At 42.0% G+C, this 144,179-nt stretch overlaps 1 protein-coding gene across 1 annotated transcript; it reads left to right on the top strand.

Annotated features, from left to right (window-relative positions):
• Positions 1-52,984: 52,984 nt before the first annotated feature.
• On the top strand, positions 52,985-128,230 carry LOC142214521 (scavenger receptor cysteine-rich type 1 protein M130-like). The gene is made up of 24 exons (XM_075283470.1): positions 52,985-53,066; positions 58,348-58,416; positions 61,695-61,901; positions 70,233-70,358; positions 73,325-73,513; positions 74,092-74,178; positions 74,241-74,366; positions 80,282-80,602; positions 85,732-85,968; positions 92,293-92,316; positions 92,891-92,915; positions 99,189-99,217; positions 100,317-100,625; positions 102,447-102,761; positions 103,313-103,636; positions 105,821-106,135; positions 107,638-107,946; positions 111,193-111,510; positions 120,832-120,972; positions 123,451-123,546; positions 124,328-124,390; positions 125,603-125,674; positions 127,593-127,676; positions 128,154-128,230. The coding sequence occupies exons 1-24, from the start codon at positions 52,985-52,987 to the stop codon at positions 128,228-128,230; spliced, it is 3,945 nt and encodes a 1,314-aa protein (XP_075139571.1).
• The last annotated feature ends 15,949 nt before the right edge of the window (positions 128,231-144,179 follow it).

Raw genomic sequence — 144,179 nt, 5'->3', positions numbered from 1 at the left:
GTAGTTGGCTTTCCCTTCTCTGATCAGTTGTCTTAGCTGTTTCTGCACTGCCCCCAGGCTATTTTTGTCCCCAGACCTAAAGATTCTCTTTTTTTCCTTGAGAAGAGTTTTAATTTCAGAGTTGATCCATGGTTTGTTATTGGAGAAACACCTCACCTTTCTAGTTGGTACCGTGCTGTCCACACAGAAATTAATGTAGTCTGTTATGCAGTGTGTGAGTCCCTTAATGTCCTCTGGAAATGAGTCTTGAAACACTTCCCATAATGTTATATTAAAACAGTCCCTTAGAGACTCGACACTTCCCTCTGACCAAATTTTCACTGTACGGGTAACCGCCGGTTCTCTGCACACCAGTGGAGTGTATGTGGGTCGCAGATGTACCAGGTTGTTATCTGATCTGCCTAGGGGCGGTAGGGCAGATGAGTTATATGCATCCATTACATTGGCAAAGAGCAAATCCAGTGTTTTGTTGTCTCTTGTGTGGCAGGTTACATACTGTGTGAAGCCTGGTAGAGTGGATGCTGGAGAGACATGGTTGAAATCTCCTGACACTAGGAGCAGGGCATGGGGGTGAGATGATTGCAGCTCGCTCACAGCAGCATGGAGGACTTCACAGGCAGCATCGGTTTTTGCAGAGGGGGGGGGACATAGGCAGCTAGTACGATAACATGTGATAGTTTCCTTGGCAGGTAATAAGGTCTCATGCTCACGGCTAGTAGTTCAATATCCTTTCCACACAATTGTTTCTTAACTACAATATGTCCTGAATTACACCATCTCTCATTCACAAATATTGCAAGCCCTCCTCCTTTGCGCTTACCGCTCTCCAGCGTCCTGTCCGCACAAAGAAGTTTGAAGCCCTCCACGGAGGCAAATATGTCCGGAGTGATTACAGTAAGCCAAGTCTCTGTAAACAGCATCATACTGCACTCACGAAACTCCTGTTGATGTCTGGTCAGTGCTGTCATAACACTATCATAACCCATAGTGGACCCTGCACACAGTATTATGCCCCATAGTGGCCCCTGCATATACACTATCATACCCCATAGTGTCCCCTGCACACGCTGGTACTGCCTGAGGAGGCGGAGTCTAAAATCGGACCAGAATGGAAACTGCTGTGGACCGATTTTAGACTCCGCCTCCTCAGGCAGAACCAGCGTTGATTGGCCGAATCCCATAGACTGGCCAATTAACACTGGTCAATGCATTCCTATGCGAAAAAGTCAGCTCCGGCATATCGCAAGCTGACAGGGATCCCGACATAATAATTGCTTTCCAGGGTGTTGGCATCATTTCCTGGGGTGTGATAGTGGACTAGGTGACCCTCCTGAGTCGATTGGTAGGATCCCTTGTAGCGAAGGATTTTCTCCCATAGACTATAATGGGGTCCGATATTCAATCGAATAGTCGAATATTGAGCGGCTATTCGAAACGAATATTGAATATCGAACATTTTACTGTTCGCTCATCTCTATTACCTGTCTTTGTACCCATATTGAAAAGATCTGAAAGCAGCGGGGAATGCACTGGAGTCAGACATCACATGAGCCAGACCAGCCTGGCTCACATGACGTCTGGGACGTCATCAAATAGGCCCGGAGACTACTGGAGCACAGGAGAGGTAAGTAACAAAGTTTTTTATGTTCCCTCACCTCTTCTGGCCCTGAAAAGACCCTGGAATATATTGATAGAAGTATTTCCTGGTGTTTGTGGACCCGCAGCCTCACTTACTGATCCCCGATCTGGCTCAGAGCCTTCTCCGCTTCCTGTGAGCAGAAGCGAGGATCAGTAAGTAAATAGGGCCTGTTACCTGCTGGGATTACTCCAGCAGGTAACGGCCTATAAAAGAAAAAAAAAAAGATCCCAGGCCCTATGGCATCCACTACCGCTGCTACCCCGGTATTTACACCACTGGTTATAGCTCTTCAGACCCTGGAGTATAATAAATGGAGGCCCAGAGGGGGGCAAGAAAATATAAAAAACAGTTACTCACCTCTCCTCTACTAGTGGCCGTGCTTGGTACTACAGCTTATCCATACTCGTGGCCGTGCTTGGTACTGCAGCTTATCCATACTCGTGGCCGTGCTTGGTACTGCAGCTTATCCATACTCGTGGCCGTGCTTGGTACTGCAGCTTATCCATACTAGTGGCCGTGCTTGGTACTGCAGCTTATCCATACTAGTGGCCGTGCTTGGTACTGCAACTTATCCATACTAGTGGCCGTGCTTGGTACTGCAACTTATCCATACTAGTGGCCGTGCTTGGTACTGCAACTTATCCATACTAGTGGCCGTGCTTGGTACTGCAGCTTATCCATACTAGTGGCCGTGCTTGGTACTGCAGCTTATCCATACTAGAGGCCATGCTTGATACTGCAGCTTGTCCATACTTGTGACCGTGCTTGGTACTGCAGCTTATCCATACTAGTGGCCGTGCTTGGTACTGCAGCTTATCCATACTAGTGGCCGTGCTTGATACTGCAGCTTGTCCATACTAGTGGCCGTGCTTGGTACTGCAGCTTATCCATACTAGTGGCCGTGCTTGATACTGCAGCTTATCCATACTAGTGGCCGTGCTTGGTACTGCAGCTTATCCATACTAGTGGCCGTGCTTGATACTGCAGCTTGTCCATACTAGTGGACGTGCTTGGTACTGCAGCTTATCCATACTAGTGGCCGTGCTTGGTACTGCAGCTTATCCATATTAGTGGCCGTGCTTGGTACTGCAGCTTATCCATATTAGTGGCCGTGCTTGGTACTGCAGCTTGTCCATACTTGTGACCGTGCTTGATACTGCAGCTTGTCCATACTATCTATAAGGGAATGATTTATTCTCTTTCTGTCAGGCTGAAATATAAACCCCTGAGCTCAATCTAAATATAGACTAGAGATGAGCAAATCCTTTAATTCTGAATTTATTTCAGCACGTTCTGACCAAAACTTCAATTCAGTCCAAACTCATTAAACATAGTTACATGATGAGGTTGGATAAAGACATCAGTCCATCAAGTCCAACCTATAACCCTACAATCCCTACAGTGTTGATCCAGGGGAAGGCAAAAAAATCCCATGAGGCTCCTGCCAATTGCCCCATTTCAGGGGGAAAAAAATCCTTTCCGACTCCAATCTGGCAGTCAGTATAAAAATCCTGGATCAACGTGTCCTTAAAATCTAGAGTCCATAACCTGTTATATTTTTCTCTTCGAGAAAGGCATCCAGGCCCAACTTTGGACTTGTTTAATGAATCCACCATCACCACTTCCTGGGGCAGAGAGTTCCATAGTCTTAAAGGGTCTGGTTTGGTCCCACCACTTCTGTTAGGGCTAGTTCACACGTGAACTGCCCGCGCAGGTTTTGACACAGAGAGAGACGCGGCGAGCCGCGTCTCTCTCTTGTCAAAACCCGCCCGCCGCGACCATCGCTGTCGCGGCTTAACCCTCTGCTGTCGGCTCAAATGAATGAGCCGACATAGGAGGGAGCTGCGGGGGGCGGAAGCCGCGCGACTGAGACAGCGCGGCTTCCGCCTGAAGAAAGGACATGTCCTTTCTTTTCTCCGCTAGCAGCAGCTCGCCGCTAGCGGAGAACAGAAGCCCGGCGGTCTCCATAGACCACCATTATAAGGGGAGGTTTTGGACGCGAAATCCGCTGTCAAAAACCTCCCCTTATACTCACGTGTGAACTAGCCCTTAATATTCCTGCTCCTCCTCTGCCTCTAATATAACCCACCCTTGTAGCCCCTCATTAATAAGAAACTGATAGAAGCCTCGGACACAGTGTTGTTAACATATTAAGTGTCAAGTTAAACTTTGCTACGTCACTGGCAGTCTATGTACAGAATGACTGATGGTGCATGTCGTATACTGACACTGGGTTACAGGAAGGGACAAGTCTTTATAAAACTGCTATTCTTACGGATTTATATCCATCATGTGTACTATATAAAGATTCCAGTACAGTAATGTGAATTGTAATTTATCCTCAGGTCACAGACAATACAGACTAGCCGATGGTCCAACTACTTGCTCAGGACATTTAGAAGTTTTTTATGGTAAGACCTGGGGATCTGTTTGTGAGATTGACTCAGATCTTAGGGCAGCCAATGTACTATGTAAAGAACTTCAATGTGGAGAAGCAGTGCCATCATTACTGACCTATACAAGAAGACCAGGACCAATATGGACAGAGAAGATCCAGTGTGTTGGTGATGAGTCCAGGCTATATGACTGTATAAGAACACCTGGGGGAGAAGGAAACTGCACCAAACTACGTCCTCCATCTATCCAGTGCAAAGGTGTGTAATATATTTCAAGTTATGATGTCATTGTGAATAATGTTGTAAAATATTATATGGACCCAAAAACGGAGAAGTGCGAATTGTCCCTCCACAGAACGTGTCCTCTGTCCATGTAACTTTATGTGGTTTGTCACTTCATGACTGTGACTCCTAAATGTCACCATTAGAGATGAGCGAACACCCAAATGTTTGAAGTTCGAAATCCGATTCGAACAGTCGCTCACTGTTCGACTGTTCGAACGGGTTTCGAACCCCATTATAGTCTATGGGGAACATATACTCGTTAAAGGGGAAACCGAAATCCATCTCAGGAGGGTCACCAAGTCCACTATGACACCCCAGGAAATGATGCCAACACCCTGGAATGACACTGGGGCAGCAGGGGAAGCATGTCTGGGAGCATAAAAGTCACTTTATTACATGGAAATCCCTGTCAGCTTGCGATTTTCATAAGCTAACTTTTTCCTATAGGAATGCATTGGCCAGCGTTGATTGGCCAGTCTCCAGAATTTGGCCAATCAGTGCTGGCTCTGCCGGAGGAGGTGGAGTCTAAGATCGCTGTACACTAGTCTCCATTCAGGTCTGACCTTAGACTTGCTCAGCTCGACTGCATCACCGCATACCCATAGGAATGCATTGGCCAGTCTCCAGCCAATCAGTGCTGGCTCTGCCGGAGGTGGCGGAGGCTAAGGTCGGACCTGAATGGAGACTGGTGTGGAGCGATCTTAGACTCCGCCTCCTCCGGCAGAGCCAGCGCTGATTGGCCGAATTCTGAAGACTGGCCAATCAACGCTGGCCAATGCATTCCTATGGGAAAAAGGTTAGCTTGCGAAAATCGCAAGCTGACAGGGATTTCCATGTAATAAAGTGACTTTTATGCCCCCAGACATGCTTCCCCCTACACGTAGTTGAGAGTTCATTGCATTGCCAAGTCTGCTGAGTCTCTGCACAGCACAGGTGAGTGTGTGCCGAGCTCAGCTCTGCTTCATCACCGCATACCCATAGGAATGCATTGGCCAGCGCTGATTGGCCTATGGGTATGCGGTGATGCAGCGGAGCTGAGCTCGGCACACACTCACCTCTTCTGTGCAGAGACTCAGCAGTGTTGAGCCAGTTCTGCTCAACACACCATGTGCCAGTCAGCTCTGCTGTGCAAGCTCGGCACACACTCAGCTCTGCATCACCGCTGGCATTGGCCAGCGTTGATTGGCCAGTATACAGAATCAGCAGAGCTGAGTGTGTGCCGAGCTCGCACAGCAGAGCTGACCGACACACGGTGTAGTTGAGCAGAACTGGCTGAACACTGCTGAGTCTCTGCACAGCACAGGTGAGTGTGTGCCAAGCTCAGCTCTGCTTCATCACCGCATACCCATAGGAATGCATTGGCCAGCGCTGATTGGCCTATGGGTATGCGGTGATGCAGCGGAGCTGAGCTCGGCACACACTCACCTCTTCTGTGCAGAGACTCAGCAGTGTTGAGCCAGTTCTGCTCAACACACCATGTGCCAGTCAGCTCTGCTGTGCGAGCTCGGCACACACTCAGCTCTGCATCACCGCTGACATTGGCCAGCGTTGATTGGCCAGTATACAGAATCAGCAGAGCTGAGTGTGTGCCGAGCTCGCACAGCAGAGCTGACTGACACACGGTGTAGTTGAGCAGAACTGGCTCAACACTGCTGAGTCTCTGCACAGCAGAGGTGAGTGTGTGCCGAGCTCAGCACTGCTGCATCACCGCATACCCATAGGAATGCATTGGCTAGTCTACAGAATTCAGCCAATCAGCGCTGGACAATGCATTCCTATGGGTATGCGGTGATGAAGCAGAGCTGAGCTCGGCACACACTCACCTCTGCTGTGCAGAGACTCAGCAGACTTGGCAATGCAATGAACTCGGCACACACTCACCTCTGCTGCATCACCGCATAGGAATGCATTGGCCAGCGTTGATTGGCCAGTCTCCAGAATTCGGCCAATCAACGCTGGCTCTGCCGGAGGAGGCGGAGTCTAAGGTCGGACCTGAATGGAGACTGGTGTACAGCGATCTTAGACTCCGCCTCCTCCAGCAGAGCCAGCGCTGATTGGCCAAATTCTGGAGACTGGCCAATCAACGCTGGCCAATGCATTCCTATGGGAAAAAGTTTATCTCACAAAAATCACAATTACACACCCGATAGAGCCCCAAAAAGTTATTTTTAATAACATTCCCACATAAATAAAGGTTATCCCTAGCTATCCCTGCCTGTACAGCTATCCCTGTCTCATAGTCACAAAGTTCACATTCTCATATGACCCAGATTTGAAATCCACTATTCATCTAAAATGGAGGTCACCTGATTTCAGTAGCCAATGACTTTTTCCGATTTTTTTCAATTCCCCCGTTGTCGTAGTTCCTGTCCCACCTCCCCAGCGCTGTTATTGGTGCAAAAAAAGTGCCGGGGAAGGTGGGAGGGGAATCACATTTTTTTTAGAGTTTTCCACGTGATGTTTGATTCTAATCGAACAGAGTGAACAGCGTGATGTCCGATCGAACATGTGTTCGATAGAATGCTGTTCGCTCATCTCTAGTCACCATGTTCAGTAATTCCTTTCACAGCTGATCTTGGAATATATAAAGAGGATCTTTCATGTTATCAGAGATGTACAGTATTTTATATTGTATATGGGAAGAATATGCAAATCTGACTTCCATGATGTATTTACGAAGCGAGTGCCTCAAGAATGCACACCAATAGAGGGCGCTCACTGAGAATGTGCAATTCTATCTTCCATGATGTAATTAGGAAGACAGAGTCTCAGTCAAGCAAACCAATGGAGGGCGCTCCCTTTAACATCATGCCGACCTTCTCAGAGGCCTTTGTTTGCAATGATGTTGGGATTTTACCATGTACAGTCTCTCAGCCAAGGACAGATGTTTCAATGTTCTTGCAGCTCATCAGCTTGGCGCAGAGAGGATTGACCTGGCAGAGGTGAGAGGCTTAGACAGGGTTGAGGGGATATCGTTACTCCATAGGGAGAGAACCACCATTTAAAGGGAGCGCTCTCTATTGGTTTGCTTGACTGAGACTCTGTCTTCCTAATTATATCATGGAAGATAGACTTGCACATTCTCAGTGAGCGCCCTCTATTGGTGTGCATTCTTGAGGCACTGGCTTCCTAATTACATCATGGAAGTCAGATTTGCATATTCTTCCCATGTTCCTTTGCACAGTGGAGCGCTCATGGCTTAATAAGACTCCATACACCTAAATGGTGGTTCTCTCCTTATGGAGTGATGATATCCCCTCAACCTTATATATTGTAAGCATCAGCAGACACTGGGAGGATCAGCTCTCACTGTGCAGGGGGATGAGCTTAATCCAGGATGGGTTTAGTGATAATACAGTAGTGCTCAGTAATAGAAGAAAACTCCCCGGGGCTCCCAAGATCCTCATTTGAGTAAAGAATAAAAGTGTGTTTTCTCCACATCCCTGGGGCTTTGAAACTTAAGGGTAAGTTCACACAGGGTTTTTTGGATTGGAACCTGAGGCAAATACGGCCGCAATATCCTGACCAAAAAACTCGGTGTGAACTTACCCTAAGAAAGGTTTGGATTTTATTCTGCTACCAACAACTACACCACTATTGGAGAGGTTTAACCCCTTAACGACCAGCTGATAGTAAAATTACTTTGGTAATGACAGGTCCTTCCTGACTGCCCTATAGTAAAATTCTGTCAGACAGTCAGGAAAGTGCTGTCGTAATTGGAGCAGATGTTAGTTGTATCTGACAGCCAACACCCGCTCCTTAACCCCCCATCGGAGCTGAGCTCCAATGGGGTTTTCTTAACCTCTTGGGTTCCACAATCAAACATGACTGAAGCCTTTGCTGCATGATGCGAGGTTATAAAGAGGTCCAAAGAGACAGAAACGGTGCCGTCCGTAGCTGAGAAACTGATTTGGTTATAACCTCACATCATGCAGCAAAGGCTTCTGGGAAGTCGGGCATGTTGTTCAGGGTTGCTTGCTATAGAGGACAGCATAACAGAGGCACTGTCTTCCTGTTTACATCTTGGGAGACAGATTTGCATATTCTTCCCATGTTCCTTTGCAGTGGAGAAACTATGGCTATAAGTCTCCACACACCTGAGAAGGTGGTCTCTCCCTAACATCTAACGTCTCTCCCTAACATCAGAGTCTCTCCCTAATGTTATCCCCACAATCTGGTCTTTCAGCCTCTCACTTAAACCAAATCAGTTCTCTCTAGGCTGCGCTGATGAGGTCCAAAGAGACAGAAATGGTGCCGTCCGTAGCTGAGAAACTGATTTGGTTATAATCTCGCATCATGCAGCAAAGGCTTCTGGGAAGTCGGGCATGTTGTTCAGGGTTGCTTGCTATAGAGGGCGGCATAACAGAGGCACTGTCTCCCTGTTTACATCTTGGGAGACAGATTTGCATATTCTTCCCATATTATACCTTAGTGATATGGACAGTTTGCTGGATGTTCTGGTTTTCTTTGCTTACTTGATTATGTGTTTTTTATGTTTTATTCTTTTAATTTTTTCATTTTTATTTTTTTTAAGGTTTATTTAATAGCTACAGACTTGTGGATGGTAGTCACAATTGTTCTGGGAGAGTGGAGGTCTTATATGAAGGACAATGGATGGCCGTGTGCAGCTCTCATTGGACTCTACAAGAGGCTAATGTACTCTGCAGGCAAATGAAATGTGGAGTTGCTGTCTCTGTACCAGGTGGAGGACATTTTGGAAAATATAATGTCATCACCACATATAGATTCCATTGTACAGGTACAGAAGACCACCTGGGAGACTGTAATATAACTGCACTTGGAAATAGAAAATGTCCATCCTCGGATACTGCTGGTGTTATATGTACAGGTAAGAGGCATTGGATATTGGTCTTCACTATACATGTACAATTATGTCCTCCCTTATACATATACAGATGTGTCCTCCATTACCTTTCCATTTGGCTGGACATGTCCAGATATGACACAAGATAGATTATCAGGATAATACAGTATTGTGATATCACAGAGCTGTGAAACATGTCATCATAAAGGGTAAAGGCTCCTAGAAGTAAATATCTCAAGTTTCTGAATACAGATGAGAGAATCCATTTTGAAATAACCAGATTTATTTACAAATTCAATTCATAAAAATCACACAAAAATGACAGTCAGATATCCCCCATTTTGTGGTTGGGTTTTCAATCCAAAGAGCACAGGGAAGGGGATAAAATTATAAAAGTAATATACACCTGTCCTAGGCCTTGCCACCACAACCGCAGCATCCTGGTCTTCTGTTTCGGTCTTTGCTACTTCCAGCACACAAGTGATGATGTTCACCACTCACCATATGACTCCTAAAGACTGGTCTCACTGGTCACATCAGGGTGATGCACTTTGTCATTTGAGGAACAGACGTTCCAAAAACCATCACAGAGTCGGGGATCTAGTATAACAGTGGGGCTTAAGTCAGGTGAATATGCTTTATTTTGTTATTATTCAGCCCTGTTTATTATGCTTCAGGGCCTGGAGAGACCTAAGAATGTAATAATTTACTTTTCGTGGCAATTTGGCCCCATTTAAATTTTGTCTAAAGAGAATTTGACACCCAATTTGGGCAAATCTAACCCAAACAGAATTTCAGAGTCACTTTCCTCACAGAGATTTTCCCAACGCTTGACTTTATGTAACTGCTTCTGTACCGGGTTATTTACTGGGGGAGGGGGAAGGGAAGGTATGGAGGGATGATGGAGGAGTGTCCTAATACAGTGGGACTTGTCGGACTTATCGGTTTTGCGATAGAATCGAAGGAATACCTGGAGAGGAGTCAGAAGAAATAGTCCTCTAGAGGTTTAGATCTTTCTAAGGAGTCCAGAGATTTCGAGGAACCTATCATGCCATCTATTACACCAGCTCAGGATCTCCTCAAAACGTGAGATCTGGTTCACTTTTTCAATCCGCTCTGATCTAGTGGGAGGATCAGGGCACAACCATTTGCGTGGCATTAGCGCGTTGGTTGCAGAGAGGAGATAAGAAATTAAATTCGATTTTTATGGTTTGTAAGTTTTTGACAGGAGTGACACGAGGACCATGTTCGATGAGCGTGTGAAGGTTTGAGATGTGAGATGCCTGATGATGGCTTATATGTCTGTCCATAATTGGCTGATGCCAGAGTATTACCACCAGATGTGTGACAGAGATCCAGAGTGGGATTTGCATCTCCAACACTGATCTGTGTCTATGAGGTTCATCCTGTGCAAACATTGGGGTGTATGATACCACTGTATAAGGAGTTTATAATGGTATTCTTGAAGGTGTACACAGGGAGAAAATACATGCGAGTGTAGTAGAACTTGTTTAGTTTGTTCCTCTGAAAGGGGGAGTTGTAGCTCGTTTTCCCAGGATGGCAGGCTTGGAGATCTAGGGGGGTTCACACAAGTGGAGAGTACGAAGGAGGTTACAGAGGAGTTTGTTTTGGGCAAGTGCAGCTCGTTCAAATGGCGTAAGCTTCGTGCGGAGTTTGTGTGTTTTGGTCCAATTTTGGACACATCAAAGGAGGTGTTGTCTATGGAGAATAGAGAGAGAGGTACTCTATGCTAGCTGCTCTAGTTTAGTTAAGTCTATAGTCTCTGAGTTGTCTACTATTTCAATGAAGCTGTGGTAGCATAGGCTGTTCCATAGGGTATCACAACCCTAAGTTTGCTTTCCCAGAACAGTATGAAGTGATGCCTAATGGTATAAGGAGAGAGTGAAGCTGGGCAAGAGTGTCTTTCAGGCCACTCCAAACTTCACAAGCGCCTAGTATCAATTGGTCTAGAGATTTGGAGCGGTGATTGAGCGAGCTGTATAGCCAAAGATCCGATAGCGAGTCAGGTCCTAAAGTGGACAATCAGAGGGAGATAATTATTGATGCAGGATTAGGAATTGATAGTTCTATCCACCTCTTAAGTTGGATGGCTTTGTAGTATTCTGCCACATCCGGAAGACCAATACCACCTACAAGTTTCTTCTTCATTAAACATTTGATAGGGAGGCGCGGGAATTGGCATTTCTAAAGGAAGCTCGCCAAGATACTTCTCATTGATTTGAAGAAGGTTGGTGGGAGGCGTATGGGGAGCATATAGATATAGAATAGTAGGTAGGGCATAGGTCTGGAGTAAGTTCCATCAGCCATACCATGAAAAGGGTAAAGAGTTTTTTGACGTCAGGGTAGATTTAATTTCAAATAGGAGCGGTAGAAAGTTTTCTGCATATAAACATGTAGGCAGGGGTGAACCTTCCTTTTTCGCCGCCCGAGGCAGACGACAGAAAGCCGCCCCCCCGGGAGGCGGAGCGAAGGGGGCATGGCTGAGCAGCGTTCGCAGGCAGAGAGCAGGCAGGGAGAGGACCTGCTCTCTGCCTGAGCGTGAGGGGAGGCCGCTGGAGCTGCGCTGGCCTCCCCAATCCACTGCTCGGTGCTAAGCCAGTCCATGACAGCTTGTCCTGGACTGGCTTAGGTAAGCAAAAATGCCGCCCTCCCTGGGGCCCTGGCATAGCGCCGCCTGAAGCGGTCGCTTCAGGTTGCCTCATGGGAGGTGCAGCGCTGCATGTAGGATAAGCAGTTAGACGAACACCTAAGTATTTGATAGACCTAGTTGTCCATTTGAAGGGGGATTTGGATTCTAAACGTTCCATTGTTTTTTGGGGGAATATTGACGTTTAGTAATTCAGATTTTTCTAAATTGGTCTTTTAACCTGAGACAAATCCATAACTGGAAAGAAAGTCCAGAATTGCAGGGAGTCCCTTGATGGGGTTAGACACCAGAAATAGAATGTCATCCGCAAAAGCTGCGGAGTTGAAAGTACATGAGCCTAGCTTCATACCGAGGATGTCGGGGTGTGAGCGAACTGCTTGTAGAAGTGGTTCTAAAGTTAAAATAAAAAGGTAGGGAGATAGGGGGCAACTAGGAGGTGATTGTGTCATTGATTTTGAAGCGGGCGTGGGGTTGGCCATATAAGGTGAAGATGGCGGATATGAATTGGGGGGAAAGTTGACTTTATGTAGGAGAGCTTTCATGAAGGACCAGTTCATGCGATCAAATGCTTTTTCTGCATCTAGGCCTTGTAGTACAAGTTTCAAATCAACTTTTCTAGCGTAGGAGATGGCATGTAACAAACAGTGGGAATTGTCTTTACCCTTCCTTCCCAGGACGAAACAGGATTGATCCAGATTCAGGAGTGCAGGTAAAAGGTGCGTTATTCTTGTGGCTAGAATTTTTGCCCAAATTTTGAGGTTGATAACGACTGCATAAGCAGGCATCTTTCCCTTCTTTAGGTAATAAGGTAATGTGGGCCTCTTGTGCGTTTCTGCGGAGGGGGATACCTGTCAGGAGGGCATTACAGGACAGGGAAAGATGTGGTAGTAGTTCAAAATGGAAAGTTTTATAATATTGAAAGGGAAACCCATCTGGGCCTGAACTTTTTCCTATTGGGAAACTGAGGAGTACGGTTTTAAGTTTGTCAATGGAGATAGGGTCAGTGAGCGTATCTTCCTCTGAAATTGTAGGAATTGAGAGGTATGTGAGAAACTCATCTGTTCTTTCAGATTTTAGGGTCTGGTCTGTGATTGTGTCTGATTTGTTGAGATTATAAAGTTCTGAGTAGAACGAGAGGAAAGCAGATGAGATGTCCAAAGTGGACGTGTGGGAACATCCGTGCCTGTCCTTGATCTGATTAATAAAGCATTAACTCTTTCTTTTGCGGAGCATTGAGGTAATCAGTCTGCCTCCTTTATCCCCATTTGCATATATTTTATGTTGGTAATGTAAATATTGTTTGACTGTACGGGCATTGATTGGATCCTACTGTTTCTCCATTAGTTTCTGAAGCTATTCCCCTAGGGGAATCTGTTTACTCACTTTCCTAATGCATTTATTGCTGCAATGTCTGTAAGTAGTTTGTCTAATGTAGCTTGTGAGTCTTTTTTGAGCCTGGAGGCCAGAGAGATAAAGACTCCTCTAATGACCGTTTTGTGAGCCTCCCAGGTGACTGTGGGGCAAGTCTCACTACTGGCATTAATTAAGTACGTGTTGAGGTGATCATTAATTGCTGACTAAGAGCGCTTCATTTAGCCTCCAGCACCAGTCTCTGTGGTGTAGTTGACAGAGAGTTATAGATGACCAAACTGGGGCATGGTCGGACAATGTTATGCTCTCAAGGAGGACTGGGGCAGGTATTCAGAAATAGATTTAGTCTAGTCTCTGATAATATTGTCTTGGATTAGAGAAGAATGTTTCTTTCATGATCTCCAAAGGTCTACAAGCCTGAGGTCGTGGAAGGATTGGAATTCGGTTTGCTCATAAAGGAGTGGCCGTTTGTTTCTGGTGGCATTTAAAATGGCTGAGGTGTCTATAGTGGTCAGCAGGCCACAAATTATGTCTTCGGCGGTTCGTCTGTTTTAGGTTTAGGGTGTACGGCTCTATGGATCCTTTTAATTTGTATGTTTGAGGCTCTATCTTGGCCCAGGAGAGAGGTAAAGATTGACATTGCTATATTCCTCTGGAGTATAAGACTCAGGTAAGCCTTTAATGCAGACATTGCGCCTTCTGTTCCGGTTCTCCAAATCTTCTATGAGGTTGTATGCTCTATTCAGGTGGTTGTGGTGTAGCGTAAGATGTTGAGTAGAGGAATTAGCATATTTGGTGATGGTGAAGTAAGTGGTTTCTAGGGCCTCCACTTTTTTTCCCATGCTGTGGATGTCAGAGTGAAGGTCACTGAGCTCCGGGAGGACTGGTGCAATGGCCTGAGTTAACGCCTTCCTGAGGAATGATTTAGTGATCGTGCTGGATATGGCGTCTGCTCTGTCAGTGCTAGTCGCACTGTCTGCATCTGAGTCCTCCACGGTTTCACTCAGCCCTGTATCTCCAGGCACAATCTTGTGTGCCGCTGTCGGAGACTGTAGTGTTTTTTTCCTAAAGAATTTGTGTACTTCCATGGAAGCACTTTTTCTGATAGGGATAGGCTCCAGGCTAAGGACTCCATCAGCGATGACGGTTAGGCTCCGCCCCTGGGTCTTTTTATTCGGAACTGAGCTCTCTGGAACTGATTCTACCAGACACCTATGTTGGGGACATCAAATGGTCCTCATAAGAGTATGTTGCAGGGTTCCAAATTAAATAATTAATTAACAGGCCTAGATGGACTGCAGCCATCTTCTTTAAGCCTGGAGAACTGATTAAGACACAAGATGGTGGTGTATCAAAAGAGTTCTGATTTATTGTTATAGAGAGTCAATATTTATACAGACAAAAGCAGGTTGGACTTATGACATAACATAACATACCAGGATTGGATGTGGAATGGTAGCCTCTATCCATTGGCTAAAGCATTACATTCCACCAGGAAGCTAACCCCCACCCCAGTCATTGTATATGTGTATCTCAAGGCTCCGGAGATAATTAGAGATCAAAGGCCTGGTGTCACTTCTTGGATCTAACTTTCAGGGTTCTATAGACATCCTGTGTTACACACTCTTGACACAAAGGTGCAACTCTGAAGTCAATCAGCTAGATAAGGATTCATTAGCATTCCATTTCCTGGTAGCCCATAGCATCTCCATGTTAATTAGTCTAACCAATTCCTTTTTGAGACAACCCACTTATCTTTGCTAGAGAAAGAGTTATGACAAAATACAAGATAGAAGATATGATTCTAACACCTATAATGACATATGTTATATCTACAGGAATAGAGGAGAAAATGAGGCTGATGGGTGGAGAGGATCACTGTGCAGGAAGACTGGAGATTCTCACACATAATAATACATGGAGCAGAGCTGTCACTGACCAATGGAGCAGGAATGGGGCTCAGGTTGTGTGCAGAGAATTACATTGTGGTCATGTAGTTGATACATTTAATACCACAGCCCTGACAACAAGCAATGGCCATGTGTATGTCAGAGGGAATTGTCAGGGGAATGAGACCCGACTGACAGATTGTTCTGTTACTGAATCACCTGATATAAAGACCTGGAGCGGCCAGGAGAAGGATATAGAAGTCATCTGCTCAGGTATTGTAGCTCCAATGTAATAGTGAAGCGAGATATTTTGATATACATATTTATACAGAGATGCGTATTTACCACTTTCTCATTTTCTTTTATTTTTTTATATATTTGTCACACTTTAATGTTTCAAATCTTCAAACTACAGAACCGAGGCAGGACAAGGCCAGAGATACCGGCCTAGCCATCCCCACAACAGATAGAAACACGTCCAATATGGACGGAAAAATTGAAAAACAGGACATATACAATCAAAAAGATCAAAACAATACAATCACATTATGGACCGGTGAGGGAAGGGAGAAAGAAAAAGGAAGGGGAAAAAGACACAGGAAAAAAAAAAAAGGGGGGGGCCAGACCTCCGGATCTGGTGCCAACCAACGAGGTCTCTGTATGACTGAGTACCCTGGAAAAGGAGCCAGGGCATCCAGGCATCCATATAGACCTTGAAGGGAGGCAGTGAGGTCCTACATAGTCCTGATGTCCTCCACTTTATGGACCCATTAGTGATGGGGTTAGTAGATTTCCATAGGGCCGGGATACAGGCCCTGGCCGCGTTGAGCATATGACACAGGGGGATTTGCGGTAGGAGCGAAGAGGAAGATCCGGCAATTGAAGCAGAAAGAAGGCCGGGGTGAAGGGTAGAGGGAAGTGGAAAACCTGACATAAGACCCTGTGGACTCCAGTCCAGAAGTCTCTTAGATCGGCACAGTCCCAAAACACATGAGGGTCCCCTCCCCTGAACCACAGCGCCAGCAAGCAGGAGAGGAGGAAGGGAAAAATTTGTGCAACTTAGATGGAACAAGATCTTCTAACTACTTTTAATATTAGGCAGGAAAAACCCAAGTTATGAAAATTGTTGTTGATAAATGATGATATTGAAGTCCCCCCTGGCTCTGTATGGAAAAGTATTTGGCCCCTCGGTTACTAAAGCCAGGCAGTAAACCAAATTCAAATGACAACTGAGATCAAGTTCTACATACTAGTGCATCTCAATATATTATAATATCATCAAAAAGATATTTTTTTTTTAGTAATTCAATTGCCCCCCCCCCCCCCCCCCCGTCCCCCATACATTATACTAAGTTATTACAAACAGAGTGAATTTTTTCCAAGTGTCTTTCTGTTAATGTTGATGATTATGGCTTATAGCCAAGGAAAACCCAAAAGTCATTATCTCAGAAAGTTAGAATATTATATAAGACCAACTGTAAATATATATATATATATATATATATATATATATATATATATATATATATATTTTAATACAGACATGTTGGCCAAATGAAAAGTCTGTCCACTAAATGCCCTGAAAACTTGGTGGGGGCTCCTTTTACATGAATGACGGCATCAATGCGGCAATGTGGCATGGGGGGGGGGGGAATCAGCCTGAGGCACTGCAGAGGTGTTATGGAAACCCAGGTTGTATGATAGCAGCCTTCATCCGATCTGCATTGTTGGGCCTGGTGTCTCTCATCTTCCTCTTGACAATACTCCATAGATTCTCTATGGGGTTAAGGTCAAGTGAGTTTGCTGGTCAATCAAGCTCAGTGATACTGTGGTTATTACACCAGGTCTTGGTGCAGAGGAAAGCATAAATTGCTCTAGAATTACCTGATAGATGGCTGCGCTGACTTTGGTCTTGGTAAAACACAATGGACCTACACCAGCAGATGACATGGCTCCCCAAACCATCACTGATTGTGGAAACTTCACACTAGGCCTCAAGCAGCTTGGATTGTGTACAGCGGTCTCTCTACTCTTCCTACAGACTCTGGGACCTTCCAAATGAAGTGCAAAACTTTTTTTTTTTTTTTTTTTTTTCTTTTAAATGCAGATTGTGAGCCCCACATAGAGCTCACAATGTACATTTTTTTTCCCCTATCAGTATGTCTTTTTGGAATATGGGATGGAAATCCATGCAAACACGGGGAGAACATACAAACTCCTTGTAGATGGTTTTTTGCCCTTGGCGGGATTTGAACACCAGGACTCCAGCGCTGCAAGGCTGCAGTGCTAACCACTGAGCCACCGTGTGGCCCAAAAACTTATTTTCATCTGAAAACACCTTTGACCGCTAAGCAACAGTCCAGAACTTTTTGATGATATTTAAATTTTTTGAATATCATCCTTTCAACAAAGGAATTGACAATGTTCACTAGCAGATGAACAACGGCCATTCCTTGATTGGAAAGCCCAAAATTGGCCATCTTGGCTTGCAAAAATCTAAAGTGTATAGTTTTCTGTAAAATGCACTTCTAGGCTAATCAGACAAGCAGTGCAATAGGGTGACACCAGAAACCAGCAAGAGTCTGTTGAGTAAGATGGAAACAAATATATTTAATACAAACAACTAGATTACAAAAGATTATAATGTATTACAGCCCTTACCCTGACTATTGCTGCAAGGCGCAGCACAGCCGCCCCTACTCTATACCTACAGAGCGGAGGCTGCCAGGCGTCATTGAGACTATGAGTTGGACGAATCTCACGAGATAAATCACGCAAAGTTTGCCCAATAGTTTTGTACGGAATGGACAGATCCTAACCGAAACTGCCATTAATTATTGCCATTTTGGGTCTCTTTAGATCCCAAATTATAATATGCTGAGGCCCCAGGGGAGGTGACAAACATAATAAAAAGTGTTACTCACTTTTTCTCGGCTCTGGTGCAGGTCTTCTGGCATTGTCTCGTTTTAGAGAAGTCACGAATGTCATCAGAGACCGCTGAGGTCTGTGATTGGACCTCAGAGGTCACATAAGTGCCATGACACAAAATTAGATCGGCGTGACCCACGTGATATTACGTCAGCGTCATTCATGACATCTCAAAGACATGAACATGTAGGAAGGCGGATATCAGAGCCAGGAATAATAATAATTAGAGATGAGCGAGTAGTGTTCGGTCGAGTAGATGTTCGATCGAATACTACGGTACTCGAAATACTCGTACTCGATCGAACACTACTAGCTGTTCGAAGTTTAATGTTTGATGCAGAACCAGTGTTGATTGGCAGAATGCTATACATTGCCAATCAACGCTGGTTCTTCTCTTACCTTTAGAAGTCTTCTCCGTGCAGCGTCCCCGCAGCGTCTTCTGGCTGGATTTCACTCTGCCTAGGCATCCGGCCTAGGCAGAGCCGACTGCGCATGCGCGGGCATGCCCTTGCATGCGCAGTTGGCTCTGCTCAGGCATCGGGCCGGGCAGAGCCGACCGCACATGCGCAGTCGGCTGTGCCTAGGCCCCGATGCCTAGGCAGAGTGAATTCCAGCCGGGAGAAGACTTCAAGGAGAATGCAGCCCAACCGTCACTCGTGGACTTGGTAAGTATAATTGTATCGAATTTTGCGTACCCCTGAAACAAGCATTTCCCCACATAGACTATAACAGGGTTCGAAATCCGTTCGAACAGTGTGCGGCTGTTCGAATCAGATTTCGAACCTCGGACATTTTAGTGTTCGCTCATCTCTAATAATAATAAATGGTAAGTAACATTGTTTATTATGTTTAATTACCTCCCCATGGCCTCTGATCACTAATAATAATAATTGATAGGTGGTGACCCCCCCCCCCCCCCAACATTTTTGTTGAAAACCTGAAATTTTTGGAACATTCAAGTGTGTGAAGGGGCCACTATAGGCCATTATAGTGTGTGGAGGGGCCTCTATAGAGCATTATATTGTGTGGAGTAGCCACTATGAGACATTGTACTGTGTGGAAGGGCCATTATGGGGTATTATATTTTGTGGAGGGGCCACTATAGTGCACTACAGTGTATGGAGTGGCCACTATGAGACATTGGATTGCGTGGAGGGACCACTATAGGGTATTATATTGTGTGAGGGCCAATGTGGGGCCACCTATGGTTAAAAGCATCCCTGTCTCCCATCATGTAAAGCCTAAGCAAAATAATGTTACATAGGACAGCTTTACATGGAGGAGATACTTGTGCTGGCCCCACCTATTTGCAGTGACTCCACCTATAAAATGGGGCCACTTTTAAAAAAATTTCCAGGACTATTTTCAGGTCCTAATCTGCTCTGGTCTATAAACTATTTGAGTAAGAAAGACACTGAACAGAAATAACATCCATGGAAGAGGTGAAAGGTGCAAAAACAAATGACCAAAAAGAACTCAAAGACTTGTCTCACATTTTCCTAGAAAAAGACTTTTGAGATAATATTTTCTAGACAGATTATAATAGCAACCAATAATCAATGGCAGTATACAGTGGGGCAAAAAAGTATTTAGTCAGTCACCAATAGTGCAAGTTCCACCACTTAAAAAGATGAGAGGCGTCTGTAATTTACATCATAGGTAGACCTCAACTATGAGAGACAAAATGAGAAAACAAATCCAGAAAATCACATTGTCTGATTTTGTAAGAATTTATTTGCAAATTATGGTGGAAAATAAGTATTTGGTCACCTACAAACAATCAAGATTTCTGGCTCTCACAGACCTGTAACTTCTTCTTTAAGAGTCTCCTCTTTCCTCCACTCATTACCTGTAGTAATGGCACCTGTTTAAACTTGTTATCAGTATAAAAAGACACCTGTGCACACCCTCAAACAATCAGACTCCAAACTCCACTATGGTGAAGACCAAAGAGCTGTCAAAGGACACCAGAAACAAAATTGTAGCCCTGCACCAGGCTGGGAAGATTGAATCTGCAATAGGCAACCAGCTTGGATTGAAGAAATCAACTGTGGGAGCAATAATTAGAAAATGGAAGACATACAAGACCACTGATAATCTCCCTCGATCTGGGGCTCCACGCAAAATCTTAGCCCGTGGGGTCAAAATGATCACAAGAACGGTGAGCAAAAATCCCAGAACCACGCGAGGGGACCTAGTGAATGAACTGCAGAGAGCTGGGACCAATGTAACAAAGCCTACCATCAGTAACACACTACGCCGCCAGGGACTCAGATCCTGCAGTGCCAGACGTGTCCCACTGCTTAAGCCAGTACATGTCCGGGCCCGTCTGAAGTTTGCTAGAGAGCATTTGGATGATCCAGAAGAGTATTGGGAGAATGTCCTATGGTCTGATGAAACCAAACTGGAACTGTTTGGTAGAAACACCACTTTACGTGTTTGGAGGAAAAAGAATACTGAGTTGCATCCATCACACACCATACCTACTGTAAAGCATGGGGGTGGAAACATCATGCTTTGGGGCTGTTTCTCTGCAAAGAGGCCAGGATGACTGATCCAGGTACATGAAAGAATGAATGGGGCCATGTATCGTGAGATTTTGAGTGCAAACCTCCTTCCATCAGCAAGGGCATTGAAGATGAAACATGGCTGGGTCTTTCAACATGACAATGATCCAAAGCACACCGCCAGGGCAACGAAGGAGTGGCTTTGTAAGAAGCATTTCAAGGTCCTGGAGTGGCCTAGCCAGTCTCCAGATCTCAACCCTATAGAAAACCTTTGGAGGGAGTTGAAAGTCCGTGTTGCCAAGCGACAGCCCCAAAACATCACTGCTCTAGAGGAGATCTGCATGGAGGAATGGGCCAACATACCAACAACAGTATGTGCCAACCTTGTGAAGACTTACAGAAAACGTTTGACCTCTGTCATTGCCAACAAAGGATATATAACAAAGTATTGAGATGAAATTTTGTTACTGACCAAATACTTATTTTCCACCATAATTTGCAAATAAATTCTTACAAAATCAGACAATGTGATTTTCCAGATTTGTTTTCTCATTTTGTCTCTCATAGTTGAGGTCTACCTATGATGTAAATTACAGACGCCTCTCATCTTTTTAAGTGGTGGAACTTGCACTATTGGTGACTGACTAAATACTTTTTTGCCCCACTGTAATAGTTCGGGGAGATTTTGCTTCACCAGGACCCACCTGGATGACTTGTTATAACTGATGGAACCATAAATTATATTCACTATTTACAGTAAATGTGATAAAATAGCAACAATAGAAGATATTGGATGAGGGGGTAAATACTTTTTGCATAATTTTATACCTATTATGATATGTGTTTCTTCTAATACAGAAAGTAAACAGCTGAGACTGGTAAATGGCCGCGGCCGATGTGCCGGCAGAGTGGAGATTTATCATGAAGGAAGATGGGGGACCATCTGTGATGACTCCTGGGATAAAGCAGATGCAGATGTGGTGTGTAAGCAGCTGGGTTGTGGTTATGCTGTCAATGCTACAACTGAAGCCTATTATGGGAGAGGAACTGGAGACATCTGGCTGGATGATGTACAATGTGTAGGGAATGAGACGCACATCTGGGACTGTCCTACTAAGCAGTATGGTGACCATAACTGTGCTCATAAAGAAGACGCCGGCGTGATATGCTCAGGTGAGAGTCCTCTCTGCTCTTTATATGACTGATCTTACAATGTGAAGCCCTATATGTCCTATTAGACCAGATGGACTTCCAGATGGGGCTCCATCCACTTGATGTCTATACTTCCTGTATCAATTCTTCAGTTTTCTAGATCTCTGCTTGCTGTCATTCATTCTGATTACATCTAGTGCATGAAATTCTGACCATGGTCATGTGATATACGGTCCATGGTCATGTGATATACAGTCCATGGTCATGTGATGAGTACACAGGTGCACGGCTCGTTATAGTCACAGCACAGTAATCAGACATCTGCCTGGTAATGAGCCGTGCACCTGTGTGCTCATCACATGACCATGGACTGTATATCACATGACCATGGACTGTATATCACATGACCATGGACTGTATATCACATGAACATGGTCAGAATTTCAAGCACTAGATGTAATATGTAATAAGATGAGTGACAGCAAGCAGAGACCTAGAAAACTGAAGAATTGATACAGAAAGTATATTGGAAAATGTTATTTCTTTTTATTCTGCAAACAATAACATTTGCTTTTCACATTGGTCAGAAATTGACCAACCCTTTTAACCACTTCAGTACCGGGCCAATTTGTGCTCCAGGACCAGACACATTTTAGGTTTATTTTGTATGTGCGGTTTTGAGGGCTGTAAAATTTTTCTCGTATGTCTCAGTCAACTAATTTTTGTGTCTTTTTTCGGGGACACATAGGGCTTTATTTTTATGTTATTTTTATTTTCAAATGTGTTTTAATTTTTTTTATATCCAGGAAAATATAAACATAATAGGAGGGAAATTGTGTCTGGTTTTCAATTTATTATTATTTTTTTTATTTAATAACACAAAGTACAACTGAAAAACTTTATAAAATAGTTTTTCCTCTTCGTTACGGTAATTTTTATTTTGTATGGTGTCGTCGGGGGTGGGGCTATAACCTTTAATAATGGCGTTTTATTAGCGTATTATTTATTTATTTTTTATTATTTTATTTACATTTTTTAAAAAACTTTTTTTTATTATATTTTTATTTTATTTTTTTTTCCAGATTTTGTCCCCATAAGGTGATAAGAGACCTTTGGGGACATCTGATCACTTATTTTTTTGTACTTGAGGCAGATTTCTCCTATAACTGGGGCTGCTACTTTTAACCCCAGTTGCAGGAGAAATCCAGCCTCCTGCATGCTGTATATACAGTATACAAAGCTGATCTAGGTCCTGTAGGACCCAGCAGCTTTTGCAAGACTCTGCTCCCAGCGGATCACGTGTCCGCCGGGTCAGAGGGCAGCTGAATTATGGCAGCGTCCATAGCCGTGTATACAGCGCTCATTGAGCGCTGTATACACAGCGATCTAGGTGGCAGGGAAGGGAATAAATCTTCCCTGTCTTCTCTCTGGGAGCTCCGGCTGAAGTTACAGCCGGCTCCTAGTGAAAGCAGCTGCACGATCTCTGTGCAGCTACTGTGTTCTGACTGGACATACAAGTACGTCCTGTCAGAACAAGGCAACCACTTCCCGGACGTATATAGTCTGTGGGCGGTCCGGAAGTGGTTGGGTCTGTCAGGTCTATAGTCTAACACAGCAATTACAATGCTATGCAGGAGCCTTTAACCCCTTCCCGACATGCGCCGTAATAGTACAGCGCATGTCGGGTCTGTAACTATGGGAGCCGGGCGGCCGCCATAGCCACTGGGTGTCTACTGCTTTAAGCAGTAGACAACCGGCTCTAATGCCTCCGATCGGTCCCCGGACCGATCGGAGGCATTAACCCCTCCGGCGCCGCGGTCAAAGGCGCCAGAGGCGCCATTTTCCCGGCGGCGCATGGGCGCCGCCATTTTGCCCGGGATCGCCAGCTCCTGGAGCATGCTCCTGGGCCGACGTCCCGTTGCCATGACAGCCGGGAGCCTGTACAAGGCTCTCAGGCTTGTCTGCAAATCCTCTCTTTTGCAGGCTGGTCTATGCAGCCTGCAAAAGAAAGGATGATTTTTTGCAATGCATTAGCATTGTAATGCATTGCATTAGTGATCAGACCCCCTGGGGTTCAATACCCCTAGGGGGTCTAATAAATGCAAAAAAATAAATAAAAAAAATAAAAAAAATATAAAAAGTATTAAAAGTTCAAATCACCCCCCTTTCCCTAGAACACATATAAAAGTAGTTAAAAACTGTGAAACATATACATGTTAGGTATCCCCGCGTTCGAAATTGCCCGCTCTACAAATCTATAAAAATATTTTTCCTGTTTGGTAAACGCCGTAGCGGGAAAAATAGTCGAAAGTGCCAAACCGCCGTTTTTTCACTGTTTTGATTCCGATAAAAATTTGAATAAAAAGTGATCAAAGCAATAACATTTCCCGAAAATGGTAGAAATAAAAAGTACTACCAGCCCCGCAAAAAAAGACGCCCTATGCATCCCCGTACACTCACGTGTAAAAAAGTTACGACCGTCGGAATATGGCGACTTTTAGAAAAAAAAAATTTTAACACAATTTTGGAATTTTTTTTAGGGGTCAAAATGTAAATAAAACCATATAAATTTGGTATCCCTGGAACCGTACCGAAACACAGAATACAGGGGACATGTCATTTTGGCTGCACAGTGAACGCCGTAAAACCAAAGCCCGTAAGAAATTCGCAGAAATGCATTTTTTCTTCAAATCCACCCCATTCTGAATTTTTTTCCTGCTTTCCAGTACATTATATAGAATAATTAATGGTAGCATCATGAAGAAAAATTTGTCCCGCAAAAATTAAGACCTCATATGGCTCTGGGAGCGGAGAAATAAAAAAGTTATGGGGTTTAGACTGAGGGGAGTCAAAAACGAAAAACGAAAATCAAAAAGCCATCGGCGGGAAAGGGTTAAAGGGATTATCTCATTGAAACTGCATTTATTCTTGCTAACACATAGGAATAGAATTAATGGCCGAGCTGACTGCGCATGCGTCCCATTTAAAGCCAGAAGAAGCCATCCGAAGAACTCGTCGCAGAGAGGGCGTTCCAGAGGAAAAAGAGGTTGTCGCTGGAGAGTTCTCTCGCAGCATTGGGGATGCCACCAGTGCTGTTTGAGTGGTGAGGACCGCCCCCAAAGCTGCAAGATAACTCATTTGCATTCTGATGAAAACCGGGATATCTAGAGAACGGCTGTGCGGAGAAAACATCTAAAGGTAGGAGAAGAATAGTCTTTCTTAAGGCTATTCCTATGTGTTAGTGAGAAAAAATGCAGTTTTAATGATAGAATCCCTTTAATATGAGTAGAAATAAGAATAGCCACAAGTGCTAGAAACTTTCTCTAAAATGTCTCCCCAGCATCAGCCCTTTATTAGTGAATGACAATTTCAGCCTCTGGTTACATCACAGCCACTTCAAGACAAATCTGGTCAATCAGGCCCGCCCCCATTGCACTTACAAGGTGATTTACATATTTATATGAAGATGATTTCTGTATTTCTTTATTGGTTTGAGGCCACAGAGGTATTTTCTGTTCCTATGAAAGGCTCCTACACAGCACTACTGTTGGTTTAGGGCTTCTTCACACGGCATAAGCACTCGGCTCATTCCGAGCCGTACACGCGAGCGCTTCTAAACACTTCCCATTCACTTCAATGGGAGCGCTCGTAAAGCCAGCTTTACGAGCGCTCCCATTGAAGTGAATGGGAAGTGTTTAGAAGCGCTCGCGTGTATGGCTCGGAATGAGCCGAGTGCTTATGCCGTGTGAAGGGGCCCTTAGGAGGAATTTTTGACCTGAAAAACTCCCTTTACATTTGACAATTATCATAGAAAATAAATGACATAATGGGACACATTTATGAAGATTGTGGGGCCAATGGACACCTCACAATTGCTGAATTGCACAAAAAATGTCACTGTTATGCCTTGTAAGCCACAAAAAGTCTGCATTACAGCCCCATGTATCTCCATGTGTATGATATTAATATGTCACAGTCAGATAAATAAGTTATTATATCCTCACATATTCAAATATATATTTTCCTCCAGAATTTTTGGATCTCCGCTTGGCTGGTGGATCAAATGAATGTGAAGGATGGCTAGAAGTTTATTATAATGGCGGCTGGGGATCAGTGTGTTACAATGGTATGTCAGAGCTATCTCTCTCTGTTATCTGCAATCATCTGAACTGTGGATCAGAAGGACGAGTGAATTCAACAAAATCTGGTACTAGAAGACCCTTCTGGGTGGATAATATTAGCTGCACCAAACATCGTAAACTATTATGGGAATGTCCATCAGCTCCGTGGAATACAAACTGCGATTATGGAGAACTTGCTTATGTAGAATGTAAGTATCTATATAATTCTATCTGTATATAATGTATTATATATATCATTTCTGCTTTTTATGTATGTATCTAAGCGGTCTAAAAGCTAGAGAGTGCAAACCCAAACTAGACAATGCAAACTACAGAATATTAATTGGCAGCTTTATGAAGTACAATTTTTTTTTCCCACAAACATTAAGCCCTGATATGGCTCTGTGAATGGAAAATAAAAATGTTATGGGGGTTTGGAAAAAAAAAAAAAAAATAGATCGAAAAATCCCTATGGCGGGAAAGGGTTAATTTGGCATTCATTTATTTAATTTTTTATTACATCAGGATATTTCCTGGCCCTTATATACTGTAAAACCTACTTTTTCTCTTCTGTATATGATATTTAGGCACGAATAAAGGGAAACCAGTTGGGACCTGCTCCGAGTCCCGGCCTTGTTCAGGTTAGTGCCGAGATTTTACTGACTGATCATTGACATCTGACAAGTGATGAATAATATCTCACTGCAGAGAATATTCACTTCTATCATAATAAATTATATTTATATTTATATTATATTTATATTATATTTATTATATTATATATTTATATATTATATTTATTATATTATATTTATTATTTAATAATAAACCCAATGAATTCAATGGTGAGCTGACTCCTTATATAAAAAGCAGGGTCACCTCTATAACATCTCTATTATTTTCTCTCCCCCTCTATAATACTAGATAAGGACAGGATTCGTCTCATCGGAGGAGAAAATATCTGCTCAGGCCGAGTGGAAGTGTTTTACCAGGGACAGTGGGGAACAGTGTGTGATGATGCTTGGGATATCAAGGATGCAGAAGTCGTCTGTAGACAGATAGGATGTGGCTCAGCTATGAATGCTACTACAGAGGCCGCCATGTTTGGAGATGGATCTGGTCCTATATGGCTGAGTGAGGTGCAATGTAAAGGATATGAGCGAGCTCTGCAGGATTGTTGGTCTCAACGCTGGAATCAAAGTTACTGTCTCCATAAGGAAGATGCCGGAGTTATATGTCATGGTATTGACTCCTTATAATGTGTCTTATTATGTATGTGTAATGTAATATATCCTCTATGGTTTCATCTTCATAGTCTGGTATAAGCAGGTTAAATATCATAAAGTATAAGAAGTTGTGTAATAATGTTATATAACTCCTGAATACATTATGATAGATCTGATTATATATTATACATATAGTACAGAGAGAAATAGTCACTTTCTCACCCATATAAATTACTAAAGTTGAGCTAATCTCCCAAAATTGGTTCTGGTCACATTCCCTAAAATTGGAAATCAGATTTCATTCCGGTAAAATAGAATGTGCCCAGATTGCTCTGAAGAGGTGTGTCAGGATTTGAACCTAGGGACTTCAGAGTCCCAGGCGGCAGCTCTGCAAACTGAGTTATTCAGCCTCTTGGACAGCTCCAGTGCTGATCCGAGCCTAGTTCCCGCTGGCTCTAATTCTAGTTCCTGCCTCTCTGGGTTGCTCCACCCTGTTCTCTGATTGTGCATCCTATTTAAGCCCAGCCTTGGACTTCCTGCTTTGCGAGATTATTGTGCTCTGCATGTGATCAAGCTTCCTTACTGCCCTGCTGCTGACTCAGACGCTCATCTCATCTCATCTCATCTCATCTCATCTCATCTCATCTCATCTCATCTCATGTACTGACTACTGGCCTGTTCCTGACCACGGTATTTGCTCTCTCCTCCAACTCTGACGCTCACCTCGTGTACCGACCTCTGGCTTTCCCTTCTGACGATTCCTTGGACTTTGATTCGGCACCTCACCGCTCGACTGTTACCGAACCCTTGGCTAGCTCCCGACCACGTTTCCAGCCTTACAAGTAAGTCTCCATCCAGGTGGTAGCAACCTTAGACTCCAAACCAGACCCAAAACCGTTACAGAATAATCTCGCCCAAAAATGGAGTCTGTTGTGACTACCTTGAGGCAGCAAGTGGCTGAGCTTCAAGAATTTGGTTCTACTTACCAAGAAAAATTTTGTAAGTTACAAACCCTTGTGCTGGATCAACAACAAGATATCATGGAACTGCAAAAACAACTCCTGGAAATGCGCAATTCAGGTTCAGATTTAAATACTCGTATGCCTCTGCCATCAAAGTTCAGTGGGGACGTCACCATTACCGAGGATTTCTTAATCAATGCCGTATCTACTTCCAAATGCAACCTGCTCCTTTTACTAGTGACAGGAAAAAAGTGCTATTTATCATTAACCTGCTGTCAGATGAAGCTCTAGCATGGGCATCCCCTTATGTGGAAAAGAACTCTGAGCTCCTCAATGATTTTGAAAACTTTATCACTGCTATGGATCAAGTCTTTGATGACCCAAATCGTTGTGCCACAGCTGAGACCAAATTACATAACCTGCGTCAAGGACGTCGCTCAGTTGCTGAATACACAGCGGAATTTCGACGTTGGGTAGCTGACACCACATGGAATCTAGCAGCCCAAAAGAGTCAATATCGACGAGGTTTATCAGAGCTTGTAAAGGATGAGCTTGCCAGAGTTGAGGCTCCTGATGGTCTGGAGGATTTTATACAATTGAGTATCCGTATTGATCAGAGACTTACTGAACGTAGAAAAGAAAGACAGCGTATATTTGGAAACCAACCCACCTATTCTTTCAGTCACTCAGAATTGAACACTCAGCAAAAGACTGAACCCTTATCAGAACCTATGCAGATTGATGTAATCCGAAAACCTCTTAGTGCCGTTGAGAAAGAGAGGTGCCGTACAGCAAATCTGTGCCTCTATTGTGGGGGATCAGGACATTACGCCATTAATTGTCCCAACAAGTTACAAAGGTCTATAGCCTGCACCAGTGCTAAGACAGACATCAATCCTGAACTCTCTGAACTGCCGGATTCAGTTATGCAGACCATCTCATCTGTGACCCAAAATGAAAACAAAATGTATTCAGCATCCTCTCATTTTGTCATTCCAATTCAGGTCATGGTTGGGAGCCATAAAATACAGTGTTCTGCCATGTTAGATTCTGGCGCAGGTGGAAATTTTATGGACTTACAATTTGCGCTTGACAATAACATTGCACGTAGAATAAAATCCGTGCCAATTGATATGGAAACTGTTGACGGTTCACCTTTGTCATCTGGACCTGTAACTCATGAAACAATGGAACTTGGAATCTGTATAGAACCTGCTCATCATGAAACTATTAGTTTTCATTTGATTTCTTCTCCCAAGTTTCCCGTGATTTTAGGAATTCCATGGTTTGCTGTCCATAATCCTTCTATCAACTGGGAATCACGGACTGTTACTTTCCTTCTGAATACTGTAAGGACAATTGTTATATGTGTTTAGCCATCCAAGAGCAAACAAAATTTTCCAAGATTCCTCACCAGAATTATGAGTTACCACCACAGTACCAACAGTTCAGTGATGTCTGCAGCAAGAAAAAAGCTGATCAACTACCTCCTCATCGTCCTTATGATTGTCCCATTGAGTTGCTGCCTGGAGCTACTATTCCTTTTGGCAGAATTTACAATCTCTCTGAACCAGAATTAAAAGTGCTCAGAGAATACTTGGATGAGAATTTAAAGAAAGGCTTCATTCGACCCTCCTCATCCCCAGCTGGGGCACCTTTGTTCTTTGTGGAGAAGAAAGACTCAACTTTAAGACCATGTATTGACTACAGAGAACTGAATAAGATGACTATTAAAACCGTTACCCTCTTCCTCTAATTCCGGAGTTGCTAGAAAGACTCCGTTCTGCTAACATTTTTACCAAACTAGATTTAAGAGGCGCCTACAATCTTGTACGCATTCGTCCAGGGGATGAGTGGAAGACTGCTTTCAGAACTAGATATGGACATTTTGAATACCTGGTTATGCCTTTCGGTCTCTGTAACGCCCCTGCAACCTTTCAACATTTTGTGAACGATGTGTTTCGGGATTGCTTGGACCAATTTGTTGTTGTGTACCTTGATGACATCCTTATATTTTCAGACACCTTGGAGGAACATCGCAGACATGTTCAATTAGTCTTCGAACGTCTATTGGAGAATAATCTTTATATCAAACTGGAAAAATGTGAATTCGAACAAACAAAGATCCAATTTCTTGGATATATCATCTCTCCAGAAGGTTTGAGTATGGATCCTAGTAAAATCAAAGCTGTAATGGATTGGCCCACTCCAAGAAATCTTAAAGATATCCAGCGATTTATAGGGTTTGCGAATTTCTACAGGAGATTCATAAAAGACTTTTCAAAAATCATCTTACCAATCACTTTACTCACAAAGAAAAGACAAGTATTTTTATGGTCCCCAGAGGCACAAGTTGCTTTTGACAAACTAAAAACTCTCTTCACTTCGGCGCCCATACTGGTCCATCCAAACCCTGAATTACCTTTTGTGGTTGAAGTGGACGCCTCAGATTATGCTGTGGGAGCTGTCCTGTCTCAACGAGTTGGAGACAAGATGCAACTCCATCCATGTGCTTTTCTTTCTCATACCATGTCATCGGCAGAAAGAAATTATGACATAGGAAACAAAGAACTGTTGGCTATTAAAGTTGCGTTCTCTGAATGGAGACATCTTTTGGAAGGAGCTAATCATCCAGTAACTGTGCTTACTGACCACAAAAATTTAGAGTTCATCCGTACAGCTAAAAGATTGTCGGCAAGACAAGCAAGATGGGCCTTGTTTTTCTCTAGATTTAAATTCATCATTTCTTATCGTCCAGGTTCAAGAAATGGCAAGGCTGATGCTTTGTCCAGGAATCTTGCCGAACCAGAGGAGGGGTCTAAAACAGAGTCTACTATTTTATCTTCCAAAAATTTTGTAGGAATACTGGACTCCAAAGATCTTTTAACCATGCTCAGAGAAGGATATCAGAATGACTCCTTCCTCAACCATCCTTCTAAAGATGTGAACCTTTGTTTTAAAGAGGGGTTTTGGAAGCAGGAACACAGAATATATGTTCCTGAAACTGCTTGACTTGAAGTCCTCAAATTGGTCCATGATTCTAAGCTTGCAGGGCATCTTGGAGTGATGAAAACTTACGACTTATTGCTTCGTTCATTTTGGTGGCCTAACTGTAAGAACGATGTTAAAAAATATGTCTCCTCCTGTTTAACATGTGCACGAAATAAGACACCGCGATCTTCTCCTCTAGGTCTTCTTCAACCACTTCCAGTTCCATCTAGGCCTTGGGGATCAATTTCCATGGATTTTATTGTAGACCTTCCCCCATCTAAGGAAATGACTACCATTCTTGTTGTGGTGGACCGACTCACAAAGATGGCCCACTTCATTCCAGTCAGAGGAATTCCTACTGCAAAACAAACTGCAGAATTAATGATTAAGGAGATATTCAGGTTGCATGGAATTCCTGACAACGTTATTTCAGATAGAGGTGTTCAATTCACATCAAGGTTTTGGAAGAACTTCTGTACAGCCTTAGGAGTAACAATAAATTTGTCTTCTGCTTTTCACCCTCAGTCTAATGGCCAGACGGAAAGGACAAACCAAACTCTTGAACAATACCTCCGCTGTTTTGTTTCTTACCTTCAAGATGACTGGGTGGACTATTTACCAACAGCAGAATTTGCCTACAACAACTCCAAACACAGTGCTACATCTCAAAGTCCATTTTTTGCTAATGTTGGCCTACATCCAGTATTTATTCCTAACCTCCCTCTTAGTATTCCTATTCCTGCTGTTACTGACAGATTAACAAAATTGCAAGAAACCCAGAGGAAACTAAGAGAGATGCTACAAGAAGCCCAAGAAGTCTATAAAAAAGCAGCGGATAAACGTCGTAAAGTATCTCCTACCTATAAAATTGGTGATAAGGTTTGGCTATCTACTAGAAATCTGAAAACACATGTTCCATCTCCAAAATTGGGCCAAAAATTCATAGGACCATTCCAGATTTCTGCACAAGTCAACCAAGTTGCTTTCCGGCTCGAACTCCCTAATTGATTGAAAATACACCCTGTATTCCACGTATCATTGCTCAAGCCATTCAATGAAAACCCGTTTCCAGGGAGAAATCAGCCACCTCCTGCCCCAGTAAAAGTTCAAGGGGAGGAAGAATATGTTGTTGAAAAAATCTTGGACTCCAGACTTTTCAGAGGTAAACTACAATATCTGGGGCAATGGAAAGGTTATGGACCAGAAGAGAACTCATGGGAACCAGAAAGCAATGTTCACGCCCCTAGGTTTACAAGGGAATTTCATCTGAGGTATCCTGAGAAACCAGCTCCTAAGATGTCCAGAGGCCATCCTGAAAGGAGGGGACTACTGTCAGGATTTGAACCTAGGGACTGCAGTGTCCCAGGTGGTAGCTCTGCAAACTGAGCTATTCAGCCTCTTGGACAGCTCCAGTGCTGATCTGAGCCTAGTTCCCGCTGGCTCTAATTCCAGTTCCTGCCTCTCTGGGTTGCTCCACCCTGTTCTCTGATTGTGCTTCCTATTTAAGCCCAGCCTTGGACTTCCTGCTTTGCGAGATTATTGTGCTCTGCATGTGATCAAGCTTCCTTACTGCCCTGCTGCTGACTCAGACGCTCATCTCATCTCATCTCGTGTACTGACTACTGGCCTGTTCCTGACCACGGTATTTGCTCTCTCCTCCAACTCTGACGCTCACCTCGTGTACCGACCTCTGGCTTTCCCTTCTGACGATTCCTTGGACTTTGATTCGGCACCTCACCGCTCGACTGTTACCGAACCCTTGGCTAGCTCCCGACCACGTTTCCAGCCTTACAAGTAAGTCTCCATTCAGGTGGTAGCAACCTTAGACTCCAAACCAGACCCAAAACCGTTACAAGGTGTTTAATATACTTTTTGGACATTTTACTACACTTCCAAACAAGTCCAACTAGAAACTCTCGGCCATTGTCTTAGTTTCAGTGTCTGAGAGTAACCGATCTGAAGCAGCCAATGACAACTTTAGTCACCTTATATCTGTCTGGGAGGAGGTTACTCTGGGTCATTAGAAAGTAGGTCAATGGCCTAGTGTCAGTAACTGAGGGTAACCTCCTTTACTATGTGATGAAACCAGTCAGCGGATAATAGCTGATTCAGATTGGTTATTCTAGGCCATTACAACTAGGACAAGGATCTATTGTCAATAAGAGAGAGTAACACTGCCATTCTGAGGGATATGTCTGAAATGGATCCCAAAAGGCTTTAAGTTAGCTTGATTCTCAAATTTTTTTGGAAACCAATTTCAATTAGTGCTTCATCAATTTGTTCGTCTCCATAACTGACCCATTGTGATTGATCATATATATACTCGAGTATAAGCCGAATTTTTCAGCACAGTTTTTGTGCTGGAAAAGCCCCCCTTGGCTAATACTCGAGTCAGCAAAAAATAAGAGTTTTTTTTTTTTTTTTTTTTTTTTTTTTTATATCAATGTATAGAATCTCCCATAAAATAGTGGGGGGAAAAAGAAGCTTAAAAAAAAAAAAAAAAAAAAAAAAGTTGTAAATCGCTCCTTTCCCTAGAATACACACAAAAGTAGAAAATGACTGTGAAACACATACACATTATGTCTCCCTGTGTCTGACAGTGCCCGGTCTACTGAATATAGGGGATCTGCAGTGCTCCTGTTCCATCGGGAAGGGGTAAATAGGAACACTGCAGATCCCCTATATTCAGCCAGACTGAATTCCAAGTGAGGGGAAAAAACAGTCCTCAAGCTCAGGGAAGGGGCAGACAGACAACCCAAACACCCCCTCCCCTTCAGCAGCATCTACTGCACCCAAAAACTCCGACCATTTTAATTTTTGAAATTTTCCAGTAGCTGCTGCATTTCCCCCCCCTCGGCTTATACTCGAGTCAATAAGTTTTCCCAGTTTTTTTTTTTTTTTGTGGTAAAATTAGGGGCCTTGGCTTATATTCGGGTCGGCTTATACTCGAGTATATACGGTAAGTGAATTGGTACATTCTAATGTTACATAGAGAATGGTTACTATCCAAAGATATTATCTGACATATTTCTATACACATCTGCTGGATAGGAAATGTAATGGATTTGGTTTTATTCTTATATCGGCTTCTGATTTGTCATTTATAGATCCTAAGGAAAATTTTACACCGACTGTGTTGTCCACAACACCAGGTAAAATATTAGGAAAATAAATTGACTAAGTTATTATATAACACACGTTATACACATCTGTATGATCATAAAATACAGGAAAGTTTCCATTAGAGTGAAGGATTTGTCTCATAATGAACTATTTTTATTATAAGTTTTCCCAAAACTTTGCTCAGCTGAACTCCACTTTTGTGGTTCACCACCCATGAATCATTGTTATACCCCTGGTTCTCCTTAGACCCCAGTGTATAATGATCAGAGGACCTTTCCTCAGCTCTCTGGTACTCTGCGGCAGTGCACAGTCTTCTCTCCCAGTCTCTTCCTGCTTCTTCTGGCCTTCTGGGTGATGTCAGCAGCTTTAGGGAACCTCTGAGGCCTGTGTTTTGGCCTAGAGAGACCCCAGAATATAATAATATCACTTCTGATTCCTGAATTCACAATCACTGGGGATACTCGCAAAGATCTGCAGGATGAATCTCACAAGATTCACCTATAATTAGATAACACATCGCTATGTGGTAACTGGCCAGGAAACCATGTTGTGTTTAGAAAAGCTGCTTAACTTGTGAGACACCTCCAGTATCTGAGCATGTTCAGTGACACGGACAGGAGAGGACATATCAGTAACCTCAGGTATCTGCTATAGATATGATTAAAACACAATTTTTTGTGACTAAAATGTAGGAATAGCCTTAAGAAAGGCTATTCTTCTCCTACCTTTAGATGTCTTCTCCATGCCGCCGTTCGGCAGAAATTACATTTTTTCTCGATATGCAAATGAGTTCTCTCACAGCACTGAGGGTGGACCCCAGCACTCAAATAGCACTAGAGGCGTCCCCAATGTTGCGAGAGAATTCTCAAGCGCCGCCTCCATCTTCTTCAGGAATGGCCTCTTCACACGTCTTCTTCCGACATTGGCGGTCAAACTTCTAGGCCTCAGGCAGAGCTGACTGCGCATGCCCACAGCCACAAGAAAAATGGCCACTTACACAGTAAATAAGTGGCCATTTTCTTGTAGCCTGTGGGCATGCACAGTCAGCTCTGCCCGAGGCCTAGAAGTTTGACCGCCAGCGCCGGAAGAAGTGATGCGTGAAGAGGCCGTTCCTGAAGAAGATAGAGGCGGCGTTGGATAGTTTTCTCGCAGCATTGGGGATACCCCCAGTGCTGCAAGAGAACTCATTTGCATACCGCCGAAAACCAGGATTTCTACCAAACGGCAGTGCGGAGAAAACATCTAAAGGTAGGAGAAGAATAGCCCACGTGTTAGTCACAAAACATTGTGTTTTAACGATCCCTTTAATCTGATCTAGAATAATACACATAATATATTGATATGTTGTTTCCCATCAATTCTATTGTATGTTCTGCTATACATAAAGGATAGATGTCAGTATTTTACTCCTGATTTTATTGCTATTTTCTTATAGCCAGACGTATAACGCCAAGACCAACTTCTCCTATCTCAAATGTGTTTCTTACCGTCTCCATTATCTCCTTCCTCCTTCTTGGTATTGCAGTCATTATAATAATATACTTGATAAGACAATCTAAGAGGTATAAAAAAGGTGAGAATAATAATAATAATAATAATAATAATAACAATCATATAAAATACAATAGATGATGTCACATCTTATCTCGTCTCCCTCCCTGCACAGATCATGTCTAGAAATCCCCCCCATTGACCTCAATGAGTTGTCTCTAGGTTACTGCCTATGGCCATGAGACTGCTGTAAAGCAGATCACTAGATGCTGTTAACAGAGCAGAGGAAAAGCTCAGGCAAGATGGCAGCTCCAATGGGAATGTATAGAGAATAACACACAAATATCTATATTCAGAAAATAGAAAAAGGCTTTAAAAAATTATATATTTCAGTTTCTGGTTTTAATTAATACATTAAAAAAATGGTGATACATCCCGAATAATATGTTAAAAGTTCTAATACTTATTGTTTTGTAAATATATTATTCATGTACTGCATACAGATGAATGGGAAATGCTGGAGGACATTGTGTCTGATTAGAGATGAGCGAACACTAAATTGTCCGAGGTTCGAAATCCGATTCAAACAGCTGCACACTGTTCGACTGTTCACTAAATGCAGAGGAGACGCTCAAGCAAGATGCCTGCTCCAATGATAATGTACAGAAAATAGAAACAGATTATACAAATTGATATATTTCAATATCTGGTTTTAATAAATAAACTTTAAAAAATTGTGACATATTCCTGCTATTATGTTAAAAGTTAATAAGTAGAGATGAGCGAACACTAAAATGTCCGAGGTTTGAAATCCGATTCTAATAGCTGCACACTGTACGACTGTTCGAACGGATTTCGAACCCCATTATAGTCTATGGGGGGAAATGCTCGTTTCAGGGGTACGCAAAATTCAATAACATTATACTTACCAAGTCCACGAGTGATGGTTGGGCTGGATTCTCCTTGAAGTCTTCTCCCAGCGCAATGTCCCCGCGTCTTCTTCCGGCTGGAATTCACTGTGCCTAGGCATCGGGGCCTAAGCAGAGCCGACTGCGCATGCGAGGGCATGCCCGCGCATGCGCAGTCAGCTCTGCCTAGGCCGGATGCCTAGGCAGAGTGAATTCCAGCCGGAGGACGCCGCGGTGACGCTGCACGGAGAAGACTTTTAAAGGTAAGAGAAGAACCAGCATTGATTGGCAGAATGTATAGCATTCTGCCAATCAACGCTGGTTCTGCATCGAACCTTAAACTTCGAACAGCTAGTAGTGTTCGATCGAGTACGAGTATTTCGAATACCATAGTATTTGATCGAACACCTACTCGATCGTACACTACTCGCTCATCTCTATGTCTGATGTGAGATGTTTCATTATTTATGGAGATCTCCAAATTTCTTCATATATATTCTTTGCTCAGTCCTCAGAAACGTCACTTCAGCTTCTTTCCGTGACCCGATCTATGAAGATGTGGATTTCAGGTTTATGGAGAAAAAGCAGAGCTTGTCCCAGAGATCTGGTAAGTAAATTGTAATTATTCTATGTAGTAATATCTATAAGATAATATCCAGGCTCCTACTGTATGTTACTGAGTAAATGTAACACTGGATGTTTATCTAAAATTATTATTACTTGTCGGGGTGATATAAAGTGAGGCTTCTAATGGTCCCAAATATGGCAAGTCTCCAACATCACTGACTAACTTATTACAGTATTCAGTATCTGAAGAGCTTGTGCATTGTTTCCTGCAGTTGACCATGAAGAAAAATTGGAATATTATACATCTGAGGACAGAAGTGATGAGATACGTGAGGAAGGTAATATATACTGGAGATGAAGTTGTGTTTTATATGGAAAAGCTCTTAGCAGAGAGCTGTTTAGTTGGTAACACTCCATCCTATAAGATTTTCAGTACTGACTTATATCCACCTCACACAGGGAACTCTATGAAAGGTGGAGGAGGGAGTAGGAGGCTGCTGATGGGCGGTTAATAGATGTATTACCTTATTCTGTGGAGTTATATAATCTTATCTGGAAGACATAGGGCTATCAAGAGCTTTTCTTCACTCATAGAGTAGCAGAGTGAAGCAGCAGCAATTATTTGTCTGTCTTTTCCAGCAGCCTCCTCCTCCCCTCTCTTTATAGACCAATATGTAGAAAGTAATTTGGCCTGAAGAGTGGAGAAGGAAACTTATTTCTTTAATAAGACATATTACAAAATTTCTTATATTCATCTGGTTTATTCATCTATGCATTTACTTTTTTTTTTGGTTTTTTTTTTTTTTTTTCTAAACAGCTGAAGACATGCTTTAAATCTTCTACTAAGAGCTTGAACCTTGATTCCCAGAAAAGGAAGAATCTTTCCTCCTCACCCCTTTACCAAATCTGTGCAACATCCTATATCTGTAGGCTGCTGTTAGTAGTATTAGTACATTAGTAGGTGTAGTAATATTCTGTTCTGGACTAAAGACTGACCTAGAAGTTAGATCTAGAGCTCTGAAGCCAAAGTCTTATCAATCAGCGGATTGTGAGGGCAAAATAATTTCTTGTGACAATCCCTGCAAGTCTCAAGAAATTTAGTTTTTCCAGGCACAGAAATACAGAAGGTGGTTCATCAAATCCCTATATGATATATATATATATATATATATATATATATATATATATACACTCACCGGCCACTTTATTAGGTACACCATGCTAGTAACGGGTTGGACCCCCTTTTGCCTTCAGAACTGCCTCAATTCTTCGTGGCATAGATACAACAAGGTGCTGGAAGCATTCCTCAGAGATTTTGGTCCATATTGACATGATGGCATTACACAGTTGCCGCAGATTTGTCGGCTGCACATCCATGATGCGAATCTCCCGTTCCACCACATCCCAAAGATGCTCTATTGGATTGAGATCTGGTGACTGTGGAGGCCATTGGAGTACAGTGAACTCATTGTCATGTTCAAGAAACCAGTCTGAGATGATTCCAGCTTTATGACATGGCATTGCATTATACTGCTGAAAGTAGCCATCAGATGTTGGGTACATTGTGGTCATAAAGGGATGGACATGGTCAGCAACAATACTCAGGTAGGCTTTGGCGTTGCAACGATGCTCAATTGGTACCAAGGGGCCCAAAGAGTGCCAAGAAAATATTCCCCACACCATGACACCACCACCACCAGCCTGAACCGTTACCGATACAAGGCAGGATGGATCCATGCTTTCATGTTGTTGACGCCAAATTCTGACCCTACCATCCGAATGTCGCAGCAGAAATCGAGACTCATCAGACCAGGCAACGTTTTTCCAATCTTCAATTGTCCAATTTCGATGAGCTTGTGCAAATTGTAGCCTCAGTTTCCTGTTCTTAGCTGAAAGGAGTGGCACCCGGTGTGGTCTTCTGCTGCTGTAGCCCATCTGCCACAAAGTTCGACGTACTGTGCATTCAGAGATGCTCTTCTGGCTACCTTGGTTGTAACGGGTGGCTATTTGAGTCACTGTTGCCTTTCTATCAGCTCGAACCAGTCTGGCCATTCTTCTCTGACCTCTGGCATCAACAACGCATTTCCACCCACAGAACTGCCGCTCACTGGATGTTTTTTCTTTTTCGGACCATTCTCTGTAAACCCTAGAGATGGTTGTGCGTGAAAATCCCAGTAGATCAGCAGTTTCTGAAATACTCAGACCAGCCCTTCTGGCACCAACAACCATGCCACGTTCAAAAGCTCTCAAATCACCTTTCTTCCCCATACTGATGCTCGGTTTGAACTGCAGGAGATTGTCTTGACCATGTCTACATGCCTAAATGCACTGAGTTGCCGCCATGTGATTGGCTGATTAGAAATTAAGTGTTAACGAGCAGTTGGACAGGTGTACCTAATAAAGTGGCCGGAGAGTGTGTATGTGTATGTGTATGTGTATGTGTATATATATATATATATATATATATATATATATATATATATATATATATAATGATTCTAAACTGACAGTGTCCATAGCAGGGTCAGGGGACAATCGTACACATCAGGGAGAGTGTGAGCCTACATAGGCAGTACGGAGACTTACAAGTCATTCCTACTCCGCTAGGGATTCTGGGTAAAAAGTATGCAAATCTATTCTCCAGGATGTAATTAGGAGAACAGTGCATCATGATAGTAGACTTTTTAACTGAGTCATGCATGATGTAAAGGATGCTGCCCTCTAGAGGGCGGTGTACAGAGTGCACTGTTCTCCTAATTACATCCTGGAGAATAGATTTGCATATTTTTTACCCAGTCTCCATAGCAGATATATTACTTTAGACGTTCTTTATAGTCTTGTATTGTATACAATAAAACACTTTGTAATATTGGAATTCTATGTAGTAATCCTACTGTAGGATATTAGTTGTCTATTCTACTTATACGTCTATTTTCCGGGACTGAACCTTTCATTCCTAGGAGCTGAGAGTGACCGGATTCCTTCATATGATGATATAGACCTCACAAATGATGGAGAGAATTCACCAAGTGAGTCTGCTTATCATTAAAGGGATTAACTTGTCTTTAGTATCTTGGTACTTAACCCTTTAATGGGCAGCCTGTTTTAGGCATTAGTGATCAAACCTGATTTTGGAAATCTGACATGTGTAAACTTATCAGAGAAGTAATTCTGACATAATTCTGAGGGTGAAGTGCTTGGCTAGGGAATCTACAGCAGAGACAGAGACCCAGGTAAGCTAAGGCACACCCTTATAGAACTTTCCCTTTCATTTACATTTGAATACAATCGTGTTCGAAAACATCGGATTCCGATCGGCGATCGAGAAAATTTCACAATCGCGATCGGAATTACGAACACAATCTTTTTAGGTAGGATCGAGATCAGTGATTATTTCCCACAATGCTTTGCTACTGGCCAAGCATTGTGGGAACAGCTAACAATGTTAGCCTTCACACTGAGCATACACTCCACTCATTCTGAGCGGAGTGTATAATCGGTGTGAAGGCTCCGCTGCGGTTCCATAGGAATGAATGGAAGCAGCCAGCACACAGCCTTAACCCCCTGCGCGCCTGCTGCGTCCATTCATTCTAATGGGAGACTAGCTAACATCTCTAGTAGCTACTTACCTGCAGAGATGGCTGGTCCGGTGCCCAGTGTTCTCGTTCTTCTTTGCCTCGCTGCCCCCACTTCCCAGGCTAGTGTTAAAGAGCTAGGATGAAGGCGGGGCTTGTGGCTTAGGAGAGTGTGGGCGGGTACAGGGTGGGGAGACGTGACGTCTCACACTCTCCTAACCAACCCACAATCCTAACCTGGGAGGCAGGGGGCAGCGAGGCGAAGAAGAACGAGAACACCGGGCACCGGACCAGCCATCTCTGCAGGTAAGTGGACACCAGGGGGGAACTAAGTAGCCAGAGGATTTAAAAAAAAATCACTACACAGCGTGGATTCTAACAATTAAAGCGTTCAATTGTTAGATTCCATGCTGTATAGTGAATAGGATTGTTTTTAGAATCTGATCTCTGATAAAAAAATACCATTGACTTGCATTGGGATCGGAATTGGGATCGAGATCGGGTTCGAATGAAAAATGATTGGAAATCGGATTTCAAAATCGATCCTGAAAAGACAAGATCGACTCAACCTTAACAGTAACCTGTGACACATAGAAGGCTCTTGTGTATTTGTATAGGATATGGTTTCCATTAGTTTCTCTAATCTTATATTATGTAATCCCTCATTGTGTGACATGTATTATAGCTATCTGTTACTGCTATCACTGTATAAATACTTATACAATTATGTAAAAAGAGTTTAAACCTTTATTTCTGCATTTATACATGAAGTTCTTATATTATAACTGTAATGTGAATATACATATATAATTTATTAAATTTTTTAAGATCTAGTACAATATTATAACCCAACAATCATATGTAGTAATATACAATTATTGTGATATTTTAGGTTTGCCTTTGGAGAAGATTCCAGAATATGACTATGATGACGCGGGATTATATTATGAGAACAATGATAGATCAATCGCTATAGATGAGAGAAATGGTAAAGATTCATGGGGCAGAATATCAATAAAACTTCTAGTCTCTTATACTATTTGTTTCTTTTGGTCTTCAACTGTAGTAACTGTAACACAAGTGTCTGGATGATCAGCTGCTCCCTGAAGACCTGGATTCTTTATGTCTCCTGTGATCAGTCAGGGTCGCTCATAGGGTGCAGGTTTATATTTCTTCTACTCCATATGTGAATACTATGTTAAAGGGACATTTCTATAAACAATTCTCAGAGGCTCCATATGCATTAACCTTTTCACTGCCAAGGGTCTCTGGAAATTTTGCACCTCCAGTAGCCAGAGCAATTTTCACAGTTTTGAGATGGATAAATCAAAGCTAAATTTAAACATAACAAAATCATCCAACCCCCCCCCCCCATACCTATATATTTTCTTAAAGTAGACACCTGCAGCATTGTCAGAATGCCACTTGGTACTTTATACGAACAGGCACCTTCATGCAATTTTGATTTAAAGTGAATGTTTTATGAAAAAATGCAAATAAATGTATATTAGTTGTTAAAAGCGGAAATCAAACAATAAATTATATGCACAAAACCTCCTAAAAATAAGAGTTCAACATGTGCAGAGTTCATACATATCACTATGGCCTGAACCCGCATGCATGTGTCTTCAGAAAATCACTAGAACTGGAAGGAACAAAAATCTATTTTGAAGCTGGAAATGTTAAAAAAATATAATATAAAATGTAGGGATTACACACCATGAAAAGTAAGTGAACCCCTAAACCCTATATATTTTTTTGAAAGTAGACAACCTGAAGATTACATATGTCTCAATGGGTCATCAAAAGCCACATCCAGCTTCATGCAACTTTGTGACAAACACAAAACATTTTTGAAAAAATGCACTAAAACACATATTTGCACCTAAAACTCATGTTCAATCTCATTCATATACAAAATACATTTAAAATAATAGCTTATGGTGTAGACTATATATATATATATATATATATATATATATATATATATATATATATACAGTATATTCAACTACAACAAGAGCCAGCTCTGCTACATCTCTGGTGTAGCAGAGCTGTGCGCTCAACACTGCTACATCTGAGATCGGACCACAATGGAGACTGCTGTGGACCGATCTTAGACTCTGCCTCCTCACGGATGAGCCTCCGGCAAAACCAGCGTTGATTGGCCGAATGCTGTACTCTGTATGGCATTCGGCCAATCAGCGCTGGTCAATGTATTCCTATGGGAAAAAGTCAGCTCCCGCATATCGCAAGCTGACAGGGATCCCGACGTAATACAGGTACTTGGGCATGTTAGATGCCCCCAGACATGCTTTTCCTGCTGTCCCAGTTGCATTCCAGGGTGTTGCCATCATCTCCTGAGGTGTCAGTGGACTTGGTGACTCTCCTGAGTCGAAGAGTGGGATCCCCTGAAACGAAGCATTTTTCCCCATAGACTATAATGGGGTTCAATATTCATTCGAATAGTCGAATATTGAGGAGCTATTCGAAACGAATATTGAATCTCCAATATTTCACTGTTCACTCATCTCTACATACCACACATGTATATATTTACAGTGTAAAAGAAATGACAAAATCACAGAAATGCACCAACCCTTTTTGTGCATGCAAATTAAATAGGACCTTTACATAAAAATATTATTTTCCATCCCCCTATAAAAATGTTAGCAAACTATACATTCATCTCTAGTGATAATCGTTATTACTATAATTTTAGCATTTTTTGGCGCTGTTTTTAGGCACTGCGACCTGGACAATGGTCTGGGTCACATCGCCCATAAACCTCCTGGTTATGTTCAGGGGGTATAACATAAAAATACCCATCTAGTAATGCTCAGGGGGGACTTATATTATACCTGTATGTGACAATCGGAGCGCAAAAGTACAGTTTGATCTCTGATTGACATGAGGGAGGAAATAGGGACTGAATCCCTTCTCCCCCCCTTCCTGGGGTCACATACAAATTGTGCACAGGGACATAGAAAATACTTCTGTGTCTCTGTGCACTGTGTAGACTGCTCCTCCTCTCTGTTTCACTAATGCTTCCCGAGACAGGAGGGGGGGGAATTTAAAGTCCTGTATCTTAGGACTAGTTTGGGCTATGAAGATAATTTTAAATTAATTTTAAAGATGAGAATCTCATATTTAAAATGATATCAAGATTTTCATAATATCCCTTACAGATTTTTAGTGAATTGCTGTTAAAAATCTTCAATGAGAACTCAATCCCCAACAGTGAATCGCTTTGGCACAGTAAGGTTTATGTTTTATTGGTTAGTGAGATCATCTCTGTATAGAATACAGGATGTCATCCTATATATAATGACATTGGTCAGTAGTAAGACAGTACAGTAGTGATATATAGTATCAGTCTATAGGGTTGTACTGTATGTAAATGTCATGACTGATTAATGAAAAGCCTAAGGGCTAGTTCACACGGGGACATGGACGCTGATTTTGACAGCTGATTTCGCGGCCAAATCAGCCTCCATAAAATGGAGCCCTATGTGAATTGCTAGCTTTTTTTTTTCTGCTAGCTTTTTTTATTGCTAGCTTTTTTTGCTAGCAGAAAAAGAAGCGACATGACCTTTCTTCAGGCGTTTTCCGCCTGAAAAAATGAATTGGAGTCTATTGGGCGCTGAAAAAACAGCTAGAGGTTTTTGGTCGCTTTTTTTTGCAGCTGTTTTGGCAAAAACAGCGACTGAAACAGCTAGCTGTTTTTTATCACACTTTTGGAAGTGACATCCCAGAGGAGTGGCCATGGGTGTTGGCTGCTTCCTGCAGCCATTTTGTGACAGTACTCACATCTGGATACAGCAGCATTTTTGATATCAAAGATAGCAGCTTGCTATGAAGTAGCAGTGAGCTCTGCTCAGTTGGAGATGTGTGCTAAAATGGCGCCTACAAACAAAAAGGGGTTGGTTTTGGCCATGCCCAGTGGGCTGGCTAGTTAAAAAATGGGCTGGGGAAAAAAAAAGCTTCAAAAAAACAGCGACCGAAAAAGCGTCAAAAACAGCGTCAAAAACAGCGTCCAATGCAAAAAACAGCGTCCAAAAAAAGCGAGGCTTAAAAATCAGTGACAAAATCAGCTAGCTTTTTTCACATGTGAACTTAGCCTAAAACATAATGACTAAATAACATGTTCTTGTATTATCACCAGAAGACCCTGGATATGATGATGTGGACACTGATGACTTGTCTCAGCCTTCATACAATGATGGAGAAGCCGATATACATGACCATAAAGAGCTGGGACCATCTGGGGAAGGTTTGTACATATACTATATAAGATAAAGCTTACACGTGAGCTGTCCATGTCATGTGTAAAGATTTCTATCTCTTGTGTCTTTCCTGTTCTTAGACTCCATTCCCCTGAGTGATGAGCAGAAGGTTTCCATAGACAACAACCAGGACAAGGTTCTTCTCTCTGTGGACCAGGATTATGATGATTCCATGTCTGCATGACCAATACCAGATACTGGTGGATTACATTGTATATAAATGTATCACAAGAGGAAGAATAAAGTGTCACTTATATCTTAGTACTTTATAGTGTTTAACCGCTACAAAATGGTACATGCCATACATTATATGACTGCTGTAATCCAATGATTTAATATATATGGTCCCTGCGTGCGTAGCTAATCCTCTGACGTGTTGTACTGTGTGCAGATGCGCATATCTAATCCTCCCCCGTGTGGTACTGTGCGCTGAGACGCGTATCTAATTCTCTGGCTTGTGGTACTGTGTGCAGAGGCATGTATCTAATCCTCCCCTGTGTGAAATTTTGTGAAGAAGCGCATATCTAATAGTATGGCGTGTGGAACTGTGTGTAGATGCGCGTATCTAAATCCTACGACATGTGGAACTGTGTGCAGATGCATGTATCTAATCCTACATTATGTGGTACTGTGTGCAGAGGTGCTTACTTATGCTCTGGTGTGTGGAACTATGTGCAGATGCGTGTATCCAATCCTTTGGCATGTGGTACTGTGTTCAGACGCATGTATGCAATCCCCCGGAGTGTGGTACTGTGTGCAGACGCGTGTATCTAATCCTTCGGCAGGTGGAACCATGTGCAGACGCACGTATCTAATCCTTCAGTGTGTGGAACTGTGTGCAGAAGCGCGCATTTAATCCTCTGATGTGTGGGACTGTGTGCAGATGCGCATATCTAATCCTCTGGTGTGTGATACTGTGTGCTGATCTGTGTATCTAATCCTCTGATGCATGTATCTCAGTTTGGATATCAGTGTTGGGTTGTGTATGTGGAGTGACCGTGTGTATTGTAGTTGGAATATGAGGAAAGACTTGCAGGTTTGTATTGACTAAGGGGGGAGGGGGCATTGTGTTTGGAATGCTGTATCTCAGCAACGGTACCTCCAAGCAAGTTAGAGTCTCATCTTAAACCTTCCCGGATACCTGAAGTAACTCTGTACCAAATTTGGTGAAGATCGGTCCAGTCGTTTGCATTAGAGAACAGACGGACAGACGGACAAGAATTCATTTTTAATATATATATATATATATATATATATATATATATATATATATACATTTAAGGGCACCAAGTTAAAACTACAGTATACAGTATATCACCACCATCTAGTGCCCTGTCTGTGATATTGCACTGAAATAGTGAAAAATAACATAAATTTTCTACCTACACTAACAGAATGTTACAACATGCGCTATTTTATTCCTGCTCCAATAGTTCAGTTATATGAAAACGTATCTTATTACAAGATCTTGGTACAGAGAGGACTTTACCTGCACAATAACTTGGTCCCCATGTAAAGGTTCCACCTATGGGATAACAGCTGCTTAAAATGCATTATGGTCATGACTAGTAAGTTATATTTGGCTACGGGACGTGGGCTAGGGCTAGTTTTATTGTTATATATTCTTCTAATTCCACATTTGCCTTATTTGCATTGTACCTTATTATGCTATTTGTCTGTTTGGTTGTGTTTTTTTGTGTGTAAAGAGAAACCGTGTTTGGTTAATGGTCTCAATAAACATTTCTATGGCCCCATACACACATCAGTGGTTTTTACAAATGGGTGTCTATAAAAAGAGGCAGCAAATGAGGAGCAGGTCCTTCATCTGTCCATAATTCATTTCAGTTTATGGGTTGGTGAAAATCACGTGTCAGCCGTGTCGTATTACTGACCCGTACACTGCACATGGTTCTGTGGAGCATTAGAAACAGTCAAAAAGGATCTATGAGATGAAGGAATATACTGATATATTGCATCGTGTTTTAAGTCTAAAGCTTTTTAATGGGGCACCACATTTTGAAGGAAACAAAGTAAATATGTTCAAAATTACAAACTAAAAAAAACCTAAAAAAAAACTTAACCACTTCAGTACCGGGCCAATTTGTGGTCCAGGACCAGCCACATTTTAGGTTTATTTTGTATGTGAGGTTTTGAGGTCTGTAACATTTTTCTCGTATGTCTCAGTCAACTAATTTTTGCGTCTTTTTTCGGGGACACATAGGGCTTTATTTTTATGTTATCTTTATTTTCGAATGTGTTTTAATTTTTTTTATATCCAGGAAAATATAAACAAAATAGGAAGGAAATTGTGTCTGGTTTTCAATTTATTTATTTTTTTAATTTAATAACACAAAGTGTCACTGAAAAACTTTATAATATAGTTTTTCCTCTCAGTTACGGTAATTTTTATTTTGTATGGTATCGTTGGGGGTGGGGCTATAACCTTTAATAACAGCGTTTTATTAGTGTATTATTTATTTATTTTTTATTATTTTATTTACATTTTTTAAAAACTTTTTATTATATTTTTATTTTTATTTTTTTTACAGATTGTGTCCCCATATGGTGATAAGAGACCTTTGGGGACATCTGATCACCTATTTTTTTGTACTTGAGGCTGATTTCTCCTATAACTGAGGCTGGTACATTTAACCTCAGTTGCAGGAGAAATCCAGCCTCCTGCATGCTGTATATACAGCTTACTGAGCTGATCTGGGGTCCTGTAGGACCCAGCAGCTCTTGTAAGACTCTGCTCCCAGCGGATCACGTGTCCGCCGGGTCACAGGGCAGCTGATTTATGGCAGCGTTCATAGCTGTGTATACAGCGCTCATTGAGCGCTGTATACACAGTCATCAAGAAGGCAGGGGAGGTAATGAATCTGCCCTGTCTTCTCTCTGGGAGCTCCAGCTGAAGTTACAGCCGGCTCCTATTGAAAGCAGCTGCACGATCTCCGTGCAGCTGCTGTGTTCTGACTGGACGTACAGGTACGTCCTGTCAGAACTAGACAACCACTTCCCAGATGTATATAGTCTATGGGCGGTCCGGAAGTGGTTAATAAAAATACCAATGTCAGAAAAAATTTCATGACTAGAGATGAGAATAGTATTTGATTGAGTAGGTATTCAAAATACTCTCTACACTCGTTTTTCGAATGGAAAAATTTGATGCAGAACCAGCATTGATTGGCTGAATGCTATACAGTCGGCCAATCAACACTGGTTCTTCTCCTACCTTTAGAAGTCTTCTCCGCGCAGTGTCCCCGTGGCGTCTTCAGGCTCTGAATTCACTCTGCCAGGCATCGGGCCTGGGCAGAGCTGACTCTGCATGCCACGGCCATTTTCTTGTAGTGCGGACATGCGCAGTCAGCTCTGCCCAGGCCCGGTGCCTGGCAGAATGAATTCAGAGCCGGAAGATGCCGCGGGGACGCTGCATGGAGAAGACTTCTCGGAGAATCCAGCCCGACCCTTACTCGTGGACTTGGTAAGTTCTATTTGATCGAATGTTGCCTACCCCTGAAACGAGCATTTTTCCCCCATAGAGTATAATAGGATTCAATATTCGATTTGAGTAGTCGAATATTGTGGGACTACTCGAAACGAATATCGAACATTTTACTGTTCGCTCATCTCTAGTCATGACATGTAGATCACATAAAAATGTGAAAGATAATTGTTTTAACATGTTCTTAGACAAGTGACTGTGGCCCTGCAGAGCACGTGTTATGGAAGCCCAGGTTGTATGATAGCAGCCTTCATCTCGTCTCATTGTTGGGTCTGGGGTCTCATCTTCCTCTTGACAATACCCCATAGATTTTCTATGGCTTTAAGGTCAGACGAGTTTGCTGGCCAATCAAGCACAGTGATACTGTGGTCATTACACCAGGTCTTGGTACTTTTGGCAGTGTGGACAGGGGCCAAGTCCTGTTGGAAAATGAGAATTTAATCTCCAAAAAGCTTGTGGGCAGAGGGAAGCCTGAAGTGCTATAGGATTACCTGGTAGATGGCTGCACTGACTTTGGTCTTGATAAAACACAGTGGACCTACACCAGCAGATGACATGGCTCCCCAAACCATCACTGATGGTGGAAACTTCACACTAGACCTCAAGCTGCTTGGATTGTGTACAGCCGCCTCTCCGCTCTTCCTCCAGACTCTGGGACCTTCCAAATAAAATGCAAAATTTACTTTCATCTGGAAACACCTTTGACCACTGAGCAACAGTCCAGAACTTTTTGATGATATTCCAATTCATTGAGATACACTAGTATATGTAAAAATATTTTTAAAAATTCTAAAGGGATCCCAACTTCATATTAGGTCCGTGAAGGCATATGTTACCCTATTACTAAACCTCTCAAAAGATTAAATTTAGGCATACTTGTAAGTTCGGCAGATCTTGAAGATTTCCTCTCTACGACTTCTATGATAAACCACAAACAGCTTTTTTACGTTGCTTTTACAGGATTGTGGTTTCACTCATTACAGTCAATAGGAAACAGTTACTATAAAGTACTTTGGCTGCAGATTTCGCACCTGCATATATGAGCTTGTACATAATCGCTGATATTCACCAACATCCTGTGGTTTTTCTCATATGAAGACTATTTTCTTTCCCATGAGTATTTTTATTCTTTTATCTCCAGTGCAATCTTTACATCCACTTCATGTTATAAGCTCAGGTGGTTTGTGGCTTTTGACTTGGCATATCTAGTAGCGTATTAACCAAAGGCAAGTCACATGGAAGTGTGAAAGTGAAATTAAGAGCGGACATCCCTGTCTGTGGACTACAGTGCAGGGAATCCCCTGCCAACAACAGCCACGTACATGTATTACAGTAGGTGAAACTGGATAGCAACAATGACATGTAATAAGAACACTGTATATCATATTAGCTTATACTTTGGGATTCTGTAAAGTGCTCAATTTGACAAAATTTTTACTAAAGAGATTCTATCATTAGAATCCGGTTTTTAGCTAAACCCACGTCGGAATAGCCTTAAGAAAGGCTATCCTTCCCCAGCCTTTAGATGTGTTCTCCGCACCACTGTTCCTTAGATATTCCGGTTTTTGTCCATATGCTAATTCGTTTTCTCGCAGCACTGGGGGTGTCCAGGTGATTCTTCTTAAAAGATCTAATGTTGGCCTTACACAGGGCTATACACAAAGATATTACAAAGGCTATCACTAATGTATCCACCACTATTGATTCGCTTGGTGATAGGATTAACCATGTTGAACAAAAAATGGGGGACTTTGCCTTGGTGCATAATTCCATTGTGGACGCACATAATGATCTTGAGGAGGACCTGGTGGATGTCAAGCTTAAGTTAGCAGACATGGAAGACAGAAATAGACATAATAACATCAAGTTTCATGGGATACCAGAATAAGTCATTGCCAAAGACCTGCTTCCTTACCTACAACAATTGATTAAAGCTACTTTGTCTCACTGCTCAGACGCGGCCTTGATTATAGATAGAGCTCCATGCCTTCCAAAGTTGAAGGGCCTACCCGACCATCTTCCCAGAGACACTATAGCTCACCTACAATTTTTCCACATAAAAGAGTGCCTGATGTAGATTTCCCACAAAGGACCCTCTCTACCTGAGCCATTTGCAAAAATTCCGCTCTTTACAGATCTCTCTTAGGCTGCTATAACGGCTAGGAAAAAACTTGCTCTGATCATTGTAGTTCTACATCAACATAACTAAGATTACTGTTACCAAAAATTGTGTCACCCTCGTATTCAGATATTGGAAAGGCTCTTCTCCTGTAATGGAATCTCTTGCCTCCTGATCCTGATGGAAAGATGAAGACTACATCAGCGTCCTCCAGAACTGCATCTCCATTGGAGGTGCACCTCCATTAAATGGTCACTTCTTTGGAGGGAGGCTCTCACATCTGCTGCGGATATTCTATGTTTACAGGAAATGCATTTCTGCAACCCTCACCCTCCAAGAATGTCTCATAAACTCATGTTTAATGTGCTAATGCTCAGAAGAAGGTTGTAGGCATCCTTCCAGCTGTTGATCCCAAAAGTTGCTATATTGCTTGTTTGCAAGATTGATAATTGTACGTTCACTATTTTGAACCTTTACTGCCCTTATTCCTCTCAAATCTCAATTCAGTAATGAGAAAGGTTAGAAAATGCGCCCTGGAATAACTTCTTATTTGTCGGGACTTTCATGTAGTCCATGATGCATCTTGAGTTTTGACATATAGAGGTATAAACTAACCACTGCAATTGGGGCCCTGGCCTCATAGATAAGAATTGTACAATGTATGACACTGTCTATACGCGTTCGAGACTGGCTAGGCCACTCCATAACCATTTTGAGCCACTCCTTGGTTGCCTTGGCTATATGTTTTGGGTCATTGTCTTGCTGGAAGACCCAAGCATGACCCATTTTCAATGTTCTGATGGAGGAAGGAGGTTGTCACTCAGGATTTTACAGTATATGGCTCCGTCCATTCTCCCAATGATGTGGTGAAGTAGTCCAGTGCCCTTAGCAGAGAAACACCCCCAAAACATAATGTTTCCAACTTCATGCTCAACAGTGGGGATGGTGTTATTTAGATCATAGGCGGCATTTCTCTTCCTCCAAACATGGCGAGTTTAGTTAATGCCAAAGAACTCAATTTTTGTCTCATCCGGCCAATCTGGATGATTCTGCGAGCGATTGGGAGGAGGTGCTGTGGTCAAATGAGACAAAAATTGAGCTCTTGTCAACACCCATGTCGGTCCTATATAGTACATATCTGCTGCTGGCCTGTTGTTGGGTTTTACTGTTTCTTTGATTTGAAAAATTCAATAAAAATGTATTGAAATAATAATAATAATAAAAAAAATCATTTCCTGGTGAAACCTATAAGTATCTAGGTGTGCTCCTCAATAATAAACTAGACTGGGCTGATCACCTGGATGCGCTGCACAGAAGGGGCCACAGCAGGCTCTACCTGCTCAGGAGGCTGAGGGCCTTCGGAGTCCAGGGGCCACTTCTTAGGGCCTTCTTCAACTCTGTGGTTGCTTCATCCATCTTTTTCGGTGTGGCCTGCTGGGGGAGCAGTATATCAACCAGGGACAGAAATAGACTTGTCAGGCTGATCAGAAGGGCCATCTCTGTCCTGAGGAGCCCCCTGGACCCAGTACAGGTGGTGGGTGACAGGAGGACACTGTCTATGGTGACCTCCATGTGGGAGAACAAATCCCACCCCATGTATGGGACCTTGATGGGATTTGGCAGCACTGTAAGTGACCATCTGCTTCACCCCAAGTGTGAGAAGGAGCTATCGCAAGTCCTTCCTTCCAACTGCGACCAGGCTGTATAATCTACATCAGACCAAGCGAAGATCACTCCACACAGAGAACTAATGATTATGACTATGAAGTCTTCCTTCTTTCTCTTCTGTTCCTTAGCTGCTATGGACTCCTAGTATATCTTCTCTACTCAGCATATGTGTGTCTACTTCTGTAATATATTACTCTGTATTATCCTGTATCTGTATTACTATGCTGCTGTAACATACTGAAATTTCCCCACTGTGGGACTATTAAAGGATTATCTTATCTTATCTTAAACATCCCTTTAAATATTGATATATCTTTCTACATTGTACAAATCTAATTTTTTTTATTTTTTTAAAAAAAATTTCATCTCCTACTGTAGTTAGTGTGTACAACCCTAAGCAATCAACATACACTACTAAACAATAAGTCGCAGTGTACATTGCAAACATCTGTTGCAAACAAACGTACATCTCTATATATAGATATAGATTGTGGTTTCTAGAAGTGATTGCTCTGCAGAAAATGGGAAGGATGTGCAAGAGCAAAACATGAGGCTTAAATATAAACCTTCTCTGATTTGTGAGTTGGTGCGGAGCCTTACCCACATCTTCCATATAGGGGAATGGGAGGGAGAGGGGCAGGAAATTACCCTATTAGCCCAACCCTCTGAGCTATTTTTTTAACATAGAATCAGTGTGAAGGTTTGTTCTTTGTTATCGTTCAGTTTATTACCAAAATTACTGATGTCTTCTTAGTATTTGATACTTGGAAATTGCTCAGAAAGAAATGGACATGAAAGAATTCTTAAAATTGGTTGGTTTATTTCTTCTACTTGGGAAATCAAATGGTCAACCAAGTAACCCATCTGGTACGTGTTTTCCTTAAATTATAATAGGTTATACAATATTATCCTATGCAATATTATACTACATTATTTTATACTATACCATATTATCCTATATTTTATCTTAATTATTAAATCTTTTTTAACAGGTTTTTTTTTTATCATGTTAGATTTATCATTTAACTATATGTATTCCAAACCCTTAGCAAACAGGCCTTTGTGTTAGTTATTGTCCAAATATATATATTTTTTTTAGAATTTTAATATTGCAATCAAAGAGTTACATTGTTTTCTGCTGAAATTGCCGTATGGGAATTTTTTTTAGTCTATGTTTTGTGGGATGAGTTGTATTGGTACCATTTTGGGTACATATAATTTATTTTTTAGCTTTGTATAATGTAAAACTGTTAGTAATTTCACCATTGTGTTTATCATATGGTAAAATGAATATATTTTTAATGGTAGTTTAAAAAACAAAAAACAAAAAACAAAAACACAACATAAATAATATTATAATTAAATAATTAAAATAATAATAATAATAATAATAATAATAATAATAATAATAATAAATAATAATAAATAACTAATAATCCTATTAATATTATAAATGTGAAAGTTTGTGGGTTTGTGAGTTTTGGATGTTCGGATGTTTGTTCCTCAATCACGGAAAAACCGCTCCACCGATTTGGCTGAAATTTTGCACAAACATAGTCACTACACTCGATTGCGCAATAGGCTACTTTTCGTCACAATAGCGCACATACGTTTGTGCCAGGACCCCCACAAAACCCAAACTCACATCACCATCTCTGCAATCTCACACACTTTGGACCATAGCAAGCCACAAAATTCCTATTGCCCTCTACAGCCTCGCCCCTAACCCCACACAATCACATGTACATATACTTTACCACTTTGCCCCTCACCTTAACGATACTCCAGGAGGCTCTCTTTAACGCTCCGGAGCAGCCATGTTTGCCGACCCCCATCGCTCTGACAATCCGCGACACCGCCCACCCATGTCAATACCCCTAGGCGGTCTAATAAATGCAAAAAAAAAAAGTTTAAAAAAGTAAAAAAAATATAAAAAAATAAATAAAAAGGATTAAAAATTCAAATCGCCCCCCTTTCCCTAGAACACATATAAAAGTAGTTAAAAACTGTGAAACACATACATGTTAGGTATCCCCACGTCCGAAATCGCCCGCTCTACAAAGCTATACAAATATTTTTCCTGTTCGGTAAACGCCGTAGCGGGAAAAATGGTCAAAAGTGCCAAACCGCCATTTTTTCACTGTTTCGATTCAGATAAAAATTTGAATAAAAAGTGATCAAAGCAATAACATTTCCCCAAAATGGTAGAACTACGAAGTACACCCGGTCGCGCAAAAAAAGACGCCCTATACATCATCGTACACGCACGTATAAAAAAGTTACGGCTGTCGGAATATGGCGACTTTTCAAAAAATAATTTTTTAACACAGTTTTGGATTTTTTTAAGGGGTCAAAATGTAAATAAAACCATATAAATTTGGTATCCTCGGAATCGTAACGAAACACAGAATATAGGGGACATGTCATTTTGGTTGCACAGTGAACGCCGTAAAATCAAAGCCCTTAAGAAAGTCGCAGAAATGCATTTTTTCTTCAAATCCACCCCATTCTGAATTTTTTTCCCTGCTTCCCAGTACATTATATAGAATAAATAATGGTGGCATCATGAAGAAAAATTTGTCCCAGGAAAATTAAGACCTCATATGACTCTGGGAGCGGAGAAATACAAAAGTTATGGGGTTTAGAAGGAGGGGAGTCAAAAACGAAAATCAAAAAATGCCATTGGCGGGAAAGGGTTAACTTCAAATACCTCTGTCCCAAAGTCACTATGTAAAGTTTCTCACAACACCGTATAGCAGCTCAAATACAAATTACCTTCAACACAAAAGTCTCACGTATTGTCTGAATTACAGCAAAAACAAGATACAAAGTTACATTTCATATCTCATACCTGATACACAGTACGAAAACCTTACCTGCGCCTGTATATACCCACTGCTACAATCACCGCAGACGAAGTCGCGGGTACCAGCTAGTAATAATAATAATAATAATAATAATAATAATAATAATAATAATAATAATGAAAAAGGATTTTTTTTTTTTTTTGGCTGTGGGGCTTTTTTCTAAATTCTCGGTAAACCTAACGGGCAAAAACTGATGGGATCCTTTGTAAGTCATCTGTAATTCAAGATCATATTGCGATGGGTGCTCATGGTCAGACAAAAATTCCACTCCCTCAACACTTTAGATTCTGTGGTCGTTATTGACCACAGCATGTACGAGGTTAAACTTTAAGATTGGTGGTTCTGTAGTTCCAATCTTGGACAATGCAGTGGAAACAGGGATATGTAATACTCACGAGTACACGGGGCAATACCCACAGAATTATAATCACTAATGTATCTACTGCTGTGGACTGCAGATCTATCTGTATTATTTTTTGAGATATCATCTATTGAAATATAGGAGCTGTATATACATCTTTCATGTTCAAGTCTTTTTGTGGGGCAGCTGTTTTTGGTGTTTGTGAAATAGGTTTAAATAAATAAAAGAGAAAAGAAAAGAAAAATATATACTACCCAATTCTGAAATACATTGAAAGCAATAGGGAAAAAAGCATCCCATTGATTTCAATGGGGAGTTCACGTATGCCGACTCCCATTCAAGTCAATGGGAGCTGCTTTTTACGTGCTCATTCTGAACGTGTTTTTACGATCAGAATGAGCACAGCGTAGCTCCGTGTGAAGGCTCCTTTACAAGAAAATTTTCCAAACCCATTTGTTAGCGACTTTAGTTCTGAAGTGGATTTGTAAAAGCTCTATATGAGATATCCCCATAAATCACCCACTTTTTCAATGCTACACCCCTCAAATGATTAAATACAGCATTTGGGAAGTTTGTTAACCCTTTATCAAATTCACCAAAAAATTATATGGAGACATTCATTTCAATGTAGACGTTTCATTTTTTTTTCAATCGTATGTTCATTTTAGCCCTAAAATTAAAACATTCACAAGGGGTTAAAATGCATTTTAAAGCTTGCTATGCAATTTCTCTGGAGCACAGAAATCCCCCACATGTGGGTGTAAACTGATGTTTCGGCACACGGCAGTGCATGGAAGGAAAGGAGTGACACTGGGCATCAGAAAAGCAGATTTTGCTGGAATAGTTTTCAGGTGCCATGTCTCATTTGCAGAGCCCCTAAAGGATCAATATAATGGGAATCCCCTAAAAGTGACCTAATTTTTGGAACTACACCCATTAAGGATTTCTCAATGTGTATTATCATTTCGTTCCCAAGAGTGCTTCCCAAAAATTAATGTACAAAGGGAAATTACAATTTTTTAAGAAATATGCCATTTCAGTGCCCAATACGTTGTGTCATTAGAGGCACGCACTGTGAAAATTTTTAAGTGGGTACAAAAAAGTTGAATATTTAGGTGCAAACTGTTGCTTGGCCACACAGCAGAGCTTAGAAAGAAGGAGCAATGCGCTTTTTACCTTTTGCAGTATAGATTTTGTGGGAATCCTCAATGCCATGTTGTTTTTGTAGAGCCCTGAAGGTTCCAGTGAATTAGGATTTCACTAGAAGTGACCCCAATTTGTAGGAGCAATTTTAGGGTCTCTGCAAACATGATATAGCATCTAAAAAGGAACAATTAATTCTGCGCTCTAAAAGTCACATAGCACTCCCTTGCCCCAAACAGCAGTCTATGCCCACATGCATGACACTATTGTAACAAAGATAAAATATTTATCAATGCCATATGTGGTATAAACTGCTATTTGGGCACAGAAGGGAGGGAGCACTATTTTGTTTTTTAGGAGCACAGTTTGGTGTTTGGATATCATGCTGAATTGCTGAATTTGCAGACCTGTGACTATTTTGGAAATTACATCCCTCAAGAGATTTCTCAAGTAGTTCAGAGTGAAATTTTAACCTTTGAGTGGTGCATTAATTTAATTTCCAGAAATGAATGCTCAGCATAGTGAAATTTAAAAAAAAAAAAAAATAAAAAAAAAATCAGATATATGCCCTTACAGTGCCTGATATGTTGCACCCAACTTGTGTCAGCAGAGACACACACTCCAAAAATTGGTAAGCAGATACCCCGGGCACAACAGTTTAGGTACACAGCAGGGCACAGATGTGAAGGAGCGCTATGTGACTTTTTAGATGTTTGGTATCTGGATGCCACGCCATGTTTGCAGAGCCTCTAAAGTATCAGAGAAACAGAATTCCGAAGGAAGTGACCCCTGCACCCCTCAACAAAATCCCCTATTATATTCCCAGTAGCTCCTATGATTGAGGGGTCAGTTGTGGTCTCTTCTCTCTCAAAAGTTCTAAATCTGGGGTGTCCCCTGATATACGCTCGCACGGCTTATACATTCCCTTCTTTCCAATTTTGTTCTATTAATTTGTCGATTTTTTTTTTTTTTTTTCTTCACATTGTACAAACAGTGTTTTTTATAATCTTATTTTAACCATATGAGGGCTGTTTTATTGCGGGATGAGATGCTTTTTAAATGACACCGTTTTGGAGCGCCTATAATTTATTGACTAACTTTTATTAATTGTTTCTTGGTGGGTTAAAAAACAAAAAAAAATATTTTGCCATTGGTTTTTACCTTCTAAATTTGATCTGCTCAGCATGCAGCCTAAGTGACATGTTACCTTTATTCTGCAGGTCGGTACGATTACAGCGATATCTTATTTACATTGTTTTTTTTCATGTGTTACTAACTTTGCAGAGCAAAACCCATATGGGGACAAAAATGTATCGCCATCTTCCGAGAGCCATAACATGAATGGTGAAACATCATTACTTGTGGCTTTTTTTGTTGCTTTTTAATTTTTTTGTATTATGTTCACCATGCAGATTACTGATGCGGCTAACATATATATATATATATATATATATATATATATATATATATATATATATATGAATATATATATTTTTGAACATTTTTAGTTTTTTTTTCTATAATTCATTTTATATAGGAAAGGGGCGTTTTTGAAGCTTTATTCATCGATTATACGCGCATTGATAAAACAAGTCAGCCTATGCAGAGTCTATGTGCAATGTGGGACTCACAGGAGTGGGAATAAAAATGTGGAAAAGTGTGAGGATCCACCACCACCGACTCTATTGCCAAAGCTTAAACCATTATTCCAGCCCAAGAAACAAAAGGTATCCTTTGGAATTTATCCTAATTTTCAACTATTTATATTTCTTTTTAGATGACAGAGAATACAGATTAGTAGATGGACACAATGATTGCTCAGGACATTTAGAAGCACGCCATGGAGGTACTTGGGGATCTGTTTGTGAGATTGACTCAGATCTTAGAGTGGCCAATGTACTATGTAAGGAACTTCAATGTGGAGAAGCAGTGCCATCATTACTGACCTATACAAGAAGACCTGGACCAATATGGACAGAGAAGATCCATTGTGTTGGTAATGAGTCCAGGCTGTATGACTGTATAAGAACACCTGGGGGAGAAGGAAACTGCACTAAAGAAAATCCTCCTGCCATTCAATGCAAAGGTATTTAAACCGCTATAATACACTAATATTTATTACTTTATTAGCTGGTACCCGCGACTTCGTCTGCGGTGATTGTAGCAGTGGGTATATACAGGCGCGGGTAAGGTTTTCGTACTGTGTATAAGGTATGGGATATGAAATGTAACTGTGTATCTTGTTTTTGCTGTAATTCTGAGAATACGTGAGACTTTTGTGTTGAAGCTAATTTGTATTTGAGCTGTTATACGGTGTTGGTATAAACTGTACATAGTGGCTTTGGGACAGAGGGATTTGAAGTGAATATACCGCGATATACGACATTGTATGATTTGTTATTTTCTGCCAGTAGTTCGTTGACATGTTTTTGTTGTTAAAAGTCGCCATATTCTGACAGCAGTCACTTTTTTATTTGTCTGTGTCGGGGGATGTCTTTTTTTGCGGGGCCGGGTGTAGTTTTTAGTTGTTGCATTTTCGGGAAATGCTATTGGTTTGATCACTTTTGATTGATAGTTGTATGATAATGAAAATAGTGAAAAAACTGCGGTTTTGGACTTTTCAGTATGTTTGCCGCTACGGCGTTAAGCGTCCGGGCAAAATATTTGTATAGCTTTGTAGAGCGGGCGATTTCGGACACAGGGATACCTAACATGTATGTGTTTCACAGTATTTAACTACTTTTATATGTGTTCTAGGGAAAGGGGGGGGGGGATTTGAATTTGTAATACTTTTTTTTTTTTTGCATTTATTAGACCGCCTAGGGGTATTGACATGGGTAGTAAATGTAAATTTCCAGCTCACCCTGCTGTGATAACAAATTTATCGTCCTGTGTTGCACGGATAGAGGATGGACTGTATCCCCAAGAAGCCAACCAATTCCAGACTGAAGAAAATCCAGCATCCAACAGGCGAAATTCTTAAAATTCCAGCTTTATTGATTCATTTAAAATACCATCACAGGTTCATCCAAGATACATGCAGATATTGTAGCATGATAAACGGCTGTGCGCTTCGGGACTGCAACATGTCCCTTCTACTTGGCATACTGCTATACACACACCTGTATCTTAAATACCATGAAGGCTACAAAACCCCACCCCTAAAAATTAACTCTTTGATGGTAACTTCACCTAAATCATATACATCAACGCTGATCATACTAATATCACTCAATAATTTCTTTAGTCAATACTATGTCTCAACTTCATATGCATAATTCCAATATTGTGCACCATTTATCCTGGCCTTATATTTTTTTCTCAATTAATGTAATATATTCATTTTTATCCAAAGCCCCATATAACTGCTCACACCAAGCGATGTTGTTGTTGTACCTGCGTTTTTTTTTTTTTTTTTAAAGGGCTTACCGCTCAGATTACACCTCTCTTCAGACCATTCAATACTATTGTTTTTATTATTGTTTTTTTATATATTTATTCCACTACAAACTCATCATCCACATTCATATACTATATATATATATATATATATATATATATATATATATATATATATATATACATACACTGCCATATTACACTAGAGCTTGTTAGCAACCTGAGTTATTTCATCCTACCCCATCAGACGACATGCAAGGAATATCGCTTCCACATACGCATGTATCCGTTCATTCCAGTCATGTGATACTGATACCCATAATCCTATGCGTCTATGTCAGCTGTCACTAACAAACCTCGCCCTTATTTATTTTTAGGTTTTTTGAATGGGCAAACTGGGTATACATTTACTATTGTCATGTGTATTGACATGGGTGGGCGGTGTCGCGGATTGTCAGAGCGGTGGGGGTCGGCAAACATGGCTGCTCCAGAGAGTTAAAGAGAGCCTCCTGGAGTATCGGTAAGGTGAGGGGCAAAGTGGTAAAGTATATGTATATGTGATTGTGTGGGGTTAGGGGCGAGGCTGTAGAGGGCAATAGGAATTTTGGGGCTTGCTATGGTCCAAAGTGTGTGAGATTGCAGAGATTGTGGTGTGAGTTTGGGTTTTGTGGGGGTCCTGGCACAAACGTATGTGTGCTATTGTGACGAAAAGTAGCCTATTGCGCAATCGGGTGTATTAACTATGTGTGTGGAAACTTTCAGCCAAATCGGTGGAGCGGGTTTTGCGTGATTGAGGAACAAACATACAAACACACAAACTCACACATTTATAATATTAATAGGATTTAACAAGATATTTTTAGAATTAATATTTGTGCTATAGTCCTTCATTTATCTGTGATGTGTTATTGTACATACTGTATCATCATCATTTTTATTGAAGAATTCTTCATTTCAACTTTTTCCTGTTATAGAAGTCATGTAACTCCAAAAAGACGCAGCGCATAAGTGCCTTAAGGACCAGGCCTCATTTTTCAAAACGCACGTGTCACTTTATATCACAATAACTCTGAGACGCTTTAAGTTACGTAAAGGATTTTAAGATTGTTTTTTTTCATGACACATTGTACTTCATATTAGCCATTAATATCACCAATGTCACCAATATTTTAATGCAAATCCCTTAATTTTGATCCTACTCTGTCTCATGTAACATCAAAAGAAAATTATTTATAAGTCCCCAATTGATCTGCATAAAAATGAGACCAAACACAAAATTTAATCACTTCTGGACCGCCCATAGAGTATATACGTCTGGATAGTGGTTGCCTAGTTCTGACAGGACGTACCGGTACGTCCAGTCAGAACACAGCAGCTTCATGCAGATCGTGCAGCTGCTGAAGCTGGGAGCCGGCTGTAACTTCAGCTGGAACTCCCAGAGAGATGTCAGGGAAGGTTTATTCCCTTCCCTGCCTTCTCGATCGCTGTGTTACGCAGAGTTATGGTTACGAGTATACACTATGCACATTACAGTCTGCGATATATACACAACCGAGTGGTTACAGAGAAAGAAGAAGAAGTCAAACAAAATTAGGGAAACAGTATAACAATATATAGCTCAGTACCTGTGAAAATGATATGTATTCATACAGATACAGAATCAGCATATCTATCATATACACTTCCATGTGCTACTGACCACTGCTCTTATTTCTTTTCTTACAGTTGAAGTGAGACTTTCTGGAGGAGTCACTAACTGTAGAGGACGGGTGGAAGTCAGATACAAGGAAGAATGGGGAGGAGTAATTTTTCATGAGACATCTAAAAACCTCGCCATGGTGGTGTCCAGACAGCTGGGATGTGCCATTCCAAGGGAAGATGTGCTAACCAGAGCAGATGTATTTGGAAAAATGGAACTGAAGTTATGGTTTGGTGACATAAATTGTACAGGAGAAGAGTCATATTTGTCTCAGTGCAGCTTTTCTACATACAACATTGATAAAATTACTACATTCTTTATGTCAGGAATACTCATTACAGGTATAATTAAATATATATATTTTTTTTTTCTTAATGTTGGTATTAACGTCTGTTACGGTTCTGTATATATATATATATATATATATATATATATATATATATATATATATATATATATATATATATATAAATATTTTAAGCAACAGAACCTCTAGTCTGCAAGGCACTGCAGCGAGGTCCACAGGCCCAATGGTGGGCGGCTGTATGTCTGAATCATCCTCTACCAGTTAAGCTGCACTGGAAGATATGTGACGCAATACTTAATGTGAACAAGCTGCAAGAAAGCCTTGCCAGTTAACCTCACTGGACAGGTGCACAGTACAGCTGAAACAGCAAGGCTGCCAAGGGTTAACAGTCACCCCAGGTCAGCAACTAAACATGCTTCTGCAACAGCCAGGAGAGTAAAGGAAGTTTGACAGTAACGAGTCTGAGAGCCCAAGCTTGCTGCAACTCTATGGGCTGAATCACTGTAGGAGTAAATAAAATATAACTTTTAATAATCTTTCTTAAAAATGGCCTCGATTTATTTAATGTTTTTTAAATATTTTCTTTAAAAAAAACTGTACTATGACCTCATTGATAAAGGGTAACCAATAATTATTAAGTCAATCCCTGTCTGGTACAGCCATTAACAGTTTCATTCCCTGATAGTGTGCCAGGAGCTAATCTGGTATGCCCCAGTACACCTATAGATCCCTGGAACTCTAGATGAAATCAGGTGCGAGGAAATCTAGATACAAATCCCTAGTGGTTCCACATAGGCTGTGAGTAAGGCCAGAGGGAGGTCCTGGAGGAGAAAGCTCTGTGAGCAGTCTCTGTTACTGACAAATTAACCCCCGTATATGATAATGACAGCAGGAGCTATATTGAAACGGAGGATATTCAATACAGTACAGTCTCACGTTCTCACAAGCCGTATTCCACTCAACTACACCTCACACAATGCCCTACTGATCTCAAGTATGCTCCAATTGCCTATGTTAACATTGTTGCCACTTAGGGTATAGTTACATTAGCCCTATTAGTCTCTATTCATGGGCTACGTATCCTAACTAGATAAATACAATATATGGTCCCTGATGTATCCACCACCTATTGTATAAGTTTTCCCTCACACTTCCCTCAACGCGTTTCGCGTATATTGATACTGTGTCCTACCATCAAGGGCGCGGGAAATGCAGTTTTAACTGCAAATATTATCATCTCCTGCATTATCATCCTCCTGATGAGCTAGGCTAGACCCCTAGCGAAACGCGTTGAGGGAAGTGTGAGGGAAAACTTATACAATAGGTGGTGGATACATCAGGGACCATATATTGTATTTATCTAGTTAGGATACGTAGCCCATGAATAGAGACTAATAGGGCTAATGTAACTATACCCTAAGTGGCAACAATGTTAACATAGGCAATTGGAGCATACTTGAGATCAGTAGGGCATTGTGTGAGGTGTAGTTGAGTGCAATACGGCTTGTGAGAACGTGAGACTGTACTGTATTGAATATCCTCCGTTTCAATATAGCTCCTGTTGTCATTATCATATACGGGGGTTAATTTGTCAGTAACAGAGACTGCTCACAGAGCTTTCTCCTCCAGGACCTCCCTCTGGCCTTACTCACAGCCTATGTGGAACCACTAGGGATTTGTATCTAGATTTCCTCGCACCTGATTTCATCTAGAGTTCCAGGGATCTATAGGTGTACTGGGGCATACCAGATTAGCTCCTGGCACACTATCAGGGAATGAAACTGTTAATGGCTGTACCAGACAGGGATTGACTTAATAATTATTGGTTACCCTTTATCAATGAGGTCATAGTACAGTTTTTTTTAAAGAAAATATTTAAAAAACATTAAATAAATCGAGGCCATTTTTAAGAAAGATTATTAAAAGTTATATTTTATTTACTCCTACAGTGATTTAGTCTTTATGTGAGTAACTACCCGTCAGTGATAAACTCTATGGGCTGGAACAGTGTCTACTGCTCCTAACCCTGGTATAGAGCTGACCATTCAAGACTTACTGGGTACTAACTACAGGCCTAGTCTGAACCCCTGCCTGGATACTGGAGCCTAGCCCTGAACTACTGTCCTTTAACAAACTTCAGTCATTCTTATTCAAAGTGTGAGTGACGGGCGGGCGTTGGCTCACACTATTTAAAGGCAAGTCCCGTGGTCATGACCTCACCGCTCATGCTCAGTAGGGACGAAATGGCACTTAGCTTGCGAGCGGCTCCAATAGGTCTGAGCATGCTCAGTAGGCCAAAAGCTGGACTTACACTCCAGACACCTCACTATCCAAGGCCGAGAGTTAGATTGACCAGCAGGTGGTGCTGTGCGCTGAGCGAGAACCCTGCAGGACCCAATCCTAACAACGTCACACACTGGGGAAATGTTCACAAATACTGTCTCATACTTAGACCAGTGAGTCCCACCAGGGCTGTTGGGTCAATCTATGGATGCCGGTGTAGTTGAATAGCGAAGTGCAGTAGGAAGGCTTTAGCTTCCTGCTCTATCACTCAGACATCAACTAGTGATGTCTGCTGAAGACCTGCTGCATCAGTCTGCAGAGGAGGACGATCACAGAGCTTCGAGGACCGAGGATGGGTAAGTGGTGCTTATATATATATATATATATATATATATATATATATATATATATATAATTACAGTGTGTGGCCACTGGGGGACATTATTACTTGTCTGAAGGTTACAAAGGTCATTAGTAGATATATGGGAGCTACTGAAACACAATTACTTGTCTGGGGTACCATTGGGGGACATTATTACTTGCCTTGGGGACACTGGAGGACATAATTGGTTATCTTAGGGCCACTGATGTGCATTGTTACTTGCCTCAGGGCCACTTGAGGATATAATTACCTGCCTTGTGGCATTGTGAGGATAGTCTTGCTATTTTTTATATAAAAATATATCATAAAGGGGTTATTTCCCTGGCAATTACAGCCTGAGTCCTCCCCAGATTGAAACTGCTATTGTTATACTCTGGTGTCTCTTTAGACCCAGGAGAGGTTATCAAACATAAAAAAAATATTACTCACCTTCCCTGCACTTCGGAGCTGCTCCGTTTTCCTTGGTGCGTCTGCCATATGTAAGAGACCGTTGATACAGCCGCAGAGGTCACATCAGCATCATTATGCATATATGACCCCTGAGACCCAATCACCGACCGCTGACTTCAGGCAGAAATGCCAAAGAGAATGGAGTCGCTCCGGAGCACAGGGAAGGTGAGTAACATTGTTTTTTTATGTATGATCACCATCCCTGGGCCTCCCCTAATTATACTCTAGGGTCAGGGGCCACTATGGGACATAATACTGTGTGCAGGGGCCACTATGGGACATAATACTGTGTGCAGGGACCACTATGGGGCATAATACTGTGTGCAGGGGCCACTATGGGACATAATACTGTGTGCAGGGGCCACTATGGGGCATAAAACTGTGTGCAGGGACCACTATGGGGCATAATACTGTGTGCAGGGGCCACTATGGGACATAATACTGTGTGCAGGGGCCACTATGGGACATAATACTGAGTGCAGGGGCCACTATGGGACATAATACTGTGTGCAGGGGTCACTATTGGGGACAATACTGTGTGCAGGGGCCACTATGGGGGATAATACTGTGTGCAGGGGCCACTATGGGACATAATACTGTGTGCAGGGACCACTATGGGGCATAATACTGTATGCAGGGACCACTATGGGACATAATACTGTGTGCAGGGGCCACTATGGGGCATAAAACTGTGTGCAGGGACCACTATGGGGCATAATACTGTGTGCAGGGGCCACTATGGGACATAATACTGTGTGCAGGGGCCACTATGGGACATAATACTGTGTGCAGGGGCCACTATGGGACATAATACTGAGTGCAGGGGCCACTATGGGACATAATACTGTGTGCAGGGGTCACTATTGGGGACAATACTGTGTGCAGGGGCCACTATGGGGGATAATACTGTGTGCAGGGGCCACTATAGGGCATAATACTGTGTGCAGGGGCCACTATAGGGCATAATACTGTGTGCAGGGGCCACTATGGGGCATAATACTGTGTGCAGGGGCCACTATGGGACATAATACTGTGTGCAGGGGCCACTATGGGACATAATACTGTGTGCAGGGGCCACTATGGGACATAATACTGTGTACAGTGGCCACAGTGGAGCATATAATACTGTCTGGGGGTCACTGTGGAGTGTATGGTACTGTGTGGGGGGCACTTCTCTATTTATATGTCTCTCAGTATCTGTTTTAAAGCAGACATGATATTAGTTCAGGCTGTAATAATATTGCACAGTCACTATAAAACAGATCCTGTGTGATGTAAATAAACAATAATTGTTCAAAAGTACCACATGCAAACTATTACCTTTCAGTACAAAGTTGTCAGTATTATTGAAAGCTCTGTAAAGCCCATTTACACGACTGTAATTTGAGGGTCTGTAACTGTCTGCAATTGTGGAGTCGTACAGTATTAAGGTTAAATTGACATGTTGTCACTTTGCAATAATTTTGTGGGTTTTGGGTTGCAGTTTGGGCACTAGGTTTGCCATCACTGCCCTAGGGAGTGATCCCATTATGAAAACTGCACCCCTCAAATAATTTATCAAAGAATTTACTGAGCATTAGTTTTCCAGACATGAATGTACAGCGGATGGTGAAAGGTACAGAGTACATTGGGAGCACCAAATTCCTTACTATATCCCCAGTAGTTCCTATGATTTGGGAGGAAGGGGGTGACTCTGAGGGGTCACTTCTGGTGTCCTTTCTCTCATAAGCTCTAAATCTGGGATGTCCTCTGATAAACGATCACACAGTTTATACATTCCCATGTTGCAGCAGCCTGTTTTGTTCTAATGATCTGATGATTTCAGGGGGGGGTTACCTTCACATTGTACAAGCTGTGGGGTTTTTTTTAAATTATTTTTCTGGTGATGTAGCCATATGAGGGCTGTTTTTTTTTACAGGATGAGATGCTTTTTTATTACACCTTTTTCGGATGACCATAATTTATTGACTAACTTTTATTAAAAAAAAAAAAATTCTTGGTGGATTGTTTTGTACCTTTTAATATTCTTTTCTGTGCTCCAGGCATCATAAGTAACATGTCACCTTTATTCTATGGGTCGGTACTATTGTAGCAAAACCCAACTTTGGGTGAATTCACACTGAGTAAACGCTAGCTTATTCTGAACGTAAAACACGTTCAGAATAAGCGGCGTCTAAAGCAGCTCCATTCATTTCTATGGGAGCGGGGATACGAGCGCTCCCCATAGAAATGAATGGGCTGCTTCTTTCACTCCGTGCAGTCCCATTGAAGTGAATGGGGAGTGCCGGCGTGTACGCTCCGGCATGAGCAGAGCTTGCCGTATACGCCGGCACTCCCCATTCACTTCAATGGGACTGCACGGAGTGAAAGAAGCAGCCCATTCATTTCTATGGGGAGCGCTCGTATCCCCGCTCCCATAGAAATGAATGGAGCTGCTTTAGACGCCGCTTATTCTGAATGTGTTTTACGTTCAGAATAAGCTAGCGTTTACTCAGTGTGAATGCACCCTTTTATTGTTTTTTTTTTTTTTCATGTGTGCAGAGTAATAACCCATTTGGGTCCGAAAATACATCACCATTTTCTGAGAGGCACAACATTTTGGAGGGCTTATTTTATTTTCGCTGTACTTTTTACTGGTACTATTTTGGGTATATATGACTTTTTATAGCATATATAGATGGGATGGTGAATCATTACTTTCAGCTTTTTTTTTTTTGTATCACATTCACCTTGCAGGTTAAATAATGTTTCAGTTTTATTGTTTGGGTTGTTACTGATGTGTTAGTACCAAATATGTATTGTTTTGAATAATTTTTAGTTTTTTTTTTCTATAATTAATTTAATACGGGAAAGGGGCATTTTGGCGGTTTTATTCGTTTGATTTTTTTTTTTTTTTAACGCACTAGATTTTTTTTTTTTTTTACACTTTTGTAACTTTTATTTTATACTAGGGTACCTGAACTAGCGATGTTCTGATCTCTAGTTCAATAATATTCACTGCAATATATGTGTATTACAGTATATACCGGAAGTCAGCCTATGCAGAAGCATAATGTATAGAAATCACTGCACACACCGTAGGTTTCTTTGGCAAATAGTGCAAATGTGGTTTTTTAAATTTATTTTTGTAGTTTCATACATTACAAGGTCGTTTCCAATCGAATACCACGCGGCATACGCAGTAATAATTTGTATCCCTTCCCACCTTTCCTGGCGCGTTTTTTGCACCAATAACTGTGCAGGGGAGGTGGGACAGGAACTACGACAACGGAGGCATAAAAAAAAAAATCTGAAAAAGTAATTGGCTGGCTAAAACAGGTGATCTCCAATTTATACGAATGGTGGATTTAACATTTGGTTAATTTGAAACTGTGAACTATGTGACTGTGAGACAGGGACAGATGTACAGGCAGGGTTAGCTAGGGATTACCTTTATTTAGGTGGGAATGTTACTCACCCAGCTCTTTGGGGCTCTATCTGGTTGGGATCCCTGTCAGCTTGTGATATGCGGGAGCTGACTTTTTCCCATAGGAATGCATTGACCAGCGTTGATTGGCCGAATGCCATACAGAGTACAGCATTCGGCCAATCAACGCTGGTTCTGCCAGAGGAGGCGGAGTCTAAGATTGGTCCACAGCAGTTTCCATTGTGGTCTGATCTCAGACGTAGCAGAGCTGACACAGCTCTGCTACACTGAAGAAGCAGCAGAGCTCAGCACACAAACCAGAGATACAGCAGAGCTGAGTGTGCGCTGAACCCTGCTGCATCTCAGATGTAGCAGAGCTGAGCGTGCAGCAGGGTTCAGTGCACACTCAGCTCTGCTACATCTCAGGTGTAGCAGAGCTCAGTGCACACTCAGCTCTACTACATCTCGGGTGTAGCAGAGCTCAGCGCACACTCAGCTCTGCTACATCTCCGGTGTAGCCGAGCTGAGCGCATGGCCAGCTCTGCTTCATCTCCGGTGTAGCAGAGCTGGCCGTGCACTGAGCTTGGCTGCATCTCCGGTGTAGCTGAGCTGAGCACACGGCCAGCTCTGATACATCTCGGCATAGGAATGCATTGACCAGCGTTAATTGGCCAAATGCCATACAGAGTACAGCATTTGGCCAATCAACGCTGGTTCTGCTGGAGGAGGTGGAGTCTTAGATTGGTCCACAGCCGTCTCCATTCTGGTCCGATCTTAGACTCTGCCTCCTCATAGAGGAACCACCGGCAGAACCAGCATTGATTGGCCGAATGCTGTACTCTGTATGGCATTTGGCCAATCGACGCTGATCAATGCATTCCTATGGGAAAAAGTCAGCTCCCTCATATCGCAAGCTGACAGGGATCCTGACATAATACTGTGGCTTGGGCATGTTAGATGCCCCCAGGCATGCTTCCCCTGCGGTCCCAGTTGCATTTCAGGGTGTTGGCATAATTTCCTGGGGTGTCATAGTGGACTTTGTGACTCTCTTGAGTAAAAGAGTGGGATCCCCTGAAACAAGCATTTTTTTCCTCATAGACTATAATGGGGTTTGATATTCGTTCGAATAGTCAAATATTGAGGGGCTATTTGAAACGAATATTGAATCTCGAAAATTTGACTGTTCGCTCATCTCTAATAGTAGGAAATAATCTTGTAAGAAATACGGATCAACAATTGAGTGCAACACTTTGTTCAGGGTTATGAACTTTGTCAGACTTGATCATTGGTGATGCAGTGAAGTGTGTATAGGCGTCTATACTCACTACCCATGATTCTTAGAGCCATTTATCATGGCCAGGAGATGCTAAGCTGGGGAGAGTGACATTAGTATCTCCCTAGCATTATATTGCTCTAGCCACCAACTATCTCTGATGAAGCTTACGTCCAATACCTATGCAGAAACGCGTTAGCTTAAGGTTGAGTCAGCTAGATTTATTGTTGGTGTGTGTGTGTGTGTGTGTGTGTGTGTGTGTCACAGCATTAGAGACAATCTTGTCAGCCATGCTCAGATACTGAGGGTGGTTACAGAATAGATCCGGCTGTAATATCCACCACATAGTGGCCAGCACTAGATATGCGGCAATGTGGTCGACTACCGCAGACTCTGTTGCCAAAACCATTATTCCAGCCTTTGGAATTTGTCTTATTTTTTAAATATTTATGTTTCTTTTTAGATGACAGAGAATACAGATTAGTGGATGGACACAATAATTGCTCAGGACATTTAGAAGCTAGACATAATGATACTTGGGGATCTGTTTGTGAGATCGACTCAGATCTTAGAGCGGCCAATGTACTATGTAAGGAACTTCAATGTGGAGAAGCAGTGCCATCATTACTGACCTATACAAGAAGACCTGGACCAATATGGACAGAGAAGATCCAGTGTGTTGGTAATGAGTCCAGACTATATGACTGTATAAGAACACCTGGGGGAGGAGGAAACTGCACTAAAGAAAATCCTCCTGCCATTCAATGCAAAGGTATTTACACCGCTATAATACACACATATTTATTGATTTATTAAACAATATTTTTAGTATTATAACTAATATTTGTGTTATGGTACTTCATTTATCTGTGCTGTGTTTCTGTATGTAGTATATCATTGTAATTATTATGGTGGTATCCCTTATTTCAACTGTTTCTTATTAAAGAAGTCAATTAAAGTCTCTTAACTTTTCTTAGTGTCACTTAATAGATCGGGTGATTCTAGACCAAAAATATTACTGCTTTCTTCCTACAAAAAAAAACCACTGTAAACTTGCTGCCACTAGGTATCTCCATTGTAGTTAATTTGCTGTTCACTCTCTTTTACTAGGGAAGTCCCATCCATAGATACATTAAAAAAGCAAAACTTCTTCACAGTGAGTGAAGGGGGAGGGTCTGGTTTCTTCATAGAGTGAATGCAGAGGGGAGGGGTCAATTCTCTTCACATCCTATACACACAGATACAAGACTCTTTTATGCACTTTTACCTATATCTAGATATTTGTGTGGTTGTTGTTGGGATATTATTTAAAGACTGTAAGCAGCTATCCTAACTGTGCTCATAGATTGTTCTTTTCTTGTGTTGCATCATGCCTACATGAATGTGCCCTGTATTTGCAGTCCAGTGTTCCTGGATCTCCTGTTTTATGCTCACTTGGGCTTTTCTCAGCTATTTGTTGGATATTGTACAGTTACTCCTGGCAGAATTACATGCGAACAAATCAGTAGTAGTTTTTAAGGGGTTATTATTATACCTGGTCCTTGCTGTCTCAGCCTGTTAGGTTCAGGCGTGGAGTGTCTGAACGGCATTTGGCGGATGAATCATTGAATGTTCACACTGGGCATGCTGTTTCTGTGGTAGCACTCATGCGTGGATCACGTGATGAGTTGCTTTGTGGGTCAGTGCCTTAGTGTGCCTTTGCCTCTGAAGGGGTTAAGTCCTCTGCAGTGCTGAGAACTAATTATAGGCTGGTTCTGAGTTTTGCTTCCAATCCCCTATCCGGTATTCCTGCTCTTTACTGTTTAAATCCACCGTACATGCTGTCAGATGCCGGTTTTAAACTTCAGTTTCCTGTGTTCCAGAAATGGTCTGTCTGCCTGAAACTGCTTATTCATCTGTGTTTGAGTCCTGGCCTATTCACCCTTCCTTGCTGCCTATTCATACCATCTGGATAATAGCTAAGTATTGAGCTTATTGATCCAAGCATAGTTGTTCCAGGTGCAGTGAACCCTAGCCTTTTACTGCTTGGATGTTTGGATTTTTTTTTTTAGGGTTTTTTTTTTGTGTGTGATACTAAGCTCAGCGAATTCAAACCAGATGATGAATGGCAAACGAAAAGAACAGAGAAGCTAGCCAAAGTCAAAATCAGGAGGGTGTGGAAAATCCAAATCATAAAGAGGAATAACCAGTAGATGATGCCAAGGTCAAGTCCAGGAGGGTATAGATATAGACAAATCAGAAGGCAAGGGGTTAACTAGTGGAACGAGCCAGTGTCAGAACACAAGATGATCACAATAGCTAAGTGGGCTAAGCACAAGTATTAAATACTTGAGCACATTTAGGGGACACAAAACGTAACCAGGCACAGACCTAGTATCAGAGCCAAGTTGCAATACCTTGCCTCACCCCTTGTTTGGATACTAAGCCTAGTTGCAGATGACCATGTGTATTGTGCGGTCCTTAAACTAGTATTCATTGTTCTGTTTTTGTGGACTGTGTATCATCAGTGTGTCTTCAGCATCAGTGCCATATGATCACAAAAATGGACAGTATAGCTTCAGTGTGTCATCTGTATTTGCAGGCCGTCAAATATGTATGACACGCTGAAACTAAAGAAAACCCCTGTGTGTAGCTTGGAAACGCACAAAATACATCCATGTGCCATTTTTAGTTTTTACTCTCCCATAGGCTTCTATGGGCGAGTCCATGCCACAACCACTGAATAGATTATGACCTGCTGTGGGCAACATGGTGGCTCAGTGGTTAGCACTGCAGCCTTGCAGCTCTGGAGCCCTGGAACAACATCTGCAAGGAGTTTGTACGTTCTCTCTGTGTTTGCGTGGATTTCCTCCCATTGTACAAAGACATACTTAAATGAAAACAAAGACTAGGACGTGCTCCATATTTTGTGTCACAAACTCACAGCCTGCACACTGAAGCCATGGGTTACATGATAGTGCCCTTGGGCCCATAGTAATGACTGGGTCAGTTTTTTCTCCTGAATAGCAAACTGAACTTGCCCATGGTCGTCTGCAAGTGGCTTAAGCCAAAGCTTTTTTTCTTTTGGCTCTGCGCTTTACACCATTTTCTCAACTCTGTTGATCCTACCCTGTCTCATATTACCATCAAAATGGTGAGGAATATATAAAGAAAGTCCCTAACTCTTCTGCATAAAAATAAGCCAAACACAACATTCAATGTCCCCATATCTATATCATACCCATAACTCAGGTTATTATTATTCCTTTTATGTAGATTATGAGCCCCATATAGGGATCACAATGTACATTTTTCCTATCAATATGTCTTTTGTATGGGAGGAAATCCACACAAACATGGGGAGAACATACAAACTCTTTGCAGATGTTGTTCCTGGTGGGATTTGAACACAGGACTCCAGCACTGCAAAGCTGCAGTGCTAACCACTGAGCCACCGTGTTGCCCCGGTTTTTATTATTTCTACGATGTAAGATAATAATATCGGTGATAACCACAAAGAGTTAAGAAGTACACAGTGCCATGTCCTACTGACCGCTCCTCTTATTTCTTTTACAGTTGAAGTGAGGCTTTCTGGAGGAGTCTCTAACTGTACAGGACGAGTGGAAGTCAGATACAAGGGAGAATGGGGAGGAGTGTTGTTTAATGAGAAATCTAAAAACCTCGCCACGGTGGTGTCCAGACAGCTGGGATGTGCCATTCCAAGGGAAGATGTGCTAACCAGAGCAGATGTATTCGGAGACATTAGTATAAAGTTATGGTTTGGTGTCATAAACTGTACAGGAGAAGAGTCCTATTTATCACAATGTAGCTTCAGTACATTGAACGGGCATGTAGCGCCTACAGTCTTTATGACAGGAATGCTCATTACAGGTAGAATGAAATACTATTATTATTATTATTTATTACTATTAGTCACATTATTATTATTATTATTATTATTATTATTATTATTATTATTATTAGACACATTGTTATTATTATTATTATTATTATTATTATTATTATTATTATTATTATTATTATTATTATTTACTATTATTAGTATTACTATTTTTCATTTCAAAATGTTTGTATTAAAGTCACACACTGGGGAAATTTTTCAAATACTGTCTAATGCTTAGACCAGCGATTCCCACCCGGTGTGTTGGGACATTGTATGGATGCCGATGTAGTTGAATAGAGCTGTGCAGCAGGAAGGCTTTAGCTTCTTGCTCTATCATTCCTGCAACAACTAGTTATCTGCAGATAAAGCAGGAAGATCTAGGTGATTAAGGGTCCGAGGATGGGTAAGTGGTATTTTTTTCTTTTCTATATTCATATAGAACAATTACAGTTCTATATAAATACAGAGGACATTATTGGTTGTCTGGGGGCTTTTCCTTTTGATGTCGCTGCTCCTTGGCTTACAAGTATGTCAAGCACTGGGGTTAATTTTACATAGTTATGTGTTTTGTTTTGGTTTTTTTTTCAGGGCGCAGGCAGTATAGATTAGTGGATGGAAATAATCCATGTTCTGGACATTTAGAAGCCCAACATGTTGACACTTGGGGATCTGTTTGTGAGATTGACTCCGATCTTAGAGCGGCCAATGTACTATGTAAGGAACTTCAATGTGGAGAAGCAGTGCCATCATTACTGACCTATACAAGAAGACCTGGACCAATATGGACAGAGAAGATCCATTGTGTTGGTAATGAGTCCAGGATATTTGACTGTTTAAGAGTATCCGATGATATGAAAAACTGCAGTAAAGAAAATCCTCCATCTATTCAATGCAAAGGTATTTAAAATTAATATTTTACTCTACTATTTATTACTGTATTTAAAAGGATATTCACTGTGGTGCTGTAAATTATATTAATTCCATGGTGCTGTACATTATTATATTAATTCCATCGTGCTGTACATTATTAAATTAATTCCATTGTGCTACACATTATTATATTAACTCCATTGTGCTGTACATTATTATATTAATTCCATGGGGCTTTACATACGATACACAAAATATACAAACAGATATAATACTAATAGTGATTGACTGGCACAGTGGGATAGAGGGCCCTGCCTGCAAGGGCTTACAGTCTATGAGGGAAGAGGGATAGAGACCGAAGGTGAGGGCTGAGGCTGTTCAGATGATGATGTGGTGACAGTAGTGTTATTAGGGGTTGTAGGCCTTCCTGAATAGGTGGGTCTTCAGCGCCTTCTTGAATCCTGTGATTCTGGGGCTCAGTCTTATGTGTCTTGGTAGGGAGTTCCAGAGTATGGAGGATGCACGAGAGAAATCTTGGAGACGGTTGTGTGAACAGCGGATAAGAACAGACAGTAGTAGATCTTTGGAGGATCTGAGGTTACGTGTGGGCAGGTAGGGGAGCATTAGGTTAGAGACATATGGAGGGGACATGTTGTGGATGGCTTTGTATGTTAGTGTTAGTAATTTGAACTTTACTCGCTGGGTAACGGGTAGCCAATGAAGGGTTTGGCAGAGGAGAATGAATGATGAGGAACGGGGGAGAGGTGTATTAAACGAGCAGTAAAGTTTAAGGTGAACTGGAGAGGGCCAGAGTATTTGCTGGGAGGCCATGGAGAAGGGTGTTACAGTAGTTTAAGCAGGAGATTATGAGGGCATGGACTAGCATCTTTGTAGTTTCAGGGGTGAAGAAGTAGCGGATTCAATGGATGTTCTTGAGTTTGAGGTGGCAGGAGGTATTGAGAGTTTGGATGTGCGATTTGAAGGATAGGTCAGAGTCCAGGATTATCCCAAGGCAGCGGACCCATGGGACAGCAGAAAGTCTGGTTCCATTAACTTTGATAGTTGAGTTAGGTAGAGGGGCCGTATGGGGTGGGGCGAAGATAATGAACTCTGTTTTCATATTGGTGGATATGCATGATCAGTCATACTCCTCACAGTCAGTTCTCTGCATATAGACCCCTTGTAAGGTGGTGGAGCTAACCCTCTTGTTATTTTGCCTTAGCCTGTAAGACAAAGGGCTCGTTCACATCTGCGCCCCGGTCTCCGTTCATACAGGTTTCCGTTTCCTGCCCAAAACTGGGCAGGAAACTGAAACCTGCAGGCATCTTTCAAACCCATTCATTTGAATGCGTTTGAAAAGTGTCTGGCCGTGAGCGCCGGGGAGCGTTTTATGCTCTCCACGGCAAAACCGTTTTTTTTTGTTTTGTTTTTTTAACCGGACACAGAGTCGGACATGCAGGACTTTGTGTCCGGTTTTAAAAAAATGTTCTCGCTGTGGAGAGCCTAAAACGCTCACTGGCGCTCACGGTCGTACTCGGCATGACAGGTTTCCGACTTCTGCATGCAGAAGACGGAAACTGAAAGTGGAGACCCGAATACTGGTGTGAACCCAGCGTAAGGCCCCACTCAGCAAATCAATGCAAAAAAAAATAAAAAATGCAGCAGAAAAGACCGCGGTGGAAACTCATCATTTCTTTCTGCTGCACTTTTAACAGAAAGTCTGTAGAATTTTCCTCAGCGGACTTCTCCCACTCCTCTATGCCCTTGTTATGCAGCTTCTACTAGTAGCCATGAGGTGCAATCCCAACATCCAAGGCTTACAAGCAGACACTATGCAACTTAATAACCACCTCAACCACTAACCTCACTCTCCTGCATCCTATGCAAAATTACCACCTATAATTTTTAGTAATTAGAATATTAATCCCTCAATATCTCTTTGCCATCTACCTTGGTCCACTCACTCTGCTCTGCCTTCCCATTCACTTGGTTGCCTTAAAGGGGTTGTCCCATATCAAGGATCCTATCTATACTGCTAGTTTATGTGGATTTAAGACTTTTCCTAAATACATTGCTTAAGCAAAACTACTTTGTTTGGCCACTATCTGAGATTCTTCACTTCATTGTTTACACTGCGTTTCCATAACACAGACCTGGGAGATGGTCTTATCTTTCCGCCCAGGACAAGTGACATAGCTCCTTGCTGTCAGGGAGTGCTCAGAGTAGCTTGTATTTCTGAGCTCTTTATCTCTCCGCCCAGGACAGGTGACATGGCTCACTGCTTTCAGAGAGGGGAGGGGGAGCTGAGTGCTTGGAGCAGCTGGTATTTATGAGTTGTTTCACTTCAGCTCTTCCAATTATCAGTCAGCTAATTGAATTTTGCTGATAAGGACTGAGACAGGGAGTCCATTAAACACAGACCTAAAAGTGAGTATATTGAAAGCTGACTCGTGGTCCTGTATCATGTAAAATTGCAATTCTCATCACTAGGGTTGAGCCGATCTTGACTTTTCAGGATCGATTTTCAAATCCGATTTCCAATCATTTTTCATTCGAACCCGATCTCAATCCCAATTCCGATCCCAATGCATGGAATCTAACAATTGAGCGCTTTAATTGTTAGAATCCATGCTGTGTAGTGATTGAAAAAATCCCCCGGCTACCTAAGTCCCCCCTGTTGTCTACTTACCAGCTGCCGCTACCGCTGCTCTCGCTCCTCTTCTTTCTACTGCGCATATGTTCAGAGCACTGTATGTGCCTGCAGCTCCCAGGCTAGTGTTAGAGATGCTGGGAGTAGGCGAGGCTTGTTGTGGCTTAGAAAAGTGTGGGCGGGTACAGTACCTGCCCACACTCTCCTAAACCACAAGCCCTGCCTTCTTCCTAGGTCTGTAACCTGGGAGCTAGGGACTTGCACCGAGAAGAGGCGAGAAGACAATAGACGGGGAGCGGTAGCGGTAAGTGGACTTGTCTATCGACTCTTTATCGTATACTCAGCTCTGCTACATCTGAGGTGTAGATCTCAGATGTAGCAGAGCTGATGAGTATAGCAATGAATGGATGCCGCTGGCACACAGCCTGTGCCGCCATCTGGCCGCTTAACCCCCTGCGCGCTGGCTGCGTCCATTCATTCCTACGGCATAGCAGATACCACAGATATCTACTCTTCTGTTTCCTCCCTGCTATGCCGTAGGAATGAATGGACGCAGCCGGCGCGCAGGGGGTTAAGCGCCAGCACAGGCTGTGCCGGCTGCTTCCATTCATTCCTAACATTGTTAGCTTTTCCCACAATGCTTTGCTACTGGCCAAGCATTGTGGGAAGTAACCTCTGACCTCGATCCTGCCTAAAACGATTGGGGTCGGAATTCCGATCGTGATCATGAAATTTACTCGATCGCCAATCGAAATCCGATCTTTTCCGATCCTGATCGCTCAACCCTACTCATCACCTAACAAATCCAGCTCTGCTACATCAGCTTCATATTGTGGATCTTATAGTGATACTGTGCTGATTTATTTACAACCATCCCTCAATACTGACTGCAAACATGTACTGCTATGAAGAGATAGCAGAGCTGGCTTTGTCTGTGAGATAGCAAGTGAAACCCCGCCCACCAATTTACTGAGAAAACCAGGAAGTGAACAGAGCATACATCCTGCAAGATGGTGAACAAGTGAGTTGAGAATTCCCCTTTAAGCCATCAAATATCTGGGCATACATGCTTTATACCCTGAACTTCCTTCCCAACCTTTGCACTCTTATAGCTGATCTCACCGACTCATCCTTTCTTGACTCTTTTACCTTTTCCAAACAATCCCGATAGCCCTTCCTAAAACTTTTTCACCACTGTCCGAAAAACTTTCTCCAGATCCACATGGGCCACTAAACCTCGCTAAGTATCTTTTTTCTAAAGCCAAAACAGAGAGGTGGCTTAGCCCTCCCAGACTGCCTACACTACTATTTGGCAGCAGTCACTGTACATATACTAGATTGACGTCACTCCAGGGAGCAGCAGCGGTTCTGTGCAGGTAAACGGACAGCAGGGGAGACTAAGTAGCAGGCGGATTTTTTTACTCACTACACAGTGTGGAGTCCAAAAATTAAAGTCTTCAATTTTTGGACTCCACACTGTGTAGTGAATAGGATTGTTTTTAAAATCCGATTTTCGATCATTAAAAAATCCCATGGACTTGCATTAAGATCAGAACTGATCGGGATCAGGTTCTGATGGAAAATGATCGGAAATTGGATTTTTAAAAACGAACCTGAAATCTCAAGATTGGCTCAACCCTAGTCTTCAGCCTTTAACTGATCCAGCTGGCTACAGGTGCTGGAAGCTGTAGCAGTGTCAGAAGCTGTGTGTTTAAAGCTTTGTTTTATTATCTTGTGAAGAGACTGTTTCGGGGATCTCCACTAGTGGCCGCTGTTCTCAAGTGTCATTTTTACCCCCACCACTGGAGGCTGCTGTTTTCTGGCTCTTGCCCACAATTAAGATGGCGAGTATTGTTTCAAGACCGTGGCCATCTTGCTTCCTGTTTTAGGCCTATATAAACCCACAGCACATTATGACAGATGCTTGAGTATTGTGTTTATTCCCAGTCCACTAGCTCTGAGATATTCTTGCTCAGATTACCTTGGCTCCATCTGCTTACCTGCTCTGTGTACTGACCTCTGGCTTCATCCGACTACCCACTCTGTGTACCAACCCGCTCTGTGTACTGAGCCTTGGCTATTCATCGACCAAGTCTCCTACTCCGTGGCATCTGCTGTCCTTCCCAGCTATCGGATTCCAGCTGTATCACCAGTGTCGCAACAAGCAGTGAACAGAGAATGGAAGAAGCTCTATTATTCAAGTAATGGGAACAGAGCTGTAGTCCCATCCACTGTATAGTAGTAGTGATGGGGAACTGTCCCTACATACTGTATATCTCTGCTGTAATCTCCGGCTATCTAACTCGTAATCTGCAATTTGCACAAGACCTCCTTCTTTGCTCCGGTCATATATGCTCTCAACCACCTCCAAAATTTCTTACATGCATCCCCCATATTTTTGCAACATATGACTTCACCCTAAGGCTAAGTTAACATGGTGGAGTTTGGTCTGGAATTTGGTGTGGATTCTGCATCAAATTCTGGATTAAAAAAAAAAACAAAAAAACGCCTCCCATTGAATTCAATGGGAGCTGGGCATTTTGTTTTTCCGTGACCGGATTTGTTCCACTCGTGGAAAAAAGAAGTGACGTGCCATATCTTCCGCAGCTGAATCACTCCCTCCGAGCTAGGCCCGTTCATTTGGGCCTAATTTGGAGCGGAATTCCGCGACTGGATGCCATTGCACTGTATGCACTGCACCGGCATCCAGTCGCGGAATTCCGCCTCAAATTCTGGACCAAAATCCGCTGTGTGAACTTAGCCTTAAGAGTTAAGTTAAAGTGTTCCAAAGTTTTTAGCACATAAAGTGACACATGTCGAATTTGGAAAATGTGAAAAGGGTTCGGGTATGGGATTAACTGTAGCTAAAGTATTCAAGAAAAAAACAATGCCGAAGCAGAAACACCAACTGATAAAAATTACTAAAATTTTTATTTGGAACATAAAATTTAACACATATAATTTCATCTAAAGACCATGTAAAAACGCGTTTCGAGTTTCGCCATAATGGCTTCATCATAGCTAAAGTATGTTTAGGAATTTATAAATTATCAATGATGTGAAAGAGTTTACAACTGCACTGTGTCATTTTACTACTGATTTATTTCAGTACCAGTGAGACTTTCCGGAGGAGTCACTAACTGTACAGGACGAGTGGAAGTCAAGTACAATGGAGAATGGGGAGGAGTGGTATTTAGTGAAGAATCCAAATACTTGTCCACAGTGGTGTCCAGACAGCTGGGATGTGCCATTCCAAGCGAGGATGTGCTAACCAGAGCAGACGAATTTGGAGACGTTGAAATGAAGTTTTGGTTTGATGTCATAAATTGTACAGGAGAAGAATCCTATTTGTCACAATGCAGCTTTAACACGTCTGAGTTCAATGAAATGCCCACATTTAGTAAGTTTTTGGCAGGATTGGCTTATCCAGGTAAGCTGAAAAAATGCATCAAATAAAAAGTTTGTTTCAAATATGAAGGTAATTTTATAATATTTTAACAGCAATCCCAATGAAATGATAATGTACTGTGGGGAAGTTAGCTCGGTAGCAGCAGTGGTGGGGACCCAAACAGTCAGAGACAGGCGCACAAAATATGCAGGAAACAAGTTTATATAGAAAAAAATAGGAAAATGAATAAACCGTAACTTCAGAAACAAAATGAGTAAAATAAAATGCAGCCTTAACTTCAGGCAAACAATAAGAAACAAAATCCTGCTCGTCTGAGCAACTAACTAAACAGTAACAATAAACTAGCTATGCTATATAAGTGCAGCAATCAAGGTTATTCTTCAGAGAATCGGAATATATGATCGATATGATAATACATCCAAATAGCGTCAGTGTATGTTAATGTAGGTCGGAATCCTATTAATATTATAAATGTGAAAGTTTGTGGGTTTGTGGGTTTGGATGTTTGCATGTTCAGATGTTTGTTCCTCAATCACGGAAAACCCGTTCCACCGATTTGGCTGAAATTTTCCACAAACATAGTTAATACACCCGATTAAACAATAGGCTACTTTTCGTCACAATAGCGCACATACGTTTGTGCCAGGACCCCCACAAAACCCAAACTCACACCACCATCTCTGCAATCTCACACACTTTGGACCATAGCAAGCCACAAAATTCATATTGCCCTCTACAGCCTCGCCCCTAACCCCGCACAATCTCATATACATATACTTTACCACTTTGCCCCTCCCCTTAATGATACTCCAGGAGGCGCTCTTTAACGCTCCGGAGCAGCCATGTTTGCCGACCCCCACCGCTCTGACAATCCCTGACACCGCCCACCCATGTCAATACCCCTAGGCGGTCTAATAAATGCAAAAAAAAAGTCTAAAAAAAGTAAAAAAAATATTTAAAAAAAAATAAAAAGGATTAAACATTCAAATCACCCCCCTTTCCCTAGAACACATATAAAAGTAGTTAAAAACTGTGTAACATATACATATTAGGTATCCCCGCGTCCGAAATTGCCCACTTTACAAAGCTATACAAATATTTTTCCTGTTCGGTAAACGCTGTAGCAGGAAAAATGGTGAAAAGTGCCAAACCGCCATTTTTTCACTGTTTTGATTCTGATAAAAATTTTAATAAAAAGTGATCAAAGCAATAACATTTCCCGAAAATGGTAGAACTACAAAGTACATCCGGTCCCGCAAAAAAAGACGCCCTATACATCCCCGTACACGCACGTATAAAAAAGTTACGGCTGTCGGAATATGGCGACTTTTCAAAAAATAATTTTTTAACACAGTTTTGGATTTTTTTTAAGGGGTCAAAATGTAAATAAAACCATATAAATTTGGTATCCCCGGAATCGTAACGAAACACAGAATACAGTGGACATGTCATTTTGGTTGCACAGTGAACGCCGTAAAACCAAAGCCCGTAAGAAAGTCGCAGAAATGCATTTTTTCTTCAAATCCACCCAATTTTGAATTTTTTCCCTGCTTTCCAGTACATTATATAGAATAATTAATGGTGACATCATGAAGAAAAAATTGTCCCAGGAAAAATTAAGACCTCCTATGGCTCTGAGAGCGAACAAATAAAAAAGTTATGGGGTTTAGAAGGAGGGGAGTCAAAAACAAAAATCAAAAAATGCCATCGACGGGAAAGGGTTAACTTCAAATACTTCTATCCCAAAGTCACTATGTAAAGTTTCTCACAACACCGTATAGCAGCTCAAATACAAATTACCTTCAACACAAAAGTCTCACGTACTCTCTGAATTATAGCAAAAACAAGATACAAAGTTACATTTCATATCCCATACCTTATACACAGTACGAAAACCTTACCCGCGCCTGTATATACCCACTGCTACAATCACCGCAGACGAAGTCGCGGGTACCAGCTAGTATACAATGATTCCAAGTCAGTAAATGGTATTATCCAAATAGTACAATGTAGAGGTGTAAACTTTTTCGGTCAAGACCTTTCTCAGACTCTTCAATAGATCATAATAGAGACATTATGCTATAGATTTAAAAAAATATAAAGATTAGAGATGAGCGAGTAGGTATTCGATCGAGTAGGTATTTGATATTCGAAATACTCATACTCAGTCGAGTACCACTCGCTATTCAAATGGAAAAATTCGATGCAGAACCAGCATTGATTGGCCGAATGCTATACAGTCGCCAATCAACGCTGGTTCTTCTCCTACCTTTAGAAGTCTTCTCCTTGCTGGATCCCCGCGGTGTCTTCCGGCTCTGAATTCACTCTGCCAGGCATCGGGCCTGGGCAGAGCCAACTGCGCATGCCCACGCTACAAGAAAATGGCCGCTTTGACTGTAAGCGGCCATTTTCTTGTAGTGCGGGTATGCGCAGTCGTCTTTGCTCAGGCCCAATGCCTGGCAGAGTGAATTCATTGCCGGATGACAAAGCGGGGACACTGCGCAGAGAAGACTTCTCAGAGAATCCAGCCCGACCCTCACTCGTGGACTTGGTAAGTTCAGTTTGATCGAATGTTGCCTACCCCTGAAACGAGCATTTTCCCCCCATAGACTATAATAGGATTCGATATTCGATTTGAGTAGTCAAATTTTGAGGGGCTACTCGAAACGAATATGAAATATCCAATATTTAACTACTCGCTCATCTCTAATAAAGATGTATAGAAAGGATAGATCATCAGTCATCCACAGGTAGTCCTCCAGCCAGGGAATTCCAGGGAATAGGAATATTGTTAATTAAGAAGATATTAACAAACCCATAATATTGTATACTTAATGTAATGTCATAAGCATAAGGTAAATATATATATATTGTGGATAGAGCTAGTCACAAGGATATAGTAAGCGGAGCAATGCTATAGTATATGTACTGTAATAGAAAGAAAATAATCCATGGCATCTGGCTCGCCTGTGTTTTTATCTAGTCATCTTGCTTAATTTTTGCAAAATCGGTCCAAAGTTGTGGCAAATTTTGTCAAGGTAGACCAAGGTTTTTGGTGGTGTAGAGTTTGGATAAGTTCACACTGAGCTTTTTTGGTCAGGATTTTGAGGTCGTATCCGCCTCAAAATCCTGACCAAAAAGACAGCTCCCATTAATATTAATGGGAGCCAGTCAGGTGTTTTTTCTGGGAGCCGGTTTGTTCCGGCTCCCAGAAAAAGAAGCAAAATGCTCATTCTTCAGGCTGTTTCGCCTCGCGATTTGGCCTGAAGACACAGCCTCCTCCTTATGTATTGCCATATGTGGGTATAAACTGCGGTTTGGGCAAAACCGGGCACAGAAGGGAAGGAGCTCTATTTTGGTTTTTGGAGCACAGTTTGGTTTTAGGACATCATGCCACTTTTGCAAAGTCCCACTGAAGGGATTTATCAAGTGGTGTAGTGAGCATTTTTAACCCTTGAGGGTTGCATTTATTTAGTTTCCAGAAATGAATGTGCAGCTGATATTGAGAAGTTAAAAATGAAATTTTTCCAAGAGATCCACCATTTCAGCGCCCGATATTCTGTGCCCAACTTATGTCAGCAAAGACACACAATCCAAAAACTGTTATGCAGGTATCCTGGGCACAACAGCTTTTGAAATGTTCATCCTTGATACAAGTCGGGCACAACATATTAGGCACTGAAATTACGTATTTCTGGAAAAATGGGCATTTTCACATTTCACAATCAGTTGCTTATTCATTTATGGATAATAAGTTATCACTTGGGGGATAAAAATGCTCTCTGTACCCCTGGAGAAATCCTTCAGGGGTGTAGTTTCCAAAATAAGGTCACATATCAGGGGATTCAGCTCTGCAAAAGTGTCATGGCATCCAAAAGTCAAACCGTCTGGGCTCCAAAAACCCAATAACCCTTCTTCCCTTCTGTGTCCAGCTATACCCTGATATCAGTTTATACCTACATATCACATTACATATGTTATCCCGGGTACACCTGTGTCATACATGTGGCATAAACTGCAGTTCGGACACACAGCAGGGCACAGAAGGGAAGGAGCGCTATGTGGCTTTTGGAGTACAGATTTGGATGTTTGGTATCTTCACGCCATGTCATGTTTGTAGAGCCTGTAAGGTACCATAAAAGTGTATTCCCCAAAGGAGTGCCCCATTTTGAAAACTGCACCCCTCAAAGAATTTATCAGGGATTGTAGTGAGCCTTAGTATCCCAGACATGAATGCACAGCGGATGGTGAAGAGAGAACATGTTAGCTGTGTGGAGTACATTGCGAAAACCAAATATTCTACTATATCCCAATAACTCCTATGATTGGGGGAGTCACTCTGGGGGACACTTCTGGTGTCTTTTCCCTTATAAGCTCTAAGTATGGGGTGACGCCTGAAATACGCTCGCACAGCTTATATATGCCCTTCCTGCCACAGCTAGTTGTGTTCTAATGACTTGCAGTTTGTTTGTTTTTTTGTCTTCATATTGTCAGATGCTATATTTTCTTTTTCTGGTGATGTGGCCATATTAGGCCATATGTTGTTTGCGGGATGAGATGCATTTTTTAATGACACCATTTTTGGGTGCCTACAACTTATTGACCCCAGTCTGCACATTATACATACTGGAACCTCCCAATCACACCGCAAAGGTTGCCGGAGATGCAGGCAACATCGCGGAACCCCTTGAATGCCGCAGTCATGTTTGACTATGGCAACCAAGGGATTAAAACCTCCAGCTGGAGCCCAGCTTGATGGGAGGTTATGGAAAAGGTTGTTAGCTATCGGTAACAGCTAACACCCACTTCCGAAGCTGCCCGCTCAGATATTGAGCGGTCGAGCAGCCTTGGAAGTAATATTATGTCCTGGTGCACGGAATATCTTGCGCTCAGGATGTAATACTACATCCAAGGTCGCTAGGGGTTAATATACAGTCCAGGGTCAATCAACGGAATCTCGCCCCTGGATGAAACAAGGACTAGTTTCAACCATGATATAGCAAACTGTTACCGAACAGTATGATGTGTATTTCTGAGATCACACAATAGTGGAATGAAAAAGTGAAGTATCAGATTACTTTTCCTTTTGCTGTCGTTACCTCTTGGCTTACAAGTGTGGTTAATTTTACATAGTTATGTTTCTGTTTCAGGGCACGGGCAATACAGGTTAGTGGATGGAAATAATCCATGTTCTGGACATTTAGAAGCACGCCATGGTGATACTTGGGGATCTGTTTGTGATATTGACTTAGATCTTAGAGTGGCCAATGTACTATGTAAGGAACTTCAATGTGGAGAAGCAGTGCCATCATTACTGACCTATACAAGAAGACCTGGACCAATATGGACAGAGAAGATCCAGTGTGTTGGTAATGAGTCCAGACTATATGACTGTATAAGAACACCTGTGGGAGAAGAAACCTGCACCAAACTAAGTCCTCCATCTATTCAGTGCAAAGGTATTTAACATTAATATTTTACACAACTATTTTTTACTTTATATAAAAGGATACTTACAAAAGGGTAGATGCTTTTCCACACTGAAAAAAAAGCCTCCCATTGATTTCAATGGGTTCTGCTAGTTTTTTTTTCCACTAGTGGAATTTTCACTCCACTCGCTCAAAACTATCCTAGAGGAGACTTTGAGCCCTCGCCCATTCACCACTCACACATGACTACATAAACACCAGTGGTCGGACAGGGTCACCCTGAATCTTCCATACATGGTTTGCCATGTTTTTGGTACTTGTAGAACATATTATAGTATCGCTTGTATGTTCACAAACAGTGGCCCACTGACTCGGTCAACCCAGACTTCCAAGCCACTCTTCATACTCCTTTTTGCACACCTCTAGCCGTACACCACTGTGCTTTCTTCAGGTCCTATCACCATCCTCCCTCCTTACCTACTCTGCGCTGATACCTCCTGAGGTCAGAAACCTGGGCTCTCATTGGCAATATGTGAAACTGCATTACCTATACAAGCCTATATCTCTTAGATTAACCCGCAATCTCCACAGAGCTGTCATGCCAATCGAATGCCTCTGTACATTTACCTCAATGCCTCTATACCCCATTTACCTCATTTACAACCTGTTCCTAGACGCCTTAGGAGATTAGCTATCGACATATATGACTGGTTGGAGAGGGAAATAGGAGTTTCCTTCCCTCCTGATGTGTGGTACTCTGCTTTCAAATCCTGCCATAAATTTTCCATCTCATGCAAAGCTCAAGAAACCAAATTACAAAATTCTCTCTCATTGGTACAGAGATCTCGCTACTGGAGATGTAATGCGGATAAGGGTATGGTGCTGCGCATTTGGTGGAAATGTCCCCTCCTTCACACCTTCTGGATGAGAGTATGGGACCTCTTTAAGAGGGTCACTGGAGTTCAGCTGGATGATGACCTGGCCCTGTTCCTCCTTTTTATAGTCCCATGCACTAATCAGAAACATGTGAGTAGGTTAGTTTGAGTTATACCATACCTACTGTGAAGCATGGGGGTGGCAACATCATGCTTTGGAACTGTTTCTCTGCAAAGGGACCAGGACAACTGATCCGTGTACATGAAAAAATGAATGGGACCATGTATAGTGAGATTTTGAGTGCAAACCTTCTTCCATCAGCAAGGGCATTGAAGATTAAACGTGGCTGGGTCTTTCAGCATGACAATGATTCCAAGCACACCGCCAGGGTAACGAAGGAGTGACTTCGTAACAAGCATTTCAAGGTCCTGGAGTGGCCTAGCCAGTCTCCAGATCTCAACCCTATAGAAAAGCTTCGGAGGGAGTTGAAAGTCTGTTGCCCAGCGACAGCCCCAAAACATCACTGCTCTAGAGGAGATCTGCATGGAGGAATGGGCCAACATACCAACAACAGTGTGTGCCAACCTTGTGAAGACTTACAGAAAACGTTTGACCTCTGTCATTGCCAACAAAGGATATATAACAAAGATCTTTTTTCTGCAATGCATGGTTGGGATTAGCCAGAATCCCATTCACTTTGCAGGTACTGTAAACTGCAGTATTTTTTGCTGCAGCATTTCCGCAATGTGGGGCTTTAGCCTTTGACTGATCCATCTGGCTGCAGGAACCAGAAGAAAAAGCAATGAATGGAGAATGGAAGAATTTCTGCCCTTATTCAAGTAATAGGAACAGAACTGTAGCTCCATCCACTGTATAGTAGTAGTGAAGGGGAACTGTCCCTACTAGGGTTGAGCTGATCTTGAGATTTCAGGTTCGATTTTAAAAATCCGATTTCCGATCATTTTCCAGTCGATCGCGATCGTGAAATTTGCTTGATCGCCGATCGGAATCCGATCTTTTCCAATCTAGATCCTCAACCCTAGTCAATGCTTCTCTATAGAGTGGAGCAGATCTTGAGATAACCTCCGACCTCAATATTGCTGGAAAAGATCTTGATCAGAATTCCGATCACGATCGTGAAATTTACTCGATCGCCAATCGGAGTCCAATTTTTTCCAATCCTGATCGCTCAACCCTAGTCCCTGCAAACTATATATCTCTGCTGTAATCTCCTGCTATCTTCCCACATGTAATCTATAATTTGCACAAGACCTTCTTCTTTGCTTTGGTCATATCCACTCTTCACACAACCACCTGCCAAATTTTTGACTTGCACTCCCCATATTTTCGCAACATGTGACTTCACCCCAAGGGTTAAGTTAAAGTGTTCCAAAGTTATCCTATCCTCTAATTATTAATAAATGTGAAAGTTTGGATGTTTGTGTTTTTGTTACTTGATCACGCAAAACAACTGAAGGTATTTGGATGAAATTTGACACATAGAGAGTTTGTAATCTCGATTAACACATAGGCTACTTTTTATGCCCGGTAAATGACATGGCTTCACGACTGTTATGAATTTATGTTCATATACTACTGTATATTAGCCATTGCATGCAGTTTCTCTCAGCTAATTGGAGTTTACTGATGCAGCCAGGTCTGTTATCTCACTATGTAAATACACAGATAACACTGAGCCTCTTGTGTACAAGCATCTGCATATTATCTGATTTGCTCCAGTGCTGAAACACTGGATGGCAAAACCCCTTTAATACAAATTGCCAGCTTGCCAATTTTAACCGGTAAAAATAAAATGTAATTTGTCGCAAAATTCTAAAACAGCAAAAGTTGTGAAGGTAGCCTGAAGTCACAGACGTCTCCTCAAGCAGAGCTAAGCGGGATCATCAACGCCAACAGCACACTCCTTATATGGCGTCCCAGACAGCTGCTGAGAAGCCGGAACAATCACAGGCACAACGCGAGGAACAAGTTCAGCAGCAGGGCAGCTTGAGAACTGCCGAAACACCGGAGAAGGCAAACCACTGACAGCAGCAATTTGCTAAATATAGGCATATCATGGACACCAAAAACACACAGACAAAGTCACGGGCAAAGGCTAGTACCACTATACAGTGATACATGTCGGATTTCAAAAATGAGCCTGCATCATTAAGATAGATTTAGGCTGTGGGTAAGGGGCTAACTATAGCAAAAGCATGTTTAGGAATGTATAAATTATCAATGACATGAAAGAGTTAACAAATACACAGTGTCATTTTGCTACTTATTCATTTCAGTACCAGTGAGACTTTCTGGAGGTGTCAGTAACTGTTCAGGACGAGTGGAAGTCAGATACAAAGGACGGTGGGGAGGAGTAGTATTTAATGAGGAATCTAAATACCTGTCCACGGTGGTGTCCAGACAGCTGGGATGTGCCATTCCAAGTGAGGATATGCTAACCAGAGCAGATGAATTTGGAAACATTGAAATGAAGTTATGGTTTGATGTCATAAATTGTGCAGGAGAAGAATCCTATTTGTCACAGTGCAGCTTTAAAATATTTGTGTTCGAAGAAATTCCCACATTCACTAAATTTATGGCAGGATTGACTTATCCAGGTAAGAAAAAAATGCATCAAATTAAAATTTTTATGTATTTGTCTAAAATAATGAGTCAATTTTATAATATTTTAACAATCCCATTGAAATGATAATGTATGTTATACAATAACCAGGGCATTTGGTCTACAGTCGTGGTAATACCAAAAAACACAAAGCTAAGAATTGAAATTTACTTTGATAATAATTAGAGATGAGTGAGTAGTATTCGATCGAGTAGGTATTCGATAGAATACTACGGTATTTGAAATACTCGTACTCGATCGAATACTCACTATTCAGATGGAGATGCAGAACCAGCATTGATTGGCCGAATGCTATACAGTCGGCCAATCAACGCTGGTTCTTCTCCAGCTCTTCATTCACTCTTCCAGGCATCGGGCCTGGGCAGAGCCGACTGTGCATGTCCGCTTGTAGTGTGGGCATGCGCTGTCAGCTCTGCCCAGGCCCGATGCCTGGCAGAGTGAATTCAGAGCCGGAAGACGCCACGGGGACGCTGCAAGGAGAAGACTTCTCGGAGGATCCAGCCCAACCCTCACTCGTGGACTTAGTAAGTATAATTTTATCGAACATTGCCTACCCCTGAAACGAGCATTTTCCCCCCATAGACTATAATAGGGTTCGATATTCGATTCAAGTAGTCGAATATTGAGCGGCTACTCGAAACGAATATCGAATTTCAAACATTTTACTGTTCGCTCATCTCTAATAATAATGATATAAAACATGGCAGTATGGAAATATCATGCAGTGCTGCTAAGTGCAGTTTTTATTTCTAGAAATTGCCATGTCGTCTGTAAATAGCATAAATCCACCAAAAGGAGAAGTAAAATTCAATTTTTATTAAGTTCTGCTAAAATTACATATAAGTGACTCCCATATAATGTAAAAAACAAACAAACAAAACGAGATAAATTCACACTTCCTCCCTATGTGTTGTACATGAGAGTGGTGTCGCTTAATAAAAGTGACTATCAAGATAGAGAAGGTGAACAACAATCGACGTCCGCTATCAATGATTTTCAGCGGTATGTTGATAGTCAGTCTTCCTAATGCTTAACAATTGACCCAAACATAAAGGAGGACACCAAAATAGTCTAGTGTTATATCACTCCCACATAGAACAACATATGCTCTCTTTAGTGTCCACCCAGCAATAGGTATCAACACAGGGGCAGAGGCATTCATGTGTGATAGAAAGGGAGAATATATACAATAAAGTGTCTTAGCAGAGGTGTTTATAAGGAATGGACTATCGCGTTGGGATCACCACTTATAGCAAGGCAGTTTGTAACACTCACAACTGCATCAAGGGTTAAGAATCAAACCCAGCGACTACATACATGCACATTGATCAGGCTAAAAGACACGGAGCATCTTGATCCTGCCCAACTAGTATAGCTATAGGTCCCCCAGTGCATAGGTCCAACACCGGGTTCATCAGGAGAGAAGCTGTACATCAAAACATATAAGTGTCCCACAAAAATAACAAATAATGCGGTGAGAGCTGCAGTTCCCAGTGCCGTGATGGTGGACACCTGTACTTGATCAATGTTAAGCCACAGGAGTGGCCGACAAACAAGTCTATATATATCTATTAATGGGCTTGTCCTCGCACCTATTGATGTTGCCAATGTGCTCCAGCACTCTCCGCCTATATTCTCTTACCATTTTTCCAATGTAATTTTTCGGGCAAGTGCAAGTGGCCATATAGATATATAGATAGAAAGTAGCCACTTGTGGATTTGAGGGTGTCATGAACGTGTACTCATTGATGTCTATCAGGCCCTTCTCTACTGCCATATCCAGGATTTTAGTTAATTCCTCCTGAAATACCCTAGTTGGATCACTATCAAGAGTTCTATATGAGTCACTCTGGGACAGGATTTGCACATCCGTACATAATGCTCCCTATTCATTAAGACAGTATTTCCGCCCTTGTCAGATGGCTTAATGATCACATTTGCATCCTTAGCAATATCCAGTAGGGCCTTCTGGTAGACATTATCCAAATTGGATGATCTTTTATATTTAGAGAGTTTTGAAAGCCCCTCAATAGCCAAAGCCTCAAAGGTGCTTTTAGGGCGTAGGTTCGTGAATGATTTAGGTACTTTCTCGCCCTGTCCCTCCCTGAAGAGTGTTTCCAGGATATCAAGCCCAGCCAAATCCTCAACATCCACACCCCACCCATCACTCTTCTTCATTTTATTGAGATGCATGAATTTGTTCCATCTCAACTTATGACAGAACAGCAATAAATCCTTAACCCAATCAAATTCCCTGAAGTGAGTAGTGGGGACAAGTGATAACCCCTTTGACAGAACAAATCTTTCATGATCAGACAATTCTCTACTGGATAGATTATTAATCTACGATCCATCAGAGGCTTCCATAACGCTATCAGAGGCCAAACCCTTATGATCCACACTCCAATTCTGTTCACCCATCCCAGTCCGTCGTGAATAGGTCATTTGTTGTCCAGACAAGTTCTTCCTCTTAGTAAATACTGGGTAATAGGTGGGCCCTGGGCTAAAAAAACAGATGGTTCACTGCCCACTTGAGTGTTGGATTTGCGTATAGAAGATCTACCACCTCTTTTCCCACCTATCTTTACCTGTATTTCTCCATCTGACCTTACTGCTCCCAGATCTTAATGTAGAGTCGTTATCCACATTGTCATATTCAGAGGAAGAAATAATTGATAGCGGACGTTGATTGTTGTTCACCTTCTCTATGTGGGTAGTCACATTTATTAAGTGACGCCACTCTCATGTACAACACATAGGGAGGAAGTGTCCATTTATCTTGTTTTGTTTGTTTGTTTTCACACTATATGAGGGTCACTTATAGGCAATTTTAACAGAACTTAATAAAAGTTGAGTTTTATTAGATTATCCGATATTAAGCCATTCCTTTTGGTGGATTCTTACAGTTTTAATTTCTGATTTAACTGTTCATAAAAATGATTCTTGCTATTTATTAAATAAAAAGAATGATCTTCATGAATTATTACATTTAATAGAAAAATTTAATAAATAATAATAATAATAATAATAATAATAATAATTAATAATAATAATAGGATTGTCTAACAATGGGATATTAGACTTCTATGTTATGTCATTCAATACATAACTTTTAAACATTGGGGCAGATTTATTAATGTGCTTTCCCTTAATTTTAATATAAAATGTGGCAAAATTAATGTATCTTGGAATATACAATGACTCCGAGTCAGTAAATGGTATTCTCCAAATAGTACAATGTAGAGGTGTGAACATTTTCAGTCAATAGTCCTTCGTCAGACTCTACAATAGATCAGAATAGAAACATTATACTATAAGTTTCAATAACTACAAAGATGTATAGAAAAGATAGATCATCAGTTGTTCACAGGTATTTTTGTGACAAATTGCACCAAAATTGCAGCAAATTACGTCAAATTACGAAGGACTAATGTTTTTGGTGGTGTATAGTGTTGAGCGAGAAGTATTCAATCGAAAACCATAGGAATGCGTGTAATTGGCCGAACACCAAGGGGTTAAATGCATCGAATATTCAATGTGTTTAACCCCTTGGTGTTCAGGCAATTACACGCATTCCTATGCCGGCAAGGTATTCGATCGAATACTACTCGCTCATTACTAGTGGTGTAAAGATAGTCAAAAGTGTCCAAACAGCTAAGGCTAGGTTCACACCTGTGCTTGTGTTCCATTCGGAGTTTGTCTCTAAACCCACTAAAAAAATTTTTTGGGAAATATGATGGACTCCATTATAGACTATGGGGTCTGCAGGTTTCTACAGGAAACTGCTTTTTAAGTGGGTTAGGGGCAAGTGTGAGCCTAGAGTAAGACCTGAGCTAACTGTGATACATTTGGTTTTACATTTTAGTAAGAAATCGTAAACTTAAAGAAAGCTAACTATGAGATTGTAACTCTGCCCCAATGTTCTTGTAACTAGATATTGCTATTATATACTTAGACCTTCTAGTGTGACAATTCTTATTGTCTTTCCTGCACAATTCCAGGAATCATTCCTGAAACACCTCCTGTGTATCCACAAGGCTATGGGCAGTGAGTCCGAGCTACACGTGTCCATATTTAACTGATTGTCACTTTGGTTAATTTGCTGAATTTTTCTTAATAATGCCATATCCATAAGATAGGACAACAATTTTAGATTGACAGGTGTCTGACTACAAGGATCCCCATAGATTATTTGTTTCCCCATACCAACAGTAATGCAAGGGACAACGACACTACTGCTCACACTGGCATGGGGAAACAGATGATCTGAAGAGACCCAGGAATTGGACTCTAGCCATTCTAAATTGATGTCCTGCCTGGTTGTTAGGATTTTAAAAAAACTGGGAAACCCCTTTATATGTGTATATATAGTTACATAGTAGATGAGGTTGGATGAAGACATCAAGTCCAACTTATAACCCTACAATCCCCTACAGAGGAACTAAAACCCCATGAGGCTCAGGCCAATCGCCCCATTTCAGGGGAAAAAATTCCTTCCCGACTCCAATCTGGCAGTCAGTATAAAACCTTGGATCAACGTATCCTTAAAATCTAGAATTCATAACCTGTAATATCGTTCTCCTCAAGAAAGGCATCCAGGCCCTCTTTGAACTTGTTTAATGAACCCACCATCACCACTTCCCGGGGCAGAGACTTCCAGAGCCTCACTGTTCTTACTGTGAAGAATCCCCTTCTATGTTGTTGGTGAAACCTCCTCTCCTCCAGACGTAGAGGATGTCCCCTTGTCACTGTCACTGACATTTGTACGTAAGAGCAACAAAATAAGATTACTGTGATTTTTTTCTCCAGAATACATAGGTTACAGATTTGTTGATGGACCTAATGACTGTTCTGGTCAGCTTGAAGAGCGACGCGGGAATACTTGGGGATCTGTTTGCAATATTGATACAGATATAAGAACAGCCAATGTCATTTGCAAAACACTTCAGTGTGGAGAAGCAGTGATACCATTACTAAATTCTACAACAAGACCTGGGCCAATATGGATGGAGCAAATTCAATGCATCGGTAATGAGTCCTCTTTGTTAGACTGTACAAGAATACCCGGCATTAAGAACAACTGCACTAAGGAATCTCCATTTTTTCAATGCACAGGTATTTAATACTATCATAGGACGTTATTATTAGATACATTAGTCAACAAGATTGTCATAGTACTACTTAACCCTGCTGTTCTGTTCGGGTCAATATGACCCAAAATGATTTTTGAGACCCTGCAGATTTTTTTTAATGAGGATTTGAAACTAGTGGTTCCTTGACTTTTCCTCATTTGTGGAGCTCTACATTTTTTTTTTTTTTTTTGTCTTTTTTTTTTGTTTACTTTTTGCTACACGCTGATTGTTACACTTGTACTGTTCGGGTCAATATGACCCGATAGCATTTTATACTGTTCTACAGGTCTCTGATTATTTCTGATTGCAAAAGTTATGTTTTTTTTATGTGTACTTCATCTCCAAATGGTGGTGGTTTCACTGTTCTTATCAGTAAGCAAGTAATTATCTAGTCTGTTTGTGAGAGAGGAGACTGGTTGTCTATCATTCAAAGGGTAAAAGTTTGTGGAATTGCGAAACCGGTCGCCACATATTTAGAGCTACAATGTGTCTTGAAAGGTTTCATGACATTTCGAGAGTACTACGGTTTGATTCTAAAACAGATAGAATGGAAAGAAGAGCTAAAGATAAACTAGCCCCTATTAGAAATGTTTGGAATCAATGGGTAGAGATTCTACCAAAATTGTATAACAGTGGTGAAAATGTAACTGTTGATGAGCAACTGGTGGCATTCCGAGGTAGGTGCCCATTCAGACAATATATACCAAGTAAGCCAGCAAAATATGGCATCAAGATCTGGACACTTACAACAGCAAAAGTTCATATGCTCTAAATGTTCAAGTGTATACAGGAAAAGCCCCTGATGAAAGACCTGAAAAAAATCAGGGTATGCGTGTGGTTCTAGATTTGACTCATGGACTAAAAGGACAAAATGTCACATGTGACAACTTGTTTACATCCTATCAACTAGGCCAAATGTTGAAGAAAAAACAACTTACCATGCTGGGTACTATGAGAAAAAACAAACCTGAACTACTGCAAGGTATCCTTAGCAAGAGAGAGGTGTACAGTTCAACTTTTTATTTTTCTGGAAATACAACTGTTGTTTCTTATGTTCCAAAAAAACCAAACAGGTAATTCTCCTGAGCACAATGCACCATGACAATGCCGTAAGTGATAGAGAAGACAGAAAGCCTGACATTATTTTGGATTATAATGCCACAAAGGGAGCAGTTGATACTTTAGACCAAATAATATCCACATATACATGCAAACGCAAAACCAATCGGTGGCCAATGATTTTATTTTATAACATACTGGACGTTTCTGCATACAATGCATTTGTCTTATGGAGAGAAATCGACCCCGGTTGGAACCGGAAATAAGCTGCATAAAAGAAGATTATTTCTTGAGGAATTGGGAGAATCCCTGGTGAGGCCATATATTGAGAGCAGAAAAGTGACCCCCAGAAGTGAGGGAGCAGCAGCCATTGTAAAAAGTGTCCAGCATGCTCAAGAAAGAGACTCCACATCCACGGCCTCCACCAGCACAGCTACCAGCAAAAAAAGGAAGAGATTGAGCTTCTGTCCATCTTCCTGTGACAATAAGACTAATCTGACATGTGCTGGATGTTCAAAATATCTGTGTAAAGGACATGTGTCTTATTATTGTGCTCAGTGTAAAAACGCATGGACATGTTCAGTTTTTCTTTTTTCTTTCTAAAATGGTTGAAGTTTTTATGATTTTTCATTTGTTGATTTATAAAATTTGTTTTCAAAAAGTTAAATTTCATGTTTTAGTAATAGTAATGTAAAGCTTCTTTATTATTTGTGTGCAGAATGCCAACAATCCAAGATAATTGCAAAAAGCCTGTGTAACCTTTTTATGAAAAAAAAAAAAAAAAAATTAAGTTTGAATTTAAATTTTTCTTTTGTTTATGATCAAACATGTTCACATACAGTATTTCAATGAAAAAAGTATTCAAATAAAACAATTAGAGTAGCTAAAAACCAAGAATTAATAGGTCGGGTCATATTGACCCGGGAACAGTACAAGTGTATAGCAAATGCGAACAGAACAGCAGGGTTAATAAAGTGAAACCTCTTCATAAGACCAGATCTTTGGGAAGTCAACCCATCATCCAGGCTAAGTTTCCTCTAATGAATGTTTGGGCCAACCTCGTGATATGCAAACTGTTCATCATCTTTGACAAAACTATGCCCCTGAAAGACCATTTTTTAATGCAATTTTTGGTGATCATTAGAGATGAGCGAACACTAAAGTGTCCGAGGTTCGAAATCCGATTCGAACAGCCGCACACTGTTCGACTGTTTGAACGGATTTCGAACCCCATTATAGTCTATGGGGGGAAATGCTCATTTCAGGGGTAGGCAACATTCGATAAAATTATACTTACCAAGTCCACGAGTGACGGTCGGGCTGGATTCTGCTTGAAGTCTTCTCCCGGTGCAGGGTCCCCACGTCCTTTTCCGGGTGGAATTCACTCTGCCTAGGCATCCGGCCTAGGCAGAGCCGATTGCGCATGCGCGTGCGGCTCTGCCCAGGCCCGACGCCTGAGCAGAGCTGACTGCGCACGTGCGTGTATGCGCGTGCATGCCCGCTCATGCGCAGTCGGCTCTGCCTAAGCTGGATGCCTAGGCAGATTGAAATCCACCCGGAAGAAGACGCGGGGACGCAGCGCGGAGAAGACTTCGGAAAGGTAAGAGAAAAACCAGCATTGATTGGCAGAATGTATAGCATTCTGCCAATCAATGCTGGTTCTGCATTGAACATTAAACTTCGAACAGCTAGTAGTGTTCGATAGCGTACGAGTATCTCGAATACCGTAGTATTTGATCGAACACCTACTCGATCAAACACTACTCACTCATCTCTAGTGATCATCTGAAATAAGTTGCATGTACAGTTTTGTGAGTTACATTACTAATGGGCTGTCAGGGATAAAAATATCTTTGTAATCTAAGCTACCTTACCAAAAATCTATATTTACCTAGATCACCATGTGACTGCCCCAGCCACATTTTCTGGTGACGTTCCATTTCCCAGTTTCCAGAAATGGAATGTCACCAATATTAACGTTTTCCTCTCAAATAATTCAAAACAGCATTTGAGAAATTTCTTAACCCTGTTCATGGAAATTGAAACAATATGGAGATGACATTTAGATATTTAATTTTTTCAATAATAAAAAAATCGGACATATTTGCGAACGGACACTAAGGGCCCCTTCACACGGATTATACGCTGGCTGATTCGGAATGTGTGAACGCCCCCTTAGGCCTGCCATGTACCCATACAGCAGATTGCGACCATAAAATGGAAAGAGTGCTATTTGGCTTTTGAAGGGCAGGTTTGTGAAGTGAACAACTTATAGCTGTGGATTTCTGCAGCTTCTGCAGAGTGACCATGGGCCTCTTGGCTGCTTCTCTGACCAGTACTCTCCTAGATGGACAGTCATGTCTTGGTAGGTTTTCAGTTGTAGAATACTTTTTCCATTTTTGGATGATGTATTGAACAATGCTTTTTGAGATGCTCAAAGTTTAGGATACATTTTTATAACCTAACACTGCTTTAAACTTTTCCACAACGTTATCTTTGATCTGTCTGGTGAGTTCCTTGGTCTTCATGATGCTGTTTGTTCACTAATGTTCTCTAACAAACCACTGAGACCTTCACAGAACAGGTGTATTTATACTGAGACTAAATTACACACAACTGGACTCTATTAACTCATTAAGTGACTTCTGAAGGCAATTGTGCTCACTGGATTTTATTTAGGGGTATCAGAATACAGGGGGCTAAAACTTTTGAACGTTACAATTTTCAGATTTTTATTTGATTCAAATTTTGAAAACCATGAATCATTTTCTTTCCACTTCACAATTATCTCCTACTTTGTGTTGGTTATCACATAAAATCTCAGTAAAATACATTTAAGTTTGTGGTTGTAAGGTGACAAAATGTGAAAAAGTTAAAGGGTCATGAATACTTTTACAAGCCACTGTATATACAGGTTAATGGGGTTGTCTGGCTGTTCCTTCATTCCAGACCCAGAAGTTCTGACTCCAGGTCACTTGATCAGAATCAGCCCTCTACACCTGGGTTTCACCACCGTTTCCCTCTTTTTATTTCATGTGACCCAAGGTCGGAACTTCTATATACTGCATAAAAACGTGAACATGAGTCTTCATCTTTGCTATTAACTGGTTATATGTATTCATTCATTCGTACATATGTTCATGTGTTTATTTAATAACACATAGATGATTGTTTCTTTGCAAAGACTTGAGGCTTACAAGAGGAGTCAGCGATTGTATAGGAAGAGTGGAAGTGTACTACAAAGGAGAATGGGGAGGAGTGCGTAAAATTCACAACCCTGACAATTTTGCCACTGTGGTCTGCAGACAGCTCAATTGTATCTCCGAAAGTGGAAATAATATTGTGATCAGCGCAGATAGATTTGGATTTGAACTCTGGACTGTATTATTTGAAGAAATGAAATGTACAGGAGAAGAATTATTCTTATCACAATGCAAATATGACTCTCAGCGTTATTTTTTTACTACTGATGAAATGTCCGGAGTGATCTGTTCAGGTAGGACTCCTATATTAAGACATTTTAACTTTAAGGCTAAAGCTCGACGCTGCATTTTACAGAACCTGCAAAGTGGATGGGATTCTGTCTACACACATCCATACATTGTAGGGGGCATTCGCACGATGTAATGCGGCGCTGATTCTGACCCGTAAACTCATGTCAGAGTCAGCGCTGCAAAACAGAATCCCTTTGACTTCAATGGGTTCCATTTAGCATACGTAACTTATTGGGTTAAAAATCCTCCCATTGATTTCAATGTGTTACGCGTGCTAAACGGAACTCATTGAAGTCAATGGGATTCTGTTTTGCAGCGCTGACTCTGACAAGAGTTTATGTTTCAGAATCAACGCCAATTTACATCGTGTGAACGGACCCTAAGACTGGACATCACAACAGCACCTCACTGATCTGAGGAAGGAAAAGTATCAGCTGTCCATTATTTTTATGCCCCTCCATGGGCCTATGATATACTCGGAGGCCTAAAGAGACCACAAAGTAAAAGAATGATACATGGTTGGGGAACCCCAAAAAGCTCAGTTTTGGTCAAACCACAAATTTTTGAAAAACTTGAAACAAACCTGGTTTGCTCATCCCTAATGGTGATTCCCTTTAGAAAGTCCATGCATGTGGGCTCTTAGGGCTCGTTCCCACAATATAACGCGGCGCTCATTCTGACATGTATACACGTGTCAGAGCCAGCGCTTCAAAACAAAATCCAATTGACTTCAATGGGTTCCGTCTTAGACGCGCTACACATTGAAATCAATTGGAGGCTTTTTAACCCATCGATTTCAATGTGTTATGCACGTCAAATGGAACCCATTGAAGTCATTGGGATTCTGTTTTGTATACGTGTCAGAATGAGCGTGGGAACGAGCCCTTACTTTACTCAACCAGTGCTTACACAACCCATTTTATTTTGCATAATTTTATTTTTATTAAGACACATCACATTCTGCAGTGCTCTAGAGATTTGTTGTCATCCCTGTCCCAAGTAGGGCACACAATCTACAAAAAATTAACAAAAATTATCAACATTTCATAAATGACAGCAATTGTTTCAAATTGTGTTTGTTGATATTTTATGATTATTCAGCTTATAGAGAATACAGATTGGTTGGTGGACCTGATAAATGCTCAGGACATTTAGAGGCACGCCATGGCGGTACTTGGGGATCTGTCTGTGAGATTGACTCAGATTTTAGAGTGGCCAATGTACTATGTAAGGAACTTCAATGTGGAGAAGCAGTGCCATCATTACTGACCTATACAAGAAGGCCTGGACCAATATGGACAGAGAAGATCCAGTGTGTTGGTAATGAGTCCAGATTATTGGACTGTCCTAGAATACATGAGAATACAGGACACTGTACCGAGCAACATGCTCCTGCTATTCACTGTAAAGGTATGCAGTACTTTGTTCAGGGAATGTCTACATTTATCTGATCTATCATGTGGTTAAGGATTCAAATGTGCCTTGTAACCAATTCAACACAATATTATGATATGCTAACTCTAGCTTTATACCAGCATTCGGGTTTCCATTTGTGGGGTCCCCTTGGAACCCCATGAATGAGAACCTAATCCACTACAAAAAAAAATGGTTACTCACAGAAACCCGTGGACCCCATAGACTATAATTTCTACCGGAAAAATGCGGAGAGAAAAGTCCTCATTGTAGGATTTTTCTCTCCACATTTTTATAGTGGAATGGGGAATGGAATCTCTAAGCGGAGATCAGGCTCATGTGTGAACCTAGCCTAGCAAAGCCTGGTTTATTAGCTAACAAACTTGGAGCCAGGACAGGGTTCAAGTCCTTAAAGCCAGTAGAGAAAGAGTCGAGCACACAATCAACAATTGTTATGTTTGGGAGATCCTTTCTATAATGCAGTCCAATCTATCGGTGACGTATCGTTCCAAGATAACAGACCTACATCATATATCAGATTGTGGGAAGAATTGAACATCCTGGCAGTGGTGCACTCTACAGGAATAGAGGCACTTTTTGTCTCTTTTGACATGATACGGCTAGGTTCACACCTGTGCCCGATCTCCGTTTGGGGATTCCAAGAAGGGAAACCCGAATGCAGATGTAAATCGAGCATAAGAAAAGGTGTAATTGACCCTCCTCCACTAACATTTTGTGATAACTTTTCACAAAACCGAACCATATTGAGTATAGCAGCCCAACCAAATTGGAGAACAGTTGAGTGTGGGTATATATGAAAGAAATAAAAATGCCCAACATTTGTTTTCCATTTATGTAGTCTCCCAAAACCAGAAGACCTAGGCCCCATGCCCCAAGCTTCTGCTGCCCCATTCATTTAATGGAATAGGACCTGTCCTTAGTTTTGTGGCCCAGATTGTGTAATTCACAGTCATATGTGGGCCAACAGAAATGAAGGGGTCAGTGTGCTATCTGGGAAAAACCTGGATAGCACACCTAACTACACCATGATTGTCTGCAAAGGGATCCAAAGCTGAGGCACCACGTTGCGGAAACGCTGCATTTTCTGTTGCAGATTTTGCTGAGTTTTTTGGAGCCAAACCTATTATTGGCTATAGAAAGAATGGAAAATTTCTAGGAAGCTCTTACACTTCCCCCTTCTGCTGAATCCACTCCTGGGTTTTGCTAAAAAAAAAAAAAAATGCTGCAAAATCTGCAACAAAAAAATAAAAATAAAACAAAACTAGAATACCCCTTTAATAAAATATGTCTGTCTCAATGAGTTTCACCCCTAAATCTTAATATGCAGTTGAGAATGTGGAAAAATTCAGTTGAAACTACATTTACCAGAGCCAAGAGCTCCAGTACTCAAATAACCGACAAGAGATGACACATGTGACTGGAGAATGTCTTGAACATTTTGCCAATCTGTTAGTGTCTCTCATATCACTACAAGGGTTGACATGGCTTTGCAGATGATCACTACATCAGTTGGGGAATCGTGACACTCCATTGCAAAGGTACCATCTGAAGCCTTTTTGACGTACGTGTGTGTCCTCACATGAATACTACCACACCTCCTTACTGCTAGGTCGGAATGGCCTAGATGGTGATCAGTTTGTCATAGTGACCATCCAGCTTCTCTCTATCTAATGATGCTTCCCCACTCAAAGCCTGTCAACTTTGCAACGACAAATTTGATTTTGTGGAATGTAAAACATGCTCAGCTCTCCAACAGACCTATGTTATACATTCTGATACAGTTTCTATTTGTTTTAGGCATATTCAATGGTTATAAATTTATTAATGGAGGTGAAAGCTGTTCGGGAAGAGTTGTTGTTCTACATGAAGGACAATGGATGGCTCTGTGCAAATCCTATTGGAATTTACAAGCAGCTAATGTTCTGTGCAGGCAAATGAATTGTGGAACTGTGTCCTCTCTTCCAGATGAAGGTTATTTTGAAAGCCACAATCTTACTGTCCCATACAGGTTTTATTGCACAGGTACCGAATATCACTTAGGGGACTGTAATACCACAGCCTTGGGAAATCACAAGTGTCCACCAAGGGACACTGCTAGTATTATATGCACAGGTAAGGATAATACTAAACATTGTCTTCTGGATGGAGGGTCACTTTAAGTTCCCCTAGTGTTGCTAGTTGACTGATAAAATTATATATTACAACCTTTCTGTGCTTAAAGGGTTTACCTAGGGATTGTGTAAAAACTTCCTCTAAATATTCAGAGGGTTCTGACTCTGGATCACCTGACTGATACCAGCATCTGGCCCTTGACTCACTCTTCTTCTTCCTCATCTCCCGTGTTCCCAGGTAGTTACTTTTACTGTAGTGGCTGGATTTGCTGTTATAATGATCTTGTGTGCCAGCCCCCATAGTACAGGGAACTACCTGAGAATATGGGAAAGGAGGTAAATCGACTTGGGAGCCAATGACTGTTTACGATCATGTAACCCAGAGTATAAACCTGCTCAGAAAATGGAGGAATGGCTGCAGTGGATCCCCAGAGGGAGGGTGTTTTACAGTCCTTGGATAACCCCTTTAAAAGGAAATTAATTTTATTGTTCTTTGCAGTTTTAAAATGAAGTACAGTGATGTATGTAAAAAAAAATCTTATATATCCACAGGGGAAAATGAGACAGTGAGGCTGATGGGTGGAGAGGATCACTGTGCAGGAAGACTGGAGATTCTCACACATAATAAGACATGGAGCAGAGCTGTCACTGACCAATGGAGCAGGAATGGGGCTCAGGTTGTGTGCAGAGAATTACATTGTGGTCATTTAGTTGATACATTTATTATCACAGCCCTGACAACAAGCAATGGCCATGTGTATCTCAGAGGGAATTGTCAGGGGAATGAGACCCGACTGACAGATTGTTCTGTTACTGAACCCTCTAAAATCAAGGCTCAGAATGGCCAGGAAATGGAAATAGAAGTCATTTGTTCCGGTATAGTAGAAAAATATTTATACAGCGCAATGTTGTGTTAAAAGAAAAATTCTAAATAGTTGACCTTGAAACATAAATGCTTAGCTTTACAAATTGGGAAGTCACTTTGCAGCTAAAAAGAATAAAATATATAAAAGGAAACATTTGTGCTCAACCATCTATCCTCAAAGAAAAAAGTAGTGATTCAGCATCCAGTCTAGTGTAGACTTAAAAGAATTTTATACTTTAATTGAGCCATTTAAAATTCCACAATCACAAGAAACCAGTAAAAAAATAGGAAAAAGACACAGCACTTACATGAAGACGATACCCCCAACAGAGATTCCACCGTAGTAAGTAAATATTGCTGTGTAATAATGGAAGGTGTAGTTTTTGTAGGTAGATATTTCTTATCTTACATATTCCCGTAATCCTACTTAATGGGGAAAGTCCATAGTAACAGTTTTTCGGTAACTCCGATATGTAAAGCAGGAGTGTATTTAAAATACTTATATTCAAATGGAACACGGTTAAATTCAAGTTTTTTTATGTGGTTTTTTATGTGTAATACATAATTGCATTGATGTATTGTGAAGTATATATGTTTTGTGGGTATGTTATTATGTTGAATGACAAGTGTGGCTAGACTACAATACAGCTGTAGCAGATACGGATTAATTAACACCTAACCTAGGAGAGGGATATAAAGCCACATTTCTCATTCAGTCTTTACTTCGCCATGAGGAAGGGGCTTTGACCCTGAAACGCGTAGGCGGCTAAAGTTTTTTTCGTGTAACCATTGTCCTATGTAACCCAAGTATCGTCTTCATGTAAGTGCTGTGTCTTTTTTTCCTATTTTTTTTACTGATTTCTTGTGATTGTGGAATTTTAAATGGCTCAATTAAAGTATAAAATTCTTTTAAGTCTACACTAGACTGGATGCTGAATCACTACTTTTTTCTGGGACTGTCTAACGATACCTGTACCGGCAGGGTTTTAGTTTTTCGTGCATCAGTGCTAGTATATTACACAATGGGATCACACAAAACACCAAGGCTGTGATATACAATTTTTTCAGTATCTATCCTCAAAGACCAAACATAGCGTCTTCTATTACACGTTCTGTCTTCTAGAAGAATCCTCTAAATTTCTATGTGATTCAACATGCTCTAGTGTCAACTAGAGATGAGTGAGTAGTATTTGATCGAGTACCATTCGCTATTTGCATGAAAAAATTTGATGCAGAACCAGCGTTGATTGGCCAAATGCTATACAGTCAGCCAATCAACGCTGGTTCTTCTCCTGCCTTTAGAAGACTTCTCCGCGCAGTGTCCCCACGGCGCCTTCCAGCTCTGAATTCACTCTGCCAGGCATAGGGCCTGGGCAGAACCGACTGCGCATGCCCGTGCTACAAGAAAATGGCCGTTTTGTACTACTCCCCAATCTACACCATCTACCCTCCATGCTTCTTTCAGCAAGATGGCTCCTCCCTCTGTAGGGTGAGCTCTTCTCCAAGCGCTGTGCACACAGTTGCCGATAACTCACCTCTACTGTGCAATCACGCATGCGCAGTAGAGGTGGGTCATCGATGGAGGAGAAGAGCATGCACAGAATGAATCAGTACAGGAGGAGGGTCCGTTTCGCAGGAAGAAGAGAGGAGGGTAAGTATTAAAATGTAGGTCGGGGGTTGTTTGGCTGAGTAGGTAGGAAGGGCGGGATAGTTAGAGAGACAGGTAAGGGGTGTATGGTAGGGAGGAAGAGAGGAAGGAAAGAGAGAGGAAGGGGGGAGTGAGGAAGGAGTGATGAAGAAAGAGGGAGTAAGGTGAGACGATTAGTGAAGAAGTTACATAGCAGGAAGAAGAAGCAGGTAAACAAATGCAGGAGATACCAGGAGCTCTCAGAGACATCCAGAAATCATTCAATACACAGCTAAAGGTATATGGGTGCATTTATTAACCCATTAATAGCTCTAACAGACAATTTTTTGAAAAAACATTTTTTTTTGCCCAAAAAACATGTTAAGTCTTTTACGCTTATCCTATGGTAGATAAGAGCAATGGACTTTTAGAATAGAAATATGAATTTAGCCTCAATCTCCTATTATGGAGTTTGATGGATCCTGGTTTCACATAAGTATCATAATTTAAATTAACAATAATTTTATGATATTTTCAATAAATGATGCCCTATCTTTTTGTTTTACAGAAAGTAAGCAATTAAAACTGGTAAATGGTCCGGGCCAATGTGCCGGCAGAGTGGAGATTTATCATGATGGAAGATGGGGGACCATCTGTGATGACTCCTGGGATAAAGCAGATGCAGATGTGGTGTGTAAGCAGCTGGGTTGTGGTTATGCTGTCAATGCTACAACTGAAGCCTATTATGGGAAAGGAACTGGAGACATCTGGCTGGATGATGTAGAATGTGTAGGGAATGAGACGCACATCTGGGACTGTCCTAAAAAGCAGTATGGTGACCATAACTGTGCTCATAAAGAAGATGCAGGTGTCATATGCTCAGGTGAGAAAGTTATCTAGGACACAATTTGATCATAATGATATGAATTTCAAGAACTAGCTGATGAATAGATTAGTGAAGACACTTTGAGAGCATTATGGCAGTGCTTGAATTAGCTTATTTTCCACATAGTATACTCTACTTGATAAGGTCAAAGCTGTGTTTATGACTAATTGACCAAGAATCCTGGGTGACTGTCATCGTCCTAATTAATTAGGCTGAGCGCCAGGCGGTGAAGAAGTCACCCCACTCTATATGTTGGTATTAGTTCCTCTCTCAGCTGAGGAATGTGTGCTGATGCACTTTTATTAAAACAGCATTTAAATAGCAGCAGAGAAAGGAAGAGAGATAACAACAACATAAGATTTCATATTCATTCCTGATTGGCATGATACATCTCAATCAAACAGAAAAAGTTTAAGCAGTTCAAATATATAGCCAGCAAGCCAAGCATTTGTTTTTCTTGCACCTATCATGGATGCAGGCGCCATCTTATCATATAACATTATACCAGTTTCAACGCATAAGCAACTATATCTAGCATTCAGCTTTTAAGGATAACAATGTTTTTCATACATTACATGTAGAGATGAGCGAGTAGTATTCGATCGAGTACTACAGAATTCGACATACTCGTACTCGATTGAGTACCACTCGCTATTCGAATGTAAAAATTTGATGTAGAACCAGCGTTGATTGGCCAAATGCTATACAGTCGGTCAATCAACGCTGGTTCTTCTCCTACCTTTAGAAGTCTCCACGCAGCGTCCATGCGGCGTCTTCTGGCTCTGAATTCACTCTGCTAGGCATCGGGCCTGGGCAGAGCCGACTGCGCATGCCCGCGCTGCAAGAAAATGGCCGCTTTGACTGTAAGCGGCCATTTTCTTGTAGTGCGGGCATGCGCAGTCGACTCTGCCCAGGCCCGATGCCTGGTAGAGTGAATTCAGAGCTGGAAGATGCCGCGGGGAAACTGCACGGAGAAGACTTCTCGGAGAATCCAGCCCGACCCTCACTCGTGGACTTGGTAGGTTCAATTTGATCAAATGTTGCCTACCCCTGAAACGAGAATTTTTCCCCCATAGAGTATAATAGGATTCGATATTCGATTCGAGTATCGAATATTGAGTATTTACCTACTCGCTCATCTCTATTTAGGAATAAAAAAAAACATTTGTTGTCAAAAGTAAGCCGCCATTGTACAGACACATTCTATCACCATGATCTTGGCACTGAGTGCTATAAGATAATCGGGCTGGTTTTACAATGTTTTTCATGTTGAGAGACTCCCTTGAACACAGCATGTACTATTTGATGAATACTCCCCATTCACTGCTATAACATCCAGCTCCAGGAGTTGCCTGTACAGCTGATCTGTCTAGAGTCCGGGAGTTGGTTGTACTATGAACATTATAAAAGGACAATTTTTCATTCAAAAATGTAATTCTTCTTCTTGTCATTGTCATCATTTAAAATACATTTTTATTATTTTTGTATTATTTTTGCAGATTTTATGGATATCCGTCTGGTTGGTGGCCCGCACAAATGTGAAGGGCAACTAGAAATCTATCATAATGGAATTTGGGGCTCAGTATGTAGTAATATCATGACAGATAATTCAGTCTCTCTTATCTGCCAACACCTCAATTGTGGTTTAGGTGGATATGTGGAGACCATAAAAACGTATGGCACCGGAAAGTGGCCCTATTGGATAGATCATATTAATTGCACCAGGCATAACAAAATGCTACTGGAATGTCCATCATCACCTTGGAATATGAACTCTTGTTTTCATGCAGAACTTACAGTACTGCAATGTAAGTAACTGTTTTTACCTTGCATATCCCTTCCATCATTCCCAATACTGGATCAACGTGTTTAAGAACTCTCAATGCTAATACTTTACACCTTAAGGGTGCGTTCACACAATGTAAAATAGAGCGGAAGCTGGCATGTATATACGGGTGTCAGCATTTTGCGCGCTGAAAAAGATCCCATTAATTTCAATGGGAGTTACGAGCATATGCGCCGCTTTATATTGCGCCTGTAATTTTGTGGCCGCAAAATTACAGGTGCAACATAACGCGGCGTATACGCTCGTAACTCCCATTGAAATCAATGGAATATTTTTCAGCGCGCAAAATGCTGACACCCGTATACGTGCCAGCTTGTGCTCCATTTTACATTGTGTGAACGCACCCTAATATACACATCAAAGTGGACATTTTCATCATGGCAAGGGTGCTCCCAACACACCATTTAGTATATGCATGGTGATAGAATATGCAATTACAGTAAGTTCTCATTCATGAAGAAGGGTGAAAGGAAAACATGCTCTAGCTCTACCTTTTGGAAAGTAGCACCCTAAATATCAATGCATGGTTTTATAAGAAACCTAGTGTAATTGCTTGCAACTCAAGCCAAACTGAGGCGAGAATGCTTTATTTATTCATAGGTTTTATTATGTGTTTTGATTTTTAGGCAATAGAAGTGGATCACCAGTTCAGCAAAGCTGCCCAATATCCTCTCCATGTTCAGGTTAGGACAATTTCTTTCACAATATGTACCTGGATCAAAGTGATATGTAGAATTTTTTATATTCACACTCCCTGCTATGTATGCTATTTCTTACTGTAAAACCCATTAAATTCAACTTACTTTCTAAAAAGTTGAAATTCCTCTTTTCTCATACATTCTATTGTACTAGTATAAGGCGCAAAGGCACAGTCTTAAGCATTCACAGCTGTCAGCTCTTGAAGTTACTGTTAGATTCCAGACTGTAGTAGGATACCATTAGGAATGGGGACAATTGGAACATAGTAACATGGCAGATGATTTGGGATGAAGAGACTGGTTTATCAAGTCCAACCTATAACTGTATAGTATTGATCCAGAGGAAGGCAAAAAAAATTAAAATTCTCGATGGAGAAAAAAATCCTTCCCACTTCCAAATCCAGCAATCGGTAAAAGACCCTGGATTTACAATGTCTTTACCAACAATTAGTGATGAGCGAACACCAAAATGTTCGAGGTTCAAAATCAGATTCGAACAGTCGCTTACTGTTCGACTTTTCAAACAGGTTTCAAACCCCATTATAGTCTATGGGGAACAGATACTCGTTAAGGGGGAAACCCAAATCCATCTCTGGACGGTCACCAAGTCCACTATGACACCCCAGGAAATGATACCAACACATCTGGAATGACACTGGGACAGCAGGGGAAGCATGTCTGGGGGCATATAAATCACTATATTATATGGAAATCCCTGTCAGCTTGCGATTGTCGCAAGCTAACTTTTTCCCATAGGAATGCATTGGCCAGCGCTGATTGGCCGAATTCCGTACTTTGGCCAATCAGCGCTGGCTCAGCTGGAGGAAGCGGAGTCTAAGATCGCTCCACACCAGTCTCCATTCTGGTCCGACCTTAGACTCCGCCTCCTCCAGCAGAGCCAGCGCTGATTGGCCGAATTCCGTACTCTGGCCAATCAGCGCTGGCCAATGCATTCTATTGGCGTGATGAAGCAGTGCTGAATGTGTGTGTTTAGCTCAACTACGTCGGTGGAGTAGTTGAGCTAAGCACACAGATTCAGCTCTGCTTCAATTAGCGCTGGCCAATGCATTCTATTAGCTTTGTGAAGCCGAGTGTGCACAAGGGTTCAAGCGCACACTCGGCTCTGATGTAGCAGAGCCGAGGGTGCACAAGGGTTCAAGCGCACCCTCGGCTCTGATGTAGCAGAGCCGACGGTGCACAAGGGTTCAAGCGCACCCTCGGCTCTGATGTAGCAGAGCCGAGGGTGCACTTGAACCCTTGTGCACCCTCAGCTCTGCTACATCAGAGCCAAGGGTGCACTTGAACCCTTGTGCACACTCGGCTCTGCTACATCAGAGTTGAGGGTGTGCTTGAACCCTTGTGCACACTCTGCTTCATCAAGCTAATAGAATGCATTGGCCAGCGCTGATTGAAGCAGAGCTGAATCTGTGTGCTTAGCTCAACTACTCCACCGGCGTAGTTGAGCTAAACACACACATTCAGCACTGCTTCATCATGCCAATAGAATGCATTGGCCAGCGCTGGTTGGCCATAGTACGGAATTCGGCCAATCAGTGCTGGCTCTGCTGGAGGAGGCAGAGTCTAAGGTCGGACCAGAATGGAGACTGGTGTGGAGCGATCTTAGACTCCGCCTCCTCCAGCAGAGCCAGCGCTGATTGGCCGAAGTACGGAATTCGGCCAATCAGCGCTGGCCAATGCATTCCTATGGGAAAAAGTTTATCTCACAAAAATCACAATTACACCCCCGATAGAGCCCCAAAAAGTTATTTTTAATAACATTCCTACCTAAATAAAGGTTATCCCTAGCTATCCCTGCCTGTACAGCTATCCCTGTCTCATAGTCACAAAGTTCACATTCTCATATGACCCGGATTTGAAATCCACTATTCGTCTAAAATGGAGGTCACCTGATTTCGGCAGCCAATGACTTTTTACGATTTTTTTTCAATGCCCCCAGTGTCGTAGTTCCTGTCCCACCTCCCCTGCGCTGTTATTGGTGCAAAAAAGGCGCCAGGGAAGGTGGGAGGGGAATCGAATTTTGGCGCACTTTACCACGCAGTGTTCGATTCGATTCGAACATGGCGAACACCCTGATATCCGATCGAACATGTGTTCGATAGAACACTGTTCGCTCATCTCTACTAACAATGTAAAACCCGTAACCTGTATTATCTTTTTACGTTGAATGGAGGCACTCAAGACCTTGTTGTTCTTCCCTAATGGATCCACCACATCCCGTAGCAATGAGTTCCATAGCCTTACAGTAAAGAGTCTCCAACTATGATGGTGAGATGTTCTTCTCTTTGGCCATAGAGGATGTTCCCTCTTCACTGTCACCGACCAAGGAGTAAAAACATCTTGCCTTTTGTGACTTACCAGTTTAAGGTATAAAGTGGTGAATTTTCTCTTAGCTATGGAAAAGTTCAAGATGCAATAATTTGCTTATAAAAAAGGGTTTATGTGAACTTAATTTGATTTCTATTATTTCTTTTCATTATGTGTTCCACTAGACAAGGACAGGATTCGTCTCATCGGAGGAGAAAACATCTGCTCAGGCCGAGTGGAAGTGTTTTACCAGGGACAGTGGGGAACAGTGTGTGATGATGCTTGGGATATCAAGGATGCAGAAGTCGTCTGTAGACAGATAGGATGTGGCTCAGCTATGAATGCTACTACAGAGGCCGCCATGTTTGGAGATGGATCTGGTCCTATATGGCTGAGTGAGGTGCAATGTAAAGGATATGAGCGAGCTCTGCAGGATTGTAGGTCTCAACGCTGGAATCCAAGTGACTGTCACCACAAGGAAGATGCCGGAGTTATATGTCTTGGTATAAATATTTTTTTAAAAATCTAAAAGGTTAACCAATGTTCTTTGCAGCATCTTGTCCATATTGTACATATCACCACTTCCACTTGAGAGATATGTGATGTTGTTATAAATATGTTCTGTATGTTCTGTTCTGCTTACTTATTCTGCTTTGTCTGCCTAGCAACAGTGAGGTAGTAATGGAGGAGGAGCTGAGCTTAGGGGGAGGAGTTGTTAGACAGGGAGCCATGATGGAGCATGGAATAAAATGTTCTGATCTATAACAGTAACCATCTCCTAGTGGACTTATTCCAGAAGACCTGCATCCTCACTACAACACTACAATTGGCGACGAGGATTAAGAATAATCAGCTAAAGGTATTTCACTGCTACAGAAAACTGTGTACAAGACTGCAATCCTAGCACCAGCCATGGCCTGCTTACCCTCCTTTGCTGTATTTGATGTGCACCAGCCCCAAGCAAACTTAGCAGCATGCTGGAATAAATGGCTGAAACGCTTTGAGATATTCCTGCAAGCAATGAACAAATTGCAAGAAAGAAAGCCATGTTGTTACACTATGCAGGGGAGCAAGTCTATGATATCTTCACAACTCTGCCCAATACAGGGGAGGACAGTGACTATGAGCTAAGCAAAGCAGCACTAACTAAGCATTTCTCTCCATACATAAATGCAGCTTTTGAAATTTTCAAGTTTAGACAGTCAAAACAGTCAGCAACAGAAACCATTGATGAATATCATGTCCGCTTAAGACAACTTGCAGCTTACTGTGAATTTGCAGATATAGACAAGGAAATTCTGATGCAAATCATACAAGGATGTGTGTCATCTAAGTTAAGGAGACAAGCACTCAGAGATCCCACCATGACTTTAACAAAGCTACTGGACATTGCACGTATTCATGATGCAGCAGAGAATCAAGCTAAACTTATAGAGAACACAGACTGTATACCAGAGCAGCCATCTTCTGTAGCAAAGCTCACTCAGAAGCCACATGTGCCTCACACACAGGCTGCAGCCTGCTACAACTGTGGAGGTCCTTATCCTCATCAGAAACCATGCCCAGCAAAGGGAGTAACTTGTCATAACTGTGGGAAACAAAATCACTTTGCAAAAGTCTGCAGATCAAAATCACAATCTTCTCTCTCTGCTAAACAAGTGATGCCACAGAAAGTTCATGCAGTGCAGTCAGTGTCCCGTGCTGATGAGCCCAGCAGCACCTGCTTATTCTCAGTGACTGAGGGGTCTCGCAATGTGCATGCAATGTCTAATCCCAAACAAGTCATTTTAATACATGGCAATCCGGTGGAGACACTGGTAGATACAGGGGCGTCTGTCAATGTTATTAGTCATGCCACTTATAGCCAGCTAAAGAACAAACCTGCTTTGCAATGTACTAACCTGAAGATATATCCTTATGGTTCAGCTACTGCATTACCCCTATGTGGTAAATTTCAGGCATTACTAACGGCTGAAGGGAAATCCATCACGGACACTTTCTATGTAGTGGAGTGTTCTGCAGACACTCTTCTCAGCTGCAATAGTGCGGTATCTCTGGGCCTAGTGAAACTGGCAAACAGCGTAACACACTCTTCTGTCCAAACTATTATGCAGAAATATCCTCAACTCTTTCAAGGCATAGGAAAGCTGACAGACTTTCAAGTGAAATTACACATTGACCAGTCAGTCCAGCCGTCAGTTCAACCTCACAGGCGCATCCCATTCCATGTCCGCAAGCTAGTGGAGAAAGAGCTACAAGACCTTGAGACAGATGATGTTATTGAACGTGTGGAGGGCCCAACTCCCTGGGTCTCACCAATTGTTGTTGCGCCTAAACCTAAGCAGCCTGGTAAAATCAGGTTATGTGTGGATATGCGACATGCCAATCGAGCCATTCAAAGAGAAAGGCACATTACGCCTACCATTGATGATATTCTCACAGATCTAAATGGTGCAAAAGTATTCTCAAAAATTGATCTAAAATCTGGTTATCATCAGCTTGAATTGCATCCAGACTCCAGATATATCACAACTTTTAGCACTCATGTCGGTCTAAGAAGGTTCAAGAGGCTGAATTTTGGCATTTCATCGGCTGCAGAAATCTTTCAGAATGTTATCAGGCAGGTTCTTTCAGGAATACCTGGAGTCCTCAATGTTAGTGATGACATCCTTATCTTTGGCACAACCCAAGAGGAACATGACAATCACCTAGAACAAGTTTTTCAGAGACTGCAAACCTGCAATTTAACTGTTAATCCATCAAAATGCGAGTTCAACAAGACGTCATTGAATTTTTTTGGCTACATTTTTTCTGAAAATGGTGTTTCTGCAGACCCTGAGAAAGTAGCAGCCATAACCTCTGCTAGCCAGCCACAAAATGTCTCAGATGTTCGAAGTTTTCTTGGTCTGGTCACATACTGTGGACGATTCATACCTGATCTGGCTACTGTTTCTGAACCCCTACGACAACTCACTAAAAAGGATACTCCTTGGTCATGGACAGTTGAACATCAATCAGCTTTTGATACACTTAAGTCCAGTCTTTCTAGTGACACGGTCATGGCCTATTTTGACCCACTAAAGTCTACTGAGCTCATTGTGGATGCCAGTCCTGTAGGCCTTGGTGCAATTTTAACTCAGGTGTCTAAAACTGGCAGTATCTCTACAGTCTCCTATGCAAGCAAGGCTTTAACAGAAACGGAACAGCGCTATTCTCAAACTGAGAGGGAAGCTCTTGCAGTTGTATGGGGATGCCTTCATTTTCATCTTTACCTCTTTGGTCGTCCATTCACAGTGGTCAGTGATCATAAACCACTCATTCCAATCTTCAATAAACATTCATCAAAGCCATCCCCACGACTTGAACGCTGGCTACTCCGCCTGCAGAACTATCGCTTTCACTTGAGATATGAGGCAGGAGCTGGGAACCCTGCAGACTATTTTTCAAGACACCCTTCACCACAGTCTACCAAAGATGACTTGCCTGCCACTGTCTTAGCTGAGGAGCATGTAAATTTCATTGTTATACACTCTGTGCCAAGAGCAATGACCCTCGAAGAAATTAAACATGCGGTGGATTCTGATCCCCAACTTCAGTTGGTAATTGACACTGTTCGGTCTAAGAACTGGAACTCTTTTCTAGCTGAGACTCGTCTTCGACCGCAGGGCCAAACAGCATATTTGCAGGCCTTCTTTAATGCAAGACACTCTCTCTCTGTAGCTGACTCAAACATACTACCACGTGACAACCGCCTGGTCATTCCTCAGAAACTTCAGAGTAGAGTGATCGATCTGGCCCATGAGGCCCATCAAGGTATAGTTAAAACAAAGCAATTACTTAGGGAGAAAGTATGGTTTCCTGGACTAGATAAACAAGTGGAAGCACTTATTGCCACATGTATACCTTGCCAAGCAACTACGGTGGACCATAGCCGAGCACCAGTACAAATGACACCTCTGCCAGACAATCCATGGACTGCTGTGAGTGTTGATTTCTGCACTTTGCCAGATCATTCCTATTTACTGGTTGTCATATATGATTTTTCTAGGTTTCCAGTCATTGAACCCGTTTCCACCACCTCTGCAAGAGCTGTCATACCAAAACTGGACAAAATCTTTTCTGCATATGGCATACCTGAAACAGTGAAGACTGACAATGGGCCACCTTTCAATAGTGCAGATTTTCAGTCTTTTGCAACTTATCTTGGTTTTAACCACAGGAAAATAACTCCTTACTGGCCCCACGCCAATGGTGAAGTGGAGCGCTTCATGCAATCAATCAACAAAACTCTTCGGATTGCTACCATGGAACACAAGGATTTGCAGCAAGAATTGTACAGATTCCTTAGACAGTACAGAGCCACCCCACACTCTACTACAGGAACTCCGCCAGCGACTGCGCTTTTCGGCAGGCCTTTGCACATTAAGCTTCCAAACATCCCAGTAGTTCACGTCCAGACTCCATTGGTCCTCAATGATTCCCTTGCCAAAGGCAGGATGAAAAGATATGCAGATAAGAGAAGTTGTCGCTTCAAACAGCTGGATGTGGGAGACTGGGTCCTTGTTAAAAGGCTGAGACCCAGTAACAAGTTATCATCCCCTTATCATCCAGAACCCTTTCAAGTCACACACGTCAAAGGTACCATGGTTACTGCTCAACGCCAGGGTCATCAAGTGACACGAAATGTCTCCCATTTTAAAAAGCTTTGTGACTACAACCCAGGAGCAAGTGCAGAGGAGACAGATGATGAGGAAGTTTCACCAGGTACAACTGGTTCAGCAACACCAACAAGAGACACCTCCGAAAATTCACAGACTGTTTCTGATAACGAGATGTCTCAACGCTACCCGACAAGGATGAGTCGAAGGCCACCAACGCACCTCAGGGACTATGTTCTGCAGTAAAATTTTCTTTTCAGTTCGGACCTTTTATTTATTGTCCATTCATAACGTTTGCATTTTATTTTATTTATTTTTTTATAAGAAGGGGAGAGATGTGATGTTGTTATAAATATGTTCTGTATGTTCTGTTCTGCTTACTTATTCTGCTTTGTCTGCCTAGCAACAGTGAGGTAGTAATGGAGGAGGAGCTGAGCTTAGGGGGAGGAGTTGTTAGACAGGGAGCCATGATGGAAGCATGGAATAAAGGGTTCTGATCTACAAGAGTAACCATCTCATAGTGGACTTATTCCAGAAGACCTGCATCCTCACTACAACACTACAAGATACGCAAGTGATCTCTTCGTTACTTTATCATTACTATATCAAGATTGGGTCTTGACTTCAGTTCTTAAAATTTGGGAGGGGAGTAGCAGAAGATTTGATGTTTGGAAAGTGAAGATGCAATGGTCTTTCATGACAGAAGCAGTATGGTACATAATGGCCAAAGCATGAGAAGTCCAATTGTGTGGTAGCGGTGTAAGTACATTAAGGAATTTGGGGAACAAAGAAAGAGACTATCCCCTGTACAGGGGTATTAGTATTATATGTACCATGATGGACAGGCAGATAGCGGCAGTACTATATGTACCATGATGGATAGGCAGATAGCAGCAGTACTATATGTACCATGATGGATAGGCAGACAGCGGCAGTACTATATGTACCATGATGGATAGGCAGACAGCGGCAGTACTATATGTACCATGATGGATAGGCAGATAGCGACAGTACTATATGTACAATGATGGATAGGCAGATAGCGGCAGTACTATATGTACCATGATGGATAGGCAGATAGCGGCAGTACTATATGTACAATGATGGATAGGCAGATAGCGGCAGTACTATATGTACCATGATGGATAGGCAGATAGCGGCAGTGCTATATGTACCATGATGGACAGGCAGATAGCGGCAGTACTATATGTACCATGATGGATAGGCAGATAGCGGCAGTGCTATATGTACCATGATGGACAGGCAGATAGCGGCAGTACTATATGTACCATGATGGATAGGCAGATAGCAGCAGTACTATATGTACCATGCTGGATAGGCAGATAGCGGCAGTACTATATGTACCATGATGGACAGGCAGATAGCGGCAGTACTATATGTACAATGATGGATAGGCAGATAGCGGCAGTGCTATATGTACCATGATGGACAGGCAGATAGCGGCAGTACTATATGTACCATGATGGATAGGCAGATAGCGGCAGTACTATATGTACCATGATGGATAGGCAGATAGCGGCAGTACTATATGTACCATGATGGATAGGCAGATAGCGGCAGTACTATATGTACCATGATGGACAGGCAGATAGCGGCAGTACTATATGTACAATGATGGATAGGCAGATAGCGGCAGTGCTATATGTACCATGATGGACAGGCAGATAGCGGCAGTACTATATGTACCATGATGGATAGGCAGATAGCGGCAGTACTATATGTACCATGATGGATAGGCAGATAGCGGCAGTACTATATGTACCATGATGGATAGGCAGACAGCGGCAGTACTATATGTACCATGATGGATAGACAGATAGCGGCAGTGCTATATGTACCATGATGGATAGGCAGATAGCGGCAGTGCTATATGTACCATGATGGATAGGCAGATAGCGGCAGTACTATATGTACCATGATGGATAGGCAGATAGCGGCAGTACTATATGTACAATGATGGATAGGCAGATAGCGGCAGTGCTATATGTACCATGATGGACAGGCAGATAGCGGCAGTACTATATGTACCATGATGGACAGGCAGATAGCGGCAGTACTATATGTACCATGATGGATAGGCAGATAGCGGCAGTACTATCTGTACCATTTATTATTATTATTATTATTATTATTATTATTATTATTATTATTATTATTATTTATTTTTATTGTTTATTTATATAGCACCATTAATTCCATGGCGCTGTACATTATTATATTAATTCCATGGTGCTGCACATTATTATATTGATTCCATGGTGCTTTACATTTGGGGGTTACATACAGTACACAGAATATACAGGTAGATATAATACTAACAGTGACCGACTGGCACAGTGGGGTAGAGGGCCCTGCCCGCGAGGGCTTACAATCTATGGGGGAAGGGGGGTAGAGACAGAAGGAGAGGGGGAGACTGTACAGATGGTGGTGCAGTGATAATGTTATTGGAGGTTGTAGGCCTTCCTGAATAGGTGAGTCTTCAGGACCTTCTTGAATCCTGTGATTGTGGGGGTCAGCCTTATGTGGCGTGGTAAGGAGTTCCAGAGTATGGGGGATACACCATGATGGATAGGTAGATAGCGGCAGTACTATTTGTACCATGATGGATAGGCAGATAGCGGCAGTACTATTTGTACCATGATGGATAGGTAGATAGCGGCAGTACTATATGTACAGTGATGGATAGATAGATAGCGGCAGTACTATATGTACCATGATGGATAGGTAGATAGCGGCAATACTATATGTACCATGATGGATAGGTAGATAGCGGCAGTACTATATGTACAGTGATGGATAGGTAGATAGCGGCAGTACTATATGTACCATGATGGATAGGTAGATAGCGGCAGTACTATATGTACCATGATGGATAGGTAGATAGCGGCAGTACTATATGTACCATGATGGATAGGTAGATAGCGGCAGTACTATTTGTACCATGATGGACAGGTAGATAGCGGCAGTACTATTTGTACCATGATGGATAGGCAGATAGTGGCAGTACTATATGTACAGTGATGGATAGGCAGATAGTGGCAGTACTATATGTACAGTGATGGATAGGCAGATAGCGGCAGTACTATCGGCCTGTATATACATAGCATGCATACATACACATAAAAACACTTGGAAACATATTTGTTTATACTATATTTCTTTCATTAATAGGATCCACGGAAAATAATGCCATTACTATGTCAATCACCACAGCAGGTAATATGTTGTATGTTATAATTAGATTACATTATGGCCTACTAATGTGTAAATCATAAACCTAAATGTGTATTAATATTAAATCTTCACTGATTATTCAAAAAAAAATATTTAAATTAGCTATATTGATATGATATATTGCTATTAGAGATGAGCGAGTAGGTATTCGATCGAATAGTCGAATATTGAGGTCTACTCAAATCGAATTTTGAATTTTCAAATATTTCACTACTCGCTCATCTCTACTGTATACGTTTTTTTAAATGCCTACGTTGTCCTAGTTCCTGTCCCACCTCCCCTGCATAGTTATTGGTGTAAAAAAAATTGCCAGGGAAGGTGGGAGGAGAATCAAATTTTTACTGTGTTTACCATGTGGTATTCGACTGAGTACGAGTATTTTGAATACCGTAGTATTCGATCTAATACCTACTCGATTGAATACTACTCGCTCATCTCTAATTGCTATGAGTCACTTTATCACAAAGGAATTTTATTAACTAGTTTACCAAAATATCTCAGGCTGATTCATAAACTGGTCGCAATTCTCCAGGAGGAAGGGCTCGAGAGTCTACTAAGATTTTTGATGTATTTTCTAAGCCTTATTAGAGGTGGAATGTGCTTGCTCAAAAATTTGTTGCATGTAATAAATTAAGCATAAACCTATGAGCCATGTAAAATACGTCCACGTTGATCGACAGTTCGGAAAAAAGTTTCTAAAGATTAGAGATGAGCGAGTAGTATTCGATCAAGTAGGTATTCGATCGAATACTATGGTATTCGAAATACTCGTAGTCGATCGAGTACCACCCGCTATTCGAATGGAAAAGTTTGATGCAGAACCAGCATTGATTGGCCGAATGCTATACAGTCGGCCAATCAACGCTGGTTCTTCTCTTACCTTTAGAAGTCTTCTCCTTGCAGCGTCCCCGCGGCGTCTTCCGGCTCTGAATTCACTCTGCCAGGCATCGGGCCTGGGCAGAGCCGACTGCGCATGCCCACTTGTAGTGTGGGCATGCGCAGTCGGCTCTGCCCAGGCCCGATGCCTGGCAGAGTGAATTCAGAGCTGGAAGACGCCACGGGGACGCTGCACGGAGAAGACTTCTCGGAGGATCCAGCCCGACCCTCACTCGTAAACTTGGTAAGTATAATTTGATCAAATGTTGCTTACCCCTGAAATGAGAACTTTCCCCCCATAGACTATAATAGGGTTCGATATTCAATTCGAGTAGTCGAATATTGAAGGGCTACTCGAAACAAATATCGAATCTCGAACATTTTACTGTTCGCTCATCTCTACTAAAGATGCAAATCACTATAAAAATGGTATAATAAACTGGCAAAAGCCAATGAAACGAGCTACAATTTGGATGCAAACTGAATCTTACATCGCTCCCAATGTATCTCCCAAAATATAAATTCCTGTATTGCAATATTATCATTTTATAGACACTAAAACTGAACTAAAACATCTTGTTAGAGATGGAAATATTGGTAGATTTCCATAGTGTGTTGTTATTCATCTCTAACAGGCCTGGTTTACATCTGCATTCAGAATCCTGTTTGGGGAGTCTGCTTGGGGACCCCCTGAACGGAATACCGAACGCATTAAAAAGCGGTGAGCAATGAAACCACATAGACCCCATAGATTATAAGTGTGGTGTCCGCACAAATCATGCAGAGAGAAATGTACTGCTTGAAGTACTATTCCTTTTGCATGATTCCTGCGGACACTGTGCAGAAATCACACGGACCCCATTATAGCCTATGGGGTCCATGTGGTTTCATTGCTCACCACCTATCAATGTATTTGGTATTCCATTTTGGGGGGGTCCCCAAGTGGACTCCCTGAATAGAATACCGAGCGCAGATGTGAATCGGGGCTTAGATATATCGTTTGATATAATTTAAAGTTTCTTTTCTTTTTTTTAGCACAACTTGTAACAAATCACCAGGCACTAAACAATATTCCAAATGTGTTTCTTACATTTTTTATTATATTCTCACTCCTATTTGGTGTGGCAATAATGATTATTGGATACTTGTTAAGAAATTTCAGGAGGTACAAGAAAAGTAAGTCTGTGGATATACTTTTTACCTACTATATCCTCATGTGTACAGATTAGCAAAATGTTTCACTAGCTTTGAATTTTGTTGTAAAATTGAACTTTAAGCAAGATTTAGCTAAAGTTGAACAATTCTCCATTTATCTACAGTAAACCATGACATTAGGCAGGGACTAGTATTGTCTTGCTAGTGTTATCTTGTTTCTTTAGAGTGTATTTCTAGTCCTCTAAGGAGTTCATGGAATATACTGAATCAGTACTATAACATTGTATCGGTCTCTTCTATAACCTTACATTTCTCTATATATAACATGAAAATCATTCCAAAACAATTCACTTTGATCAGTGGCATAACTAGGAATAGCGGGGCCGTGTAGTGAACTTTTGACAAGGGCCCTCTTCTTAAGAGGGGTACATGGACGTGCAGGCTGTATGTGAGCAAGAGCAAGAGGGGGAATGGGGGTGCAAGCAAGAGGGGGGAATGAGAGTGCAAGCAAGAGGGGAAATGGAGGTGAAGAATGTGTGCGAGCAAGGGGGGGGGTGCAAGCTGTGTGCAAGCAAGAGGGTGATGTGGAGGGGAACCCCCCCATTCCACCACACTCTTGCTCACCCACAGCCTGCACCACCCATTACCCCTTCTTTCTCACATACAGCCTCTGCCCCCACTTTTCCCTCTTTGCTCACACACAGCCTGCACGCCCATGTACCCCTCTTGCTCCCACACAGACTGCACCCCTATTCCCTCCTCTTGCTCACAGTCTCCACCCCCCCCATTCTCTCCTCTTGCTCACACACAGCCTGCACCCTCCATTCCCTCCTCTTGTTCACAGTCTGCACCCCCCATTCCCTCCTCTTGCTCACAGGTAGCCTGCAACCCATTCCCCCCATTGTACACTGACCTGTATAATCCGGAATAGCTGTGCCCAAAGAAGAGTCTGATCATATCTTAGTAAGTTAAAGCACCTTTGCTGACATCATGACACTCATCAAAGGTCCTGTAGCCCACTAGGATAGACACCAGCAGAAGGTATCAGGACTTGGGGACCGCGGACAGGAGATAGAAGTTTCTCTTGCCTGCTGTCATCATGCAAGTGCTGGGAGGCAGCAGGGGCCCGGACAGCAGGTGGCCCCTGTTTGGGTACAGTATTGAAGCCAGCAATTGCTGGCTTCACTACTGTTAAAAGATGGACTGTGGAGGTGGCAGCTCTTCTGCAAAATGTTGGGCGCTGCCGCATCCATCTTCAAGCAGCACCCCACAGCATCCGGCGCTGCAGTAAATAGGGCCTGTTACTTGCTGGTGTTACTCCAGAAGCTAACGGCCTATTAAAAAAAAAAACATTCAGCAGCAGTGGTTGCCGCCAGGCCCCTACTTTCCCATGCCCTGTGGCATTTGTTTGCGCTGCTACCTCGATAGTTATGCCCCTGACTTTGATATTTTGTGCTTAGAGTATGCTAGTGTTTTTTTTTATCTGCGAAACAAACTTAAAGGGATATTCCAATAAACATAATGATATCTATATTTGTAAATAAGTAAAAATTAAACATTTAGGTAAATATAAGTAGTTCAAAATTCTGCAGAGTTTAAAAGATTTTCTCTAAATATCTTGCAGTCTCAAGTTGTTGTCTTGATCGGTTGCCAATGGATAACACCACAAATACAAAATTTTATATAGTCTGGGACTCATCAGAAACCCAACAACTTCTCACCACTAGATATATAGAGAAAAATATCCTATAACACAGACAACTAAAACTGTAAAATATTAGCTCACATTTAGTATTCTGAGATTATAACTTTTTTCTATATGTCAGATAGATAGATAGATGATAGATAGATAGGCGATAGATAGATAGATAGATAGATAGATAGATAGATAGATAGATAGATAGATAGGAGATAGATAGATAGATAGATAGATAGATAGATAGATAGGAGATAGATAGATAGGCGATAGATAGATAGATAGATAGATAGATAGATAGGAGATAGATAGATAGATAGATAGATAGATAGATAGATAGATAGATAGATAGGAGATAGATAGATAGATAGATAGATAGATAGATAGATAGGCAATAGATAGATAGATAGATAGATAGATAGGCGATAGATAGATAGATAGATAGATAGATAGATAGATAGATAGGAGATAGATAGATAGATAGATAGATAGATAGATAGGAGAGAGATAGATAGATAGATAGATAGATAGATAGGCGATAGATAGATAGATAGATAGATAGATAGATAGATAGATAGATATTAGATAGATAGATAGATAGATAGATAGGCAATAGATAGATAGATAGATAGATAGGCAATAGATAGATAGATAGATAGGCAATAGATAGATAGATAGATAGATAGATAGATAGATAGATAGATAGATAGATTTGTCCATTTTGACCTTATAGCCTGATTTATATGTTTCTACACTTCTAACATTATAATATTGTTTGTGTTATGTGACATTATGTTGTTCAGCCCTTCATTCCATTCATGCGTCATCTAATGAACCTGTGTATGAAAAGGTTTACTTAAGATCTGTTGGAAAAAAAGATCCTCCATCATCAACACTTGGTAAGTAATAAAGATTTACATTTGAACTATTTTGGTCTCTAGCACCAGTTATAATTGTAGATCAATTGGAATCTGAGAGGATAAATAAGTAATGTTGTTTATAGGAGTTGTAATATACAGTAGTTACTGTATATAAAGTCTCTATAGAGGACCTTTCTCCACATTTGCCGACTCCAGCGTTTTACACTGTTCACTCCACCCTTTCTATAGCAATCAATGCAGTTATTTTCAGTTCAGATATGCCTGTACTGTCAGGTGGGCAGTCCTGTGTCCTGGGTTAAAAAAGATGGAAAATTGGTGAGGCCTTAAAGGGAATCTATCATTGGTGTCAGTGGTTTTCAGATAAAGATGTGCCTGAATAGGCTTTAAAAAGGCTATTCTACTGCCACCTTGTCTTTTTAGATTCTCCGCACCATTCCATTATAATCCTGGTGAATAACTTTACGCAAATGACCCTATGGAGCACCCTGCGCGTTCCCCAGGATCTCTGAGCACCCTTCTGTGTCATACCTTTCATTCCGCCTCCTCTAGTGCTTGTGCTCCGTCTGCCCTCCTCCTCCGCACATACTGTGCCACCCTCTTGTCTCCAATCCCGCTCTGGCAGTTCTCATCTTGGGCATACTGAGCAGTATGCCCAGTTCTCCAGCGAGCTACACCAAAATTGCCGTCGGACAGGCGCAGCAGCAATATCATGTTAATATACTTGTCTGCATGTTTTGTCAAATAATCCAATTTATTGTGGAGTCATTCTAATATATAAATCCTTACAATTTGCTTCTAGGATATGATGGATATGAGGATATGGATGATCATTTGTCTCAGTCTTTAAAAGACGACAATGGTGGTTTGTATTTGCTCACAGTAATGACTACTTTAACAGAAATTATGATTATGAAATTTTTTTTAAATACTCAATTTTTTTTTATAATTTTTTGCAATTATTATTTACTAAAATATATCTTTCTCAATGATTAAATAGGTTATACCAAGTTTTAAGTTATTCTCTATCAATACGGTATAACTCTATGTTCGAGGTGGGGCCTACTGCCGTCCCCATTGATCTAGAGCAGGGGTGCCCAATACGTCGATCGCGAACTACCGGTCAATCGCAATGGACGTATGGGTCAATTGCAGGATGCAGCCAGGGATCCCTGGTGTCTGCTTGTTCACAGTGCAGGCTGAGAGTCGACTCTCAGTCTGCGCTGTGAACAAGCACTCCGGACACTTGCAGGCCGGGCAGCAGCAGCTCCGGGGGATGACGCGCTCCCCGCTCTTAGGGATGGAGGGGGCCGGGGTGCTGCTTGTTCTCAGCCCAGGCTGAGAGTCATCTCCAGACACTGGCAGGGCTGCCACAGCCCCAGCCCGCCAGTGCCCAGAGATAACTGTCAGCCTGGGCTGAGAACAAGCAAACACCGGGGATCCCTGGGTGGCCTCAGAACGCCACAGTCTCCTGCTCCCACGCTTCTCCTGGCCCCGCCACATGTCCTGCCCCACCCACAGGCCCACCCCAGGCCCGCCCACAAGAAGTGGGTAGTAGATCTTTTGCCTTGGTCACTTTATAAAGTAGCTCACATGCTGAAAAAGTGTAAGTACCCCTGCTCTATAGAATGTGAGTCCACTTCTCTATTTTTCATGGAGCACCAGGCCAAGCTAGAGCCCTGCAACTCAATTCATTATTCACGGGAGCACCAAAAGTAGCCAAGTATAGTGCTTCAAAACTTGGTATAACCCATTTAACAATGACTGTGTCTTTTACCTTCATCCAAAGTAGACAAATATGAGTTTTTATAGATATTCAAGGTTTAGAAATATTATATATAATATTCTGGGTACATTAGTTTTAGACACATCTCACATCTCTACACATCTCTTCTCTGAAAATATCACATGGCCACTCACAATTCGAATAAATAGAAAACCAATATAGAAAAAAAATGGTGGCATCCATGATGAAGTTTCTATTATCATATTAATATTCCTGTCTGCATGTTTTGTCTAATAATCATGTTTATTTTTGGGTCAATATAATATATAAATCACTACAATTTTGCCCTAGGGATTGAAAATGGATATGATGATGTGGACGATCATTTGTCTCAGTCTTTAAATCCTGTTCAGGACAATAATGGTTTGTATAGTAATACAATAGTTACATCTCTGCCTGTTCAGGTCTCTGCGCCACCCTCTGTTCGCATGCGGCGGTGCAGGAGGTGTGTGCAGTTTGGTTCTTGGCTTAATGTTCTTGGTCGCACTGTGTGAACACGGCTCTAGTTCTGAGATTGTATTTGTACCACTCCCGTCTTCTGCCCTTGTTTGCCTCTGTTCATTAAGTGTTAATTTGTGTGATTGACAGCTTGCCTTCCTGTCAACTCCATGGGCGGGTTCTTCCTCCCCTATTTAATCTTGGCTCTCATTCACACCAGTGCTTGCTATTGCCGTGTGCATACTCGCTCCTCGCTGTCACTATTTTGCTTGTATTCTCATCCTTGATCTCTGGCTTTCCCTACCGACTATTCTTTTGGACTCCGCTTTGTTACTGCATCGCTCGACTATTATTGACCCTTGGCTAGCTGACCTCTCTTTGTTGTTGTCCGTTTTGTCTGTGTTTTGTGTCTCACCTATACAGGAAGGGACTGTCTTCGTGGTTGCCGCCTAGTACATAGGATAGGGCCTGGCAATAGGAAGGGAAAGTTGGGGGTTTCAGCTTAGGGCTCACTGTCTCTTGTGTCCCGTCTCAGGGTTCAACAGCTACTGGGGAATTGCTGTCCTAGCAATTCCCTAACATAATAGCAAGCCCAAAAACCTACTGCCATTGCTTCTCTCCTGATAAGCATGGATCCTGGTAGCTGAGCTAGCTAAACAGGTTCAGACCCTTAGGGCCCCTTCACACGGCGTAAACGCTCGGCTCATTCTGAGCCGTACACGTGAGCGCTTCTAAATTCTTCCCATTCACTTCAATGGGAGTGCTCGTAAAGCCGGCTTTACGAGAGCTCCCATTGAAGTGAATTGGAATTGTTTAGAAGCGCTCACGTGTACGACTCGGAATGAGCCGAGCGCTTACGCCGTGTGAAGGGGCCCTCACTGAGGCTGCTGCATCATCCACAGCTGTTTCTTCCCTTCATAGGGTTAAGATGTTACTGCCAGATCGTTTCTCAGGGGACCTGCTGCACTCTCAGCTCTGTTACATCGGACACTGCTACATCGGGCCGTGCGCTCAGCTTGGCTACTCCAGATTAGCCGAGCTCAGCCAACGGCCAGCTCTTCTTCATCTCCGATGTAGCAGTGCTGGGCGTGCGCTCTGCTTGGCTGCATCTCCAGAGTATCCCAGCTGAACTCACGGTCTGATGTAGCAGTGTCCGATGTAGCAGTCCCATGCAGCAGAGCTGAGTGTGCAGCAGGGTTCAATGCACACTCTGCTAAATATCCGGTGTAGCAGTGCCAGCACTGCTACATCTCGGCATAGGAATACATTGACCAGTTCTGCCGGTGGAGGCGGAGTCTAAGAGCGGTCCACAGAAGTCTCCATTCTGGTCCGATCTTAGACTCCGCCTCCTCACAGACGAGGAGGCAGAACGAGTGTTGATTGGCCAAATGCTGTACTCTGTATGGCATTCAGCCAATCAACGCTGGTCAATGCATTCCTATGGGAAAAAGTCAGCTCGCGCATATCGCAAGCTGACAGGGATCCCGACATAATACAGTGACTTGGCCTTGTTAGATGCCCCCAGACATGCTTCCCCTGCTGTCCCAGTTGCTTTCCAGGGTGTTGGCATCACTTCCTGGGGTGTGATAGTGGACTTGGTGACCCTCCTGAGTCAAATGGTGGGATCCCCTGAAGCTAAGCATTTTTCCCCATAGACTATGAAGGGGTTCGATATTCGGCTATTCGAAACGAATATCGAATATTTTACTGTTTGCTCATCTCTATTTATTATATTTATTTTATTTAAAAATTATTCTGAGGTCAATATAGTATATAAATTATTACAATATAATATATTAGTACATTATGCAGTTTGTTTGTTTTTTTGCTTTTTTTTCCCTAGGTATAGAAAATGGGTATGATGATGTGGATGATCATTTGTCTCAGTCTATAAATCCTGATGGGGACGATAATGGGAAAGATAATGGTGTGTATATGTATAATGACTAGTTTAATAGGTCTTTCTTTTATTAAGGTTATTACATTGTTTTAATTATAATATATAAACCATTACAATTTTCACATATGGATAACAACCAGCAAGCCCAGAAAACTTAAAGCAACCAAATCCAGAACTCCATAAATATAGATCTGCTTGGTTACAATTAGGGTTGAGAGATCGGGATCGGGAAAGATCGGATCGCGATCGAGCAAATTTCAAAATCGGGATCGGGATCATCTATAAAATGAACAAAAATAAGACTTTAAAAACGATCCTGAAATATCAAGATCGGCTCAACCCCACTCCATAAACATACAGTAACTAGGGTTGAGCGATTGGGATCGGGAAAGATCGGATCCCGATCGGCGATCGAGCAAATTTTGTAATCGGGATCGGCTGGAAAATGATCGAATTTGTCAATTTAGCAGTAGTCCATTATGTTTCTTTTTTATGTTTTTCCAGACCTTGACTTGAGTGTATCTGACAATCAAGGCGTCACACGTCTTCCTGCCGATGAGGATTATGACGATGCTATATGATCAATACCAAAAATTCTTACGCAGAATTCCAAATCTGAATTTCAGAATTTCAATATAACACAAATAAAATGGAGATTCTGCTATTTTGTACTTTAGTGAATTGTGAAGACTCATTCATTTATCATTTCAATTCTCTTTGCTTGCTGATAGATCAATTATTACTAAACATAATTAAAAAAATACAAAAAGTAATTTGTGTTTTTATCAATAATTTTTAGCGCTTTCAAGTACTGTGAAAATATTTTATTTTTATTTTCTCAACACTTTTTAAAGATAGATTTGTACAATCTGTAAAATCATATACAGTTATAACAAAGCTTAACTTGAATCTAATAATTTGTTTGAGACGGTGACAAAGTGCTGGAGTGGTCCAGGACAGATCTTGAATAAGCCTCAGCCTCGTTGTGGGTCATAGGCTCATTACTGGGCCATAAAAGGCTGCAGAGCCTGCACTTCAGGGCAGATCCTGGGAGAAGAAGAAGCGACTGGGTCTTTCCTAATACAGAGAGCCTTGTGTTATGGTACAGTGTTGTATTGGTCATATGGTTGGTAGTAAGCCACATGCACAGTTAGTATTTTGTTAGTGCTCAGACAAGCAGGGTTTTGTATTTCCTTTTTGCCTGAAGTTAAGGCTGTATTTTATTTTTGCTTATCTTGTGCCTGACGTAAAGGTTTGTTTATTTTGTTGTTTATTAAATAAACTGGTTTTGCTACAGTTTTGTGTCCCTGTCTCTGACTGGTTGGGTCCACACCACTGCTTTTATCGAGCTACCTTCTCCAGAATTGTTTCCATGTCATAGCTCACAACAAAAGCCATTGAATAACCATTGAAACATTAAAGTTAAAGGGTTACTAAACTTTCAAACAACTTTTAATTCTCTGGCAGCATTTGTGAGATTAATACATTTAGTATTACAGTTTATTAATTTATTTTGGCACTTTTCTGTGAAATTGTGTATTTCTGTATTCTTTTTCTTTTTCTTCTCCATTGAGATCTGTCCCCTGATTCTCTCCATGGGCATTATGAGTGGACTGACCACCTGACAATTCTGACAAATGGTGTCAGTAGTGGAGCCCTCAGATAGTCACATAGCCCTTACAGTTTTCTTTTCTCTTCCTGACTAGCAGGTGTAAGCCAATGGCTGGTCAGGTAATGGAGGAGGTGTACATCTCACCCAGACTACTAAGGTGAGTGAACTGAGGAAACTCTAGAAATAACATTTCTCAGCAGATAACTATTGTCTGCTGAGGGTTATTTCAAAGTTCCAGTTACTGGGCTGGATTTTTAGGAATGGCAGGTAGGTTACTAGTGGGACCTGTCATTCCACCCCCCTCCGGTCCACACTTTGGGGATGTTCCGGCAGCGACTCAACTGCAGAGAGTTTCCTTATCAAGGAGGCTTAAGAAGATGCTCCAGCAGTAACACTTTGGCAGAGCTTGGCTGGAGAGCCAAAGAGAGAGGTCATATTTTTGGAGCTGTCCCCTGAATGATTCTACTGGCTTTTGGATTTCTGTTATCCTAGGTGAGGTAACCTGTTCTATGTTTAGTTAGAGCCTAGCCGGGCAGGTATTTATTTTTGTATTGTTTTCTTTTGTTGCTGCACTGTATTTTTCAGTGAAAATAAAACTCTACCTTTGTTTTGGACTAAAGAAACTGGACTTGTGTGTCTATGCCACCCCACCTAGCAACCCCGGACCCTGACACAGGTTTCTGCAGCTCCTTTCAATTCCTTTTTTTTATTATTATTATTATTATTATTATTATTATTATTAATGTAGATTGTGAGCCCCACATAGAGCTCACAATGCACATTTTTCCCTATCAGTATGTCTTTGGAATATGGGATGGAAATCCATGCAAACATGGGGAGAACATACAAACTCCTTGCAGATGGTTTTTTTTTGCCCTTGGCGGGATTTGGACACCAGGATTCCAGCACTGCAAGGCTGCAGTACTAACCACTGAGCCACTGTGTGGCCCCCTAGCTCCTTTCAATTCCCTCTGAGCTTCTTTCCTACCACAGCCTCCACACCATGCAGGAGCCACTTACATCCAACAGTATGAAGCTTATTCTCAGTGCTGCCAAACTAGTGAGAAACCCTGAAGTTCTCCTGCACAGCCTTCATTTTTGACAACCCCAAGATACAATATGCCACCATGTTACAATGGATATTACAGTGATAAAACAGAATACCTTTCTTATGTAAAAAATATGCAAATCTATTTTTCAGGATGTAATTAGAACAGTGCACTCTGTCCTCCGCACTCTAGAGGGCAGCATCCTTAACATCATGCATGACTCAGTTAAAAAGTCTAATATCATGATGTGGATTTAATTGCCAAATTAGTATTTATATTCCAAAAGTACAGATTCCCAGATTCCCTTTTGTTTAAAAAAAAACAAAAAACAACAACAACAACTTTGATATCTTATGCTATTGGTGCACTGGGGGTGGGCCTTCAGTTTCCTGTTTAACTGTTTTTAACTCTCAGACCCAAGCCATCTGCAGCCTCGGCCACTCTGTGCATGGGGTTTTGATCCTCCTACTTCTATGAAATTACTCATCCTATTGAGCTGCCTCATTTGCTTAACATTTTAAAGGGAGTCTATCATTAGAAAATGACATTTTTAAGTAATGGCACATTGGAATAGCCTTTAAAAGGGCTATTCTACTCCTACCTCTCATTCTCTTCATTCTACTCCTACCTCTCATTCTCTTCATTCTACTCCTACCTCTCATTCTCTTGTGGTCCCCGCTGTTTTTTTAAAAAAAACATTTATTCTCATATGCAAATTATGCTTAGGGAGCATCAGAGGTGTTCCCTCATTCTCTGAGCACCCCAGCATCATCAACTGCTCGTGGCTCCTTATTGCCTCCTGTTCACGCTTCCCTGCATCTTCTCCTTGTCTTCAGTCTTGCAAAGGCATCTGACGCTGCACTATACGTAGTTGAAATACCGCACATGCGCAATCGTCTCTGCAAACTTTGGATTCTGACAGAACCGACTGCACATGTGCAGGTTTTCAACCCCATATAGTGTTGAGTAAGAGGCCTACGCAAAAATGAAGGCAAGGAGAAGATGCAGGGGAGAGTGAACAGGAGGTACTAAAGGACAACAAGCAGTTGATGATACTGGTGTGTCATATCAGAATAAACGCTTTTCTAAAGAAATGGTGGGGACCACAAGTGGATGACAGGTAGGAGTAGAAGTAGAATAGCCTACTTAGAGGTTAGTCCAATGTACCATTACTTAAAATCATCATTTTCTAATGATAGACTCCCTTTAAAGCCATTTCTCGCAAATCTACAAAAGTGACAAACATACCGTGAGTCAATACGACAGAGATGACACGTGAATGGAATATTTGCATATCTTCTGTGTTTTGTATCCACTCCTACTTTCGGCTACCAAATCATAAGCTAATTCTGATGGGACCATACCGGCATTCCAGCTGTTACACAGACAGGATCCATTGTCCGTCTCATTTTTCCTTCCCTCTGACATAACAGAAGATTTGGTCAAATAAATGATGATGTCAACCAAGCCAAAAAGGCAAAATAGTGTTTCAGTCATGGAGTGGGAAGGGTGGGAGCAGCAGAAGAAGTGACATAGTGTTGAGGTAGTAGCAGCAAGAGGAGGCCACAGAGGAGCAGCAGGATCAGCAGATGGGAAGGACACACAGCTTCCTTTAGCTTAGGTGGTAGAGCCTTGACTGCCAGCAATGTGCAGCATGCCACTGCATGATAAAGCAGTTACTGAGGAGGTAGGCTGGGCCACCACATTGGAGCCATGGTTCTCCCAGGCCACTTTATGATGATGCTGAATATGTTGATGCAGGGCTGTGGTGCCAACATTAGCACCCTGGCCACGCTTCACCTTCTGCCCACAGATATGACTTTTGGCCATGTTCAACAACCCTGGCAGCTTAATAACAAACTTCCACATTGCTGAGGAGTTGATTTTACCCCCAACACTCCACACTGACTTACTGCTACTGCCATTGCTTCTATGAACCTCTGCACCACTACTTTCCAAGCAGGTAGGCTCCTGCAAATGGGGTGGTCTACCCTGGGCATGTTTGGCTCTTAACGTCCCATGCTGACTCCCAGCCATGCTGCCGAGTTGCTGGCAACTCCGCTGCCTGAAGTGCAACCTGCCACCCTCTTCTCTCGATGATGATGAAGCTCCTTCATCATGCAGCTCCTAGTTGCGATCGGCTACATCATCATTGAGTACTGCCTGAACGTCAGTGATGTCCTCCTCATCGACCTCTGAGCCAACAGCCTGACCGCTCGCAACACCAGCTCTCATGCCATTCTCCTCATTACTTGCCTGCATAATGGAAGAAGCGGCTGATCTCTCCTCCAGATCTTGGCTGAGCAGTAGCTGCTGACATCCTCGCTATATAGTGGCTCTGAGCCCACAGCATAAAGTATTTCTCTGGCTGAGGGAACAGAAAAGGACAGAGACAGGTTGAGGACAGGTGAGGGCACAGGGCCTGCTCCCAGGCAATGCCAACTAAAGGCTGTGTCTTACAAACCCACCGACTTGGCTGGGGGTGTCGGATGTGACTTGGGATGAAATGGATGACCGAGTCAACCATTCTAGAACCATTGGGTTGCTGGTCAAGACACGACTTCTAGCTGACATTGGGAGCTCGGACCTCTAGAAGTGAGCCCTGCTGCTACGCCCCCTTACTCTGCTGCTGCAAATGTGGAAATCTACATATCAGATCTCACAGAGGAGCATGTGATGCGGTTTGGGTTAAGGTTGCTTATCTTGCTTCTGTTATCTTGATCTTCCATCAAACACGATAGAAAGTTTCCATGTGCTTGACACTTCTCCAGATTGTTTGCCACATTCTATCATCGCCACTAGACTTGTTTCAGGGGTCTGTACAGGCAGCTTTTTGCCTCTTGTAAGATTTTGTTAGTGTTGGTAAAAATTGATGTTATTTTTCAATATTTAGGTGCAAGATCACAGACAGAGCTCTAGATGGTGGAGTTATACTGTTTATTGTAGTTTTAGCTAGGTGCCTTTAAAAACTTCTTGTGCATGAAAATGCAAAAAAGTAAGGCTTGTGCAACATATATTTACAGCGGGCCAAATATACTATTCCTACAATGTATATATTGTGTCTGAAGTTATCAGCACTTGTGCTGGGTAGAGGTTAGCTGTTCTTACTATAAGGCTCGGTGCAGACTCTGGTGTAGGACTCCCTGGACTCTTCTGAGGAATGTGCTGATATTTCATTACAGAGTAATATGTCATATGGCACTGTCACTTGCCTCCTTTTATAGGCACAGTCCTGGGCATCCATTGTCCTTAGGGCTAAAAGGAACTCACAACAGAGTCAGGTAGGAACATGCAACAAATCTATTATACTCAGGAAAGAGCCTAGGTATGAAGATGTTGGCAACTGGTGAGGCCAGGTATTAATTCATTCAGAGATTGACGCCACACACAAGCATGTCAGTTTCTTTCAAATGTTGTGTTGGTGGTAGGAGAAGTGCAGGGCAGAGCCATTGAACAGGAGATCCGGTATTGAACTGGTGAAGCAACCAGGCTACAACTGGTGAAGTCTTCTAATTAATAAACAATACACTCCAAATTGGCACATATTTGACTTAGGTGAGAGTCCAGGGGTGCATGAAGTTCAAACTAGCGATAGTGGTATCTAAAGATGGAAAAACTCCAGAAGACTAGTTTTGTTCTGTATTTGGATTGGGAAATTATTATACTCTGAGGTCTCTTTACACCCCAGTGTATAGTATTTGGAGGCTCGGGGGGGCGGAGCCTAACCGTCATCTTGGATGGACTGCTGAGCCTGCAGCTCCGCCAGAGTTAGAGCCAAAACCCGGTCTTCCAGCAATCAAACACCGGATAAAATGGGCAAGAATGGACGCGACAGGTCTGGGGACCCCCCGGGTACCCCGCTGGGAAAACAGCCCCCGGCTGAAGTACATAAATTCTTCAGAAAAAAAGCCCAGCAATCGCCTATCATGGCGCGCAAGATGGCGACGGCTGAACCAGGGAATAGAGAAGCGGCCGATGAATCCGATGCTGAAAGCACTGCCAGCCTAGAGAGAATGGATACCTCAGCACTACCCATTACCAGAGCGTACCTCAAAAAGGTCCTCAATCAAGCCATGGCACCTCTCCTGACCGAAATTAGCGAGATGAGAGCGGATATGAACAAAATGGGTAACCGAGTGGACATTTTAGAATCCTCCTCTGGCGCACTTTCAGACCACGCTGCGGCCTCTACTCAGTTCTTGAACCTACACCATTCGCATATCAACAGAACGTATGATCTCATTGAAGATTTAGAAAACAGGAATCGGCGACGTAATCTCAGAATAAAAGGCTTGCCTGAAACGTACCTACCTGAAGACCTGAGGGAGGTGGCGGCGTCCATTTTCTCTTCCCTTCTAGGGCCAGAGAGAGCCTCCGAGATTCGCATCGAAAGGATACATCGGGCAGTGAGACCGAAACCCAAAGACTCCGAGCCCCCTAGAGACGTCATATGTGGCCTACTAACCACAGTAGACACGACCGCAGTGCTTACGGCAGCCAGAGACAAACGCCTGCTCCTTCATGAACACCATGAAATCCACATGTATCAGGACATCGCGCCCTCAACGTTAGCCAAGAGGAGAGCCCTGTGTCCTTTACTGGAGGTTTTAAAAGAAAAAAATATACCCTATGCCTGGCTATTTCCATTTGGCCTAGCCATTCTAAAACAGGGCAGAAGATTAACGGTTCGCACGCCGGAAGACTTAGGAGCTGTCTGGACTGTCTTGGGCATTCCCCCGCTTCAAATATCTTCATGATTACCGGTCCCAGAAGACATCACCACTCTACCGTACCTCCCTGACCCAGCTGTATGGAGAAGCGGGGCTGTGAAGCCACAGCGACCAAGGAAGGCACAGAGCAAGCAGCACCTGCCAGATGAAGACTAAGTCGGGAAGCACCTTCCATTCTCCGATTACTCCACTTACCTGAATCTATGGACATGTAAGTCGATCGACTGATCCCCACTGTCCCCATCGAACTGTCCCCCCCCGACACCCCCTCACCTCCTCTCCCCACCACCTAGTCCCGTTTTCCTTTCTACCCACCCGGCCTCAGGCTTGGCTATCCCACCTCCATCGTCACCCCAATATTTCCCCGGCCAAACTCTCGGGTCGAACGCACCATTAAGTCCGGGACATTTTTGCTCTCTTAGAGACACTATACCCAGGCTGGACGAGAGGCCTACCGTGGACATGGCCCGCAACCTAGTCGTGGCACACCGCTGTTGCCTGGTATCCCAGGTCCAAGTTTCTGTTATTGTGTTCTTCTGATACCTGTTTTAAGACACCTGTTCATGCTCACTGGTTCTGTTTACCCCACACACTTACTATCACATCCTTAATTCATACCTAGGCAATACTACTCCAGCCTCATATTGATAGATAATGCATCCCTAGTATACCTCGAAATGGGGTTTCATACATTGCATGAATACTCATCTCCTCCCTGCCACCTCAATACAATTTGCTTCCACACCCTCCGTCCCAACGCCCTCTCCCTACCCCATCCTCCCTCCATTTTCCCTACCCCCTCCCCTGCCTAACCCTTAAGCTTAGAGTACCTATTGTATCGTCCCCTCACCCTCTGGCTGTCACAAGTTCTTAATTATAGTCTAGAACTATGTCACACACTAGAGTCTTGACAGCAACTGTTTTTCCTCCACCATCAGAACTTATTATACATACTGCACAACATATTATGTTAGATTGGGCATGCATCCAGTCACTTTTGTTTCACAGGTCTTCAGTACGGTTACATGTATTGACTATTGACTGTTCACTACTGTTATAACCCTGTTGTCTAATAACTTAACCTTCGAACCCTGTTATCATGCTGCTAATACAACCACTTAATAATATTTGTCAATGCTTTTCAGTCCTGCTTGTCTCTCCCACTCAATGCTACACCCCTTATACATTCCTGGACAATTCTACCTCCAACATACACACGGCACATACATACATACCCCAGACCATCTCGCACACACACCTCACACTTCCACTTGTCCGAATCCGGTTTGCCTCCAGATTTCATAATCACATGTTAGTGAAGACCGAGGTTGAGGCCGCCTCGATTAGGCCTTCTATATCCGTATACCCCACACACACGCTACGTCCAATAAGGGACTTAAGCTTTCCACCGAGTTGATGCACTTTAGGCTCAGACATCGACTCATACGCTTACCTAACTAAACTCATTGTATATAATTTATTCAAATTCGTGGCATATACCTGGTGAACCTTCCACACCCCTCCTACACTCGTCCCACCCACCATCTCCCTTGTATTTAATCTCATCCATTTTTCACTAGTCCCTAACTCATTTCTGACCTTTTCACACCCGCCATTCTACGCACTTCTTCTTCTTACCTACTACCTTTCTGACACTTACCCACTCTCCGCCCTTTCTACCCTCATCCCTCCTCTCCCTCTCCCCTCACATCCGCCCTTCCACACCCCCCTATCTAGCTCACCTCCACCTCCTTCTGCTTTTTATCTGGACCCGCTGGGGCTAGCAACAAGGCTCATCATCAAGCCAATCCCTCGCAGGCGCCCACACTCGAAATGGCGGACCTAGTACTCACTACGTTTAACGTGCAGGGACTAAACTCCCCGAACAAGCGCTCACAAATCTATACCATACTTAAAAAATTGCGTTCTCAGGTAATTTTTCTCCAAGAAACCCATTTCAAAAAAGACAAACTTCCTAAAATATTCCCAAAAATGTACCCCCAAACCTTTCACTCAACCAACCCACTGAAATCAACTGCTGGAGTCTCCATCCTTCTGCACCAATCAGTTCCATTCGTGCTCACACATAAACACGAGGATTCGGAAGGCCGTCTCCTTATGCTGAAAGGCAAGATAGCTTCACATGACTACACCCTAGTAAACATGTATGCACCCAATAAAAACCAAGTACAATGGATCCTGAATGCATTACAGACAGTGGAACTCTTTGCAGCGGGCCAAGTAATATTGGCCGGTGATCTAAACCTCACCCTTAACCCTTCCCTGGACTCCTCCTCAGGGACCTCTAGCACAAATCAAAAATCCTTAGGCAAACTCCTACAAACGTTCCGGGCTTTCAAACTGGTAGATGTCTGGAGAGCGCTTAACCCTACCACAAAAGTTTACTCTTTCTTCTCAAATCCCAGACAATCCTATCAGAGATTAGACTATATCTTTGTTTCTGACACCCTCTTGCCCTCTACCAAAAAAGCGCGCATAGATTATATTACGGTGTCAGATCATGCTCCTGTCTGGGCGTCTATTTCGCTACGTCAACTTCCTAGAAAAGACTGGTGTTGGAGACTCAACGAAACTCTACTTGGCAAACCAGAAACAGTATCTCTCCTTAGAGACAAGCTCAATGAGTACTTCACTACTAACTCAGAAATGTGTCCCACACTATCTTGGGAAGCCCATAAGGCAGTGATCAGGGGAGAGTTAATCTCCCTGGCCTCAAAACTTAAAAGAGAATCCCAAGCCGCTCTTGACAAGTTGCTAGCAGATATAGCATCCATTGAACGAATTAGAAAGTTGAGCAAACAAATCCCGCTCCAAGACGAACTTCAAAAACTAAGGGAGAAACTCAAAAACATCCTCAATGCACGATCCGCTAAACATTATCTACATTACCAGCACAAATTGTATGCTCATGGGGATAAGGGAGGAAAACTCATGACCTCCATGCTCCACAAACGCAAAACGAAATGTTTCATTACCCACATCAGGGATAAGAAGGGCAGAAATAACACATCCACCCCTGATATTGCATCTGCCTTCCTCTCCTTCTACTCAGACCTCTACAATTTGGATGACCTTGACACCCCATTAATCACAAACTTAAAAGAGACCCAAACTGCTTCATTCTTGGATTCAATTACCCTCCCTAGACTGTCAGACCCCGACTCCTCGAATCTCACAGACCCAGTGTCGCACCAAGAAATAATCTCCGCACTCCACTCGTTCCCAGCAGGAAAAAGCCCCGGACCAGATGGACTACCATTACATTATTATAAAACCTTCCAATCAGAATTGGTCCCTCACCTAGCCAATTCATTCAACGCTCTCCTCTCTGGTGCTCTCCTCCCAAGACAGACCCAAGAAGCCCATATCATTCTTTTGCCAAAAGAGGGTAAGGACCCTGCGGAATGCGGTAGCTACAGGCCAATTTCTCTATTAAATCTTGACCTCAAAATCTGGGCAAAAGTCCTAGCTCTCAGAATCCAACATCTAATCCCAGGTCTTTTAAACATAGAACAGTCGGGATTTGTCTTGGGGAGAGAAGGAAAGGATAACTCCCACCGCCTACTTCATGCAATCTCATTTGCCAAGAAGACCGATACCAAACTTGCCTTGCTTAGCCTTGATGCAGAAAAGGCCTTTGATAGGGTCAGTTGGCGCTTTATGAATTTGGTCCTCCACAAATTCAACTTCCCAACTCAATTTATTTCTGCAGTCTTTACCCTCTACAACCAACCCCACGCTCGCCTTAAAATAAATGATACACTCACATCATACTTTGATATTTGTAATGGAACGAGACAGGGTTGTCCCCTATCCCCATCTTTATTCATCCTCTCTTTAGAACCCTTGTTACAATCCATCAGGTCGCACCCAGACATCTGTGGACTAAAAGTGGGCCAATCAACTCAAACATCAGCTGCTTTCGTGGACGATGTTCTTTTTTTTGTTACAAACCCTGAAACAGACCTGCCAAAGATAATGGAAGTGCTCTCCCAATATGGATTCATCTCAGGGTACAAAATAAATTTGGGAAAATCAGAAGTACTCAATGTCAATATCCCCAGACATAGAGTGAACTCCCTCCAACAAATGTTCCCTTTTAAATGGACCACCAAGTCGATCAAATACCTCGGCATAAAATTAACAGCTGACCCCGGCCTACTGTATCAGGAAAACTTTCTTACCCTCCTAACAGACGTAAAAACCAAACTGAAATCATATTCATCTTTACCATTTTCTTGGTTTGGCAGACGAAGTTTACTCCAGACGTACGCTCTCCCGACGATTCTTTACCGTCTCCACATGATCCCCATTCGTCTACCCCCCTCCTTCTTTAAATCGATGCGCTCACTCTTTACAAACTTTCTCTGGAAATCTAAACGCCCTCGCCTTCCCCTGTCATTACTAATGAAGAAAAAATATGCTGGAGGCATCGGACTCCCAGACGTCAGAGAATACTACAAAGCAGTCCAACTCAAACGCTGGATTGAGCTAGCAACCCCAAAAGCGAACCCCACAATCTTTTTACTTTCTCTGAATTCCTTTGGCCTATCCGCTTTGGCAGAATTGTGGCTACATACTAAGCCGGGCCACAGGACCAAGAATTTGGACCAACTACTGTTAGGAGCTGCCGAAACTTGGAGCCTCCTATCTGTCTCGCTGGCGCCAGATACCTCGCCTCTCACCCCAATTGGTATTCTACCCTTTTGGGAGGGCCACTTTAAAACTGTCCCTGATACGATATGGCATAAACTTAGTTACTTTGAAGTCTTTGACGTACTAAACGACGAAGGGAACCTAGACATCTCTAAATTACTATCCCTTGCTTCTGACAAACCCCTAAACTTCTGTCACGTTCGTGTCAGAGTCCAGACACAGATTACAGGCTGCAGATAGCACCACTAAGGAGACAGGGGAAGGAGACTATCCCTGGCACTACGGTGGCTAGCTAGGCCCTGCCTACGGGTGGTGGTCAGCTGTCTCCAAGCTAACCTTGGCCCCGACGACTCCTGGCTCTCTAGCACGAAGACCTGACAGACAGACAGACAGGGCAAGAGCTGCAAGAAAGCTAGGGACTGGGGATTCTAGGGTGGTGACCCCTACAGAAATAAAGGTGCAGCTGCAGACAAACAAACAGGACGGGAGGTGTTGGACAACTGACACGCAGCACAACAAAGTACAAAACAAGAGGAATGAGGAGAGGAACAGTGGAGAGGTGAGGAAAGGGCAAACACGAGACTGGGGAAAAAATAAACTGGAACCCACCTCAAACAACCGGATAGTGCAAAGCAAACAGACGTGAAGGGAAGGGCAGAGTAGAAGTGTGGAGGGAAAACCAACTCACACACAAACAACACTCAAACTCCTTTTAGTCAGTAAGCACAAGCAAATAACTCCTCTTCCTCCTAAGGCCAAGAATTCTAGGTTGGGACCACAAAAACCGGCAACTGGTGGAGTCAGCCCTCTTCCTAATAAAGGCCCCCAGATCCTCCCATAGGATGATGGCGACCCATAACACCTGAGGTTAGACTCGTATAACCTCAAGTGTGTTCAGAAGTCCAGAACACTATGTGCACACTGATGGCTCAATGGTAGGGAACCCAGCAGCCGATCACAGAAGCCCGGATCAAATCCCCGACAGAACAGTACACCAACAAACAATCAGGTCATGACAACTTCCTCCATAATATGCACCTTGAAAGGACTACCCAGAACTGGTTTCAAACCCATTCCGTTAGGAAAAACTTCACGCCCTTTGAAAGATCCATTGTAGCTAACAATAAGTTCCTTCGCAAGACCTCACAAGTCTTATCCAAATATGTCAATCCCCCCAAGATCTCTAAACCTACATACCTTTCTTCATGGGAAATAGACCTACAAATTTCGTTATCTGAGGAGAAAATCTCTTCTGTTCTCTCACACGCTCACGGTTTCTCCACATGTGTACGCTTACAAGAAAATCATTATAAATTATTAACCAGATGGTACCACACACCACAGTGGCTACACAGGATGAAATTATCCAATTCAGACAAATGCTGGAGATGCCAAACTCAAGTTGGCTCTCTCCTCCATATCTGGTGGCAATGCCCGAAGATAAAGAATTTTTGGGATCATATTCAATCTACGATCCACAAATGTACAAACTCAAACCTCTCCCTAACACCCGAAATAGTCTTCTTGTCTCTCCCTTCAACTGAATACAAACCTTCTAAGAAAAATTTAATCTCCCATATGATAGCGGCTGCGAACTCTCTAATTCCGCTAAAATGGCTAGACCCCTCTCCCCCATCCACAACTGATTGGTTGGAAAAAAATGAACCAAATCATGAGATTTGAGGAGATAACTAGCTGGAAAGAAAGGAAGCACGATAAATTTGTGAAACTATGGTCTCCATGGCAAAAACTATTCTTGGTCTATACAGATTGTTTCTGGTATACTCCTCTGAGTAGCAAGATGGCCCCAGCGGGCCCAGACTTCTCCACTTCTTCCCAACCCCTTCCCCCCACACACCTCCCCTTATACCCTTATCATCAAGCCCTATCCCCAAACCTTGCTCTCCATTATCACCCTCACCCAACTTTAACCACCCCTCCATCCATACTCCATTCCACTGCTCTACCACCTTTCATTCTCTCCTCTTTCCCCTTCACCCCAAAATCCTCCATTCCCATCCTGCTCGCTTCACACACCCCCTTTTTTTTTCTCTCTTTTTTTAAATTAATTCTATGCACCAGTTGCCACTACTTTATGTCATGTCTCCCGCTATTTTTTGTGAACACTCCCACTATCACATAATCCTCCCCCATACACATAGAAATATGTTGATATCCACAAGATCAACTCACTATCATACTATAATCTGTCTTCATGTTTCTACCATATCTCCCTTTCAACTTTCTTTTAATACGTTTACATTGTACTACTTCAAAACATTTTGCATTGATGTTTTACAATTTTGTATGCTTATGTTTATTTGAAATAAAAAGTTATAAAAAAACTTATTTGGAGGCTCAAGGGTTGTGACAAATTTAAAAAAAAAAAAAAAAACCATTTATACTCACTTTTTTGTTACTCTTCTGGGCTGTGGCTCTGTGTCTCTTCCCATGTCAAAACATTTCAGCAATGAAGATCATAATGTCACCAATGACATGAAAATTTTGGTTTTAAGAGGGGATTTTAAATCAAGGAAAGATAGGAGGATTTATGAGTACAAGTTTATGACCTTCTTTAACACTCTCCAGAAAGGGATAAATCTCTCACATGGGTTCATGGCATCCTACAAAAAACACTGAACTGAAACAGCCATAAAAGACACTCTGTGAACTGGTAAGAACATGCAAACTGATGAATTGTTTAGTTGTATGTACCAATAACCTTCTTCCACCCTCCCTCCTCGAATCCTATGCCTATGTGTCCCTCTGTACATAAATATGCATCCTTCAGATGTCATCATTATTAGTTAGCCATTAAAAAAGGTATCAACTACTGAAGACTATCAATATTTGTTTTTTATATTTCCTACCCACTGGCTAACACGGTACAAAAACAAACATTTTCTTTAGTCTCTCAGTTTTTTTTTATTTCACTTATTTTTGTATTGGGGATGTATTGGCTTTTCATTTGTACAAATGAGAAGGTTGAAATCTCCCATACAAATTGTTTTGCTAATGTGGTGTGTGGATGAAACTAAGACTACTTGTTGGAAAAAAAAATTACAAATATGACTCAATTTGATGTACAATACATCATCTCATCATACCGTATTTCACAATTATTTACCTTCTATTGTATTACATTATTTCTAAAAGTGATCAATGTAGCAAATGATTCTTGTGACTGTGTCTTCCGTTAACTATTATCCATCTTTACTCAGCTTCACTTTCACAAATATACATGCTGTAAACTTCTTTTTGGCTACAGCAACAGATGAGTGAACCTCTCAGGATTAGTTTTGTTTGGGGTCACTCGAATCCAAGATTAGTTTCAGGTCAAACATGTTTGGTATGTAACACATTTAAAATGGGCTTAAAATATAGTGAATAACAATGTCAGGACTCCTAAGAACTTATTTATAAAATAGAGTGTATAACACTGTCAGGGCTCCTAGGAACCTATCTATAAAACATAGTGCAGAATACTGTCAGGGCACCTAGAAACCTATCTATAAAACATAGTGTATAACACTGTCAGGACTCCTAGGAACCTATCTATAAAACATAGTGTATAACACTGTCAGGACTCCTAGGAACCTATCTATAAAACATAGTGTATAACACTGTCAGGGCTCCTAGGAACCTATCTATATAACATAGTGTAGAACACTGTCAGGGCTCCTAGGAACCTATCTATAAAACATAGTGTATAACACTGTCAGGACTCCTGGGAACCTATCTATAAAACATAGTGTATAACACTGTCAGGGCTCCTGGGAACCTATCTATAAAACATAGTGTATAACACTGTCAGGGATCCTAGGAACCTATCTATAAAACATAGTGTAGAACACTGTCAGGGCTCCTAGGAACCTATCTATATAACATAGTGTAGAACACTGTCAGGACTCCTAGGAACCTATCTATAAAACATAGTGTAGAACACTGTCAGGACTCCTAGGAACCTATCTATAAAACATAGTGTAGATCACTGTCAGGACTCCTAGGAACCTATCTATAAAACATAGTGTAGAACACTGTCAGGGCTCCTAGGAACCTATCTATAAAACATAGTGTAGAACACTTTCAGGGCTCCTAGGAACCTATCTATAAAACATAGTGTAGAATACTGTCAGGGCTCCTAGGAACCTATCTATAAAACATAGTGGAGAACACTGTCAGGGCTCCTAGGAACCTATCTATAATACATAGTGTAGAATACTGTCAGGGCTCCTAGGTACCTATCTATAAAACATAGTATAGAACACTGTCAGGGCTCCTAGGAACCTATCTATAAAGCATAGTGTAGAGCACTGTCAAGGATCCTAGGAACCTATCTGTAAAACATAGTGTAGAACACTGTCAGGGCTCCTAGGAACCTATCTGTAAAACATAGTGTAGGATACTGTCGCATCCTGTCAATCCAATTTCTTGCTCTCTAAGGCAAACACATCCAAAGTTA

The sequence above is a fragment of the Leptodactylus fuscus genome, chromosome 7, assembly GCF_031893055.1.
Source record: "Leptodactylus fuscus isolate aLepFus1 chromosome 7, aLepFus1.hap2, whole genome shotgun sequence".
In the NCBI taxonomy this organism is placed as follows: Eukaryota; Metazoa; Chordata; class Amphibia; order Anura; family Leptodactylidae; genus Leptodactylus; species Leptodactylus fuscus.
Note: the sequence above shows the minus strand (reverse complement) of the source record. Positions and strands in the feature narration are given on the sequence as shown.

Coding starts and splice junctions, on each gene's coding strand:
- LOC142214521 (XM_075283470.1), top strand. CDS start 52,985: ATGGACATGAAAGAATTCTTAAAATTGGTTGGTTTATTTCTTCTACTT. Junction 74,367..80,281: donor TAGAGCGGCCAATGTACTAT/GTAAGGAACTTC, acceptor GATTTATTTCAG/TACCAGTGAGACTTTCCGGA. Junction 123,547..124,327: donor TCCTCCATCATCAACACTTG/GTAAGTAATAAA, acceptor ATTTGCTTCTAG/GATATGATGGATATGAGGAT.